This window comes from Hoplias malabaricus, chromosome 14, assembly GCF_029633855.1.
Source record: "Hoplias malabaricus isolate fHopMal1 chromosome 14, fHopMal1.hap1, whole genome shotgun sequence".
Taxonomy (NCBI): Eukaryota; Metazoa; Chordata; class Actinopteri; order Characiformes; family Erythrinidae; genus Hoplias; species Hoplias malabaricus.
This window is the reverse complement of record NC_089813.1, coordinates 31121006-31238505: the sequence shown is the minus strand read 5'-3', so window position 1 is coordinate 31238505 and position 117500 is coordinate 31121006. Positions and strand designations below refer to the sequence as shown.

At 38.8% G+C, this 117500-nt stretch overlaps 5 protein-coding genes across 11 annotated transcripts in view; 2 read left to right on the top strand and 3 right to left on the bottom strand.

Moving 5' to 3' along the window:
* Positions 1 to 33666: 33666 nt before the first annotated feature.
* On the top strand, positions 33667 to 54770 carry slc16a1b (solute carrier family 16 member 1b). Of its 2 annotated transcripts, none has more exons than XM_066644662.1 (5): positions 33667 to 33797; positions 46200 to 46482; positions 51281 to 51424; positions 51673 to 52470; positions 52642 to 54770. In XM_066644662.1, exons 2-5 carry the CDS (start codon positions 46266 to 46268, stop codon positions 52920 to 52922), a joined length of 1440 nt encoding a protein of 479 aa, XP_066500759.1. In that variant the 5' UTR covers positions 33667 to 33797; positions 46200 to 46265; the 3' UTR covers positions 52923 to 54770. The 2 variants fall into 2 exon arrangements, with proteins under 2 accessions (XP_066500759.1, XP_066500761.1); XM_066644664.1 differs by lacking the exon at positions 33667 to 33797 and adding an exon at positions 39491 to 39752.
* Positions 54771 to 55337: 567 nt separating this feature from the next.
* Positions 55338 to 67856, top strand: zmynd12 (zinc finger, MYND-type containing 12). Of its 6 annotated transcripts, XM_066643480.1 has the most exons (10): positions 55764 to 55927; positions 56043 to 56169; positions 57674 to 57815; positions 58930 to 59101; positions 59726 to 59895; positions 60431 to 60553; positions 60643 to 60724; positions 61847 to 62004; positions 67125 to 67245; positions 67727 to 67856. In XM_066643480.1, exons 1-10 carry the CDS (start codon positions 55888 to 55890, stop codon positions 67741 to 67743), a joined length of 1152 nt encoding a protein of 383 aa, XP_066499577.1. In that variant the 5' UTR covers positions 55764 to 55887; the 3' UTR covers positions 67744 to 67856. The 6 variants fall into 6 exon arrangements, with proteins under 6 accessions (XP_066499580.1, XP_066499579.1, XP_066499581.1 ...); XM_066643483.1 differs by lacking the exons at positions 55764 to 55927; positions 67727 to 67856 and adding an exon at positions 55338 to 55457 and having other exon boundaries at positions 67125 to 67528; XM_066643482.1 differs by lacking the exons at positions 55764 to 55927; positions 67727 to 67856 and adding an exon at positions 55584 to 55639 and having other exon boundaries at positions 67125 to 67528.
* rimkla (ribosomal modification protein rimK-like family member A) lies at positions 67607 to 84703 on the bottom strand. The gene is made up of 5 exons (XM_066643478.1): positions 83824 to 84703; positions 76163 to 76393; positions 73745 to 73831; positions 72371 to 72574; positions 67607 to 72194 (listed from the first exon to the last, which is right to left on the bottom strand). Exons 1-5 carry the CDS (start codon positions 83984 to 83986, stop codon positions 71659 to 71661), a joined length of 1221 nt encoding a protein of 406 aa, XP_066499575.1. The 5' UTR covers positions 83987 to 84703; the 3' UTR covers positions 67607 to 71658.
* Positions 84704 to 88553: 3850 nt separating this feature from the next.
* prdm2a (PR domain containing 2, with ZNF domain a) lies at positions 88554 to 101116 on the bottom strand. Its single transcript, XM_066644114.1, has 3 exons — positions 101000 to 101116; positions 99452 to 99542; positions 88554 to 98279 (listed from the first exon to the last, which is right to left on the bottom strand). Exons 2-3 carry the CDS (start codon positions 99468 to 99470, stop codon positions 93619 to 93621), a joined length of 4680 nt encoding a protein of 1559 aa, XP_066500211.1. The 5' UTR covers positions 99471 to 99542; positions 101000 to 101116; the 3' UTR covers positions 88554 to 93618.
* A 10707-nt stretch (positions 101117 to 111823) lies between these two features.
* si:ch211-156j16.1 (uncharacterized protein LOC564557 homolog) overlaps positions 111824 to 117500 on the bottom strand; it is a 12063-nt gene continuing 6386 nt past the window's right edge. The window contains exons 2-4 of the mRNA XM_066644696.1: positions 116208 to 116576; positions 115348 to 115453; positions 111824 to 113703 (exon numbers count right to left, since the gene is read on the bottom strand). Of these exons, the coding sequence (XP_066500793.1) occupies positions 113697 to 113703; positions 115348 to 115453; positions 116208 to 116576 (482 nt within the window). The 3' untranslated portion in view covers positions 111824 to 113696. The remainder of the gene's footprint in view (positions 113704 to 115347; positions 115454 to 116207; positions 116577 to 117500) is intronic.

Below are 117500 nucleotides of genomic sequence, written 5' to 3'. Positions count from 1 at the left end.
ACTTGCTAAAACACAGTGAGTTTAATTTAACAAAAGATATAACAAAACAAAGACAGGCAACAGTGGAAACAACAAGACTAGGATTTTAAACAAAACAACATGACTTGGAATGGGAAGAAACAATACGACATGATTATAAACAGGAAATACACAAAACGACAAGACTAGGAAACAAAAACGACCTGACTAGAAGTGGGAGAGAAACAACACGACATGACTTTGGAACAAACAAAGGTGAAATGTCTGACAGGAGGAAGTGATACAAGGGGACTTAAATACTAAACACAGACGAGACGCACCTGAGACAGATAACGAGGGGGCAGGGTAACAAATGAGACACAGACGAGGAGGTGAGGAGATGAGAAAGGCGGGACTAGAACAACAACAAACAAAGCCATGTGCTGAGAGCGAGCACATGGCCGGGAAAACAGACATGACAGGACGAGGGTGTGACACCAACGTGTTTTTGGACTGTGGGAAGAAACCGGAGCACCTGGAGGAAACCCACGCGGACACAGAGAGAACACACCAAACTAATTAACAAACTACCTGCTGCACCACCTAGAAAAATAACATAAATGGCATTTAATATTTTAAACCCTATTTAAATGGGATTCTTTCAGCTACTGTTTAGCTGCTTTTATCAGTTCATGCCTGCTGCGAAATTCCTGAAAACTTGTGATCAAATTAATCAAGACGTACAGACGCTTTAAAAAGAAAAAACCTCTTATCGTCTGCTGATATGGCTTGTGTGAGGTTGTGTGAGAGGAAGTGGTCTTGTCCAGTCTGGTCCACTGGTGCTGTTATTAGCAGGATATTGATCTTGAGCTGTTACCACTGCTTCCTGCTGACTTTATCATTTCCCAGAATTAGAGAGAAAAGAGAGAGTGAGGGGGAGAGAAAAACTGAGAGAGAGATAGAGAGCGAGACAGAGAGAGTAGTAGTACAAGTAGTAGAAGAAATGCTTTTGTATATATGAATGAGCCACTATGTTTCTAGTCCATCACTTCCTTATTAATCATGAGATGAAGCAGGTCCACACGGGACAGTATCCACTAACACATGTGGCCCATTCATTATTGCAAGAGACAAGTTTACACACTTTTACATCAATTCCCTTACTCTTTAATAGATGAGACCCTGTAATCTATAATTTCAGCTGGCAGAATAATACTGTGGCAGATGGCTATCTTTTAAGCCTCCTTAAAAGATAAAAATACAACTTTAAAAAAATGTTTCTTATTCAGAGACAGGAGAGAAACTGAAACCCAGATCCCTGAAGGCTTTGATGTAGAAGACGCCTGCCTAAAAAATACACTAAAAACACTGCATTCATTCATTTATGGTTTATTTTATATTTGAAACGATGGAACTCAGAATTCAGAGGCTTGTGTGTGTGTGTGTGTGTGTGTGTGTGTGTGTGTGTGGGTATGGGTGTATGTGTTTGTGTGTTTGTACTATACTGTGAGGCCCAAAATCTGTTTACATATTCACATTGCGGGGACTTGTCTTCCATCAGCTGGTCCCCGTAATATAAATTATTACTCTTTAAGGTGAAAACAGGTTTTAAAGTTGGGTTATGGTTAGTATTAGTGTTCAGCCAAAAGAACAAATGTAAAGGTGAATGGTAAGTCTCCACACAATGTCTGTGTAATATCCCCACAAACACAAGACTTTGTGTTTGTGTGTGTGTGTGTGTGTGTGTGTAAGCATGGGAGAAAGAGTTTGTGTTTCCTGTGACCTGAAGGATATAAGGATATTTCTTTTCACTGAGGAGTTACAATAAATAAACCTTAACTTCACTAGAGAGAGAGAGAGAGAGAGTGTGTGTGTGTGTGAGAGAGAGAGAGAGAGAGAGAGAGGGAAACTGTCATGCTATAACTAATTGCATGATGAGTGTTAATTACATAGCGTATAATTACAAAAATTGATTATTTCCAACACATGAGAAAGGTCACACACACACACACACAACAAAACTATGATGGCAGAACTCAGACAACTGTACTGTATATAATGTACACATTCAGATAAATTAACCCATATTACATACTGACAACCCCTACACCCCCCACCCCCCACCACCACCATCCCTCTCCCTCTCCCTCTCTCTCTCTCGTCCTCCTGCTCTCAGTTTAAAGACCCTCCAAGCATAGTCTTCATTAATTGCTTCCCTAAATTATTAACACTAATAAATATTTCACAGGTGAGGCCCTATCTGAGTGACATCACACTTTTATCAGGCAATTATATTAATGATTTAATTGGCAGTGGGGAACAATGAATAGGAGCATAATTAGCTAAGAGCTCTCATCACAGCCCCTCTGCTGAGCTCCCTAATAACCCACACACCTCTCTCGCCCATGGGGACTCTCTCACCTGTTGAGAAAGTTTGATGGCTACAGGGAGCCCATTTTTCACCATCACTCAAGCACTTTAAATTGTAACAATGATAATTACCAGGCTCTTCAGACAGTGAAGGCTGAAACATTGTGAGCAAAGATGGGTAGTAATTGGTTATATTTAGTCAAGGACATGAACTTCAGAATACATTAGTTAGATTTGAGTATTTTCATATTTCACTTTAGTGTGTATCTGGAATTAAAGGTATCAACATTTTATTCCAAAACCTTTTTATTTATTGATTCATCATTCATTTTCAATTCATGTTCTGGGTCCGGGTGGGTCCAGAGTCTACCCTGAAACATTGGACACACAAGGCAGAACTGTATCTTGGACAGGGCACCAGTATTTCGCAGGGCATCACACACTCTGGAGTTTTAAACAAGGTGCCCATTTCCTGTCCACTCTGTTAAACACATCTACACATCCACAGGACACTGTTGGCTGATATTTTGGTTGGGGGGCTATTCTCATTCCAGCAGTGACACTGGGAGCTTGAAAACTCTGTGTCTGATCCATCCATACCATCATTCATTCATTATCTGTAACCGCTTATCCAGTTCAGGGTTGCGGTGGGTCCAGAGGGTCCAGAGCCTACCTGGAATTGGACGGGAATACACCCTGGAGGGGGCACCAGTCCTTCACAGGGCAACACACACACACACACACATTCACTCACACACTCACACCTACGGACACTTTTGAGTCACCAATCCACCTACCAACGTGAGTTTTTGGACTGTGGGAGGAAACCGGAGCACCCGGAGGAAACCCACACGGACATGGGGAGAACACACTAACTCCTCACAGACAGTCACCCGGAGCGGGAATTGAATCCACAACCTCCAGGTCCCTGGAGCTCTGTGACTGCGACACTACCTGCTGCGCCACCGTGCCGCCCCCATACCCTCATATCACACAGTAATACACAACCACCTCATCAATGTTACTGCAGCGCTGAGAATTAATTACCCCAAGAATAACACCTCCTTGTGGTGGTCCTGTGGGGGTCCTGACAATTGAAGGACAGGGTAAGATGGGGCTATCAGTTTTTGCAAAACACCATATGGACTAGTCTTTTTGTATTAATACAAAGTGCACATACACACTGACGTTATGTCACAAAAATGAATGAAAACCACAAAAAATGACATGAATTAAAATACAAGAAACTTGTAGGACATCCAACTTTAAAAACTATCTTTTTTACAAATTGTGAGTTGTGATTTTAAGCTCCACAGGCCCTGTTTATTTTGAAATTTCTCATAAGCGCCCTCTAGCGTCCGATCATTCAGGAAGAGATTATTGATTAAGAGTTTTCTCACATTAAATTCTGAGGTAGTTTCTATTTTTTTTCTGGTTAAATGGTGAAATGTGTCTCTTTCTTCTCTCTTCTCTCTACTTGGTTTGATCTCTACCAGGTCAAACACTTGACCTTTCTCGTGTGAAGTGAAATGTTTGATGTCTGTGCACATGCCCCCCCTCCAACCCAACCCTCTCACTCTCTCTGTGTGTGTGTGTGTGTGTGTGTGTGTGTGTGTGTGTCTGCGCATGTGCATGTGTATGTGCATATACATGTGCGTGTATCAAAGTAAAGAAAAATATCCCATTACTATCTCTGTAATTTCTCCTACAAATGCGCTGAGACAGAAGAACAAAGGAGACGTTTATTAAGGTCTCCTTATGATCAGACATTTCTTTTAGAAAAAGCATCCCAGAAATGTCTCTTCGAGTTTTATTTGAGATATGACTAAACTCAGAATTATGCTCAGATGTTTATCTCACACTGAGCTAAAGATCCATTGAACACTAAGCATTTCCTCAGTTTTTCTATTTGGACAGAATCCCATGTCTAATTTTGTCAAATGTTTACAAGAATCACTATTATGTCTCTTAAGACATCAGCAAGCAACTTTTGAGAATACTTCCCTCTGGGAACACCCCACAGTTAGCACTAAAAATGTTACAATGTCTCCTCGAGATGTTAGTTCATTAACAATGCACCGTTAACTCATTCCCTACACGTTAACACAACCATGTAGAATATGTCTCTCTCAGAGGTTTTCCCGGATGTTACAGCATGTGTTTGAGACGTTGTTGATTCAGCAGCCTGCAGATAACATCTACCACTGCCTGTAGTGCTTTCTCTTGTTTATTTTCCCTCAGAGCCCCCTCAGCAGCACTGTGACCCATTATCTGTCAGCTAACTACTCGGGGTTTGAAGGTGAGATTTGTAAATATGGTACACTTCAGAAAAATAATAATGATGATATATGAGGAAGTAATTTCGATACAAAGCACATCATTTAACTGAACATTTTGTGAAAGCAATGGTTAACTTACCTTTGTATGTGTGTGTGGTGGGCCAAGAACCAAAAAACCGATACAAAAATGAAAGGTTGCAAATTAGATTTTTAAGTATATTGTAACATTTTAAGTATTTTATAAAATTATTCCACTGTAAAAACTTTTTTATGTCGATAAAGCTAATTGCTTTGGTTAAAATATAAAATATGGAGCAGCACATTGGCAGCAGGTAGTGTCACAGTCAGGGGCCTGGAGGTTGTGGGTTCGATTCCCGCTCCGGGTGACTGTCTGTGAGGAGTTGGTGTGTTCTCCCCGTGTCCACGTGGGTTTCCTCCGGGTGCTCCGGTTTCTTCCCACAGTCCAAAAACACACGTTGGTAGGTGGATTGGCGACTCAAAAAGTGTCCGTAGGTGTGAGTGTGTGAGTGAATGTGTGTGTGTCTGTGTCGCCCTGTGAAGGACTGGCGCCCCCTCCAGTGTGTATTCCTGCCTTGCGCCCAATGATTCCAGGTAGGCTCTGGACCCACCGCGACCCTGAACTGGATAAGCACTTACAGATAATGAATGAATGAATAAAAAATATAAAATATAAAATAGCTCTAGTTCTCCCATTGACATAGGTGGGGTTAATGTAACAAAAGACCAAAAGTCCTTATGTCATGGCACTGACCTGGGATCTGTAATCTGAACAACATGCTACGTGTAACTTCTCGGTAAATTAACTGCTTTTTATAATTTGTAGAAGACAAAAGAACAGTATTTGGTCCTACGATCTGTTATTACACATAACATTACATTCTATTATATATTTCTCAGTTATACATGAATCAGCTCTGCTAACACTTTGCCTATAAAAGCTCAAACTAGACCCCATTTCTCTTTAGATTACTTTGTCTCTTTCACTTTTCGGGTTTCTGGCTGGAGAGAAGCTCATGAAAATGGGTTTTCTTCCTGAGCAGCAGACTATCCGTGAAAATATTCAGCAAATGACATATAGAATGTCCAGAGAATTCACACAGATGATAATCCTCTTTAATGGCATTCATATGTATGCAACTATGTATGATGCAATTTAACTGTGGACCAAAGAAGCCTAAAATCCACAGGTATCATTGGAATTTGGAAAGAGAGAAACTTACATATATTTTATTATTATTATTATTATTATTACTATTATTTATGCTATTTGACATGTTCTTGTGATGCATAGGGGAAAAAAAGGCATTTATGATAGGGGTTGATATTTTGATATTGTTTATCCGTCCCTATGTATAAGTCACAGAATCCACAACTATATTGTTTCATTCAGACATTAGGAGGCAGTAATATAAAACCAATTTGGAAAATTTTTATAACTCACAATTGTTGCTAGAGTATAGTCTGCAAATAGTGGGGTTAGCTTTTGCAGTCAATGACCCCATAGTATACAACACAACTATTAATTTACAGATTCTTCCAAAATGTACTTTTCTCATGTTATGTATAGTTTAAATTCTGCAAAGTTTAAAAATGCCAACTGTATACATTCATTCATTCATTCATTATCTGTAACCGCCATCCAGTTCAGGGTCCAGAGCCCACCTGCAATCACTGGGCGCAAGGCAGGAACACACCCTGGAGGGGGCGCCAGTCCTTCACAGGGGAACACACACACTCCCACCTACAGACACTTTTTGAGTCGGCAATCCACCTACCATCGTGTGTTTTTGGACTGTGGGAGAAAACCGGAGCACCGGGAGAAAACCCACACGGACACGGGGAGAACACACCAACTCCTCACAGACAGTCACCCGAAGCGGGAATCGCACCCACAACCTCCAGGTCCCTGAAACTGTGTGACTGCGACACTACCTGCTGCACCACCGTGTCGCCCAAACTGTATACATCAATACGTAGTTCAAATGGAATTTGGGACACTGTCAAATTAAATGAATTTTGATTTTTGTAATGACAACTAGCTTTTAAAAAGGTATGAAAACTCACTGGAAAGAGCACAGCAATAGGGTTTCTCCTGATTTTTCTGCTGTTAAAATGATTAAGCTCTTTGAATGGACCACAAGTGATTGGCAACCATTTCTTTTTGTTTAAGCAGATGAAAAGGCCTTTTGAGGCTGGATAGTAGCACAGTGCCTCAGAACCTTTGGGTTTATGTGTAATCACTTGATGTGTAGTTTCTCATTTAATTTCCATTCATTTGTATCAGGATCCCCAGCAGACAGACTCGTTTGGAATGGACAAAAAGCGATAACTGCTCTCCGGGTCTAGGACTGGGAGGAGTGTCCAAGCAGAAAAGGGATGACTGTTTCCACAGAGATAATTAATAATGCAAATCACTGCAGTCGACTGATAACACTTAACACACACAAAAAAAAACCTCTACCTGCTGATGTCATCTGAGAGTGTGCAACACACAAACTCACACAAACACAAAGACACCCACACACAGAGAGGACAGAGAGGGGTGAGAGAGTAAAGGGGTTAGCAGTGCGGCTGTACTAATGCCCTAAATGTTTTAGGGCACTGTGACACATTTAAAGCGGTTATTATCCCAGTCCCTCTGCCAACTGGTGCTTTAATCAATTTTATACAGCATTATTGAGCATGTAATAAGTCTGGTGCCATTGCCAACAATGCACATGAAGACAAATGTTATAATTAATCAAGAAATTAACAAGCTGTGCCCTTCAGCATAACATGGGGGGCACTCCTATAAGTCAGTTCATAAAGAAGTTAGGAAATTACATGCTCTTTGTTATGGCTGTAGCTTCTATGGTCCACCAGGGGAGGCTAAAGGGATACTTTGAAAAATAAGCATAGATGCTGTAATCTCCATGTGTTAATAGTGTCTTCACAACTCGATTCATTATTATTATAATTAACATCCTGCAGAAAATATGTGCTGCAAAGAATTCTTGTACAAAAAACGTGTTGGCCACCTCTTCTATGGTTTAAAAAAATAGCAAATTGCATATCAATATAACGGTTGTAATTAACACAAGCTAATGACAAACCCAGTGTAAACCCAGCCCTGAGCTGATATGGAATGCCATGATGCCAGAATGAACCTCCTATATGTAGAAACAACACTGCTGTTTTGAATTTATGTGGCTGTAATATCAACAAATATGAACACATTTATGCTGTATGTCCAAATGTTTTAGACACTTGTTTTTGCCCATCTCCAAGGCTCTGCTAAAGGATTATAAACGCTCTCAGCATTCGGAGCTCTCATCCTCTCCTGTCTAATTCTAACAGATGAAGAGTTTGGTGATTTTCATGTAAAAATTACAGCAGTTCTTGGTGCATGAAGTGACAGAAGTATTTTAATTGGAATGAAGAAAGAATGAAATACAAAGTAGAATATAGACCCTTTAACAGTCTCCCACTAAAGGAGCTAGTTTCTAATCAGCTATAAATCTTTGACCTTCTGCAGAACCTTGGCGGTTTGAGGCATATCATAATGACGAAGAGAAGCTCAAGAATCACCAGCCTTACTACAGCCAAGTGCAAATGGGTCAGTGAAGAGGGACCATTAAGGTTTTTATATTTGCTCTGGGTTTTGTGCAGTGTAGACTTTACTCTCTCTCTCTCTCTCTCTCTCTCTCTCTATCTCTCTCTCTCTGACTCAATTTGACTTTGGGTCAATTTAGTTCTCGTCTTGGGGCCATAATCACACACACACACACACACACACACACACACACACACACAAGGTTGATTTGCCTGCCCTCACCTGTCCAGCTCCCTGTGACTCTCTAATAATGCCTCTGTCCACTTATCTTAATTGCGTGTCAGTGCATCCGTGTGAGTGTGTGATGTGTGTGCCTCTTCTTTGACAGTGGTCCTGACAGACTGCTCAGAATTCACCCTGATGGGGAGATTAAAGGTCTTGAGTTTAATAACCTTACCCACAGTCTCTCTCTCTGTCTCTCTCTCTCTCACACACACACACACACACAATTACACACCTAGGCACAGTTTAAGTGTGTCGTGTTCACTCTGATGAGCTCTGTCACTCAAGGATGTGATGGGCAGGAGGTTTTAGTAACTCCTTCCAAACTAAAATAGAGCCTGGTTAATTCTTTTACTGTCCGTTCCTTCCTTCCCAGCATTGAAGGCTCTGACAGAAACCACATATCTGACACATACACCAAGAATTTTTAAGATAATACCATCTACCTCCATACACACGATAAAAAAAATGTTGATTAAAATGTAATTCTCCATATTTAAAATAATTGTAGACTCAGGGATTCCTTTTAAGTGCATTCTATGCCTCATAGGTGTTTGTATAAAGTGTGTATAATCTCCATAGAAATACATTGCCAGGAACAGCAGCACATGAGCCCAAAGCCACCATGCCAAGTGTTAGTTAGAGGTGCATAAATCCACACAGTGTCCAGTTTTCAGCCCTGTTTCTCCTGTCTCTGTCTTGTTTTCCTGACCTTTTAGATGTTCTGTTTGTTCTCCATTGTGTGTCTGTTTATCAGGTCTGTTTCTGTAACTATGACCCTTCCCTCGTGTGACTTACACAGGTGTTTGTGTACCTTGTTTGTGAAAGTTCATAAGAATTGCCCTCAGTCTCCGTGTTGTTAGTTGTTCATGTTTTGTGGTCCTTGGTTTCTGTGCTTCTTTGGTTTGTTCTGTTTGTGTTGTGGTCTTTGATTCCTTGTTTTTCTGTTTGTCCTTTGTAGACTATGATTCTTTATTTTATTTTCTTGTTTAGGTCCCAGCTCACTTCTTATTCTGTTCCAAGTATTGCTTATATTTACTATCTTCTGTTTAAGTCTGTTTGGTGCTTGTAGTTCTATATTATTAGACTTCTCTGTATTCCTTGGGTTTTCTGTCTTTGTTCCAGTTTAATTTCTGGTTTTGTTTTTCTGTTTAGTTGTCTATTCTTGTCTCATTCTTTTTTGTCTCTTTATTCTTCTGTATTCCAGTGTTTAACACTCGGTTAGCCAATTTGCCTTCTCCTGTGTTTATTTCCTGGTTTCTGTGTTAGAACTACCAAACCGCTGCCATTTGGCAGTTATACCTTTAAATCCCAAAAGAACTGCCATTTGACAGGTGTGAATAGCTCTTCTTGCCTCCAGTGTTATGTAAATGAGGCCATTACATTTGCAAGAAGTAACTTTAAGGACACTTCACACTCTTCTCTGCAACAAGTTGGTGAACCCCCAGCCCCCCAAAAAATGTCAACATCACCAGAAATTTAGATTCAAGTTAGCTTTATTGCTATATGCACAGGAAAGAAACGTGTTTCTCTGTTTCCCTGTACAATGAAATAATAACAAAGCAATAAAAAAATAAAGTAATAAAAGATAAAATAAGCATGCAACAATGTGATAACAAAAGTATTCATAAATAGAAATGTAAACTATACAGGAACTATGCTAATAAACCTATGTACATACAGTCATTGTGCAGTAGTGCGCTACAGTGCTTGTTGTCAGACTCATCACACTTATAAATTGTCTGAACACACATGGCACTGCCACAACATCTCCTTTCTGCATTTGCCACATGTGAACCTGTTACAAGACACACACTGCTTAGTGGCATGGTTATTCTTGCAGCAACACTTAACCTGGCACAGTGCCCTTTTCCCTGTGTCAGATGTGGGTGGTTGCTGCTGAAACTTTTCCTTGTGCACCTTGGTTTCCAAATGAGACTGCGCAAGCTCTCTTGCAAGCTTCACCAAGAAGTCCGACCGTCTCTCTTTGACCCCAGTGCATGCCTGAAAAAGCACATGTGCATTCAGTGCTGAAATGTCAATCATGTGGTAAAACACAGCGACTGGCCAACGCCGTGTTCCTGAACGTACAGTGTACTTTTGCACCATCTGGTCCATGACATCCACACCACATTTTAGGCTGTTGTAGTCGGTGACTGTGTTAGGCTTTTTTTTTTGGGTGTCCTCAGTCTCCACCGTACTGTGCATGCTACTGAGGATGCAGATAGTCTTTCTCCGTTTGGGCGCATAAACGGTCAGTGTGGCACCAGAGGTAGAAAACACCTGTGTAGTGAATTCCTCACGGTCCAAAGTCTTTTTGGCAGAGTTTGGAAGCTCACGGCGAATCTTGTTTACGGTGCCAAGGAGCGTGGTCTTCCGGTCGAGCAATCGTTTTGCTAGTGGCAATGAGGTGAAAAAATTGTCTGTGGTAATGGTTCTTCCCTTGTCCATAAATGGTTCCATAAGCTTCATCACCACATTTTCAGATAGTTCTTCCTTCTTGGGATGACTGGTGTCTTTGCCAAGATATGGGATGATGTTACATACATACTTGGATTTGAGGTCACATGCCACCCAGAACTTTATACCAAACTTGCCAGGTTTTGTTGCACTGTACTGCAGAAAACAGCAACGGGTCTTGGTTGGAAAAAGTTGCTCACCTATGGTGATATGCCTTCCTGGGTTGTAAGAAGTGATGCAGTTGTCAACGAAAGACCCCCACACATTGGAGACTGCAGCAAACCGGTCATTTGCAACTCGTTCACTGCGTGTGTCCTTGTCATCGAAGCGTAGGTGCCGCATGATGTCCTGGAAGCGGTTTCGAGCCATAATCTTGCTGATGTAGGGCACTCCCAGTGTTGCAGACCATGCGTCATGCGTTGCTGGAAGGCGGACAAGCCCTCGCAAGATGAGGATTGCAATGAACGCCATTAGTTCAGGGAGGGCCATGAACCAGTTTTCTTGCAGTGTCTGGCATGCATTCTGGACAGTCCACTCCTGTATGGTCCGAAGCATATCCTGAGAGATGAAACAGAGGAAACTCTCTAAGCGACTCGACACTTTTCTTCTGGTAAAAGCAGTTGGCTCTCCATCCATGAGACTGCATTCGATTTGGCTGTCATGCAGAGGTTTTCCGATCGGTTCTTCATGCCACACTGTGCCGTCTTTTGCCGTCTCTGTCAGCCACTTGTGTCGACCTCTCTTTCTTGGAGGTGGTGAAGTCTCCTCATCTACAGGACCATATGTTTGAGATTTGATTAGTCAAATGTTGAAATAATGTGAAAATGACACAAACATGGTATTTGAATTATAATTCCAAAACATCTGAAGTATGCCTCCTTTGTGCTAATGTAGGATTGTTGTCACAGTGCAAAAAGTGGCATATTGATTAGTCAAAATAGCTCTGATATTTTGTAACCTTTTTTTAAGTAGTTTTTGTCTTTTGAAAAACTGCCAATAGGTAAAGATATTTTTACATAAATTTATACAAAAACAACCCTCAGCTACTTGTAAAAAAGATATTTTTACTTAAACTTTTTTTAAAACCCAAAGTAAAAGAATCTTATCAGGACATTTTGTCTTGTTTTAAGTCAAAATACAAGTCAAAATTAATCAAATTAAAACAGAATAATATCCTTGAGCAATTTTAACTTATCAAGACTGTACTATTTGTCTCTTCCAAAATCACAACAGCCATAACCGGCAAACAAACATAGGAAATTTAGGAAATCTTACCAGAAGAGATTTCAGAGTCACTGCTCTGTTCAATAATTATTTCTTCTCCTTCAGAGTCACAGGGGTTGACATGGTTGAGGATAATGTCCAAAGCCTGCTGCGTACCGTAAGCCCTTGCCATCTTTGCTTCTCAGTCAACAGAGTAAGTGAAATGTGTGTGGTGACATGGCTTTTTATCCACATGGGGGTGGAGACATACATAATCGTTATCATCATCGTTCACGCTATCACCCACCACACCCACCACACCCACCCCTGGTCACTGTCACCTGGTCCTGGCACATTTCAATCTAATGGCTGCAACAACAACATTTTTAAAATAAATATAGAACCCATCTCAGTTACCTCCATCGTGTATATTTGTAATATTGTATTATAGTGAGAAATATTTATTCTATTTTATTTCACTCAGCATGTAGCCAGATAGGCTATTTACTTTGGTGCAGTTTATTATATAAAGTTTGTGCACTTTATTAACAAGTTTTCCTGTGTCTGCAGTCATCTTTCTCTTTATTCTAAAACTGTTACAAAGACATTATTTGAACTATAATTCCAAAACATCTCAAGTCTGCCTCCTTTATACTAATTTTGGATTGTTTTCTCACTGATGATTGGTTAAAAATAGGTAAAGTTCAGATTTTATAACCATTATTTTAAGTAATTTTGTCTTTTGAAAAACTGCCAATAGGTAAAGATATTTTTTACATAAATGTATACAAAAAACAACCTTCAGCTACTTGTAAATAAGACATTTTACTTAAACTTTTTTAAAACCCAAAGTAAAAGAATCTTATCAGGACATTTGGTCTTGTTTTAAGTCAAAATATCTCACCCCATTGGCAAATGTTTTTCTTGACAAGTAAATATGACTCAAATTAAGATAAAATACTATTTTTGAGCAATTTTTACTTATTAAGAAGAGTTAAAATCAAGGTTTTCTTTTCTCTGTCTGAGTCAATGGATCAACATAGTTCACACTATCACCCATCCCCCCCAGTTAAGCACCTAGTAGTGGCTTAATGTACATAACAGAAGATGGCCTAATGAGATGCAAATTACCCCAGCACTGCCATTTGACAGTCTCTGGTAGAAGAAGGCGTCATATGAAAATCCTGGTAATTCTAGTGTTAAGAAATATTCTTTATTTTTTGCTTTTGTTAGTTTGTTTTTTGTTTGTTTTTTTTTTAACAGAACTTCATCAGTGTAAAATGAACACTATTAGTGTGGAATTAAGTGTGTAAACGTGTAACTCTAGCCAACACATTCATTGTTAATTTAACACTAATAATGCCTCAGTGTTCCTCCACACGATACCCGGCACTGATCTGTGAAGCAGTGGGAATGGTTTATGAACCGATGGAGCTCCATTTGTGGAATGAGCTGGATTCATATTTAAGATCAAGGACTAGTACTGCTACAGACTAGGACAAACTCCTTATTCATATACTATTTTAGAAGAAACATTAATGTATGTAATTAACTAAATATTCATTAACTGTATTAAGACAATTGCACTTACTGTGTGTCTGTGAGAGAAAGAGAAGGAACTCTGAGCAGAAGCTGTTTCATTATGACCATTCCTAATCATCAGATTATATATATATAATTTTTCATTAGGAGAACTCTGAATGTACGCTAACAGGCCTACCACATTCATTTAGCTTCTTAATACGGCATGCATTCATTCATTTAGTGTCTTAATCATTCTGAGCCAATTCCATATGCAAGTCATTAGCAGGAAGCACTGGATTGAGCTGAACCACCAGTGGCTTGAAACTCAATACTTTTAGCTCAACTTGCAACATGCAAAGTTTTAAGGGGCCTGTGTGCTTCATGTTCTGTTAGATGTTGGGGTTCGAACCCCATGAGGAGGTTAGTGTGTTCTCTCCGTGTCCAAGTGGGTTTCCTCCCATCGTCCAAAAAACACACATTGGTAGGTTCATAGGTGTTCATAGGTGAGAGCAGGCCCAGTTGTAGACTGATTTTTTTTTGGGGGGGCAGTAAAACATAATGGGTGGACAAGTCTTTAGTCTCATTTAGAAAGCTATAAATGAGGCTATGTATTCTGGGTTTAAAAAAAAAAAAAGCTATGTATTCTGGGTTTAATTTGAGCAGGGATGCCAGTTCAGTTCAGGGACTAAATACTTCAAAGGACACATTTATAGGTTGATTATATCCCAGCAGTGTGATTATGCTGTGCCATTTCCAAGACTCCTTCATATGTGGCCGACAAATGCTTCCAGAGTAGGTTGAATTCTGGCCGGCTGAATTAGAACCAGCAAGAAAAGCAATATGCATAAGCAACTGCAATAGAAACATTGCCCAATGTAATTTACTTTGGCAACGTTTTTCTTTTCTTTTTTATTGTCTTTCTTGTGTATTTGTATCCGAAAGTTTGTTAAAGTATTCTCTACACAGGCAGACACGTTTCATGTGCATATGTATTTCTCTTCTCTTATTTCTATTAGTAATGCTGTACCTCTACACATTCAACTCTAAATAAACAATCAATAAATGACAGCCTTTAATTTGTATATTAGCGCTCTTAGCCACAGTGCGAGCTTAGGCCTGCTAGCACCAAACTAACAACTGAACCGAGAATTTTGTCAACATATATACTGCATGTACTTAATATAACTCCAGTGCTCTGGGTTTTTTTCTTTCACTTGCTCATAAGCATTATGAAAGTCTTTCAACATTAGCTAACATTTCCACATAATCATTTTTTGCTAGCATTAGCTAAACTCACCTGAGTTTTTCTTTACAAAATAACCACAGGCAATGTTATTTATATGATTCAGGGTAAAACAACTCAACAAAATACTCTTATTAGAACATCTGGACAGCTTTCTAAACAGAAAGGATCCTAATAAAAGCAGAAACTCAACACAAGGTCCTGAGAAGGTCTACAGTGAGAGGGAGAGCGGGGTAAACTTTAACAGACTCAAAAATAAGGTGCTTATTTGAACAGGGGTTACATGTGATACATTTTCTTATTGTTATAAGTTTATTAAATGTATAAAAAATATACCAAAAATGTATTAAATGAAATATTAAGCAAAAATATCACCAAAAAATAAGCCAATTCTACCATAAGGGTTTGAGCTCAAAATCTAATCATCCATTTTAGATCACTACCTATCCTGTTCACAGTGACTGCTCTGCTGAGGTATAAATATATAAATATAATTATTTATATTTATTATTTAAATAGTAATAGAGAATTAAATGGTTTAATCAGGGAAAACAAAGCATTCATTTTGTTCATCCCACATGAGTTGCTATTTATTGAATAAATTACTTTCATAAGTATGGTTTGCTGTTTGGTCATGTGACTGATGTACTTTTAGAATATTTAGAAAATACATTAGCTCTAACATTGTAAACCATACTGTTGTCACTCTTTGTGCAGTATAGGGACATGCTTGTAATATTACTTTATTCAACTCTAGCAGGTTCTCTCATGAGTAAATAAGCCAAACGTCAACTTGTTTGGGTCTCAGAGACTTGTGGGACTCATGCTTAAATCACAGTGTCTTTAGAGAGTAAACTCAGAGTCTAGCTTCGCTGTCAGCTACCACAGTCTTAGTGTTATATGAACCCATGAGACATGCTGTAAGTGCTAGCTTTTCAGAGCATTTCAGTGACAGCTCTCACCTCACACAGCTGAGATTTCAAATGAGTTCAGTCCGTTTTGATTTTATTTATTACGCCATGTTACTACCTATGGTCTGGAGAATTTCAGCGATGCTAAATTATACTCCATGAAATATTCAACTGAACGTATAAAAAAAACAAGCCTTTGATGGACTGGCACCCCAACCAGGGATTCCAGATTAGCTTGTACACTGCACAGGATGAATTGGTTGCTGTAAATGAATGTGTGGATAATTAATGGATAAAAACATGAAAATACAAATGTAATAAATTGGTTGCATTTAATCAACCTACGAAATACAACTGGTTTATAACTCGGTATAAAAGACGTTTAAACAAAACCAAAAATAATAGAGTGAATCATGTTCTCAAACTGAGTCTGTACCACACACTAACAATCATCATGAAACAATATACATAGCTTAATGTGTTGCTACTTTTTGTTGTATATGGGGCTAGAAATGATATATTCCGAGATTTAAAGTGTTCCTGACAGCTGTCTCTCATTATGAAGTGCAGCATGTCTCACACACACAGAGAGAGAGAGAGAGACGGCGGGGGTGGGCGGAAAGAAGTTTAATTAGTTGAGGTGTAGCTATTTTCAGCATTTTCCTCAGAGCACTGAGGTTGCGTTGCCCCCTGCACCCCTCACACCTAAAGCTGATGAAAAACACACTAAAATCACAACTTTCAAAAATACAATCACAACCACTTTCAAAAATACATTACCTGGCAACAGTGTAAAAAACACTGTTGGGCCACTGTACAATGATGGTAACGTATGATAACACATGATTTACCAAGTGACAGATCATTTAGTCCTTAGCACCACACTTTCAGAAATAAAAACATCATTTACACATATATTTTTGTTCACTAATGTGTAAGAAATAATGATGTCAATCTCAGCTCAATGTAAATATGTAGAATCTTTATGGCAGTAAACACAGGGGCTCTGGTTCCAATGTTTAAAATATCTAAAAAATCTTCCACTTCCATGGTACAAGATTTGAACACACAGCCTTTAATGTAAATGAAGTTGGAACATGTCTGACTCAGCTCCTCCTGAAGATTTTGCCTAATTTTGGCTGTAATGGCTCCTGATGGCTCATTTTCAAACCCCTTCTAGTTAACCTAATTATCACCAAGCCCCATGAAAGGAGCTGTAGTGGCCTTTCCTGAATGTACCTTTCATGTGATAAATAAACCAAATGGTCTCCCCAATTCATGGTTTCTATCTTTTCGTATAATAATGACGGCCTTGAGTGCAGTGGCCAAGCACATTTCAAAACTGTATTTCAATATGAAAACAAATAAAAGAGTTGGAGTTGAAATGGTGAACATACAATCTGTCCAACTTAAAGGTCTACAAATAAAACATCGTATGGTACAAGTTTGTTCATAAATAAAGGATTTAAAGGTGTTATCTAAAGTGATTTATTTTTCTGTGTAGCGGTCCAGTTAGATACCAACTTCAGAAGTTCTGTTCTCATTCATAAGAATGTTATTCCTTATTTATAAACATGTCTGAGACAGGGACATATTTGTTTTACAAGAGCAAAAATATTGCTTCCATTACATGCAAATGCTAATATACATTACTGTGCAAAAGTTTTAGGCATCTTATTTTTTGTGTATAAATTCTGTTATAGATATTCTGTGATCTTGAGCCAGTATAATAATACTTTACCAATAATAATAATAATAATAATGTTACAAAAAAGTAATAATTTTATGTCTGTAAAGAAAGCAACTGATCTAGGACTAATATTTAAGGGAAAAAAGTAAATGGTCGTCACATATAATACTGACGTTTATTTATTTATTAATGTTTTCATATAATAAAGAATTAATTTAATTATTTTTGAAGTCATCTTTACTTTGCAACATTTTTTGCACGTACCTAAAAGTTTTGCAGAGTACACTGTATATTTCACAATTTATATTCAATTTAGAAGAGAATCCTTAGCATTAAATAATTAGATTAAATGTGTTTTAAATAACAAGATACTAAAATATTAAAAGATAAATTAATTTAGTTCACATTGCTAATGTATATGACCTATGGTTTACACTAGGTCATTTTATTAAGATTCGTGCGTGTGTGTGTGTGTGTGTGTGTGTGTTAGTGGTTAGAGGGTGTGTGTGTGTGTGTGTGTGTTAGTGGTTAGAGGGTGTGAGGTGGTCAATCTGTTTTAAATGAGAGAGTCATAGTGGCGCCAAGGCCATCACCTCCATCTACACACACACACACACACACACACACACACACACACATACTGCTTAAAGTGTAATTTTGCTGAAAGCCTGAGACCTTGAATCTCCTTGGGGGGAGAGAGGGGAAGGAAGAAGATGTGAAGAGTAACTGAGTAGGGCGTCAATAGCATAGGGCAGTTTAACTGCCACATGGTAAAATTAAGTAGTTTAAACACCATCTTAGCTTTCATCTGCATTACAGTTGGTTATATCTTAGCACTGCTTTAGCTTGAACATCGGATTTCCCATTTGATAATTGCTGTGATCCCATGTTGGTGATCTTGTGGGAGAGGGTCTCACCATTTAAAACACATATGTGCATAGGACGTTCTACAGACATGATTTAAAAAAAGCACACACACACACAAACAAAAATGTTTGTCTTTTCATACATGTCTGGTTGGGGATTTCTAGGTCAGATATCTTCCTGTTCAGATGCCTGAAACATTTACTATCACTCCACAGGACATTTCAATCAATGGTCAGCAAAAAAGAAGCAGAGGCTTTGGGTCAGCTTTGCTTCTGCCTCTTCAGCTTGACCCCAGTGACACAGTTCTGTTTGTCAATAAACAGCAGCTGCTAAAAGCTGCTCGTGCTGTTTTAGGGGATGCCACACATTAGCTTTCATTTTCCACTTTCAGAGCAGAGAATGGTGTGAGAGAATGAAGCGGTGTTCATTACTGTGCACTCTTAAGAGAGGTGGGCGGGGGGGGGGGGGGGGGGGATGTTCATTAGTGAAGCAGTTAATGGGAACACGGCCCTGGGTTCATATAGATTATGACGAGATAGACAATGAGAGTGAACTAGGAGAACAAACACACTGCACCGAGGGAACAAGGCGTGTGTGTGTGTGTGTGTGTGTGTGTGTGTGTGTGTGTGTGTGTGTGTAAAAAGGTTATTTATTAATGCATCTTAATTCCATTTTAAGTGAATGGCTAGTCACAGATCAATGAGAAGTGTCTAAGACCAAAACTAGTCTCTTCACAAGTCATTTTAACCACCAAAAAGTCATAAACATATTTTGGAAAATGAATTTATATTATGGGCGGCATGTTGGCGCAGCAGGTAGTGTTGTTGTCACACAGTGAGAAGCACTAAGTTACAGTGGTAAAACAGGCTCCCAAAACCGAGTCACTTTAATACTAGCAGATTCAGCAGGTCAGTAGCTAGAGACGTCCCCCACCCTCAATACGTCCTCTATGACCAGTTTAGAACATGTGGAATTCCAGCATTTCTAGTGTTAAAGGCTCTGTAACCAAACAACAGCCCCTTTAAGTCAAAGTGATAAAGAGAGGTTGGAAAAGGGATCCAAACATAATAAACAAACTTTGGAGAAGAGAAAAATGGAGAATGTGTTCCATTTAACATCTGCGACTGCTGAGGAATGACTGCAATTCTTATTTATAGCAGCAGGGCCCGGAGAATGAACAATAATTGCAAGAGAGAGAGAGGAATACAGACTTTTAATAGGTACTAAAGTTTGCACGGCACATTTGTGCAATGACCTTATATTCCATTTCCATCTTGTTCTCGCTCACACACTCACTCACTCACTCACACACACACACACACACACACACACACACAGACCTGACCCTCTCCCTCCTCTCTTATCTTTCTTTCACTCTATTTATTTCTGTTTACATCTCTAACCCCATTTCATTTTAAAACACATTCTCATACATACCAGTCTCTATTTTTCTTTTATGAAGTAATCAGACCTCATTACAAAACCCCTCATTCCACTCTCACTAGGTCATTATCAGGTTTCAGCACTGCAGTGTTTCCATTATTCAAATGGTCACATAGACACAGCAAAAACTGATTAAAGTTGTTATTGAAGTCCAGAAAACTGATTAAGGTGTTGATTTTAGCTCAGTAATCAGGTTTTTCAGTGCATGTGTATTTTACTCTGATTTTCCAGCATTTTCTAGAGCTGCACATTACTAGAATAGGATAAATATTAAATGCTAATTTAAAAATTAAAGGCTTATAAATGATGCAGTGTTGTGCCGTGTGGCATTAGGAAAAGCAAATAAATAAAGGTAATTTACATTAATAGGAAAACTGGCAGGAAGTTGGAATTTTTCAACACAGGAGTTTACTGGCGATTGCTGTGCAGTGGTAAAGAAGAAATCAGATTACAGAGATTTGTTACACAGAGGGACTCATTTAGACCTGTAAACTTGCTGAATAAATTATTGTGAAAATCTTATAACAATTTTCATTCATTCATTCATTATCTGTAAGCACTTATCCAGTTCAGGGTCGCGGGGGGTCCAGAGCCTACCTGGAATCATTGGGCACAAGGCGGGAATACACCCTGGAGGGGGCGCCAGTCCTTCACAGGGCAACACACACACACAGACAACTTTTGAGTCGCCAATCCACCTACCAACGTGTGTTTTTGGACTGTGGGAGGAAACCGGAGCACCCAGAGGAAACCCACGCGGACACGGGGAGAACACACCAACTCCTCACAGACAGTCACCCGGAGCGGGAATCGAACCCACAACCTCCAGGAGCTGTGTGACTGCGACACTACCTGCTGCGCCACCGTGCCGCCCTTATAACAATTTTGCTAAAAACATTGGGTCTATTCACAGATAATAACAGAGAAATAAGGGCCCAAAAATATGGCCTGTTGTTGTAGCAAGGGCTCTTTCTGTCTGAGCTGCTTTGTGTTCTCTTGAAGATAAAGGAACCCTCCAAACATTTCACTTTCAGTAGCTGAAGCTCTAAATTCTCTCTTTCATTAACTTCTCCAATGGCCAGTGGCAGAGAATCTCCAAACAATGTCTTGGTTTCTTTTAGGTTTTTCCTCCCCTCAGCTTTTGTTCTCAAAGCATATTTGATCATCACTTTCAGTTTGTGGTCTTCAAACATCCAGAGGAGCAGAACCCAACACTTTTTTATGAAGTGGAGGAAATTTGCAGCAGCAAAGAATAAACAGTAGAGCACCTGCTTCTTCCATCCTCTCTCACACACACACACACACCTCAAGTCTTCACACACCAGCACACAGTTGTTGCTTCAGAAGAACTCTTCTTGATTCATTTCACACTCATGGGCCTGCTTCCAGGTTCCACGTAGGAAGGAAGATAGACTGTGTTTTTTCAACTTTGTTGCAAGAAAATCTTTTATTTTTTAACAAAGCAATAATAATGTCTACTGCTTCTTTTTATTTAAGGTTTGTTTTCTGTTTTAGTTCATTTTATTTGTGAGGGAATGCAGTTACAAACTAATACAGAATGTCAAAATCAACAGTGTGGGTATTGTTTCAGTTAAAGCTGTTTTTATTGAAGTTTTTATTCAGTGGCTTTAGACAAGTGTCTTTCAGTATGTTTTTAATTCAGTGAAGGGACATTTTCCACTGAACATGGTGGACAGGACATGGTGTGCTTGCATTGTGGCAAAATTATTCAGCTTTCAATTTTATGCAAATGAGTCCACACTGTTTTTATCCAATCAGGTTCTGATCTTCACCACAAATCTTACTGCAAAGATAGATGCATATATAATGGCATTCTTTCAAGTCCGTATAAGATTTTATACATAAATATTTACAGTGATTATTAAATCATACATAGTTTGAGTAGGAAGACAATATATATACATGTCCATATTTACATATTCCATATCTATTGCCATATCACACACCTGAGAAAGCAGATTAAATACATCCACTGGCATGTGAATATTTCTGTTGTTTAATCCTGTAATGTTTTTGTGACGTTTTGTGTTTCTAACTTCCATTCAGTTCAGTTTGTGTTGTGGTAACCTCTCAAAACCACCAGATGGAGCCAATGAACAGTAAATGGATTGCAGTGCTCTCATTTTTTTTCAGTTTATTTTGGACAGGGTCCTGCAACAGCCACTAACAGATTTTCCATGTAAGTAGGCTATGAGTTTTCTTAAATAGAAGATGTGTAATGCGCTTAAAAATAAACTTAATAATAGATTTTGGTTGTTTAAACACAGACTTCCCAAAAGCCTAATTTAAAGTTGCTAATATATTGTGGAGAACAAAAATATTTTAAAATATTTTTTAAGTTTGCTTTTGACCTTTGAACTTTGTAAACATGAACTCTGAAGTGACGCTACTTCTCTTTCAAAGCCAGCAGCTCACACATTGAATATTTATGAGATAGGTGTGAAGACACAGGTGAGATTTCCCTCTCCACTGTCAAAGGTATTGGTCCATTAGACCGCCCCCACACACATCGCTCAGTTTGGAGAGTGCAAGAAGTGAAGAAATGTTATAAGCCTTTCTTAAAGTTGACTGAGTGCATTGTGTTTAAACCCACATATTAATACTGAAAAAAATAGGATGTAAAAATGAATGAATGAATAAAATATGAGTCTTGCTCATGACGACAAGCTTGTAATGATGTTTCTGTCCAGCTGAAGGCAACGTTTTACAACACATTTCACACTGTTTTTTTTCCCCTTACTTCGTTGCATCCTTCACAATATACAGGTCTTGCGGTCAGCATCCTTTGTTTAGCCACAAGCTCAGCCTCAGGAAATAGCATATGAACACCACTGGTTTCGTTGCAGAGGTCTGCTGTGTCACAATACACAGCTGTTTAGTGAACTCCTCCATGAAACCCTTAAGGGACATGCTGTTTTATTGCACAATTCTATCTGGAGAATGTAGGCCCATGTCCCAGCAATGTTCATGATTTAATGAAAGAGTTTACTGTACCACTTGAACATTTTGTGCTGCGTTGTGTAATGCTGGATCAGCTGTCCTGACAAATCCACACCTCCCATGGGCTTGTTGTATCCCAATCTCTGTGATCCAGACAGACTGTCTGGATTTCACTCTTCTCTGTATTGTATCCCCAGTGAAGATCTTGTGTCATACCAGTATGTCCTCAGCATGGCACCATACCTTCATCCAGAACAAGAGTCCCATGAGGGTGTGAGGAGGACTTACAGGCAAATGTTTGCTCTGGAACAGACTGCCATGCTCTCATGTTCCCCTCTTGGCAACATGTAGTCTGTCCTCATCTGGGTCACTCGTGTATGTTGCAGGATATTGTGTGGTGTCTCTCCCTGGACATCATATGTGAGGGGAGAAGTGTTATTTCCACCAATATTCAGTCATGTGACGCAGCTCGATCATTCAGCAACACCAACACCCATCCATCTGTGTTTCATTTCTCTGGCTATGTTGCCGGCAGCTTGCTTGTTGCTTTTCTGGCAAAAATTTGAAAAATTTGAAGAGGTCCAGAAAGTGTGGCTGCCCTTATTCTCAAAAGCACACCAGGATTTCCTTGCAGGAAATCAACACACAGATTCTGTTTCTCATGACGTGGTTACAGACTGGTCTGACAGAATTCTTTTATTTGTGCAGGTTAAATATTCTACACATATTTGTAAAAAAATAAATAATAATACTAGTTATAAATGAGCCGCTGTCCTGTAAACAGTTACAAAATAAGAAATGTACTCATAACATTACACTGTTAAATTTACATCTTACAGTGACCACAATTATTTGATCATTTGCACCTGATATACACAGCACAGTAGCCCACACTTATATAATGATATAACTAGTTGAAAAGCGAGTCAAATGGAGTTTACCGACTCATAACAATCATTTTTCTTGGGAACTATTGATAGAAATGAAGATGCTTTCCACTTTTGACTGAGGAGCTGCATTCTTCTTCATTTTGCATGCAAGGCTCTCCTGGATCAGTTGCAAGTCATCAGCAGCTAAGAATCATGACCGTGCATGATTATGAAACTCTGTGCTCAGTGTGAAAACCACCCAGCCACGGGTTGTGTTTATAAAAGTAAAATGAATAGCTCCTAATATCTAAACACAACCACGACATACCACTGCATTCCTTCTAATGCACATATACACAGCCCCATTGCCTTTTTTATTTAGGCAACATACTTCACCAAGGAGATTAAACATGCTTCACAGAACAGCACTTTGTTTAAATACTTTTGTAATTTAAGGAGGTCTACTTGCTGTGCATTTAGATTGATTTTTTAAACCCAAGACCTACACATTTCTACATACTTTAGAGCTCTCCCTGCCTTTACACACCCTCTTTGGTTGCTCTCCCTTTGTTACTGTCTGGTACTGACAAGATTAGGTTGATTAAGTGTTAAGGAGTGGGTAAACACACAGACAAATTAGGAGAGAGAGAGAGAGAGAGAGAGAGAGAGAGAGAGAGAGAGAGAGAGAGAGAGAGAGATCAGTACCAAGATTTCAGCACACAATTTCTGACTTCTTTATTCTATTGTCAAAGGCCTATAAAGTTAGTTTTGTAGAACTGCTTTGTTCTTACATTCCCCCACATCTATGTAATGACTTTCACTACAAATCCATTACAAAGAGCTGCACATTTCTCAATTAAATTGTATTTTATGGTTTATTATTACACAAAATAATCACTTTTACTTTACTGAATATGTGTGTTAATTATATGCTGAAATTATAAAATTGTGTGCATGCTATCGGACATCTGGCATGAATAAAGTGATTATGAAAATGCTCGTAATTTAACAATAGTACAATTTTTTAAAATGACCTGCTGCAACAATCAATTTGTGAACTAGACACATGATTCTAGTCATGTGGGTCCCTTTTACACATTTAACTTACGGTCATTGATACACTCATTTGATCCATGAGTTCACTCCTATTGCAGCCTTTGATTCTAGCCTGCAGCAAACGTGGGGTTAATGTTGCCCAAGTATTGAGTGTTGCTCAACCACAGATAAATGCTTCAAAAGAATTTAAGGAACATTGATTTAGGTAGAAAGAGCTTTAAATGCCATTCAAATGCTTATATGTTTACATGCAAAGCAGTCATATGCCCTGCTATAATTAGCCAGTGCTAATGCTGAGGGTAGAACTCTACACCAATGCCCAAACGTACAATATTACATAAGTCAGAATAAAAGCACTAATACATCACTTTCCCTGCCTAGATATTCATGTTCAGCGTAAAATAAATTATCCTAGACATATCAGCATCCTTATTTTGCTGGCACAGTGGAGTTTGAATAGAAGGAAGACTATTTGCTCAAACATAATGGCCGGGTAAAAGAGGACGTCTGGTCACCCTAATGTCGTGATATAAGCTAGCCATATTTTACCCTGGTTTTCCCACACTGTCAGGGCTTTTAAACATACACTCACGCCCAGACACTGATCACTGACGACAGTTAAATACATCTGCTATAGATGTAGGTCAAGCACTGATCTGAGACCTGATCTCCCCTGATTCAATATGAAAGCATTTTCATGCTTCTAGTGAAAGTGATCTTAGTTTAGCTGACAGGATTGCTCTCTGTCATCATACATTTCAGATATGAAGCACATGAGACTGCTTATGGTATGAGATACTGTGTTAGAGAGTCTGTCAACTGCTACTCAAGATTACCGGGTTGCATAAGGGCAATAGCTTTATCAGGCATGCTAATATGACTAAAATGAATGGAAGCTAGTGGGCCCTGGTTAGCATGATGATGTTTGCACAATGTTAACATGAGGATTTAAGTTAGTGTTTGCAGTGCTTTTATTTGTTATATTTTTTATATTTTCTGTTAAAACACCGATATTCCAAGGGTACAAATAACAGCATCCAGGAACACACACATTGCATTCAAAGTTGTCTGCATTTTCTCTACGACCAAGAGTAGCACACAGCAACAGTCCTCTCCCCTCCCCCATTTCTCCTTCTTTGCACCCCAAATAAAGCAAGAAAGTCACATGATCAGCTGCTAAGCCAATCAGAATGGAGGTGGGGTGCAAGCCCGTCCTTTGTTGGGCAATGGCTGCAAGCATGCATGAAAATCAGATTTATGTGGAGAAGTCTCTTATTTCCTTTTATTCATAAAACAAAAACTCCAAACATTCTTTTACAAAAGTGTCCTCAACAAATGCACATGTAATTCATAGTCCACAATAAATATATGTGCAAGATTCAGAATTCAAGAGGCTATATTTTACTATACTAATTATATACAGAGTATGCAGTGAAATGAAACAACGTTCCGCCAGGACCATGGTGCAACAAAAAACACAAATGCAGGCAGAAACACATTCTGTGTAATCTGTGGAAGATCTTCACAGCAGTCTTCATGGTAGCAGCCACAGAACAGTAATAGAGTACAGGAGGTAATATGCAAATTATACAATGTGCAACAAATGTGCAAACCCCATTTCCAGTTGGGACATTTTGTAAATTGCCAAAATAAAAAAGTTTAGAGTTTTTGAGTTGCATTGAACCTTTATTTAACAGACAAATGCAATTTATAGACAAATATAAAGGCAAATATAGACACATTCATAATTTGTCTACGATGGGGCAGAAAATCATAGTGAAAATTCATGTCAGAATGCAAAACATCCAACTGCAAAACTTTAACAATTAGAGAAAAGTTGATGTAACACAGTGGTAAATTTGCCTCTGTCTCAGTGTTTCTGGAGTGTGTTGCAGATGTCAAATTCTAAATGTGTTTATATTTACAAATGACAATTTAATTGAACACTGGAATTCTTTCTTTGTGCTTTTGTCAGTTCAATAAAGTTTTAAGAGAATTAACATATGTCTTTTTATTGTATTTTACATGGTGTCACAACTTTTCGGGAAAAGTGGGGTTTGCACAATATATAACAGTCACTTCATTGACGATACTCATTCGAACACACGCTGATTAAAGTTCTGTAAATATAAAGAAATCAGAGAACAGCTTTGATTTGTTCATGCTATAAGCAATGTTTGCTCAATTTCATAATATCTGTAGCAAATTAAGTCATTCAGGTTGCACAGTTTTGAATAGAACTGTTTTTGCTTAGTGTTCTAAGTGTTTCATGAATATAGATAAGGTTTAATACGTCATTTTTTTGTGTACTGTTGTGTGCTATTCGTCTGTTTCATGGTATCACCTTCAGCAAGTACAGTGTACTGCTTTAGACAAAGACAGAACAACAGTAATGTTGACCTTGACTTTCTTTGCTACTCTGTAATAGTAAAGGAATGAGAGGCACTATGGTGTTGCTTCTATTTTTGTCCGTGTTTGTGAGGACCTTATAATTTGCAGTTTACTGTAAGACCCCAGCAAAGTGTTTACACTTCTGAAACAATCTATATGATTAATCTCATCCAGAGCAACACATGACAGTTAAACAGGACAGCCCACAGCCCCAAGCTATGCAAATACATCTGTTCAAAAAGAATCAGTTTATGCGCAAATATAACAAATGAGCCTTTTTCAGTCTAACTGGCTACAGGCCGTGATTTTGTCATCTTTCAGGAAAAAGATTTGACCTCTAGTGAGAATCTGATGGCATAACACATTTACACCTTACACCAGATCTTCCTGATTTTCCACTTTTTTCTGTGCCAGCAGAGTGAAATGAAACGGAAGATTATAATTGCATCACATATCACTGAGAGGATAATGTGGGAGAGAGAGAAGAGAGAGAGAGAGATGAGCCAAGAGAGAATGACAGAGAATTAGAGGGGGGGATAGCATGAGAACAAGGGAATAGAATGAACAAGAGATAGAGAGACAGAGTGAAAGAAAGAAAATGTGTACGTGAGAGAGCCACATTGAGAGAGAAATGAGGCTATAGAGAGAGCAAGAGAGTGAAAAAGAGAAAACAAAATGAGAGAGCAACCATGATAGAGAAACAAACACAAGAGAGGAGGAGAGAGAAAATACAGTGTAGTTAAAACACCTTTAGGATGAAAACAGATTCCGTACATTCCTACATCTAAAATACAGGAGCTTCTAATATTACTGTGTCCACTGGACAATGTTATTGAACCTGGGTAATAATATTGTTACACTGCATGAAGCTTTCTCAAATATTTAAGCTCTGGGCAGAAAAATGTCTCAAAGTCAAACTTTGGGAACCAAGAAGAACAGAGAGAAAGCACTAGAGAAAAGCTGTGGCCATTATTCTATGATCATAGCCATTTTACATTCACTGTTAAAAATACACACTTAATCCAGACAAATATTTGATGAGGAACTGAATATTATTTTTAGGGGAAGGAAGTAATCCACCCAGTATGTACTAATGCCAAAGAATGGTAGAGTTCAGGACGTAATGGTCAGATAATGCCATGTGCAAAAAGAGTCCAGGGTCACGGTGTGAGGTGGTAAATATATTTATTCATATTTCATTTATTTATCGTAACACTTACAAAGTGCCTTTCTAGAAACCCAAGGATGCTTAACAATCAACACTGCACAGAATGCCATTTCATTTAACATTCAATACACACACACACACACTTGAGAGAAGCGTACTCTCAGCCAGGAACAAACCTGGAGAACTATATTGTTTTACCCAGGGTATAGCGCAAATCCATATCTGGGCATACACACATTCACTCCCACATATAGACATTCATTTACACTATAATAAGTACAGTAGCTTCATTAGACTTACAGTAGTGTATACAGTCAACCTATATGTGTCAACTACACATACAATCAATAGCAAATATGTTACAGAACTTGTTCTGGCTGGTGCAACATAGTGACATTTTAAATGTTTTTTTTTCTAGTGTGAGTTGCAAGGCCCCTTAGAATTCCCTGATGTGAATATTCATAATTACAGACATGTTTTTAAGCATCACCAATATCATGTGCGCACATGACAAGATAATAAACATTTCACAATAAAAGCACAAATCTGATTTAAATTAGAAAAAAGCCCAAGTTTTAAAACTGAACATGCAGAGCAAAATAAAACGAAAATGTACCTGTGGACATACTGAGTCTTTAAATATAATGAGGTATATAATGGTTTATTTAATTGTTTGCTATTTTTTAATATGGTTATGCTATATATGCTAACAGAGTATAAATGATTCAAGATAAAATAATGATTCTATACTACAGTTGTACATAAAGCTCTAGAGATGCTCAAGTTTAATCTCCTAGAACTATACCATCGATACAGCACATAGCTTATGTAGAAGGAAAAAGAGGCAATAGAGAAAGGATGATGTTAACAAAGAACAAAGAGTGTACTGGGTGTTACAATGACAGGTTACGCAAAAAGCTGGTTCCAATAAATCCCTTTCAACTGGATTGAGTTTTTTTCTTTCCATTTTTTAGGTAGGTGTATATAAGTGTTTCCAAGCAATCATTTTTTACTTCCTCTACATTATTGGCATTTTGGGTTTGTGGATTTGGACAAGGACAGACCATCCTATGCCTTTTATGTCAGGATGTTTTGAGATAGGTTAACTTATCCATTATGATCTAATTGTATGAAAGTATTACAGATGTACAGAACTACACTGGTGAGTTTGATATTCTATTAATGAGTGATCAGATTTACCAACCATTCATCCCCTTGTATATTTTGTCTGGTAGTATGCCATGTTATCACTGAGTTGACACTATGCTGGCCATAAATCAATACATTTACTCATTACATACAGACAGATATAATTGACTAGTGGAATAGATTGCAAAATAAAGTAATTCATTGGTATAACAAAATGTATCATTAAGTACATGAAGTGTGAAATGAGAGATAAATTATTGCAGAAAATGAAAGACTACCGTTTCATTAAATATTTTTTTTTTTTTACTTTCAGAAAAAGACAGAGATTCTGTTCACATAGGGTCCTCAACAGAAATATATTATTAATTTTTGCTGTATTTTGTCAGTTCATTTTTTGCCCTCTTTACAGCTTCAGTTCTTTTCAGAAGCTTTACCTTTTTTCCCTAAAACATCCTAAAATTAGTCTTAAAATTTAATTTTCTGATTTGGGCTCATCAGTCCATAAACCTTTACTTAGCATCTCAAATAATCAGTTCCAGTTTGAGGTGAAAATTAGACAGACACTAAAAGGTATAATTGGGTCAAATAAATAGTGTTGAACTTAAAGGGACAGGTCAAGGGCAAATGTGGGGCAAGAAAAGGTTTTCAAAGGTGTAGATAAGGTGACAAAGAGCATGTAATGAGGTGTTTAAAGGGCAGGTGAGGGCAGGTAAAGTGATTATGAAAGACGAGGAAAAGAAAACTATGCTTATATATTGTATGGTATGCTTCCTTCTGTGTACTTTTTAATGTCTCTGCTGTGTCGTACTTTATGACTGCTCTTGATATGGGCACTTATTTGATGGTAGTAACTATATGCCTTGTCAGGAATAGGAAAAAGACCAGTTGAAGTGGTTGTAAAACAAGAAGACAAAGGACAGGTAAGGCAAGGTTGTTACCTGAACAGATAAAAAGGTGTGTGTACTCTTTGTTCTCCAATGGCTGACAGATGATGTAGGATACGGTTGAAGGTGACCTATACAGAGAAGGACAGAGAATGAAAGACAGAGAGACAGTGTTGTCCAGCCTCACTTTCACATTCTTGCTGCATTTCACATTCTTAAAGGCTGGTTGTATTCAAACCTTTTTTGGTATCAGATCATAAGCTGCATCTAGTTAAACAGGTTTGATATGCAAGTAAAATGCATTCATCACACGTTTCGACTTGCCCTCAGCGTGCCCTACATACTCTGACCACATGTCACACACTTAATAATGTTTACTGTTCTCAAGTCTAAAGGTGAAAATAATCAGCAGCAGACAATGGGGCCTGCTTATTTTTAAAGCACGTCACCACCAGCCTGTGTGCTGCAATACTTCACACATTCAAATGGAGATATATTCAACAACTCCTTTACTCTGTAAAAAAAAAAAAAAAAAAAAAAAAAAAAAAAAAGTTTTTTTTAGAAAATGTGCAAACTACACAGTACTTCCTACAACAGCACTTCCTCAAAAATATTAATAATTATGCAAAGCAAGAGAATGACACCCTGTCATTGTGAATGGTGAAATGTGTGGTTTCCAGTATGAATCCAATTAAACAAGTTGTTTTAATTAATGGGGAAATGAGTGGGATTTTGTGCAGTGCATAGTGCTACTCTTATTGAGGCCATGCTTATTACTCAAAAACTCAATTAAGACACAACAGCCATTTCACACGCTTTGAACTGGAAAAATGAGGGAGAGAGAGAGAGAGAGAGAGAGAGAGATTGTATTGATAGCAATAATTACGAGTCTTCAGATAAAAAACTAAGCATCTTACTACCAAGTTGCTCTCAAAGAAGCAAGATGTTTGTATAAAGTTTCTAGTTTCTGAAAGGGTTTTTTTTGGTCAGAAATCTTCTTACAACACGCTTTGTCTTTGTTGTATGGATTTTAAAGGTTTTACTAAATCTCTTGGGTACTTTTTGTGTATTACCTGTCTCTGTGGCTGATAAACGAAATGCTGGCTCATGAAAAGATTGTGTTAATTTAGATACAGAACAAATAATGACTGAAAAGGTACAATCACTAACATGTTGTAAAAACACAACTTAATTCATGGTTGATTCATTCAAAATTCATAAATCATTTTGACAAAAAGAAAAATTCTCATGCACTTTCATTTAATTTTTACACCATAAAAACCTTTAGACCATGACGAGGCCATACATGATTTTGCAATCCTTTTTTTCTTTTTACCAGCTACACCCGTGTTCACTCTGTTTTGCCCTCTGTCTTCAGTCAGCTACCTTTTGTTCAAAAGCATTGTCTGTCTTCTTTTCTATGTTTAGCCATAGCTGGTGTAAGTCTCAGCACATGCAAAGTGCTTTTAGGCAGAGTGATGTAGTAGACAGTCAAGTAAGCCGTCCAGTCATTCAGTGTGAATGAAATTATTTGATGTTTTTTTTTTTTTTTATGCAGAGCTGAGATGTACATAAAAAAGTAATCCTTTTATTTATGTCATCAGGAATATTGATTTACTTCAACAAACATAGCAATAACAATTTTAAAACAAATCACCTACTTCAGTTTTAACTTCAATTTACACTCATTTACTTTGATGTCATTCATTCAAACAAAATTAAAGTATTCCAGCATCCAAACTATGAGAGAAGACAGTGTGACTGGCTGTATTTTACAAATCCATTCAATTGATTTTTTAACGTGAAAAGAAAATCCTTCATATTCTTCAGTACCAGTACATCATAAAATTCCAGCAATATCAGTTTTTCTCACAGATTAAATTTCACTGTACCTTTGGATTCTTTTAGCCTTGCTCTAAACCCAGCCTACGTATGAGAAACCAACTTACTGAGGATAGCAGAAAAAGGGTGGAGACCTTTTTCAAATGTTTATAATATTCCTGCATATTTTAGCTCTAGAGATGTTGGCATGGACCGTCATTATAGAGAAAATTACCAGCTCAGATTTCCTGACAGTGGTGGTGAAGCATCCTGTAATATTTTTATGGTAATGTTGGTAATGGTAAAACAACAGTAAATCTGAAAAATATCTGAAACACCTCTTTTCCGTGAAGGGATTAAAAAACAGAAGTATACTTTAGGCCAAAAGCTTATTTCAAAATCAACGTGACATGTAATCATTTTTCCCGTCATTTTATGTGATGCAGCTTTCTTAACACGGCTGGTATCTGCACTGTTAAAATATTGCGAAATATAGACTGGAGAAGTCAATGTCAAACAATACTAAAGGACATTATATATTTAAAGGCTAAGCACCAGCGATATGAAAGTGTAAAACAAATAAATACAGTGGAATTTGAGTTCGGAAACTCTAATAGGCGTCTTGCTTGTGACGTAGATGGTGGACAACGACTCTAGAAGTTGCACTTAATTTAATGCAAAATGAGGAAAATGTGTGTTGTTTTTGGCTGCAATCATTCAATGTACAGTGGGACATCTGTGCACAAATGGCCCAAAGACCGCAAATATCCAGAAAATGGACTAAATTTGTCAACTTTAAACTGACACTTTGGAAAGGACCATCCGCTCACTCCGTTATCTGTAGCTCATTTCACTGGCGCTGTTCCAACAATATGGGCATGTAAGGACACCAACGAAAGGTGTTCAAGAGCCTCTGTAACATGGAGGTAAACAGGGTAAGGACACTTACTTCGCCTGTTTTAGTTGGTGTTAGTTAACGTTAGCTTGACTCGTTAAACTCGGTGTCTCAGATTATACTCGGCTACGTAGCTGCATTACGGAGGTTTATATTGTCGGATGAATTCGATTCGATCACATTTACAAGAATAAAGGTACCTCTAAATTTGACTTTAGCTTATTGCTAGACTATTGTCATGAATAATGTTGGTTATTTAGCAAGATACTGTCATCACAGTCAGTCATAACGGTGTTTTACCGCGGCGTTGTTCAGCTGTTGTCCACCAGTGACGTCACGGTTGCGTTCAAGAATTTCCGTAGCGAGCTCGGGTTTTTCCGTCAATTTAATAAAATTGTCAGTTTTAAAGCAAATTAAGCAGCTATTTTCATTTTAATTCATACTTATATATGTCAGTAACTAAAATAATGTGAAATATTCATGGGGGTCCATTAAGTGGTGCTTAGCCTTTAAATCATGAAATAATAAACAAGAATCGGCGGACTTTGCTTCAGAGTTAAACTCTTCTTTTTGTTTGCCGTTGTGTAGCCAATTTATCAAGAGCTTTTCCACCGGGGCCACTGAGATTGTAATTGGACACGCTGCTATGGGTGGTGCGCATGCGCAGACCATGCCTACCGAGTAAGAGGAGGGAACGGCGGCATACCTATGAACACGAGCTGGCGGACCACATGCACGACTGAAGCTCTGATGTACACGAGCGTGGAGAGAAACAAAAGAGAGTTCGTGTCCAGAGTGTTACAGCGAGTCAAACAAGCAGGTAAGTGGAGAGAAACAGATGGAGATAGGCGCGAAAACATAAGTTTTCTTTTCCCCCACTGAATAAGCTAATTAGTTAGCCAGCCCGAGTGTACTAGCGTTAAGTGTTAGCTCAGCATCCTTGGACTCTTCAATGTAAGCGGAGTAGTGCGGTTAAGAACGGCTCGTGTGTTTCTCACATTTATATACACCCGGTATAAAAGCCAAGGTCTCCTTAATGAACTTTGTATTCTATAATTAAAAAAGAAATACGTCTGTAACGGCAGCTCTTTCTCGAGTCTCGGTTCCGCTGTGAGTGTAAGGTTACTTTACCTGTGCGCGTGGGTTAGCTGTGGTTCGGGGTAAGAGAATGGGCGACTACGTGGCACATTTTCCAGTAAACCGCTGGGTGTATTAGCCTGAGTTGGTCCTAGTACTGGGAGAGCTGGTGGTGTGTTGCGGGTATCTGGCTCTTATTTGAGCCATTTGACTGAACAGAGAAGACAAGCTGATGATTCAGTCTCCTCTGTCTCGCCATAACGAGCGAAAGTCAGTCACGAATTTCACGTGCTTCCTCTTGTACTACGTAGTTGGTGAATGACGTTCAGTTACTTTGAAACCACGCCACGTGTGGGGACACCCGCTTTCTAAGGAATGAGCCCCTTCTCTTCTGAGAAGGCTAATTGCAGGGTGTCCGTCCAGGTCACAATGACCCTTGGTACTCGGGGAAATATTAAGGTCATGTCCTAGTATTGGATGATAAGTAGGTCTAGGGTATCAAAAGCGACTTCCTTCTCTAATAGAAGGTTTTGTACCCCTCTAGTGAACCCTTAAAAATTCAGTGTGGTGTCACTGGGCTCATGTGTTTACTCAAGAGCATCTTTTTTTTTTTCAAGCTCTTCTATTGAGATGACCTTAACTATGCCTAGTTTAGTGTGTGTGTGTCATGAGGTAACCGAATGCTCTGGCTATAAGTGTCTACTGAATTGTTTGCGTAGCATATGTTAATGACACATGGTAGCCTAAATATATGCAATATTTATATACATTGTTACAGAAATGTATATTTTACTTGAATTGAAATATATAATGTGGTTCATGTTTGCTGAACTGTATTGGGTCATAAATCCCTGGTTGTGATTCATATTTGCTGAAAGGGTTTGTGCTCTTCAGTAGTGTTCTGAACTGAATTGACTTTGCTGTGTCCTTCCTTTAAATACAAAGTAAAAATGTCTGGTGAGCGCAACCTTGATTGGACTCAGTGAATGTCTGGTGTGTTCAGCTGCCAGAAATCCCTGTCATATGTTGTAGGATAGTTTCCATGCGGTGGTTTTTCCGTGTTGGACTTGGAAAGGGCTAAGCTAATTTAGGATAACTCTTGTTCATTTGCCAGGTGGATGTCCAGAAGAACCTGGTGTGAGAAATTTGTTAACTTGATAAACATGTTATTCAGTCATAAGATTTGGAGTAAATGGTTAGTCTATTAGTGTTATGAAATCTGTGTTAAAGGGTACAGTTGCTGATGCTCCTTACCCATGAATCTCCTTTTTTGGCAGGGAAAAGGGCATCCCCCCCATATCCATTAAATCAGTGTTTTTCTAGAAGATCCTTCTGCAGTGTGTGTGTAGCATAAAGCTCCAAGACACAAGGTGTTAACTTGTGACATCCCTATAAGGATATGCTCAGTTTAACAGGCCCCAGTGCTCTGTGGATGTGGACCAAGACAGACACTGTCCTTGAAGTTAATCCACTGCCAGTTATTAACATTAACAGGCACAAGACCCACAGCTTCTCTCAGTGTTACTGGTACAAAGTTCAAATGTTTAACTTTCTCTGAAAGTTAAAGCTAGGAAGGGATTTAGCAGAGAAACAAGTGCCCACCCCCCCCCCCCTCTCGGTCTTTTTTTAATTTTATTTTTTTATTTTTTCCTGTTACATGTTCTGCCAGAAGAGCATTTATTGACAAAGTGCAGTACAATTAATGTCTGTTACTCAATTAGTAATACAACACTCTTGGTTCCGATTACTATAGTGTGCTTCGGTCCCACATTGTGTGGGAAAGAACTGACCTAATTAATGTGCTTTCCTGGAAATCACAGATCTCTGGTCTCTTAGATAATTGCTCAGTTAAAAAGTTCTCCATTTTGGGATAGTGAGGTCAAATCTAAAGGGCCAATGCTGCACCGACTCCATGAGATGAGTGGCTTTTAGGTCTCTCTCTCTCTCTCTCTCTCTCTCTCTCTCTCTCTCTCTCTCTCTCTCTCTCTCTCTCTCTCTATCCAAGTAACACAGAGCATGAAAAAGAACCGCGGTCAGATGAGTAGCTGAAACGTCTATCTGCAGGGAATGCCGAAAGGAGGCAGTATCAAAATGCAGAAGTACTCCCAGTCTATTTCATCACTTACAGCAGCAGCACAAACTTCTGTATGGAGCTGTTAAACTCCAAGGTGCTGCTGCTACTGTTCTGAAGGGTTCACGTCCCAGTACAGTTCCCCTAGACCAGTTCAGACAGCATAGCAATCTTCATTAGCTAATGCTGTGCCTTACGAAAAGAAAAGTACAAGTGGTGTTGTGTTACTAAAGCGGTGGTTTACTACAGAGCAAACGGCATGCTCCCTGTCTCAACAGTAGAGAAAAAGCATTTTGCCTTCATGACAGATATGGTCAAGTCACACCCGTGAGCCATATTTTTGCGTGACTATCCGTTTTATTGAAAACTGGGAGATTAAAATGCGTGTCTGCAGACGAGCTATTTCCCGGAAGTCCACGTTGGAAGCACATAGCCGAAGCCTTTACACTGTTCTTAGAAGCACTTTATTACATACACTGTAGGTCGGTAAATTAATTTGACATGTTAAGTCTTTATTTTGATAAATAAAATTCTTTCTGACATCTTTTTTGCTTTGCTTTACAACAGTTTTTTTTTTCCTCCCCCAATGGTCAATTATGGGGAAATGTTAAGACACCCAGTGAAAACCTTTGTCTTAAACGTACATGGACATTTGATTTTCATTTGAATATTGAGAGATGAGGTTGAGCTAACACACAAAACTGAATGTTCTGTTTATAAAATGTTCACAAAACATTTTTCAGAACATGTATTGTATCATATCACCATTCAGCTAAAATATATTGAGATATGATTTTTTTTTTCTTCTCCTCTCCCCATATCGCCCAGCCCTACTAATGACTGAAGGATTTTTATTTATTTTTTATTTTTTAAACATATATATATATATATATATATATATATATATATATATATATATATATATATATATATATATATATATATATATATATAATTTGCACAAAGTACTAGATGTACAGGAGTTTACACAAGAGGAAGCACTTTGTTTACAGTTTAGTGGCACAGCTATGAGTCTATTGTTATGCAGGAAAAGAACATTATTTTATTTAAGGAGCATTATTATTTAATATGCCAATAGTTATTTTTGAGCAATGCCTCATGTACATCTACAGCTGAATGTTAATAAAAGTCCCTGTGTGACATTTGGGACATTTAGCTTTGACTCAGAAGTGCCTTTGTTATCTCATAAAGAAAAATATTGAGATGTATATCACCACTCAGCTAAAAATATCGAGATATTATTTTTGGTCCATATCGCCCAGCTCTAGTGGCATTAAATAGATTTTTGCATAATTATCTGGGTTCATGTGACCCTTGAATTTTGTAAGTATCACAGAGCTGAGTCAGCAGCCTTACTCAACTGTTTTTCAAGCTCTTATGCTCAATATTAATCTACTTCGGTTATAGAAGATGAGTAGTTGAGCAGGGGAAGTGGAGTGCTGAAGAAACTTTGCCATAAAAAGCAGGCATCAGAAACCCTGTCCAGATATGTGATTGATAATGATATTGCTGTAATCTACATTTGCACATACATGGTTTGTAAATTTTGGAAGACCTTATAACTGGTCTTAATTCATTATTTTATTAACAAGCTGGATATTTTGTTTGCTGCCTGTGTTTTCCATGATTCCGTATGCCCTAGATTGACACAACTACATGACGTTTTGTCTCTGTGTGCATTGACAGTGATGTGCATGTTAAGTTTGTTTTTAGGCAAGCCAGGGAATTCAAAAATTCAATATTAGGAGATATTGAGGGGGAAAAAGAGTGAGTAGATTAGGCTGTAGTCTGTTATATTGATCTGGTCATTCATTCAACCTTCACTGAAAGTTCTGAAATTCTTTTAATCAAATTTAGATGTGCTTGAATGGGAAAATCAATACTTTCTAGAGCCCTTTTGTATGCAAATATTTTCCATGCCCCCCCCTTTAATATGGTAAGCATGTATCTTGTTTGCTTAACCAGCTCCATCTGTAAGAAATATATGTGTAACATCTAATGTGTTATTGTGGTAGAAAAATGGAAGAAACACATTTTCCCCAGTGTGTATGTAATGTCTGTGCTAGAATGATCTGTTATTCTGTAGAAGATGCCAGGTGGGGGGGGAAAGGTCATGCTTGTCTATTGTTAGCACAGAGCCAGAGGCCAACATTTTAATTTTTAGATCTAAATTATATAACCTCGTCTTTGTTTCTTAATGGGTTGCTGGTAGAGTTTTAAGCAGATAATGGTGTTTGCTGCAGGCAGACTTAATCCAGCCAAAATCCTAACTAAAGAGGAGAGCCCCTAGCACCCCTTTATGTATCTTTTTTATTTATTTGAATCTCTGTTTACATTTCTGTCCCAAAAATGGAAAACTATGTAAATACAAGCCTCGCACAACTCATGTGAGGGTACAGTGAAGTGCTGAAAGGAGCATGTGACAGTGAAAGAGAGGCAGTTGGAGTGTGATGAGAAGTGATAGAGGGACAGATTTGAATGCAGTGAGGTCTGGTGTGGGGGTGGGATTAGTGAAGAGCTGTTTTAGCTGAGATGGATAAGAAATGGAATTTGCCTGAGAAAGTGAGTGGAGCAATGCTAGGGTGAAAAGCGTAGACGTAGTCATTGCTGCCATGCCATTTTTGGCCTGGTATTGCTGATGTTCACTAACCTTTATGCTTCAGTCCACATGTTGATAGCCCAGTAAACACTGGACTGACATTGTTTGAATGATAATTCAGTTCAATGTACTACTGAACTGACAGTCTGCAGGATTGTAAAGGATGTGGGGATGCATTTCGCAGCTTCTTTTGTCATGGTGTCTGCCAAGATTGAAATGCTGTGCTGTGACTGTAAAATAGGTTCAGATCTTTTTTATGTAAGATAAGACCTTAACTACACTTAATTGCTTTAAACATTAGGTTGTAATTACGGTCTCTTACATGAGTACACTGAGACACAATACTGAATGGCCAGTGTGTTCCAATATTGCATTAGGTTTTTAAGAGCAGTATTGATTCTGATACTTATCCAGCTTCATTGCAATGCCCTAAACAAATTAAATTAAATGGCCAGATATTGGGTAAATTGGCCTTTTCTGAATTATAGTGAGGCTTTGTTATTGAAAACCTAGCTAATTTAATTTAAAACAGCAAAGCCAGAATTTATTACAACTTTTGATGTGGTTGTTTTTCAAATTCATTTAATTTAGTGTACTTTTGATGCCACCAGCCAGCTATGTGATAACTGGTTTGTTTTAAAGCTCTTTTTTTGAGTGTGTCAAGTTCCTGCCATGTTCATGTACAGATGTATATTTAGTTCCTTGTTAGTGACTCGTTATTTCATTTGAGTAGTCTGAAGTAGCACAGTGCCGCCAGCCTCATGAGACATGTAGGTCGACCTGCTGCTTCCTTTGGAATCGTTGGTAATGCAGTACTGAAGAGCTTAAGCGTAACATACTGGAATAGAAAACAAACTTTAGCCCTGTCAAATGATCTGACAGACATCGGTATTAGCAAGAATTGTGAGCAGAGTGCTGGTGAGAGGGCGGCAATCCTACTCAGAAGGCATGCTTGTCCTTACTTGAACTACCAGTTACAGTTTGAGGAATCGCTGGGGATGGAACTGGTAACTAGATCATTTTTACTAACTTGCTGTTTATTTAAATCTTAGGCATAACTTATTAATATATTTTAATCATAGGAAGGTTTTGAAGATTATAATCACATGCGCGTTGTTACAGCTCTCTTTCTCTCATATAGCGGAAGTACAGCTTCCTTTTATGATGATGCAATAGGTGTTTGTTTTTTTCTTCAGTTGTTGCTGTTAGGCCTGTGGTTTGAGATTTTATATGGCAAATATATTTTGCAAAGGTAGACTAATTTGTTATAAGCAAACTGGCCAATCAGCATTACCCCTTGGCCCACGGTGCCATGGTCTGTCGGCTGGGAGCAAATAGTATAATTATCCTGTATCATGATGTACATTGTCTAAGCCCCCAGACTGAGTGGTATAAGAAGTTCTGAGGAGGTCATTGTCTCCAACCAGTTGTAGTATAGTGTAAGCAATTTCATGATTGTTCTAACATTTTCACTGTACTATATTTGAGATACCAATCTGACTGCTTTTCCTCTAAACTAATTCCAGTGTTTGCAAAGAAGAATTGAATGTGTAACACTGATGCAACTGCTTTTCATTATGTAAATGATGGACCATAGGCTACATTTTGTGAAAACACTTTCCAGCAGGGATTCCTTTGTCTCAGTGGAACTGCAAGACTTTTTTGAAGGCAGTTTTATTAGAGTCCCAAGGATTGTATTCATTCTCATATTTAATGAATTAATTAAAATTACATATTGTTTTATACTTAATGAGTGTTAGAAAATGGCAATTTTCAAATCTCAAGCCCGTGATGGAACAGGCATTATTGCTGATTAATGCAACTAATAAACATTCAGCACTTTGTTAGAATGCTGTCTTTAAAAATGTGAAAATCAGTCATTTTCATGAAGCCATGAAAAATAATAAAATATCTTGGGTTAACTTTGAATTCTTGTCCCCTACTCTGGCATGATTGTAGCTCTGGGTAATGTGAGAGTGGCTATATGTTCTCCAAACAGAGCAGGCTGCAAGCCCAGTCGTGACATGGCAGTCACCTCACTGACCTTGTCATTAAAACACACCCCTTGCACAAACCCACCTCTCTTCTCTTTGCTTCTGTTTGGAGCAGGCATATGGTGTCAAAATAGGTTCCAGACAGTCATTGGCTGCTAAAGTTAAGCCTCGCCCACCCAGCCCATTCTGCACACCCTAACACTGATTGGAAAATTACTCTAAGCTTCTATGACGAACTTTGCATTACTAAAAGACACAATTGTTAAAAATAGTTGATATGGCTTACCTCTGTTTGCCGGTCTGTCTTTTACCAATCCGATTGGCGCGCTCTTGCTGATGTAACTGGGTGGGTTGGGTTTAATTTCCGCAGACAACGACTGTCTAGGTCCTGACCCCTGTCAAAAGTGAGAACCTTCTGGAGGCAAAGCGAGACAGAAGCGCAACTGAGAAAAGGCCTAATGAAAACAGAAACGTATTCTTTAAGAATTTTAAACTCCAAATAGACGATTGTATAGAGAAATATTCTTATTACAAACCTGTTTTTATATGTATTCTCAATTATAAAATTTTATTGGTTATGGATTCTGTTTTTTGGTTCTCAGAACTTTAGAACCTATTTTGATGCCATACAGGCACATCAGTCTCCATCCTCAGTTAACATAATCTTCCTTTATTCATGATATTGGGCCTCTTTCCTTAGCAGCAAGATACAGTCAGCTTTGTTTTCAAAAAGCTTATCAGTGCAGAAAAGAGAGGCTTCCATTGAAACGGGCCCTTTTTATGTAATGTGAATTACAAAGTGCCTTGTGTGAGAATTACACAACTTTAGCCAGAATATGATACACAATGGATAAGAAGATGCAAATGTTAAGCACCAAAAGTATTGCCACTTGTAAATGATTATTTAGTGCATTACTCCATGGTTTGGTCTTTAATCAGTTCTTATGTTCATTGGGGTGGGAGGCTTTAGTTTAAACTGTGTTTGTGTGTAAACACACACAGCAGGTTAAACGACACAGCAGGTGTTGAGTAAGATGCACTCAACACCACAGTGCAGGAGCCTTTATATAAAACACATAAATGTAGTCATTTAGTGTCTGAATGTTTTACTGAAACATAGTGATAAATAATTACAAACATTGCTCAAACACTAGCTGCGTTCCAAAGCCTAGGCTGCGGCCGAACTTGGCTGCATACTGTCATTAATGAAGCTATGACACTGTTCTTCATTATTCCACATTGGACCTCGGTTCATCTGTTGTGAAACACCTCTGTCTAGAGCAATGTTTTAATATCCTGCTATAATATATAGCTAGCTACATTCCCCAGCAGGACTGAGGTTGAAAAACAGACTTGGACTTTGTAGTGGGGTTGAGGTTCGTGTTTTTACAGGGTTACAGATACAGGGGTGTTGGAGGTGAGTGATATTTTAGATGCTACTAGACACTTGTGGACATGGATGCTTGTTCGATTAGTGTCTTGTTTCATTCTTTGCCTGGATGAGAGAAGTGCAGAAGGTAATTACGTGTTGGAGTGAAGCACTGAATATATTTATTTATTTGTAAATAAATCCTATCAAAATCCAACAGCTATGACTGGCAAGGAGAGTAATGCAAATATCCAGATCACATTTCAAGGGTTGAGACTAACTGCTCTAGCTGGCAGTAGGAAGTCATAGATTCACAGCTTTGTTTGTGCATAGCACGCCCCTCTATAGTGAAATGGTAGTAGCACAAGTAGTTCTGCCAGACACATCGGATTACTGATATAAAGCCTTGATATTGTCAGAAAAAGATCTCAGCTCTTTAAACATCACTAATGGAGATTCCTCAAGTGCATTATTTGGGAAGACATGTCACAGTCATTACTTAAATTGGAGAGGCCAAATGGGTACATTTCTCTCTTGCTTTGTAAATTTGTCCTTTCAACTGCTCCAAAATGTGCCGTTGCCGCCTTTTAGAGTTTTTTTTTTAGTAAAATCCATGTTATAAATACATTTTCTGTCTTTTTTATTTTTGTCAATTATTTAAAAACTTTTAAATAACTTTAAAAAAAAAATGTATAAACATGTTGAAGGGTATTTGTATATATATATATTTTTTTTTCCTGGAAGCGTCTGTCTCACAAGAAGCATTCAGTGACCTGAGCTTCTCAAAGTTCTTGGTGATCAGACATTTCTTGTACAACCAGTGGAGACATGCTCAAATACACACAGCTCAGCTCTTCAGTTTTTCTTGAATCAGCAGTTGGTCATCCATTGTCTTGAGCCAAGCACACTACGCTTGTCTTATGAGGACATTGATTATTGCACATAGGTGGGCTGCCTGGTTGTTTTACATATGCATATACAAGAAAACAAATGCAAACTGCAGTGTGGTACACTGTCTGCTTTTATACTGCTGCTTTGTTATAAATGGAGTCACATGCTTCTGCTATGGTAACCATGCTTAGTTATTTTGTCTAGCCGTTTGTCAGTGTGTCCAGATACTGAGCAGGTTTCCTGTTATAGCCCAGTGTGCAGTATATCCATGTCAAAAGGCCATCTTTAGTACGAAAATCTGACAATAAAGACCACATGAACCCTCATGCAGTCATATATTCCAGTGGAACAATGCTTTTTGTGTGTGTGTGTGTGTGTGTGTGTCTCAGACAATTCTCTATTATCAAGCTGCCGTAGATATAAAAGTGGATGTATTTTGTTTAGTTTTCACTTCTGAACACCACAAACTGTGGTTCTGTCTGCCAGGAACTCGAAGCAAAATGTGATAAGCAGAAATAAGACCCCTGGGTAACTATAGTTGTTTTGAAGTATATCATGAAGCAACTCAAATTATAAGTTAAGATGTTAGGTTTAATGTGTTTTCGGTATGTTTGGTGCCAAACATGTCAATAGTTTAGTTTATAATGGTTATAGCCAGATTTTTATGGTATCCTGTGTTTCTTCTGAAATTAAGGATAATAGTGCAGTACTATTGTTTGTTCCTCTGGGATTAGATGTTGGGACATTTGTGGCAATCGACCACTAGAACATTAGTGAGGCCGATAAATGATGGGCCAAATAGACAAATGTTCATAGAATTTGAAAGTTTCACAATGATTGGGTGAATATAAAAATACAGAAGGAGCATCCTCCAAACACTCAGACTTTGCAAGCAAATATGTTTTATGGTTCACCACATTGTGCTAAGCTTTGTGAGAGGGTTGTCAAATGGATCAAAAAGAACATTTTCTCAGTGCCACCTGGCACAATATTTAGACCTTTCATCATCTTTCAAATAATTAAATATTGTGAAATGTTTAGGAAATCCTGAGAAATCTCAGTCCATAAAGATCAGGGATGGAAAAACCTGGTGGCACGTGATTGTTCCAGGGAATTAGCTTGACTGGCCGGTCTGCAGACCAGATCAGTCTTGTATCATGAAGAGAAGCAGACAATGGTGACACCAAGACGGTTGAGTAGCTAAAGACATGCAAGAATGGGCATAAGCTCCTGTTCCCAAACTTCTTCAACTTGTCTCTTCAGTTCCCAAACAAATACTTTATTGTAAACATTCTTTAGTTATATTTACTTTATGGTCAAGTTGGTGACTGGATGAAAGAAGGGGGGGGGTCATTTTATTTTAATAGGAATAATGACAATGCTTTCTCCTAATGGCTGGAAGTTGCTTTCACTGTGACCAAAATAGATGTTAAACTTTCACATTCCATGTGTTTAGGCTAGTTTCATTGACTTTGGGGGGGGGGGGGGGGGGTTTAAATGACCACTTATACAAATAAGTACACAGAACCTGTGTACATTGGCAAAGCATCTGTTTGTTTGATTTGATAAAGGCCAAGTGTGTTCTTCACATTTAACAGCCTCAAAGGTCATGTGTATATTTTCATTCTCTTTCTTTCTTTATATATATATATATATATATATATATATAAAAAAAAAATTTTTTTTTGATTGAAGCTTTCATGGTCACATAAAATTTGGATACTTTTGTTTTGTGGATTTACTACATTGTAACAACATGAATGATAATTGTGAGGTGTCTTGTTTATATATTCTATATTTGATGACTTGAAGGGTTTATAACACATTGGACTGCAGTGAAAACCCTCTTAGGTTTTAATTAAAACCTATGTTTGGTTAAATGTATTTTTCTACTGGTTTTTCATGTGTTTTGTGTGATTGTAGAGAATGTGATTCTGTTGGGTATACTCTTGCCCATTCACACATTCCTTAGAAGAATATGGATGTAACCTGGGAGCTTGTTAAATTTGTTTGGGTGCGCTTTGAACCCTAAGTAAACTCTTCATTGGAGAACCAGAGAAATCTGGTGTCATTCTTGTTTTCCTCTTTGCATAATATATAGAGACACATTTCCTCCAGAGAAGGGTTCAGATTGCTAGGTTTTACAGCCAAGACCCTGATAGCCCTTTTCCCCCCAAAAGAACTCTTAATTGCTGTTTTGGAGTCTTGGAACCTTGGTGTTCTTCAGTGAACCTGCCTGCATTTCCACCAGTCGGTTTTTTAGCGTTGCTGTGGCTGAAGATATAGGGCTGGATATAAATGGATAGTTATATATAAAAACAGGAACATGTCCAGCTCCACTGTTGGATAATGCTTTGAGTGCCTGTGCTCTGCAACAGGTTAATATTGAGGAGTTGAGTCTAGTGCTTATTACATTTTCTGTTTCTGTCCAATTACACTTAACATCCTGATGTCGACATTCACATTCAGGTTGACCTCAAATTAGCCAAAGAAGCTTTTGTTTGTGGGATTATTGGGAGACTTGATCATGGATTTTTGTGCGTGCATGTCTGTCTAATATGGTTAACAATGTAACACTGGCAGCTCCTGCTGTAAGATAGTGTTCTAAAGTTTGATCTTTTGTACCGTTTCCATACGTTGTAGTGCAGGGCTGTTGTAATGATGCTTCTGGGCCAGGGTAGAATCTTATCTGCAGAATTGCATAACATGTCTCTCCCACAACTGCTTGTGTAGAGGTTAAAGAACAACTACCTTGTTATGCTTTAACAATGGTTAATAAGTTTGGGCACTTTTTTTTTTTTTTAATTGCAGGCCATTATGTAGTGGTAATGTTCAAACTTTAGCTGTAATGGTCCAGCTACATTCTGTTTACAGCATGTAATCATTCATTCGATTATAACTTCTGAGATCCTTGGTTGAAATAGAAAAGATGTGAGCAGTGCAGATTCTTTAGGTAGTAAACTATTTTTAGTTTCACACTGGACTGTAAACATGCAGGAATTAATGACTTTGGTGTGGGTTCCTTCATTTCTGCTGCATGCTTTGTGAAGAGATGTGTCCCCTCTCACAGCTCATTTGTTCACGACACAGACAGTATTTTATACTGGCTTTGTTTTTGTTTGACCAGTTGTGCTGTAAGAGCTTTTTGTTGTCCTATTCACTGAATTTTATTTATTTATTTTCTCCTCGTCTTTTCGCAGGCTGACAAGTGTGACGTTCTGAGTCGCCTTTTTCTGCTCCTGACCCGTGTGTAAAAGTGTGCAGCGATGCCGCCAGCAACAGGTGGACCAGTGGGTTACACACCCCCAGAAGGTGGCTGGGGTTGGGCTGTGGTAGTGGGAGCCTTCATCAGCATCGGCTTCTCCTACGCCTTCCCCAAATCCATCACAGTCCTCTTCAAAGACATAGAACAAATCTTCAATGCTACAAGCAGCGAGGTCTCCTGGATCTCCTCCATCATGCTTGCGGTCATGTATGCTGGAGGTCAGTCAAACTTTGCCTTTTCTTTCTTTTTTTTTTTTCCAGTTTATCTCACTTGCTTGTGTGTCTTCTCTTTCCTTCCTCCCTTCACCCGGTGTTCCACTACAATGGGGGGGGAAAAATAATCGGACAAACACAGCTGTGCTTAAATCTTTGACCTCCTGTCATCTTATGTTACTGGGAACATTATTTTCATGTGGGTTGGATATTTTTCTGGATTTCATATCTTGGTTATATGGTATTGAAAGATTGTGTAGATCTGGTTGTATTTAAAGGAATGTCTGATCATCTTACATGAACTAGAGGGTGTCTTACAGGAGAGTTACACAGTTCTCATTTTTGTCTTTGTTTTAGCTACTCTTCTGTATGTTTTAGATTTTTTTATTTGTGTACTTATGTATTTCTGCCCTCACTCTCTGTTCTCTCTGCCATTTTTTCTGTTTGTTTTTTAATAATCACAGCAGAAAATCAATAAGTTTGGCAAGTGTCATACAAGCTCTGTAAACAAAATAGTTCTGTTTAGTTTTCTACTTCTCTAAGGTTGTCCACCTGCCAGGATCCATCATGATATTTACATCAGTTGGAGATAAAATATAAAACCATACAGTGCTGCTAAAACAGATTTGGACTTGCTGACCTAATAGCACCCAACTATAATAATACCTGCTATTATTTGCTTGTGTGTTTCCAAGTATAGAACAGAACAGGTTTTGGGAATGTTGTATTGTAAAACAAGACCCAACCTTATCCCAATAATATGAAGTTGTGGTACAGTCCCAAAATTACTGTCCATCTTTGATGGTACCAAAATGTCTCAAATTCTTGTAAATGTGATCAAAGTTGAACTCGAATTCATCCGACACTATAAACCTCTGTAATGCAACTACATAGCCGAGTATAATCTGAGCCACTGAGTTTAGCGAGTCAAGCTAACGTTAACTAACACCAACTAAAACAGGCGAAGTGAGTGTCCTTACCCTGTTTACCTCCATGTTACAGAGGCTCTTGAACACTTTTCGTTGGTGTCCTTACATGCCCATAGTGTTGGAAAAGCGCCAGTGAAATGAGCTACAGATAACGGAGTGAGCGCATGGTCCTTTCCAAAGTGCCCGTTTAAAGTTGACAAATTTAGTCCATTTTCTGGATATTTTGGGATCTTTGGGTCATTTGTGCACAGTGAATGATTGCAGCCAAAAACAACACACCTTTTCCTCATTTTGCATTAAATTAAGTGCAGCTTCTAGAGTCGTTGTCCACCATCTACGTCACAGGCAAGACGCCTATTAGAGTTTCCAAACACCGTGGGGGGTGGGGACCAACGGTCTTTTAAACCTTATTCCTTGAATTAGTAAGAAATAACATGTTTTCTGACTATCAATAAACACAAGTTAGGAACTCAAATTCCACTGTATTTATTTGTTTGACACTTTCATATAGCTGGTGCTTAGCTTTTAAATGGTCCTCATTCCTGTAGTGACAATGATAAAATGGTGTGGATCGGACACAGTTATTGTACCTGCTGGAGATTTTAAATACCAACCCCATCATCACTGCTTGAGTGAATGGACCACGTGCACAGGCGAGAAGGTAAAGGCACATTGTGCAATTGGTCCATAGTCCACCAGAACCAAACAAATACCAAGATGTGGCTGTGGGCTTTTTAAATAGTTTTTCACAACTCATTTCATCCACTCCATGCATTTCATAAGTTTGACGTTGCATTTCCACAGGCAACTGAATATGGCAGATTTTGTGGTGGTTGTCCAGGGTAACATGGATTTTCTGTGAAACTCAGTTCTGACACATGGTGGGTGTGAGTTTCAGTAACAGAGATGTGACAGTCTCGAAATGAGTATGTAGTTTACCAATCTCTGGGATTTTTTTTTTTTCTCCAGTATTATCAAATAAGTATCCCCTGTGTGGCATGACCTGAGAACTACAATGCCCCTAAGTCGCTAGGCAGGACTACAGCGTCCGCAATATCAGTTGTAAAATTCAAGTAAAACTTTTGCAACAGGAAATTGGTGGTACACGCTGCCATTTTGAAAGCTGATGCCCAAATAAACTGTGTTCTGAATGAATAATTTGTATGAGATGAATCTGTAGTATGACCTCAGTCTGGTGAACTACCTACTCAGCGTTACTTACACAGGGAGGGCCTCACAAAATCTCCTGTACATGAGTTACTGCACGTAGCCTTTATTCCACTCGGAGGCACTCGCATGAATGAATGAATGTGTTGACACTAAAGCCAGGGCCAGAGAGCAGGGAGGTTTTTGGGATGTAAGAGACCTTTTTATGAATCAGTTTATCCTCCAAGTCAACTACATTGAATTGTGTTGTTTGGGTGTTTTTCACCTTTCTTCCTCCTTCTTGGTGGTGGGTCTCCTCTAAATGCCTTGTTATTGAGACACTGAAATAATTTACAACGAATGAGTGGTTCTTGTATACATAACTAGGGCCTGTATCTAATTATGTAATAGCTAACATTTAATATATTTTAATGGAGAAGTGCAGCATCATTTAAAAAAAAAAAAAAAATTACTGACAGTGGATTTAGACAGACGTGGTCATGGATAATCCCTAGTATAATAATACTTGGCCTCCTTAGATTAAACACTTCCTTTTTTGGGTAATACTTAAGTTCATTTAATCATCCAGTTTTCTTTGAATGTGTGCAGTGTGGTGGGGTATTTTTTTTTTTTAAAATCTTCATTTAGTTTCTTTGTCCTCACAAAAAAGCACTTTGTGTTTCTATTTGGACAGATTTACATACATGGAAATGCTTTATTGGTGTAGTTCTTGGGCTGCCTTAATGGAGTCTAAACAATACTGATGTTTAGAGAGAAGAGGCTATGATTTTGATGCAGTGTACTGGGAAATAGTAGATTTTGGAAGCAATTTGCACCTGCATAAAGGAGGAGTTAACTGGAAGTGTGATTTGATAGAATACAAGGTGTAAATTGAATAAAGTAAATTTAGTAACTCTTTCCCCTAGGACCAAATGTTATCTGATTTAGATTTTGTGCATGTTTCAGTTAAATCTCTCAAACCTAAATTTGGGGATTTTGGGTCATGTTTTAAATACAAAACTCAAATAGGATTTGGCATTTAAAACAGAAAACACATGGAGTGACTGACTCAAAAGGAGTCAAACACCATCTCTAGCGCGTTGGGCCCAGCAGTGCTTTTTCAGTTAAGACTGGAGGAGACACAGCAGAACTAATTTAAAAAGCTAATTTATATTTATCCATTATGAATTACACTGGTTGTTAACTTGGTATGTAACTTTCATTACAGTGACCTTTTGTTGATGGGCAGCTGACACAATGCTGAGCAGTTTGACTAATGTTTCATTGTAAACAGTATATAAATAGAGTACATTTCAATTGCTTGGAGTGCAGATTACAAATTTAAAATGTCTATACATAAACTTTACGCTTAGCACTCTGTGTGATTTTAATCTAGTCACTTTATCAGTTTGTTTGGTATAAAATATTTCAGGCAGGTATATGCAAGTAGAAACTAAACACAGTAATGAGGTGTGAGCATGTGTGAGCATTTTGAGGAGTTCCGTTTAGAAAGCATTTATGGTATGTTGGAAGCAATGCTTTTATAAGGCTGAGCTCTGCGGTGAAAAACCAGACTGACATAACTAATTCCCCAGAAGCTTATCAGAGTTTACATCTTCCCATTTTAATAGTGGTTTTATTTGTGTGTGTGCGCGTGTGTGGGGGGGGGGGGGGGAGATCACTGGGGCCATTGTCCTGGCTTAGAATGGGAAGTTTGTTTGGTACACTTGTGGCACAGAAGGCCTGTCAGAATACATTAGTGCTTTTGATGGGAGGACTTTCCTAACCTGTGGCTGGTTGTTACCAAGCTTGTGTTGGCTTTCCATGAAATGGTTAACGGTTGGTGTTTTTAAAGCAGGTACTCAATTGTCATGATGAAATCTGTTTGAATTACTGCTGGTATGAAATTAGACTACAAAGGCACCTCTGAATTTGCCAATGGGTTGTAACTTAGTTAATTAAGTGTTTTTTTTTTTTTTGGTTTTTTTTAAGCTTGGGATGGAATTTGAAAATATACAAAATCTTACAAGCAGAACCTGCCCATCTCTGATTTACTTTAAATTAACAGCTGGAGCTGAAACTTCTGTGCGTTTAGTCTTGCCTTTTCTTTTAAAGAGTCTTGTGACTATTTGTTTATATTTGGTGCCTGGAGAGAGTCAAAGAATGACGAATGACTCTTCACAGGAAGGAAGACCATATTTAGCACAATGACTTGCGCATTTTGTACTCCCGCTCTAAGCCCTTCAATTCAGCTTCATATTTAGTACAGAGGCATTTCACTGCCATCTAGTGTGGAACGCTTTTAATGGTAACTTAGAGTTTGTCTAGCCCTAACTGTGCTGCAGATTAGAGAAAGACGTGGTTCTTCCCTAAAGAGGTTTTTTAACGCAAATAATTGGACTATCCAGTAAATGCAAATTGTTATCCATAAAGAGGAGAATGTATAATTATTATTTTTTGTTTACTTTATTCAGTTTAAGGATTGTGGCTGACTTGTGCAGGTTCAGGACTTTACAACATTAATGTCCACTTTGGATTAATTATTACAAAATGTTTGTAGAGGGGAAGATGTATGTCTTTAAAAAATGCCAGTTGGAAGACACTTGGAAGGGCTTAGACCAATTAATAATAATAATGTGAGCTATATCACAGATCCATATACATATTCTCTCTGAAGCAACATGTGTAGCTCACTGTTTAACCTGCCTTTAACTTATCTCCCTTTTTAGGACCAATCAGCAGTATTCTGGTGAACAAATATGGAAGTCGACCAGTTATGATGATCGGAGGTTGTCTGTCTGGCACAGGATTGGTGGCTGCATCTTTCTGTAACACAGTGATGGGACTGTACTTCTGTATAGGAGTGATAGGAGGTAAGCTGACCTTGTCACCACCTAGACACATGGCAGTATTACTGACTTTGGACAGTTGTGAACTTTAGCAGAAATTACCTAAACTTGTGACAAGAATTTCAACTACTCAGACACAAAAGAATGCTTCGAGAGAAGACCCAGGCTGGCAGGAGCACATTGTCAGATCTGTTTTAGTGGAATGGGAGGTGTTGGATGTAGGTGAAACATTTGTCATCTGTCTGAGTGATTTGCTTTTCTTGTGTTTGCAGGTCTTGGGTTGGCATTCAATTTGAATCCAGCTCTGACGATGATAGGTAAATATTTCTACAAAAAGCGTCCAATCGCTAATGGCATTGCAATGGCAGGTAGCCCAGTGTTCCTGTCCACATTGTCACCGCTAAACACCTGGCTAAACGACCAGTTTGGCTGGAGGGGGAGTTTCCTGATCCTGGGTGGTGCTCTGCTTAATTGCTGTGTGGCTGGTTCCCTAATGCGGCCCATTGGACCCAAGGCCCTGCCACCCAAAGAGGCAAAGAAGGACGGGGGACCCAAAGGACAAGAAAAGAAAACAGTCATGCAGACCATCAATAGCTTCATTGACCTGACGCTCTTCAAGCACCGTGGTTTCTTGCTGTACCTCTTGGGCAATGTTATTATGTTTTTGGGCCTGTTCGCCCCACTTATCTTCCTCAGCAACTATGCAAAGAGTATGGACATTTCTAAGGAAAAAGCATCTTTCCTTCTCTCCATCCTGGCCTTCACAGACATGGTGGCACGGCCGTCTATGGGGCTGGTAGCCAACACGCGCTGGGTCCGGCCACGAGTGCAGTATTTCTTTGCTGCATCGGTGCTCTATAATGCAGTTTGCCACCTGATGGCCCCAATCTCAGTAGACTATGTGGGGTTTGCTGTGTATGCAGTGTTTTTTGGTTTTGCATTCGGCTGGTTAAGCTCCGTGCTCTTTGAGACCCTTATGGACCTGGTGGGAGCGCAGAGGTTCTCCAGCGCTGTCGGCCTTGTCACCATTGTGGAGTGTATACCTGTTATGGTTGGACCCCCAATGCTGGGTAAGCAAGTCTGGACTAGTTTTACTGTGTAACTTCCACTTGTGTAGAAGTGAAATTTAACATGTATATAATTAGTTAAAACTGCTTTAAACAAATGCTTCTCCTAACAATACGTGTAGTGGATTTGGTATGAGTGTGATGACTGAACATTGTTGCCTTTGTCTCCTGTAGGCCGTCTGAATGATGTATATGGCAGCTACAAATACACTTACCAGGGCTGTGGCATCGTCCTGGTCATAGCCAGCGTGTTCTTGTTCGTGGGCATGGGAATCAATTATCGTCTTCTGGACCGAGAGCAGAAAGAGGAACAAAGGAAAGCTGGCCAGGAACCCAAGGATGAGGAGACCAACATTGACAATGCCATTAAAGAGAGGGAGAAGGATGCAGAGAACGATGTCTCTACACCACTCGCACAAGCAGACGTAGCAAGAATGGATGGGGACACTGTATAACATGCACAGATGCACACACCTTTTCACACTCACACACACTTGCCAGCAGTCTTCCAACTGTCTTCAGGAAATAAAAATAACAAAGGGCAAACTTGTACTATAGTTAGAAAAGAGGGGAAAAAACTTAAGCGAGCACTGGATCAACCAACACGCTTAAACAATGAGGGGCATAAACTGTATCAGGGTCTTGTCTTTTTGTTTTGTAGTCAAAACAAATTACATTTGTAATTCCAATACAGTCCCTCTTTGTGATCCCAAATATTTTAACAGTTCCACTTGTAGTGGTAGTGGTAATGTTAATACCTAGACAGTATGAGACCTTTCATCTTTTTAGGCAAAAACAAGTGCATAAAATCTACCACAGTGTTTGCAGTTACAGATTTTGCTGGCTCTGCCTACCCTTGGAACATGTTTTTGTGTGTCTGGAATGTGTGGGTGTCGAACAGTACTCAGGCCGATACTTCTCAGTAAAAAGTAGGTTGAGTGGATTTTTTTTTTTTTTTTTTTGTTTTGTTTTTTTTTTTGTTTCTCCCCCCTTCTCCCTGAGGTAAATGGTCCAGTGTAATTTCATTGTAAATGGGGGTATTTGATGAAGTCAGACTTTGGTCATCACCAATTCTAGAGTGTATTCTCACTAATGCTCATATCACACTTCCACAATCACCGCGGTCATCTCTGGCTACCAGCACATGGACACTGTGCCAAACTTCAGCATACATTTGACTGGACCTTTTTACATCATCAGTTCATATGACTCCATATCCTGATTTTACATCTTCAAACGTTCCTCTTCAGGCTGCATACATAAATATATGTATTTTACTTCTCAATTTAAACATCTTAAAGGGTGACTGATTTAAAATGCCTCATTCTTCAGTGTTTCCATTATATCTCCCTGAGATAAGGTTGAAAGAATGTTAGGAACTTTTCTTTTTAATTCCTCTAATATCTGTGCCTTATTTTTTAAAGCGCTCTAATAAATTTGTCCATAGCCTAAATACTAATGTTTATAACCTGTTCCCCCCCCGCAACACCGATAATGCACCTTGCATGTGTTCTGTAACTGCTTGTAAGTACACATTTGTGTGAAACTTATGCAGCAGTTGGATGTTTTACTGTTTTCTCCAAATTTAACTTTATACCTGCTTTTTTTTTTTTTTTTTTTTTTAAACTACCATAAACATACTGTGGGTGTATTTGCATCTGTTTTTAAGGGATTGCCAGTTTAGTCTGGAGTTCTAGACTGTTTAAAACTAAAGCTGACATCCATTTAAATTTGACCAATGTGCATTTTTCTTTTTCCATTTTTATTTTGGAAATGCACCTTAGACTGAGACATTTGGGAAACTTACACTTCAGAGTAAGAATGGCTCAGTCATGAATGCTGTAGGTATTATTCAGAATGCACTGGCTTTGAGAGGATCAAGGTTTTGTTTTTTCTTTTTGGGGTCCCTCCCCCTGCCCTCCCAACTTGGAATTTATCACCAGCTAGCAAAAAAATGAATTTCTGAACCCCTTTAAGATGAGTTATGGTGTTTGCGTGCACACATTGTACCTCCCCTAGAGTTTCTTCATTCCAACATCTAAACAAGTGTGTATGACTAGTGTCCAGCAGTCAAACACCCCTTCTGCGACTTTTTTAAATCTATATAAAATGTTAATGAAGAAGTGTGTATTGTAGAAAAGATGGGCACTCAGTACTGGTTTGTGTGGAAATGTTCAAAGTGTAATTTGGTACTTTAGGATTATTTTTTTTTAAATATATAAATAACTGGTTCTAGTTTTTTTTGCTGTAGTAAATTTTCTCGTGTGCTATTTTGTATGTCTGACATTTCCAACTAGTGACTCAATAAACTGTTTTTAAAAATACACATTTAAATGTTTTCTTTACATTGGGTAATAAATGGATGCATCGGGTTTCATCTTTACAGCACATAGATCTTATCCATGATGAATAGCTTTGTTGCCTTGTTCAGGGAATACATCACCAGTAAAATAGGACTAAAGTCCTGATACCACTGAAGACACTCCTAGATACAGGACGCAAGAATCCTAAACAGTAATACGAGTGTGATACAACGCCAAAAGATAATCCCAGCTGTTAGAGAAATGCAGAATTAGTGACCATGTAAATGCCAAAAAAGGGCCAGTGAATTCTTTATTACAATCACTTCTATCCATGTGCTGCTAATTAGTGTACGTGTTAATGTTAACATTTCTGGATGCATACATTCCTGCTAATATTTATTAAATTGCCCTTTTCAAAACAGAACGTCGCCACAAAGCAGCTTTACAGAGATCCAGGTCCAAGCCTCCTCCGAGCAAGCCAAGAGTGTCGTTTCGCTGTGTACTGTACGCACACTATACACTCGAAATAATAAAATCTGCTCGTTTCAATTGTTTTCTCCTTTCACCGCTAGATGGGGCCAAATTGAATAAGTGCAGTTTTTAATTCAATTAATGTCTAAAAGACGTGTTTAAACACGCTAGCACTACCTGGTTCCGATACCACTACGATTGTTTTTGTCAGAAATCGTGAGTTTGGTTACTATTTCATTTCCCTTTTTTTTTTTTATCTATTATAAGCATTTTAAGCGTCCAAGCGTTTGTTCAACAACAACACGACCATTATCTTTGCACTTTGCTCTTCCTCCTCCACAGTTAATAGCCTCGAAATGCACCTGAGAACACCTTAATATAAGGCACACGAAGAAATGGTGTGTACTGTTTTCATATAACAATTAGAGCAGAGGTATGTAGGGGGCTAGTGTGTGTGTGTGGTTTTGGACGCAGCCTAGCACTGCCGTTGGGTTTTGACTGTCGTTACCATGGAAACGTAGTGAGAAAGAAACAAACGAGACGAGGCTCTTGAAAACGACTGCATAATTTTCATTATTTCTATTAGTTACAACATTTATAATATACTTCCATCAACTGTTTAGTAATTACTTTACTAAAGCTGTCCATGACGTTCATCCACAACTTTACCGTAAACGTTACTAGCTGTGAGGATTAATAATCAACCCGCTAAGTGCTTATCTTCCCTGTTTTCTTTTTTCCTTCTTCTCTTTTTTTATAATGCGGCGTAAATAATTGTTACTTTCTTGTTTTTTTGGCGAGTTTTGAGATCTGGGATGTCAGTCACTATCAATCCACTCGCAAGCCCCAAAGGACAGAAGAAGCTGTGTGAACTTTGTCAGAAACCAGCTCATCTCCAGTGCTCAAAGTGTCGAGTCGCCTTTTACTGGTGAGTTTATGAGACAAATTCAGTATTTGGGTTAGAACTTAAACTTTGAACTGGTCGTGTTCTTAATATGGTCTCAAATGGGCAAACTCACACAGCCAGGGTTTGTTACAACATAAATCAGGAACCAATCCCGTTCAGTTGCAGAGAAGGGCTTTGTGGAACAGACTCCTAGTTTGTGCAGACCTTCATATATTTGTGTTTTACCTTTAAAGGCTAAGCACCACTTAATGGACCTCCATGAATATTTCACATTATTTTAGTTACTGACATATATAAATATGAATTAAAATGAAAATAGCAGCTTAATTTGCTTTAAAACTGACAATTTTATTAAATTGACGGAAAAACCCGAGCTCGCTACGGAAATTCTTGATCGCAACCGTGACGTCACTGGTGGACAACAGCTGAACAACGCCGCGGTAAAACACCGTTATGACCGACTGTTATGACAGTATCTAGCTAAATAACCAACATTATTCATGACAATAGTCTAGCAATAAGCTAAACTCAAATTTAGAGGTACCGTTATTCTTGTAAATGTGATTGAAGTCCAACGGTCTTTTAAACCTTATTCCTTGAATTAGTAAGAAATAACATGTTTTCTGACTATCAACACAAATTAGGAACTCATATTCCACTGTATTTATTTGTTTGACACCTCCATATAGCTGGTGCTTAGCCTTTAATGCTGAATTTTCATCCTCTTGTTTATGTCCTAATGCGGTGGGTATTTATCTCTCAGGGCCTTTGTAGAAGTGAAATATAAAGTGAAGTACACCAGGTGGCAGTAAATCACTACTTACTGCTTTCTTGGCACTGTTGGCCATGTTACATAACGTTTCCGTTGGAGAGAAGTGAGAGAGAGGGGTGGACTGAGCTGAAACAGCTGGAGAGAATTTGGAGGTGCAGTGAGAGAAATGGGCAAAAAAATAATGCGTCTGACATCAAGCACGCAAATTGCACAGCACATTGTGAATCTAGTACTACAAAAACATTGTTTTTTACACAAGTATCTCTAGGCGATTTCACTTCCTTGATATATAACAATGGCTGGTTACTGTGTTCAGTTTTATGCCCTTGTGCAATCTTGTGTAATCTAGAGCAAATACACATTAGCATCAGAGAGAGGGATGTAGGATGAGTTAAATTTCAGGTTTGGGATCCAGAGTGAAATATCCACAAGTAAGTATCTAATTCTCTAATGGCTACAACCATTTCCTTTAGAGCAATATTCTGATGTTATGTAAAGCCTTATCAAAAGAACACAGTTACTGCAGCAAAGGTGAAAGGGGGGACTCCTTTTCACTCTTTTCCTGGAAACCAAATCCTTAGCAGGTGTCTGTAAACTTTATGACGTTATGAAAAACTGCATAAAAGATGAAAGTGCTGCAAAATTTGAAAAGTATATTGCAGAAGTCTGATTTTGTCTAACAGGCATTTGGAATGTCAGTGCACTGATGTAGCAGATTTACTAGTGTGTGTGTGTGTGTGTGTGTGTCTGCAGTGACGTGGCACACCAGCAGGCAGACTGGAACAGTATTCATCATAGAGTCTGTGAACTGCTGATTCCCATCCGAGCTCCTACTCCCTTCTACTCTTTGCAAGCAGACAGGGACCACCACCAGGCACAGGCACAAAAGAGACTGGTACACACACTCATTTTCACTTTTTCACTCTTTCATTGACCTTCCTAAAGTGTACATGCCACCATTGTTACATACCCACACCCTGTGTATATACACATGTTTTCTAAGATCAAAAGCATTTGTCTATGATTTGAATTCAATACACTTTTTGTAAAGTTTACAGAATGTTCCCCTGAGGTTCGCTAGCTCTTCCGTTCATTTAGCACTGGAAAAATGTTCGGTTCGTACGCATCCCTGGGTCTGAAAATGAGGAAAGAAACAGAGTGGTTCGGACCAAACAGAAAAACTACTCCAGCCAATCAGCAACATGGGGCGTTCCTGCACATACACATGCAAGTGGAAGTGCAGGTGCAGGCCACAGCACCCTCCCAACCCACTACCACTCTCCCTCTCCATTGCCTACTCTGGAACACCCTCCCTTTGGAGGGGGCTCCAGTGCTCCCTCTCTATGTTACTGGCTATGGCACCCTTTGTTATTGGATTTGGCTCTTTCTCCCTCCATAGCCCACTCGGTCACGGGCAGGTAAGAGCACCTGGAGGCCTTTGGACAATGGAGAGACCTTAGAAGTTTGAAAGGCATGAAAAGGGATGAAGATATTGCTGTATTCCTGCTCCATATGTGGAACTGTTGTTCTCCAGAATCATATTGTGCCTTTAATGGGTAAAAAAAGCACTGATGTTGGGTGTATATTTTGGATTACATTATCAACTCCAACTTAACCCTCTGCTTCAGAGCCCAATGTTTTATACCCTCTAGCTGACACTTGGCATCGGGCCTGATGATGTTAGGCTCATGTCCAGCTGCTCCAATGTCCCCCAATGAATGTTATGCTGTATAAATATAAGTATAAACGTGTTCGGAACATTGTATAAGACTGGAGTTAATACCCTCCATTTTAGCATGAGAAGCGAGGACTGCATCCAACTAGCAGATCTATGGCAACAAGTACAAATATATCTGCATAAGGTAGTATTCAACATTTAGGGGATTTGGCCCTATGTAAGTGAACATATTGCTCATAGAAACAAACAACCCTGCAGTACACTGCCTATGTGTTTTCTGACAGCCAATTAACCAATTCAACATCTCATTGGAATGTGTGTGTGACACCAGGAGCAGCTGCTGGAGCTTTCCTATGCTGCTGCCCAGGGACAGGTGTTAGAGGGCAAATATGAGGAAGCCTTGCCTGCAGCTCAGCTCTCACTGCGCTGTGCCTTGGACCTTTATAGCTCTGATGCTGTAAAGCTTGTACCAGCCTATCTGCTGCTCGCTGAAGCCAATGTGGGTGAGTCACAAACCAAACAAGATCTTTCTGCCCAGCATTGTGTAATATGAATGATCAAATGGCTCTTGGATTAGACATATTAATATTTACTTTTTAGTCTGAACACAAAATATAAAAATGCAGCCTAGTATTTTTTAAAAAAACAAAACTAACAATAGAACTGCAAAACAGTGTAAAGTGTAGAAGTGTTTCTTTTTATAATAATAAAATAAGAATTGACAGATTTAGGATTTGTACAGCTGTATGCTTGAGCTTTAAAGCTCTTGTCTTTATGTATATAGCTTCCTGTTCACCACTAGGTTTTAACTCTAACTAGTTACTAGTGCTTGCCTAGTGGTGTCTACTAGAGAAGACACAAGCGCTTCTGTCAGAACAAGGCCCTGATGCAGGAAGGGACAGCATATATCCTATATTTCAAGCTAAATTTAATATAGTCATTTTATTGTTATAGGATTTTGAATCATGTGTCATTTTAATAATAAACTAGGTCTGATCAGTTTAGCTATAAATATATTTTTATTTTAATACATTTTTTTAAATATATAAACTGTTTTTAATCTGCAAGAAAAACACAGAATGAGTTTCCAGCTGTTCATTCATCCTCTATTGTGTCTGTTTTCACAGGTTTAGGTTCTCTCACTAAGGCTGAAGGCTTTCTCTCCCAGGCAGAGTGGGCAGTGATGAAGACTCCAGGGTGCAGTAGGATGGTTCTTCATAAGCTCCATAGGAGCTTAGGTCGTCTGTATACAGCCTTAGGAAACTACCATTCTGCTCTACTACATTTTGCCAATGATGTCAGTGTCCCCTTTGTATTGTAAAAAATGCATTTTTTAATTAGATATGTAGATGTTGGCCATGTTATAGCTGAAAGACTACTTCTTTTGATTATGTTGCCACATATTTGGATTGTGATAAGCTTAGCCATATAGCAAGAGTACATTAGTGAATTAACTAATGTACATTTGGTCTGCAATATCTTGACCAAAATAGAACACGTTTGTTAAATTACAATAGTTTGATTCAATGTTGTAACAGAATAAAATATATTGTCACAGAATAAAATTAAAGTGAGATCTCTTATCTTTGGTGCAAGATTTAGCATTAATGCTCGTGTTTGCTCATCTGAGAGAATAGTATCCTTCATTCCAGCCCCTTATAAAACTTTTAAAATGTATTGCTGTATTTACTACTGCACTGAAAGTCTGACAAACACAACATTAGTAACTAAGTGAGGCAGGATCACTTAGAATTATGCAATCTTTCATTTAGAAGAAGTATGTTGTGTGAAGTGTGGGGCACATCCAACTCTAAATGTGTTTGTACAAGCAGGTCTACTATGCAAGTGAGGAGTTAGGCTTGAACAGTGTTGAGACAGCAAGAGGGTATTTTCTGATGGCAAATGTCTTCCTGAAACAGGAGAAACTGGAAATTGCTAATTCCCTATACTCTCAGGTATGTAAATACCATCTACTCACCATTCACCATATTTATCCAATTGTCAAAGCCTCCTTGCAGTGCAGTGTGTTTTTGTTTGTGTGTAGGTTGCCAGTACCTGGCATGGTCACCTAACTAAGCTGCTTGAATCCTACAAACACAAAGGCACTTGGAGAGAGATTGACTTTGGTGAGCATCTTGTATCTCTGTATCCTTTCTCCTGTATCTTAACTATGAACCAAAGCAGAAGTGAGATGATCACACCAAACAGGCTGTATCTGCGAAGTGTGTGGGTGTATGTAGCTCTGGAAATCGTTCCTGTGCCCAAGGGATGTAGTGATTTTCTTGGTGTCAGTATGAGGTTGTGAATTGAAAGCATTCAGAAATGTAAACCCTATCTCTAAATCACATTTCTGAACTGTGATTCAACAATGAACATGTTTATATATGTGTGTAGTGGGTGAAAATAGAGAACAAGGTCACCAGGACTATTTTTAGCATATCCTGATTCTATATCCCACATCAAAACCAGCTTTGCTGCACCTTTCCAGCAGATGACTAAAACCCACCCTGACACAGCTTAATGCAGCATGTGTGCATCTGTTCCTGTCCACGTCTATGTGTTTTCCTGCCCTAGTTCTCTTTTTCCCTCTCTAAGCCTGTTAAACACAGCAGTGTCATGGCATAGTTGCTCCTCAAGTCCGGCTGTGCAGAGATCAGTGTGTCTGAGCAGGATGAGTTTGGCCTCTTTTACGATATACACTAAGCTGCTGGTCTTGGCTCAGCTAATTTAAGACCAACCTCGAGGCTGACCTGACTTGGGAAAAGAAAACATTTCAGCTACAGCACTGCATTGTGCCACATTTTATGAGGCATGCGTGTAGCCATCTGGCATGACATCTCTACTCTGTGCTATCTTGTATATAACGCAGAGTGCTATGAAAAGATTACCCACCATTAATTGTTTAGCAAAAATATTTAGACAAACTGATACATGAAGAATATAAAGTTCAAAGGATTGTTTAAACAGCAGTTAAAATTAAAATATTCCTGCAGATTTCTTTGAAAAACTGAAAGTAAGTTTCCCAAAACAAAAAGAAGCTGTATTGAAGGCATATATATATATATATATATATATATATATATATATATATATATATATATATATATATATATATATATATATATATAAACGGTTATTTTGATAATGGAAAAGATAACTTCTAATGGCTGTTTTGACCCAAAAGTAAACAAAAGAGATTGTCTCAGATTTTGCAGGGTACTGTACATGTTTGTGATATGTCATTTCAGATGAGGCAAAACGTGCTGAGGTGCATCAGATGCTGACTGTAATGTTGGAGGCTCAGAAGCAGCATGCAGAAATGCATCGCACATTCTCTCACGCTCAGAGCACATTGCTGTGTCACTCTCTGGCCATGCTCTGGTTCCTCTGCAATGACCACAATGAGGTAGCTGCTGGCCAAAGCAGATTGTGCTTCCACATGCACCCTTATTTAAGAAATAGAAAAAGAAAGAAAAAAAAAAATATATATATATATTTATATATATATATATATATATATATATATACACACACAGATATACATATATTGTATTGTGTGTGTGTGTGTGTATATATATATATATATATATATATATATATATATATATATATATATATATATATATATATATATATATATATATATATATACACCCATAAATTCAATATTGTTAAACTTATATTTGCTCACCTTTTCTTTTTTGACTGGACATATATATATATAAATATTGACTTAGTCAATGAATTTCAAGTCAGAAAAGGTGAGCAAATATAAGTTTAACAATATTGAATTTATGGGTGTTTAAATATATATATATAGTTAAACACCCATAAATTCAATAGTATTATACTTACAATTGCTCACCTTTTCTGCCTTGAAATTCATTGACTAAGTCAATATGTACTCATTGTTAACACTGCTACCTATACAAGCAACATAAGCACACACAAACTATAGTGTGTGTGTGTGTGTGAGAGAGAGAGAGAGATAGAGAGAAAGAAAGAAAAAGAGGAAAGTGTTCATAGACAGTGTTGTGGCCTGGGGGGGGGGGGTGTTACTTTAAAACATAAAATTTGTCATTTTAAATTAATGAAGAAAAATGTATTTGTTATATAAATGCCCCATCATTAATGTTACATGGTCCAGTGTTTGTCAAAGTACAGAAAGATAGAAACACTTGCATTTTAGTTTTGCATTTTAAAGCAAAATATAATAGCTTTTAGATGTAATCAGTAATTTCCTACAGATACATCATCAGTCTGAATATTCCTTTAATGCTATTACAGCGAGATATTCTTTAATCAAAATACACATGTCTGAGTTATGAGTATATAATTCTACATCAACCAAGTGCCTAAGTTAGTTGGTTTGATACCATACTGAATTCTCAACATCCTTTGGAAGTAAGGGATGTCTGGACCTAGTGACCCTGCTTCTTGAGCTGGCTGGCCTACGCCACTTTATTTGGCTCACTGAACCCCAAGAGATTATACCCTTCTGGTCCCAATTTGTACCTCTGAATCTGTCTTAAACATATACTGTCATTCCTCAGTTTATCTTGCTCAAGGAAAATACAGACAGACTGAAAGCATCACTATAATGCCAATCGTGGTAATGTTATATAAATAACACACCACATAAACCACATGTTTGTACAGAAATGTTGTACTAATGTTTCTGTTGTACTAACCCAAATTCTTATTTTATATGTATGTCTAAGACCCAGTTCAGTCATGCATGTTTTTCTGAGGTTTGGTTGTGCAGTCTAATATAGGGATTAGCACAAATAGCTAAAGCCAAAGGGATAAAGACAGTTAGCTTTAGTGTGACACTGGTCATAATGGGATTCAAACCTTACAAGAGCTAAACTCTTTCGGAAGGGCTGTAGACTTGACTGGTCTGTTGTACAGTAATCATAAAAACAGCCATGCTCAGTAATCTAAACACATAGTCAAGTAAAAGTATTGTTAATTTTGTGGGGTGCATTTATATTTATAGTTCTGACCCCTCAGACCAGTCCAAAGAAGCAAAAAATGTATTCATTGATGCTCATTTGTTTTTCTTTTGGGGTATGGGTGCCGTTTTGGGGACCGAACATCTGGTATAAGTGCAGCAATAATATTAACATATGGGAAAATGGATACATGTTTCTCATACACAGGACCTCTCCCTGCACTGGAGAGAGTCTTGCAACACTCAAAAGCCCATCACCTTTTTTGTGTCAGGGGCATAAAGGATCCCACAGTGTAGCGTAATGAGGAGAAAAAGGTTATTAAAATCTGTTAGCCACATTAGCATTTTGGTCTTAGGAGCTAAAAAAGATCTGGAAAACTGTTACACATCTGACTCTAGAGCAGAGTTTATCTGCTCTTCTGTCCGAATCTGAGTTATTCATAAAAATACAATATACAAGCTTCAGTAATCGTGTTATTCGAGTTTTGTTTTTGTGTGAAGACAGACACAAGCCACCTATTCTGTCGTCTCATTTTTCCCATTTACAGGATAAATAATATGATCCCACTGTAAATAAGGGTATATTCAAATTAAAATCCCCCAGATTTATTATTATTATTATTATTATTATTATTTATTATTATTATTATTGTGACAGTCTGCCTGAATTATTTCTCTGGTTTAGCACCTTTATATTTGAGGAAAAATAATGACCACAGAAATGAATTTGTTACACGACATGTTTAGTTGTGTAGCACTTTCGGTAATGCCATTATCCCGAAATTGGATACATTTCCACCTTAAGTGATCTGAAACAGCAAACAAGTCAATATTACCCACTTATGGAGAAGGAATAGAGCAATCCTCAGTGCTTTTAAACGTTTGGGGATCTCTCCATTGTTTAAAAAACTCCAGATGCCGCGGAAAATCTTAAGGCTTTTATTAAAATGTTTTTTTTATTATTACAATTGTGAATTTTGCCGTTAAGGTTAAATAAAGTACTTCAGAGTGTGTAAGCGATCAGTCAGAGATATATTTCCATGCCGCAGCGAAGCCGAGGCTGAATCCCAAATGTCTCCCTACACCCTTCTTAGGTTACAGTGTTTATCATAAAATAACGGTTTCTGCGCCCACGCCGTGCGTTAAATGTCAAAATTATTTTATAGTGAGCTTTAAAGTTCACATCTACTTACTGTCTGGGTGCAGTATTATTTGTTTATCCAGGTAATGTGCAGTACCTATGGCGCTACTTTGGGACGCAGCCCAAGCCATCTCTACTGACTGACACAGACGAACAGAGCTGTTTACAAACGTGATGGATAAATGGGTCATACTTATATATTTTTTTAAAAATGACGTCTAAATGAACACTAAATGTGTTGACGGAAACAATGTAGTATTGTATTTGAGTTTGAGTAATGAGTAGATACGCAATATTGCGGCTACTCGACGTTGTGACGTCAGCTGCAGCCCATGGTTATCGCCTTCTCCTTGTTCTCGTGTATGTGGCATCCAGGGATACTTCACTAACAGAAACATTTCCCTAGCAGTTAGTTTAAATTGAGCTTAACCTCTCACGTGTCAACATACTCTTAATATTTTACTTTTTTTTTTTTACAATATATTGCTCTTGTTCTATACAAATTAGCAGCTCAATAATCTCCTTAACAATACTCTGTAGTGCACTGTAACTTCTGAGGTACAAATATGAGATTGTGCTATAGTTCTCTCTAAGTGAGTTTTGACCTTGAAGACACTGTCTATTCATTAATATGCTTTTCTTTTTAATGTAATCTGTATGTCTTTGATGAGGTACATATTAAGCAATCACACAAGGAGCTTCTCCCATCTACACGTAAAAAAAAAAAAACTGAGCTGTAAACAATTAACTGATTACATATATATATATATATATATATATATATATATATATATATATATATATATATATATATATATATATATATATATATATATATATATATATATGTATGTAAAATATACAGTCATAATTTTAGGAAACAACATAGACAACAATTCATTCATTGTCTGTAAGCGCTTATCCAGTTCAGGGTCACAGTGGGTCCAGAGCCTACCTGGAATCATTGGGCGCAAGGCGGGAATACACCCTGGAGGGGGTGCTAGTCCTTCACAGGGCAACACACACACACACTTTAGAGTCACCAATCCACCTACCAACGTGTGTTTTTGGATTGTGGGAGGAAACCAGAGCACCCAGAGGAAACCCACAGGGAGACACACCAACTCCTCACAGACAATCACCTGGAGCAAGAATCAAACCCACAACCTCCAGGTCCCTGGAGCTGTGTGACTGTGACACTACCTGCTGCACCACCGTGCCGCAACATCAATTCAGTCTGCCTTAAATACTGTGGTGTTTAATGCATGAGCATTTTAACTGAGTGTGTGTGACAATAAGATCTGAAGTGAAATAATCTTATTGGTCTAATAGTCTAAAAGACATTACATTATCAAATGTCCAGTCAAAATATCTTTGCTTATTTAGCACTCATATTTGTCTTAAAATCTAATTATGTTAATCTATATGAATCTAATAATTTTTTATCTATATGTAAATATCTAAAGTGATTTTAATGTATAAAGAATTATCTTGATACTAAAAATGTATCTGTGATATGTTGAGGGAGAATGAAAAGTAGTCTCTCCAGGATACAGTGCTAACATTAGTTCTATCTAAAAGCAGAGCTGCAAGTTCCCAGTGTTTCAGCACTGGCCCCCTGCTCTCAGGAGGGACTGTGACTTCATTGGCTTCAGAACTGAATGATGGACAGATAACTCTGGCTGTTGATTGGCTAAACAAATGGCACAACCCATGATAAGCGTGTTCTTTGTTTAGGAGAATCTGCCCCTCTCTACGGCTGAGGGAGCTCAGTGTCCAAATACGATACGATTCCATATTTTATCGGACGGTTGGCAACACTATGTGTGCGTATTCTGCCAAGAAACAATACAGACTGCAACGTCACAACCTTCGCAGTGTGACACACACACACACACACACACAATCACACCCCTTTGGACCCTTTTCAGTAGCCAGTCCACATACAAAGGGTTTTTCCACCGGAGCATCCCCACACGGACACGGGGGGAACACATCACACTCCTCACAGAGAGTCACCCGTGGTAGGGCTTGAACCCACAACCCCAAGACCCTGGAGATGTATGACAGTGATGTGTGACAATGTCTGTTGCGCCACTGTGCCAACCTTAGTGATGAATACATGCTAATTAATAAAATTGTAAGTAGATTAATGTCTATGCAATTAAGATTTAAACATTTGGAAGATGCTCCTGTCCATAGCAGTTTAGTTTAATATTACAAGGTGAATGTAGAGGTAGGAGTCTTGCCCAGGGCACATTTGTACAATTGAACAATTGTAGTATGGAATGAGGTGAATATTTTCCCTTAAAAAGAGTAATATTATGTGTAGATATTATGTCTAAATTAGTATAACTACTGACGTCCTATGTTTAGGTACTCAATGTCTAATTTTTGTGAGACATTTCTTTGTTTGTCTTTATTTTTTCAGGCGCTGGACTTTGCTAAGAAGGCCTTGGAATTTAGCCTGCAGTGTGAACAGAACAATCTGTCTGAGTGCATCCAGAGTCTCATAAATGAAGCAGAGAAACACTGCAGCACCCAACAAACATGTATGGTGCATCACTAACCAAAACATTCAACACACCTAATATACAAACTGAAAATTAAACGTTAGATTCAGCACACTGACTCAGGCTTATCACTAGGTCTAATACACTTAGCTGATGTTGCTTTAACATTCAGTTTCAACCTCAATTCAATCTTTCATTTCAATACAAATATGTACACACTTCAATATTCACTAAGTGTAAATAGAATATTATTGCCATATAGACTAAGCCAATCTCACATCATAATCCTGAGTAATTAATGATTAGTAGCTGCAATGGTGTTTATTGTAAATAAAAATGTATTGAAATGATCATGGTGTTAAATAAAGACACAAGCCTCTGATGCTCTTTTCATGTTCGAGACATTTTTAAAATGTCTTTATTATTATTTTATAACACATAACATCAATGTTAGAGTTCTGTGACTAGTATTTTCTCTAGAATTAATTTATACAACATTGCTTGTGTTTTTGGCATTCAGGTGAAACGTCTCACTAAAAAAAGAACAAAGAGGCGATGAAATGTGGTTAACACCTGGAGTCTTCCCTTTTACATCCTGGAGAGCAACAGAGCTAAATTGTTAGCAGCAAAAAAAGAAATAAATAATCATTGTTTTACACTGTTATTAACCAATGAGTAAAGCTCATCCTCTCCATCTCGTTAGGGAGGGGGGTGTAGAGTGGTACCTTGTGATCAGATTTTGGCATTAATGCATTGCAACAAATTCCTGTCCGATTTGGTTTACAGGCCTTTTAGTTTGAATTACAGGAACACTTAACTCTTTGTGCCAGTCTAATACTAATATCCTCAGATCTTGTCTCAGGTTTTGGTTTGGAGACCTGCGAATTTGAGAATTGAACATAATATAATGGCAAAAATGACACTATGCCTGTTTTGCAGCTCCTGCGGCTGAGAGCTGGAGAGAGTGAGTTTCTCTGGTTGCTTAGTTACCATTTACTCTTCTGACGGGTGGTGGAATGATGGAACACATCACACAGTACATCAAGTCACAACTAGGGTGTATAGTGCTGATGGTTCAGTGTGTATTTGTCTTCTGCCCGTGTGCTTCAGCAGTTACATGACTTTGTTGTTTGAACCATCCCACTAAAATCCACATTTTCACAGTCTTCTGTTTCCCCCGAACAAGATCAGTCCACACAAACCAATTTGATCCTTTGAAAATATAAAGCTTAAAAAAACCCACACACTGAACATTATAAAACAAGCAAGGGAAAAAGTGCATGTTGACCTTCATGGTACATGCATCTTTTGTTTTTGTAATAAGTTTTGTTGTTGGTTGACATACACTGTGGAACTCGGTCTAAAGTGGACATGTTAACAGGGGAGGGATTTGATCCAGGCTGCTTCCCTGAGTTTAATCTGAATACAGTCTCATTATAAACTGTATAACTGTAGTTTCTAAATCTACTCCAGGTCACTTGAAACACTGTTTGAAAGAGGATTTTGAACACAGTAGAAATGGAAACTTCAAATTCAGATAATTAAACTTTAAATCGAGCATGTTCCAATGAGGAGTTTGGTCTGTACTGAAAATGAGCTAAGACTCAATGTTAGGATGAACTCAGTCTTCATGTAAACCACATCCAGACTTGATCTAAATTTAGAGAATAGAAAAAGGCAGAGAGAGAAAGAGAGAGAGAGCGAGAGAGAGGGGGAGAGAGCGTGCAAACAAGCGCAAAATGTGAAGACACAGACCGGGTTATGGTTCTTAAACTTTTTTTAATACCTCAGGTCAGAGTTTACACGTTTTTCATCTTTTAAAAAAAAAAAAAAAAAAAAAAAAAATTTTCGAGCAATTCCGCTCAGTCTTGGCCGGAATCAGAAGTTCTAGCACCCATGTGATTTGACAGTTGTTTTTTTTTTTATTGTTGTACAAACAAATTCATTCCAAACATGCAGGTTATGGAGGTTTAGTGTTGGCAAAATGTTCAGTCTTTTGGGTATGAAAATTCTAATTAGCATTCATAATACAGCTACTCATACTATGTAACTTACGGTACTAAGTTATGACACTAGCACATGCAGATCCATAGGGGTATTTACTGGATGATTCAATGAATTCTTGGCAGTGAGAACAGCTTCTGGTTTTGAGGTATATTTAAACATGGCTCATGTTTTTTTTTGTCTGTTCTCTCTCTCTCTCCTTAGTTCATCCTCTCCCTAAAAGAGAGCCCATCTGACAAGATCACAGCAGCTCACATACCCCTGCTTTAAAATGGGGGACAGCAGGTAGTCTATTGGCGCTTTTCCACTGCACGAAACCTATACGACCCTACTCGACTCGGCTCTTTTGCTTTTCCAATTCCACTGGCCAAATCTGGTTCCTGAACCCAGGAACCAGGTACTTTTCCAGTCCCTGCTCTCACTGGGTTCCAACTGTTCAGAGTAAGTACTAAACGGTGATGTGTAAACCCCGCCTAACACTGATTGGCCAGAGAAACACGTCAATCACCACAAAATGCAGAGCTCATCCAAATCCAGCACAAAATCGCTTGTAAAAACTTAACTGTAACTTAAGTTACAGTAGCTTTCATATGTATTTTTTTTTTATCCGACTCACAGCAGCAGCTTATAACTTTACTTTGAGGTGTTTTGAAGCGGTTTAAATGCTCCTTGGGCTGATGGACGACGAAGATTTCTGGCGAATGCCGAATGTTTAGTCCAAAAAACGAAAACATCGCGAGAATACACAACGAGTAATCAGCGCCTTAAATTTTACCACCATGGTTGTTGTGGTTTTCAAAGCCCGCAATTCCCGATAGAGTTGTCTTTGCAACGTCACTAGCTCCATTTAATGGGGGAGCTGTGCTAGTGGAAAAACGACAAGATTTAAGTGAGCCGAGCAGTGCAGAGTCGAGTAGAGCCAGTCTCATGCGGTGGAAAAGCACCATTCAATGGCTGCCTCATTAACTGAACTGTTCCATACTCCTGGTGGATATTGTTAGATGCTGTTCTTAAAGATAGCGTTCAACATGCCTACATATTTTTTTGTTGTATATCTCCAAAGTAGAAATGGCACTGATCCAATACCGGTTACTGTGCTGATAGCAGCATTGGCTGAATAGGACAAATTCAATCCAATCTTGTAAACAAAAAAAATAAAAGTTAGCCTAGAACACGATGATGACACATTGGATGATGTTAGCAGTGCATTTCTTTTCTGTGGAGCAGTAGAGTTTTTGAGTAGTGTGAGCATGAAAGCCTACTTTTAGATTCTCATATGAAGTGCTTCAATTAATAACAGCTCATAATGTAAGCTTAGTAGTTTTTTTTCTTTTTCCTCTTTAAATAGGACTGAATCCTCCATAGCAGTTTTTTTGTATCAGATAGGCATTTCTTTCTGAATGAAGTCTGGTATTCGGAAAAGTAATTCTATTAAATCAGTTTATTGTAAGTACATGAAGTAATTCACTGTCAAAAATACTGAGGTCTCTAAATGTTGACACAAGGCCCGCCCCTTTTTCAATGTAAAATTCTACATCTAACCACTAAAAGATCAGTAACTAAGTAAAACAACTGGTGGTAGAGTGATGGGTCTTTGTGCTTGTGTGATAAGGTATTTCATTACACACACAACCACGGGAGCTAAAAACATGGCAAATTAATTCTTGTTCTATGAGTCCATTGTAATTAGAAAAGAATATGTACAGCTTTTCTGGTCGTTCTCTGTATGTGTTGATGCTTAGGTCTGTGTGGCTTTGGTTTATCTGAGGATGTAGTCTCTGATTGGCAGAGAACATGGGAAATTACTTATTTAATTGACAGCTGTTCAAGTTTCCACACTATACCATCGCAATACACTGCACAGCACATTCCACAAGCCTTACACTGGGGTTGGTGACAGACATTTCATTCCCAGTTTATGTTTGGGTCTGTGTGTGCGTATACATGCTCTGCCTTACTAATTTAATCAATCTGGGTGTGTTTTAATAAGAACTGATGCGTTTGCTGATTGGAAAGTCCTTCTCCAAGTAAAACCACTCTCCAATGCATTAACTGCACCCTGAACTACAGTGGTACCTACTCACTCAGCAAGTGCACTAAATCTCAGTTGGAATATACACTTCCGGTAGTGCACGAAATCTTGGCCAAGAGTGTACACTTCAAGTGCACATCCACAAACAGCACTACACATCTTCACAGTCATTGTGAGTGGAACAGCAACATCAGGGGAGCAGCCTCAGACCAGCATGGGTTTACACGGTGGGTTAGTATGACGATGTGTTTATGTATGTGTCTGTATTTTTTTTTACCACTATGTATCATGTACTGGATATCTGTAAATATGTATATCTTTAGAGTGTGTATGTGTGTGCGTGTGTGTGTATAGAGAGAGAGTGTGTGCTTGTGTGTGTGTGTGTGTGTGTTTGTAGTGGCTGTTTTCTCTCCAGCTCACTCAGTCAACAGTTTAATTTCCTTCGCTAAGAGAGAGTTGATGTTGTAGGCAGGATCAGCCGCACTTGGGGGGTGGCCTATTTCGGTTAGCTCTGCCTCACTTTCGCTAGAGGTGGAGCTCGTACTCATGGTGCTCATGGCATCGGGGATGGCACAGGAAGCAACAGATGGGCAAACCTCTGGTGGGATGCACACTTCGGAGGGGATGCACACCTCAGTGGGAATGCACACCTCAGGCTCACTGCTGGTCTCGCTGGCGCTGGACACCACAGACAGCAATGACATCTTGCGGGTGAGACAGCGGCCGGGCAGAAGGGACAGGGCATAATCGGCCACAATGCCTGCTACATCCATCCCGCAGGCCTGGTCAAATGCGATGAAGCCCACATTGGCATTGGCCTCGCAAACCAAGAAAGAGCCATCGTTGAGCTGCAACAGGTCGATCCCGCACACATCCATTCCCAGGATGTTGGACACCTGCACAGCCAGCTGCTTGCCCTGCTCACTTAGAGGACACAACCTACCCACACCACCTAGAGAGAGAGCGAGAGAGAAATCTGTGTGAGACAGATAAGATACATACTAATACTAATAATGCCTGAACCGTGGAAACACTGTAATAGCAGTTCAAGACTATCATAAACTGAACCAAACTGCTGGACAGCAGCCAAATCCAGTTTTGAACTATACCTCCCAACCCTGATCATACCAAGGGAGCAGTTGCTCTGCATGCGTCCATCCGTAGAGCAGCGCTGCATTGACCCGATGACCCTGCCACCGACCAGGACCACACGTACATCACGTCCATGGCTCTCCTTCACATACTCCTGGAACAGGTACGGAGCCTCATGCCGAATTAGGTGGCACAGGTCGGAAAGGTGATGCTTGTCTCGTGCCAGGAACACTGCCTTCCCTAACAAAGGAGATACCGGGTTAGTTTCCACACAAAAAAAAAATTCTAGTGCAGTACTAAAGAATGAACCATGCATTCTCACACAAACACTGATGAAAGATTTTAAGGCGCCCCTCCCTAAAACACACAAGACACGCACACCCTTTGTTTTTTCAGTGTTAATTAATATAGTGCAGCAGCGGCATTCCACATTAATGTGTGAACTGCACAACTAACCGCTATTAATTTTTGAAATACGTTTGTGGAAAAAAAAAAAAAAAAAAAAAGACCAACAATAAGAGGATATTCCCTGAAGACTAGGATTAAGTGTACTGGGTTTGGGCAGATCAGGACGATTTTGTAATAAGGTGTGTATTCACACATCAACATAAAATGCCACTGTAACATTTTAATTGTTACTAAACAGGGACTAGAAGCCTCAGTGTGTGCTCACACCCGTGTTCATGGTCATGAAGACTAGGAATTTGGCCTGAAGCCAGGTCTCAACCTTTTCTGCTCTGGAATTCATCATATGTTCAAATGTTTGTTCTATCTTTGTACATTTGGAGTAAAAAAATGGGCACTCATTTGAGAACCATCCAAATCCTGAGTTCAGAATTAAGAAGGGATGTTTTCAGAGTGTAGCTTGACACATATGGCCACATCTAACTGGAACAGGCCCAAGCTGACTGAATTCTCTACACTCTTTTTGGTTTTAATATGTAGGGATGAATCAATAGAATTGTGGGCTGATGTTGACATTCAATATGTTTCATGTTAGAAGAGTTGCCCAATGTAACCTTAACATATTTTGCCGTGAGACCACATTTCGGAGTCCAAAAACTGCAACAGGTTCGAAAACACCAGTCAGAATGAAATATCTTAACTATCTGTTGTGCTGATACTGGTGATATTATCCCTATTAGTCTGAGTCAGAACAGACTGATGCTTGAGGTGTTTACCGCCAAACAGGATGCCCTGCACTGCCCCCAAGCATGCTTTGGATGACACTTCTGCCCATACACTTGTCTGTGTTTATCTCCTTCCTTCGCATGTAGAATGCCAAACGTACATTCAGTCACACTTAGCTTCTTGCTATTCTGGACAAGAGCTTCTTATTTGTCTATGAGCCTTCTTAGAAACACAGAGTAATAGCAATACAACTGATCTGAAATCACTGAAGGGACTTACCTCTGTGTCCTCGAGCATTTTTGACCACAACGGGGTAACCCAAGGGCTCGGCCTCTTCTATCATCTTCTTGAAGTTGTCATGGCCACCTTTAAAAATGGACACAGACATGTGACAAACACTCTCATGATTAGACTCTAATTTCTATTGTAGTGTTTGTGTGAGAGATTTCTGTCCCATTTTGGAGAGGGAAAGAATGTGGTGTGATGAAGCACAGGCAGCATTATGTCAAACAGGATGAGGATTCTTATATTGTCACCTTGGTGTTGACATGCCTTCACACTCTTACTCAGCAGAGAGGTGCCAAGCATGAATGTGCTCAAACTTGCAGACCTACACACCCTCTATATCTGAACAGGTCCAGTTTTACTGGTAATTTGTGCCAGGCTTATTATTTAATATCAAAGTGGCGTTTACCATAAGATACAGAGCGTACCGTTTTTGAATTCCTGAAGACTTTATCATGCTTATACTCGGGTATCTATTTAATATTTTTAATGGTTTGTTTTAGCAACAGAAATTGCAACATGGAATAATGTCCGGTATAATAAAGTCTTTAAGTTAAATCATTTTAGTACCCATTTTCTTTTTGTTCTGAATGGATCTCTGTGGAGATTTGGCAAAATGGGGAGAAAAAGAATTTGTTGACAGACATAAAATGCTCTGATGTATGATTTATTTTAAATTTTTACCAAACGCTTGCGTCCATGTTTGTGTTTATGGAGCAGTGGTTACTGCACCAAATTGAAATATTACGCCATAAAACAAAGCAAGCCACAAACCACTGAATTGTAATGGGAATGGAATCAATGTTTCAATATTCTACCACTTATATAACACCTCTTACAAAAAGCTATGTGGCTATGTGAGGTTTCGGCCTTTGAAGCAGTGCATGATGTGGCACTGTTACTAATGCAGAGGAGGCAGATGTGAACTGGACTGCAATGTGGAAAAAGACGAAGAAAAAAAATAGTTTTGTGAGGGCCAAATGGAGGAGGGAGAAAGGAGTGGAAGAACACCAATTATAACCGTGCCTCTGTCTGCTCATCTGAGCTGAAGGAAAGAGCAGTTTTGCTAGCCTGTGAACTGCAGCATCATACACACTGCAGAGTCTGCTCAGGATGGCAAGATTGCTAGAGTCATCACCCAAGCTGCAGAAATGGGTGGGGGTTTTATGTAGACAGTGGTAAATGGCTAGAGATTCTGGTGTCCTGTTCAAAGCTCTTGCTTTTACAAGATTTTGCAGTGCTTGCCGGTATGTTTTAGTGTAACAAATAATCCTTATTTTAAGCTGAAAAAAGAAACAGGAAAAAAAATTAAAAAGACAAATACAGACAACCAGGGAAGCAAATAGCAAAGGTCAGAGAGTCCCACATTACCAAAGCAGCTGCCTTTCTGTCTCTGTTTTCATTCAGATGGTCATGAGGTCTCCCCACTCTGCCTCCAAACAGAGCCTGGTTACATAAACAGCTCATGCAAATCTGCGCATGTGTGAATGTGTGTGTGCGCGTGTAGGATTTAGACTCTGCCAGTTAAGTTTGCCTGGTATTTGTCAGACACGGTCAGAATGTTTCCTCAGATGAGTGGTAGAAAATAACATTTTGAGCTAGTTATTATAATCCACACATTTTATATATATTTAAGCAATAAATTAGCAGTTACATCCTATCCAGTTATGTTTAAAGCAATGCAGCTACAACTCAGCTAACATATAGGTAGTTAATAGTTCTGCATTTTGCATGAGTAAGCAGCATTAAGGCCAAATTAAAACATTAAAAATCTATTAATACAAGAAAGTTCATTAACCCCAAACAGATCCTTGTTTAAAGTAACTGTAGCCATGCTGTAGCCCATGCTGCATACAAAATATAACTGCCTAGGGTTTTGTTTTCTCCAACACAGATTTTTGCTGACAAAGCGGCTGTCCAACTAGTTTTATTTTATTTTATTTTATTTTTATTTTTTTTTCAGCCCACCTTCCATCACTGGGATTGCTAAAGTGAAAGTATAGGCTGTATGGTGCTTTTAGGGTTTTGGGAGAAAGAATATAGAATAAAATAATATCAAAATATTACGGTAGAAAGATTTTTTTATGGAAATGTGTATTTTTCCGACCAATACTGCAACTGTGCCTGGAATGGGATTATGCTAATGAATTAATATTCAGGCCTCCCCCTCTGTACACCAGCCAAAGAACTGGTATTAATATAGTTTACTCTATATAATGAACTAGAGTACTAGAAGATACATTTTAATAATAATTCCTGACGCTTAATACCGCGCACCCATAAATATGCAAAGTTAATCTCAAAGTCAATGGCCATGTCTGGTGGGTAGGGTATGGCACTTTATTTTGTAACTATTTGTAACTGTAAAATTAAAGCTAAGCATAAATTGTTTATATTTATAACCATACTAACCATAGGAATAAGTATCAGGAAGTGGGACTCCATGTCCAGCCAGCTCCTGGAAGGTCCAGAACTTGTTGACGCAGTTGAGGATGGCCTGAGGCCGGTTGACCAGACGGCAGCCCATCTTCTCAAGGTGCCTCAGGACCGTGATGTCACTGTCAGATTGCACCCATGGAGTAGGGACACGCACCACAGCAACCTGTGGGTATGATGTCACCACTTCCTGCCCCACTCGCAAACCTGAGATGGAGAGATACCAGTGAGTACTTCTAAATATTCTGCACAAATCAAGCTTTCCTTTATGAGTCACCATTTCGTAAATTTATGTTTTCGCCCCTTTTCTTTAGTTGTTTGCCGGTGGTAGATTTTTCATTCACCTATTGGACCTTTATAGAGTTTAATCCTTTGTTGTACTAGTAGCTTTACAGCAGCCAGACAGTACTATGTGGAGGATGTTAGTATCTAGGCTGCACCTAAGAGTTGGCTAAGAACTACTATTTGGAAAACTGCCCTCCTCCTGCAGTACACACAAACAGTCTCTTTCTCTTCTTTGTTGCCCTGCCAAATGAGCTGGCGAAAAACACAGACAGGCAACATCTTTGTAATACAGAGCTTCTGACATCGCCACTCTCCTCCAGAGCAGTTATACAACACAACAGAAACAACCCTTACTGCACTGACCCACTAACCCAGATCCTTCTGCTGTTTTTCAATGCTTTAATTACCAACTTGGCTGTATTAAATATATCATATTAACCACTTGTTTGCCTTAATTACTTACTCATGCACTGACATATAGCCTAAGTGGTAATGTAATCTACAACGTTACATAGTATAATTACTTCTCTCACGGTCCAGTTTAGTTCAGGGTGAATTCAATCCGAAAAAACAGAGAGGACTGTTGTTAAACGAACAAGCGATGCTGTTCAGTTTTGTTGACATAATGGCAGTTTACTATGAAATCTCAGATTTCAAACACCTCCAATTACACACTTTAGAAGACAAGTGCTTCTCTGATATTTTTTTTTTGTTTAGTTTATTATTGTTGACTATTTTGAACAAATGAAGAAAGCACGTAAGAATATGTATAAGCATGCCTTCTGAGGGTGAAGGGGGGAAAAAAGCATTCCAATAAACAGGTTTAAAAATAGACTAATGTTTAAAAATCTTAATGATGCAATTTTTGTACTCAAGAGCCAGTGTGTTTTTTTTTTTTTTTTTTAAACACATCTTAAAGATAGGGCGGCATGGTGGCGCAGCAGGTAGTGTCGCAGTCACACAGCTCCGGGGGCCTGGGGGTTGTGGGTTCGATTCCCGCTCCGGGTGACTGTCTGTGAGGAGTTGGTGTGTTCTCCCCGTGTCCGCGTGGGTTTCCTCCGGGTGCTCCGGTTTCCTCCCACAGTCTAAAAACACACGTTGGTAGGTGGTATGGTGACTCAAAAGTGTCCGTAGGTGTGTGTGGGTGTGTTTGTCTGCGTTGCCCTGTGAAGGACTGGCACCCCCTCCAGGGTGTGTTCCTGCCTTGCGCCCAATGATTCCAGGTAGGCCCTGGACCCACCGCGACCCTGAACTGGATAAACGCTTACAGATAATGAATGAATTTAAAGATAGCAAGAGAACTTTTTTTTAAATATGGAAACAAGCAGAAAACATACATACAAATTGTCCCCTAACGCATTATGTATTTTATTTACACACAGGCCCTCCATTAGGATGACTGTCATTTTCCTTTTCTTAAGTACAGTTTCAAAAAAGTTAATTTTTTTTCCCCGATCAAACAAATTCTGCATTGGTTTCAGTGTTCTCTGTTGATAATTCTGACAGACCGTGCCTTTAATCCTTTCAACAAAAATGCTGTCTTTGCACACAAGCATGTTGCTGCCTCTGTTGCCACCCTGCAGGCGCATGCTGGGATTTTACCTCAGAGAGCAGGACATAAAGGATACACACATTTCTGAACCAAACATAAACAATATACCTTTACTTCACAGAACCAGACAAAGTCTTTACAGATTTACATCACAGAACCAGACAGAAACACACATTAACCTCACAAAGCTGGACATAAAGCACAAACAAGTTGCATACACATGTGGATGTGTGTTTTGACTGCTTAGTAATACAAGTAGAGTTAAATAAGTCACAAGTTCATGCCTCAGAAAGAATCAGCCACATTCATATGGTAAATTCATCTGTGGCCACATCACCCTCCCCCTTTTTTTCTTCCTCTGTGTTTTCTCCCTCTCTCCAACTTCCATCTCCCCCCAATCCCCTGAGGCCTTTCTTTCTGCAGCAGCTGTGGCTTTATGGTTTATGCTATGCTTGGCTGTGTAGTGTTAAAAGTTCTTTTTTTTCGACTCTGATTATTGCACTGTGGATTATGCACATTGAACATACACATACATACATATATAAATGAACACAAGATTAAAAATGAGTCCATAAGAATTTTCTCCAGAGAAATATAGAAACACACAGTGGACCATGTATACACACAGCTTTTGTAAAACTAGCCTACAATGATGTGTGCAATAATCAAATGAGAACATTGTTAACGCCTTGTTAAATTTCAAGAGGGCAAGTGTGTGCCTGTCTGCAGGTATTATCTGGCAAGTTAACATGTTATCAGAGATCATCTGTAGACGATTGTTTAAAACTTCAGAAGGCCAAATTAGTTGGAACATTTGGGAAGAACCACTGAAAGCTAAAATCATGGAACAGTTGAAGATGAAGAGGAAGACAGCAATAAAATTGATTTAAACAATCTTAGAATTCACGAACAAGACATTAAGCAGCCAAGACAGCAGACACGGACATCTACAGGAACGCCAACCAAAGTTAAAGCTAATATCCTGAGACAAACTTAATCCGTACACTCATATGTAAGAAACACTCCACATGATGTGCTACTTAGTGCTCCTTATCATTGACACCACTGGACCTGCTTATAGAAATATATTATGCCTGCATAGGTAGATTAAAAGTTTAAATCTTTGTACTGGAAAATGAAAGTGATATCATGTCATGTAATCAAATTCAAAGCAACAAGTTCATGTAGGGAATGCTCTCTTGCGTGTGTGTGGGTGTGTGTGTGTTTGTGTATGTATGTGTGCAGGATTTCTTAAATACCCAGAAAACCTGAGCCAAAAATCAAACTGGAGATAATGGAAATTTACATTGGACAAGCCTTTTAGTGCATCTTGCCGGCTTGGGTTCATTTAATTGACTTGGATCTTTCAAATTATGCAGAGGTTCTGCAAAGTTCAACATTCTTTACAACATATATTTTAGGAAAAATCTGTTGAAATGTTTGAGACCCAATTTATTCTACATCCATTTGGAATTTTTACAGCTTTAACCAAAGATGCTGATTTATATATTTCCAGAACTATCCGAGTTTACAAACAGAGAACTTACTAAATATTTTGCATTGGATGTGAACCTATATGGTTTCAAACTCATGACTGTGTATAAAAATAAATAAATAAATAACAAAAAAAAGGAAGAACTAAACTCATGACTAAGTACATTCTCAGTCTAGTCCAGAGGTAAAAACAAAACAGTAACATTTCTCATCCAGAGGAGGAATGGTCTCCACTGTCATACTGCAGTCCACTCAAAATGCACCACACATTCTACTCAAGTACAAACACATCCTCCACCTATTTGCATCTACTCACCAGGAGCTATAATTCTCACAGAACTAGTCTGAAATGCTTGCCAGTTGCCTTGTTTGGTTTCACAGTGTGTTGTCTCACCAAACAAACACCCTTTATTGTTACAAAATATCCTATGGGCATGAGTCAGGTTTAAACCGTAGCTGTGCCATGCACAGTATGAAGCAGGTGTTCCCAGGGTTTTCATTGGCATGGATTTTCCTTTTAATACTAATTTTTCAGTTCAGTCAATATATATACACACACACACACATATATCACCCTATTCAGTACTATCACTAATATTAACTGTTAAAATTTAAGTAATACTGGGTCATGGAATAATCCTGCAACCTTACCATACTATGCAGCCAAGTGTTAACACACTGCATTGCTTGGTATTAATGTTTATTGCAGTTATCAATAAAAATATCATACATACAGATCACTGGGATCACTGGATTTTTCACACTGGGAAATGAAACAACGCACCACTCCAGACTATAAATGAGTGCTTTTACCATGGTTCATTTATTAAGCACTCTACCATGATTTTAATCTGACACTATATATATATATATATAATAATTTTTAGACAATTTGTTAATTCATTATATAATTCTAGCCTTAATATTTGCCCTTGCTAATGTTGGAAGTGGCCCTTCAAATACATGTCTCGTGTTGATGTAAAATAGCAGGATGTTGAGCCACCAAAGATAAATCCCACAGCTGACCAACTGTCCACTGGCCTAATCTCAACAAATACAGTCCACAGGCCTAATCTGGCCATTCCAGGATCCAGGCCAAACGATTAACCTCAAACACATACATTCATGGACCTGATTATACACCTTCTCCAGGTCTCAGCCCAGCTGTCTACCTTTGAATGATGTCTGGGTGGACAACACTTGTCGGCTAAGAAACAACAATCAAAGGACTTCTACTTGAAATAGTTCAACCTGGAATCAATGTGATAGAATCTTCCGGAAATTGAGGGTACACTATAAAAAGCTGTCACAGGTCTATGTTACTGCAGCCAGAACAGGAACTGAGTCAGATACACTTCTAAATAGGGCTGAGTGATATGAGCAGAATAACACATATCATGATATGCCTAAATGGCAATATACGATATGATACGATATTATGAAAACCATAACAAAATAAAATGTCAAAGTAATAGTGTTTATTTTTAATCACCAAAAAGAATATGCTACATTATCTAACTGTATGCTAAGAAATAGTGATGTCCCGATCATGTTTTTTTTTTTTGCCCCAATGCCAATTCGCTTCGCCACTGGTTTCATTTTTGTCCATTGTTGGCTTACTCAGTTATCAGAGAGGTAGACCTGAGTGCGCGTGATACATGAACAAAGGCAGGACAGCATGAGTATGTGTGTGCGCATGCATAGGTGGGTGTGCATGTGAGAGAGTAAAACAGCTTGAACTGGACATTTGTGCACTGTTTTAAATGTACTCAGATTGAAACCTGCGTATCCTATTCATACTCGATATAATGAATATGGTCGAGTAAAATCGAATTAAAAAAATACTATGGCATTTATCGATATTTGCGATATATCCCCCAGCTCTAGCTTGAGCTTATTTCACATTCACTGGGTTGTACAAATTGGCACCCAAAATTAACAGATGAATTCATAGTGTTAACACTATAACACTATAAGAAATAAGTGTTAAAAGTTCTGAACTCCTACTGTGTGCTAGGACATCATACACATCAAAAATATTTTTCTTACTGAATTTAATTCAAATCAAATTAACAATATATATCAAAATCATATATTACTCAATATAAAGCTGATACCTGCATTGAATATCCAAAATAGTTCTTCCAACAATTAACATGTAATTCTGATTTGAAACCTAACTACCCTTGTCTATCCATAGAACCCATTAACACAGCCCTACCCCCACAAGTTGACACCAAAGCAATTTCTTCTTTAATTTTTAAGATAGAGAGATGATGCACTTCTCCTTCAGTCTGCCAATTCACACTCTTCCTGACTCATCACTTTCTCTCTGCCTCTAGGATGATAAAATGAATCGGGCATTTCCCACAGAAAAGCTCTTCCAGCACATTCTCTCTGCCTGAGTATAGCAACATATAAAATGAATTATACTTACATTCAAGTGTTAAAGTAAGACAGCTTGTGTGCTGTGAATATGTTGAGATGTCTTCTATATTATCATTATCTTTTACTCTCACACAGAGCTTCAGTCCTTAAAAGTAACAGTGTGCCTGTGGGCTTGAAAGAAATCTGCCTTTCTGGAATCAGGAGTTAAAGAGAAGAGAAAAGAAGGTATTCTACACAACTATTTTTCATCATGGGTCAAGAATATCAGTGTTACATCATTACATTGCAGATGTGCATTAGTGTCCTTACCATGGGAAAAAAAAATAAAAAAAATAAAAAAAATAAAACTAATTTCTCACGTAAGCGAGGTTGTCTGCAATCCATCGAGGCTGTATATAGCAACTTATTTGCAAGACAATAATTTACTGTTTTGAGTTGTATCACAAACAAATGCATTTAAATAAAAAATGACTAGAGCTAGTCATTTAAATGTCTATGAATGGCGCAGTATTGGTTGGTTCAAACTGGATTAAACCAGCCTAGTGATGTTACACCTGTCAGACCTTCAAACATCAAAGAGTACATCGCCGTCATTACAGTCAGATCAAAATCCGCCCTCATTATTTATGACCAGAGTGTTATCCTACAAAATTCATATGTAAAAGGATGTAATATGAAAAACTAAAACAAATGGGGGGGGGGTGTTCGCTATTAAATCTACTGGCAATTGAACCATATTTAATTAGATGCATTAATTAATACTGGAGACAGTTTTTCAGAAATATTTAGAGAACAGCTAATTTTATTTATTTATTTATTTATTTGTACCTTAGCTAAAGGTTTAGCCCCTGCGGGGGTCTTTAGACAGGGCCTGCATGGTGCGTCATCGCCTTTAGCGCCACTCCTGCTTTCTCTCCGGTTGCGTCCTAAACCGTACACAAATACACTACACGCACTGTAATAATAACTGCACCAGTAATGTCCTTTTGTTGTGAGACACTATCTAGCCCGGCACTGCGTTGGTTTTGGTCGCACCCTGGTTGCTAGGCACTCGTGGCCGTGGCCGAACAAGCAAGGCGAATGAACGGTTAATCAATTTTTAACCCCGCATCCTTCGTTTTCCACAATTAATTTATGTTTAACATTCTTTATGTTTCCCAACATCCTCGTGTTTACGGCAGGAAAGTAGGTCATGCGGTCACTGTCACACAGCTTAGCATCAAGCTAGCGAGCCAAGCTCGTATCATCTCAGCCTCAATGGGCGCTAGACCAGCGCGAGTCCGAAATTCTCGGATTGACTCTGTGTCTGATTCAGAGTTGTGGGTCGATTCCGAATAATCAACCCGATTACAATCAGAAAAGCACAAGACACATAAAAAAGGACAAAAGACACAAAACGTAACGCTAGCGTGAGCTTAAAGCCTAAGCTTGGTCATGCAAACAATAGATTCTTGTTTCCATTGTCTTATAAAGAAGACGAATCGACATTTGGAGTGTAAGTTAAACGGGGGTTGTGTATTCCACGAAGCAGCCATTCTAAAATCAGACTGATTACGATACTCGAGGCAAAGTCAAACGTGTGAGCCCAGGGGCATTGCTACTAAACAGCATGTAAACCCTGCTTTGTGTAATATCCCCCAGGTCTAAAGATTTGGAGTCGACTCTAATGCAGAATGCAGTGAATTGAATAATCGATTCGTTCTTGGAATCGACTCTTAGCTGAAACAGAGTGCCCATTCAACACAAATAACATCAACACATGGTGGTTGTAACGTTTCCTCGCGATTATTTTAGCTATATATCAAAGTGAAATGATTATAACAATCCTGCTATAATACGAACATGTTCATTTAAGGACTACGTGTCACAAATGCTTAAAAGAAAAAAAAATAACAAATAATACAGATGTTGCGGTTACCTAATTGTCCATCGGCGATTGTTAAAACGATATCATCCATTAACAGGTAGCGGAATTCAACGTCGTCCTCGACGCAGCGCTCCTTCAGAGCCCTCAGGATCTGGACCTGTGGATACTCCTGACTGATGCGCCGATCGGTCACGAACCACACCCGGGAGCACATGTTTAAAACCACGCTAAAATATATCTTTCTGTAAAAATATGTGATGAAAAGACCCCCTGTTGTCGATGGGCAGCGAGAGAGCGCGGGACGCGGGAAAGAGACGGGAGAATAAAACCGGGACGAAAACACCACAACAATGGGATGCAGCAGCGGCGGCTCGGAGCGGTGGAGCCACGCGTTCGCCTCTTATTCTCCTTTACAGACACGAACTGCCCGCTTCTCCCGCCTCACCCGACCCGGAATCCCCGCAGGATAACGGCCAACACGGCACACGTATACGTCTGTAAAAAAAACGCGAAGGTGAAGTAAATTCTGTTCGCGTTAAGCGTTAAATTCGCGGATGTGTAATGCTCTGCTATGCAGCTATCGGTCGACAGCCCCCAGCAAGGGCGGAGAGAGGCGCCCCTCCGTCCGCAGAGAAAAACAAAGCCTCAACGTCTGTGTCAGTTCACCCGCTCGATAAACTCACGCGCTACCGGTGTGGCTGAAGCAATTCAACAAAATGGAGGCAGAGACGGAGAGAAGGCGGATCGTGCGCGCTCTCGCCTGATGCTCTTGCGCTGCCACGGAAACACGCGCTTAATCTCGACTCACGTAGCGCTTGATCAGCTCCGTCAAAGCACGCGCTTATCGCTTATTTTCAACCCCGCGATTTTCCTCAAGCACGCGTTTAGTTTACAACTCACAAACACACAAAAAAAGATGACGACCAATGAGAATCGAAGATTCGCTCCATGGTTAACCAATCGCAGCTGTGCACTCTTGGGGCGAAGCATAGCTTTGACCAATCAGAGCGGAGAACGCGCGGGGGCTCGCGGGGCCAGAAAAGACGCACAGCCAATCAGAGAAACCAATGTTTTCTCTCTTTTTTTGGAGCATGATTAGAGGGGGCGTCAACAGAAGCGCGCGCTCTTCCCCCGAACCGGTTCAGACCGGGTTTGGGCGGGTTTTGGGGGTCGCATTCTACTGCTGAAGGCTCCTAGAGCAACTAATGAGTTTAAAACGCAAATAAGGACTCGTCCCCTCATAACCCGTGCCTCTCAGCGTTAGAGTCTCTGCACTCTGTTCGTGGTTCTGTGGTGGACACTTGCACATTCTTGTTTTCTGCTATTGTTCTTTTCACTGAATAAAAACTTGTATCCCCATTGTTGTTTTCATGATTTTTGGACTTAATTTGAAAATATGTCTTTTGCGTTGTGTAAGCAGCACCAGACCAATAGAAATCGGTCCAATACATTGATTTTAGGGACTGCAGAACTACCATGTTGCTCTGAATGCTTTGTTTTACTATGCGTATTTGCTTTGGGGCATAAATATTATTCTAGTTATTAACAGACAGGCGCCCTTTGTGAAATTAGTTACTGATAATAGGGTTGTGAATCCATGTGACCAGGGTGAGAATAACAGGTATAAATTTGGCCCAGCTTTTGCACTGTTTGCACGCTGCGCGCGCTGCGGGTGAAGGTGGGATTCGGGACTTTTCATGATGTCACGGTTGACCAATGGCAAACCGGAAGCGACTCCTCTTTTCTTAAGGTTACATTACCTCAGTGACACTGATAGAAAACAATGCCGAGTTATGGAAATGAAGTCTTAATGCTGAAGCGCTAACACGAGCTCTGAAGCAAATTCCTTGTTTAGCCCTTAAGGCATCGTTATCATTTATCCTGCATGTTGTGATTTAGTAATCTTACACACGCGTTGAGTATTTGAGAACTCTAAAACTGTATGTTAAATGGCTTTTTATTTGACAGCTGGGAGCAGAAGTCTTTATGACCTATGGTGAATGACATAAGGAAGACTCAGCCAGACTGGGTCTTGGATTCAGATGCAGAGCACATTTCCACAGGCTTGAGTTGCTCTATGCTTCACTGGTACCGCCCCTTCACTGACAGAACACATTAATCAAATTACCCTACCAGGTCGTTCAACCAATCTGCGCTCACAACGTCATACATAAGGGGGAGCTTCAATATATTTTCATTCCAGAAGGTTTTTATTAATTTATTTATTTATTAAATACACCTAGGTAACTAAAATAAAGCAATATGAAATTTAATACACTGTAACTTAACGCCACTAACACAAGACACGAATAAAACTTGCAAAATCTACATTACTACGTGTTTACATTTTTGGTGATGTCTAACTGTAAAGTCTCATAAATTAATTAAAAATATAATGTTTTACTGGATGAACGAATGAGGTGCAATGTAGATATTTCAGACCAAATCATGAAACCAGTAAACACACATTTAATCACCATCTGAAGCAATAAATGCAGAGCAACCAAAGATGCCGCAAGGCGTGCCATCTTCCGTTGATGCTGTGAAATCTGGTACTTTCACTCGTATAAATAGCCTTTGAAAAAGCAGCACTGCCACCTGCTGGACGTCCTTGGACTCGACTTATGGCGTCGTGCAGCTAATATTATTAGTGTTTGTCATCCTAATTATTTATTCTTGAACATATTTCTGTCAGTGTGATAGGTTCTTATTACCAGACAGCAATATTTATCGCCCATTGTCCAAACTCACTGACAGCACTCGGGCTTTCTGCTCCTAGTTGGCAGATAAAGGCCACATTCACCCTAAATCTAAACTAAAATTCACACTAATCTAAAGCCACACATACATGGCATGATGGCACAACATTGGGTCAACGTGGTTTTCAGAAGTTGGAGTGTTAACAGCCATTATCAGTTGCATTTCAGGCATGCTCCATATCTCTGCCAAAAATGTGCTATCTGTAGAGGCGTGTGGTCACGTTTGACTTACACTGCAGCCAAATATGCTTAATCAAATTAAGGCTAACATCAGCTAACCTGCAAGTGGCCAGTGCATTTTATTTTCCAGAAGTGCACATATGCATGCTTTTTGGTTTTAGGCCACATTGCTGTTTAATGGAGCATCATAGCTGACTGCTAAAATGTTGCTTATACTCCTCATGTATTTGAATCATGCTAAAAGTTCACTAAAGGCCCTAGTGTGACGTCCCTTAATAAAAATATTTGATGACAACAATTTTAGACTGTGACATAAAATTGTGGCCATGGTTTAATTAGTAATAAAATTAAGATAATGAAGTTATCCTCATGGTTTAAATCTGGAGTATTTGATTTTGTAGAAACCTGGTTTGACCTCTGACTTTATCCAGCCTCTTTTTGTATTTTGTTTGTTTGCTTGATAGTCTTTATCCTCCATGTGTCTCTTCAGGAACAAACCCATGAGGGGTGTTGTGATCAGAGCAGGTCTGAGGGCGATGTTGTAGACAGTCAGGTAAGCGTCCAGTCGTATTGTTCACTATGAAATAAATAATTGAATGGGGTTTTTTTCAGTCCTGTGCTCCATATAGAAAAGGAATATTTTTATTACCGTTGTCAGACTATTTGTTTTGCTATTAGGATTTAAACATTTAAAAATCTTTTAGATTCCAGATTTAATTTGTTGAAATGGGCCAAATATATTTAAATCACCCTTTTCTATTCTGTCTCGTCTTGTTATCTTGACTATAACTGATACATGACTTATGGATTGGCCATTTCTGATCTCATAGAGGAAGAGGAAAAAATGCATAATTTGTCAGAGCTGTTTTAGGCTGAAAAGGCACCCATTATCTGTGTTGAAAAGCCAGACATCACAAGCTACAAGAAGCCCTCCTCCCTGACAATGGGGATTATCATGACCTTGTAAAAAAGTAAAGCCTTCTACTTCAAGTTTGAAAAGACCATCACCACACACCCCTTCAGCTCACGTTCACACCTCATTCAAGCCACAGCACAAACATTAGCACTTGAAATGCTGGAGGGAAAACTGAAATGCTTTGAGAGACTACTACTGACATGAATGACACATAAATGACATCACAAGCCCATTATTACAGCCCCTTTCATTTGCATATCAGGCCAAAATGTCTGTGGATGATGCAGTGAGCATGGATTTTCGCTGCCAGCAGAACTTGTTCAGCTGGCCCCAGGAGCTGTAGATTGGTTCTACATCACCATTATAGTCCACAATCACCCCCTTTATCACAGTTTATGTAGCTCTGACACCAGCCATGACATTGACAAACTGCATATAATTTGATTTGCAGGGAGAAAATGGTCAGCCTACCCATCCTGCATGATTTGCAGACCTGCATTCTGTTTCTTTTTAGGCAAGCACTTAGGCTAAATGGGGTAAAGCTATCAGACTACAAACACGCTTGTGTCTTCACAATATATTTGTGCTACTGATGCATTATTATTTCATTTTTTTTACTTTGTCTACTTAATATCTGAGTGCTAACAGGTGTTTGTGTGTGTGTGTGTTTGTCTGCATGCCAGGTTTTGGTATGTTAATGACAGTCTGCTGAGAAAGGTTTATTGCATATCCAAAGACAAATGTCTTGTATGTGCTAACAAACTTGACACAAAAAGCCTGATTCTGATATATCTAATCTTTTTGTTTATATATACACTGAAAAGATTGAGAAATAAGTGGTTGTTTTACAGCCCACATCATTTTGAAAAGCAAGAACATTTTTCCATGACACAGTGAATGGACAGGCTCTTCATTCTCATTTATCACAGAGCATTTTATTCCAACAAACATAACAGCATTTCAAAAGTTGCACTAAGGCTCAAACATAAACATTTTTGGATGTTAACATCACACAGTTTTCCACAGACACATTTAATGTAAATTAGGAATCCTAAATCCCGTTTTGTTCACAGCTTTTCCATCAGGCCCACTACATGAAATTCATGGTCGGAGGCCAATAGTTTGACAGACAAAAATATAGCAAACATTTAAAATTCATGGTTTGTGCTGATTAACAAGGTGCAAACAAAGACATGAAAAGGTTAACCAGTCATTTCGTTTACATGTGAGCAGCTGAGTCACAGTCCAATTGCTGCTCATCATTACTAACCAGCTAAGCATATATCTGATTATTATATACCCATGCTGATGTAATTTCATTTTAATGTAATTTAATGAAACAAGCAATCAACAGGCTTTGGTAGCAGCCATTTTTATATGATCAATCATGTAAACACATTTTTGCCAACCCTTATCTCCGTCGTCGTATCTCAAAGTAAACCACCTGCAGAGCTGATTTGGTTTTCCACTGCAAGGGGTGTTTGCTGCACACAGCTTTAAAATCACTGTCATTAGCTATAAATCCCTGTTGTTATCACTGCAGTCTACAGTAGGCCTACTCTATGCCCAGATATCATTCCCTTCAAGTCCATTCAAACTTGAATAAAGTAATCATCTAATACCTGTCCTTCACCATCACAGCATAACCTATAAATATTAAGACAACTAATGCAATTCATCAGCCAACGTCTAAATATCCTTGGCAGAAACCTTTAAGGCTTGTCTTACATTAAATTTCTCAAAAACAAAAGTGCAAATATTTAATTTTTAAAATATTACAATTTGTAATATTAGAACATTTCTGCAAATATTCAATTAAAAGAAACAATTTAAGGGCTCATCAGGAATGATAATTCCTTTAAAAGCCACTATGTTAGTTAACATGACAAATTGTACGTTTAGTGTCTAAAGAGTACAATAAATATTAGTCATTATTATAATAAATACAAAGTCTGGGATTTTGTCTCAACAGTCTGTATGTTTCCTACATCAGATGATATTTACGCACTGATGCAGTAGATTATATGGCATGCTGACACTGTAATTGCTCACACTTTCGTTTCCAGCGAGACCAAGGCATGCATTAACCCAAACTCATTAGGAGAGCAGACTGCATATCTACAGCCATCACATTTACATGTATGAAAAAGAACTTCAATTACAGTATATTAATAAACAACTGAACTAAGACAGAGAGTTGATTGAATGAGGAATATATCTATCTTTATGTCTATACATATTCATATGATTTATTTTGGCAGACAATAAACCTTAACATTTAATAAACAACTGAAACAATTCACAAGTAGTATTGCAACTAGTCTGATACAAGACTGTGATCTATAAAGTGCATGAGAACAATATACAAACCAAAAATAGCTATCTGAATGAATGAAATTGCATTAAGGGCTTCCATTTATTAGCACACAAAAACACTCCAGTTTGAGGAACAGTAGGTACCCAGCCTAAGACCAATGTAATGAACATGCTGTTGACTTTTCATATGATAAAAAGTGAATCTTGTATTTGTTGCCTGTAAAAAAACCTGAGGACAGTCCAGGACTGACATACATCACCTATATAAGAGAAGGACTGCATACTTTAGGGGCATTAAAACAGACAGTGGACTACAGATGAACATCTCAGACATGCTTTATGAACTACTGCTGGGGGCTTATTCATGTAGGAATAAATATGGGGGCTTATTCGTTTAGGAATAAGAAGGAACCTGTTACCAACTGCAAACATGCTAATGTTGCTAACAATGTGTTTAAGCATATAGGAACTGAGTCTCGCATTGCCAGACTCTCTAGGGAGAGTCTACACAAACACAGACCACAAACTAAAAATATCAGACTCTCTAGGGAGATTCTGGTACCTTTTGTTACTTAATGTGGTCAAGAAACACCTACTACAGCAGGAAAAGGTATTTGACTAACATGCAATGTGACCAATCACAAGTCTGCAATTTTGACAGGCCGTGTAGAAGGAGGCTGATAGCCAATCAGGATGGAACTGGCAGAATCCTGACAGTGAAGCCAACTTAATGCACAAAGTATCAGAATATCGGCAACATGTGGGAGGAGAGGAACCTGTTACTGTGCAAATGAAATCATATCCACTACATTTAACTCACTGTAAATTATTGTATTTGGGGAAATATATAGTAGAATGTAGTATTTAGTAGTAGTATTATCTGACCAAGTGGCATGTGTTTATTCAGTAACATATTATTATGGGTGCAATACATAGCTACAGTAAATGCTTGCGTGTTATATTAGGAGCTGGTTTCCTAGACATGGATTAACCAGAACCTTTTTTAAATTGCAGGGCAAATGATAAATCTCCATCATTGCTTAGTATAAGCTTTGGTTTAATCTAGTTCTGGGAAACTATCCGTAGATATATCAATGTGCTTAATTAAAGAAATGTTTTAAATCCGTTGCGTGATATATGTGATATATTCCACAAATATCTTGACACAAACCTCAAAGAGGGGTTAGAAAGTCTTCACCAATCCTGAACTTAAAGAACATCAATCACAGCTATTTCAGTGTTTCCCATAATTGCCACACACATTTCAGATTAATGTATTGCAAGTAAAAATTGCTGGTTTAAGTTACAATGAGAGGCAAATTGTTTTTAGACATGTTATTTTTTTGTTATCAAGTTAATGTACTATTCCCATATCCACTTCAGATTACACATGAAATATCTTTTGACCTTAATTATAAATTTGAACATAAAAGTATCTGTGCATAAATCAATATTGATTCTATACCTGAAAGAAGCAGTAAGAATAATTACACTGAACAATATGCATCAAAATTGCATTGGTTCCTCCGTACCTCACATAAAACTTCTCTGCAAATAAGGAGCACTGTGCATCTAAAAATTGCAGCCAAGGATTTAGACAAAACAGAGCTATTGTGAAACAACCGGTCAGATTCTGGTCAGCAAGACTAAACAAAACATTTTTTGCACTAATTCAGATGCTTACAGCGAAGTACAGATGTGGGAGCACTACAATAAGTAGTGGCAGAGTCGACTCCATGATTTTGATTCCCAATCACTGGCCAAGAGTTGACTCACACTCCCGAACCCTTTGAACATTTGTCAGGAGAATAGCTCTGGAAACATTTTCAGAAAATCATTTTTGAAGTTTCACACCAATATCAGCCCCATGTTGCATGACTGTGAGGAAGAAAGAGGTTAATTTTTTGTTTGTTTGTTTGTTTTCTGTTCACGAGTTTCTGTTTTACACCAAAATGTAAATAACATAATGTAATAAAAAAAATCTTCTTTCTTCTGCATAATCATCCAATATAATGGTAGATACAGCTACCGAAGAGTCTTCTTTTTGTCATGTCTAATATTATTTCGGAGTATAGTTTCCGAGGGGTACTGCTGAATATCTGATAACTAGAAGTTTCCCATTTCCCTTTTTTTATTTTAAATAAATAATAGAATGGCCAAAATATACACCTTTATGTCAGTGTCCCCACATAAAGGGTATTGGCCATCTGCTCATGTCACCTATTCCTAAATCCGCTAAATAATGAGACTGCTTCTCCGGAAACTGTACAACCCAAAATAACCCCAAACATACAAGCAAAAGATACTCTTTATCTGGTATTAACACGTGCCTTTGGTGATCTGACCATAAGGGACTGCCATTTTGAATGTGTCTCAAGTGACCAGTTGTGGTTGGATATTTTTTAATAGAATTTTCAATGAAGGAAGTATCCTTCCATATTTACTATGTCAGTTTCATTTCAGTATGAGCTGTTACAAACTTCTCAGTGACATGTTTGACTATGCCAATTTATGACTAAATGTTAGAGGAAACATTCATTCATTCATTCATTCATTCATTATCTGTAACCACTTATCCAGTTCAGGGTCGCGTTGAGTCCAGAGCCTACCTGGAATCATTGGGCGCAAGGCACCCTGGAGGGGGCGCCAGTCTTTCACAGGGCAACGCAGACAAACACACCCACACACACACACACACACACACACACACACACACACACACACATTCACTCACACCTACGGACATTTTGAGTCACCAATCCACCTTCCAACGTGTGTTTTTGGACTGTGGGAGGAAACCGGAGCACCCGGAGGTGCTCAGGGAGAATGGACACAGGGAGAACACACCAACTCCTCACAGACAGCCACCCGGAGCGGGAATCAAACCCACAACAGATGCAAAAAAAATGCATCTGTGCTCTTAAAAATCACAAGATTGATGAATGATACCATCCTGTGAAGGAGTGGTGCCCCCTCCAGGGTGTGTTCCTGCCTTGCGCCCAGTGATTCGTAGGCTCCAGACCCACTGTGACCCTGAACTGGATAAGCGCTTACAGACAATGAATGAATAAACAAATAGAATGATATGGAAGTGCAGATTGTTTGGACAGGGTTGTCCTTGGTGCATTCATAGAGTCTCCAATACACATGTTAATATCAGACATGGACAGAAAGAAGACACTTGTGTGGCTTAAACTATACTTACTTGAATCTTTTTCAAAAATCACTGGGACTCTCATAATCCTTATATGAAATTTGGTAAGTGTCATGGGCCAAAATTGAACTATAAGGCTTCTATTATATCACTGTTACTTTTTAGAGTTGATTTCTTGAAGCTGTAGTAGCAGTATTTATAAATAAGTAAAATATATGTAAATCTGAAGTGGATGTTTTCACATTTGTTAAGAATAATAACTAGCTGTTATAGATTTGTGTGTATTTTATGGATGCCTATGTAGAAGTATGTTCCGTTCCATTTTTAAGACATAATTTTATGAATAAACAAGAACCCAAGTTCAAAGGGCACTCAGCTATGTGCAACACACTGAACAAAACCTCACAATCCATTTACATTCAGTCTCTTCATGACATTAAGGTTTCCAGTTAAAAAGTTCATAATACATTAAGGGGAACATATTTACAGGTAAAAATTAAAAATTTGAGTTAGCTTTGTCATTAATACCTTTTTGTATTGTTTGACTCTAAACCAGCTGAAAATGCAGTGATGCTTTGACTGTCTGTCTGGACTGTGTGTTTCACTACAGTAATAGGGTTGGCCTTTTTGTTGCTATTGTTAACTGTTGTGTTGAGTGTGGTGTTCACTTGCTGTAGACTGCGAGTAATGGGCCCTTGCTTTCTTTCTCTCCCTCTTGAAGAGAACTCTTCCTCCAACTGGCCTTGAGACTTCTCGTCTACCTCTCTCTTTATTTCTCTTCCCATGATCCGCACCCTGTGGATGGGCTGTTGAGATTTCCCCTGGACTCCAGATTTACTCAAGGTCAGTGGTGATTGAAAGCCATCCATTAAAATGGGTTTGCTTTTTTTATTGATGTGAACTTCTGAGGTTGACAAATCATCAGATCTTTTAGGCCTAAAATTATGCACAGTGATTTTCCCTTTGCCATCATGAAATTTAAGTGTTAGACTGCCATTGTTGGCTGAACTAGACTCATTGGTCTGTGCCTTTTTAAATATCTTCTGCCTTTGGTTTGACCTTCGTTGTTTCATTATAACTTCTGCTACTCGTGTGCGGATGCTCCCATTGTTCTCCTGCGCTGGTGCCATGCTGCCTTTTCTCTTTTTGGACTTCTTGCCAACAGGCTTCATGGGACAGCTGACTGCCATATGTTTCTTCAGACTGGTGTGGTAAGTGAACTCCTTGCTACAGTGAGGACAAACATAGACTTCCAGCTCCTCTTGTGAACCTTTCCTTCCCACTGGCCTACTTCTATGTACCCACACAGGTTTCTTCTTACTGTGTGTGTTCAGTTTCACCTTAGCTGTTGGCTCGTGGCAGTTTAGCTTTTTTGGCTGTCCAACCTTTTGCGACACATTCTGTCTACTGTTGACTCCCTTGGCTGGTGAGAGAACTCTGTTTTGCGTTTTTGCAAATTGCTTGAGTGGTATAGGGTTCTTTTTTGGAGTATAGCGCTTTTTGTCACTTGCATTAGCACAAGCTAATATGTGCTTGTGCAATTCAGGCATGTTGTCAAAGCTCTTGCCACACTTGGTGCAGCGTATTGCAGTGCTGAACGTCTGTGGGATGTTATGTGTAGTGAAGTTAGTAGCCGTGGTATTTGGTGTTGTTGTGGCCGGTGTTCGGTTGTGGTATGGAAAAGGAGGTGGCTTAAAACTTGGATAATGCTGGTTTATACCGAGCCGCACATCTGTTCCTTTGGGTTTGACCCCTTCAGATGCCATTATCTTAATGGTGGTGTATAACTCCTCAGTGGTGTTGTCCATTTCACTGTCATCCTCTTCTTTTACAGATGCTTTGCAAGTCTTCTGGCCTTTTTTTGTATTGCACAATGGGATTATAGCATCTGTGCTTAATGGACTATTGTGGTTTTCAGGTCTTAATTTACCATTTTCTATCTCCATGTGTGAGCATTCTTGACCAGGATGTGCATCCCGATGATGCTGTTCTAGGTTACAAAGAAAGGCAAATTCCTTGGAACATATTCTGCAGACATAGATTTTGCCAATGCCATGATAGCTGGAGCGATGCTCTAATAAACCTGTTTCACTCTCAAACAACTGTACACAAAATTCACACTTGAAAGGCCACGTGTCTGAATGCTCCCCAATGTGTCGACTCAGACCCTTCATAGATTGGAAAGACATGTCGCAAGCATTACACATAAATCGCTTGCAAAGATGAGGCAGCTGTGATGGTTCTTCACTTATAAGGTCATTGGTGGAGATGTCTGGAGTTTCTGTTGTAAGATTAACAGAGCAGTCTGGACTATCTGCAGGCTCCACTTGTGTCTCAACTCTTCCTAGGATACTGGGAGCAGGAGAGAGTAATACCTTTGCTGCTTGATCCTCTGTTGAGCTTGCACTTGTGGATGAGTGCAAGGCCACGTCTTGAGCTAAGGAATCAGTCTGTGGCGGTTCAGGAGCTGATGGCTCATTGCTAACAGCCTCTAGTTGTGGTGAGGAATGGAGCCCTTCGGGTTCCGTGTGATCTGGTGGTGTTTGGTCAGAAAGAGAGCGAACAGCATTAGCTTGAAGGACAGGGGCAGCATCAGAAGACTCCAGTGCAACTGTGTACTCAATGACAACAACATTTGGAGGAAAACTCAAGGACGTAATATTTGACTGGTTAACAGTCAAAGAGGGAAATATTTGTGCTTCGGGGGACAAGACTGAATCTACGACCAAAGCTCTTTGAGCTAGATCACATACAGATGGATCTGTAAGAAACTGAGGGCTCTGCAAACTTAGAGGTGTCGTTGTAGGGATGAGTGCATGGGTCACACCTCCAGGGACAGAATTAAGCCAGTCAGGAAGAGATACATTAAAAGCTGGCAAGGAGTTTTCAGAAATAACTTCTACAGTAGTTGCAGGCATTATAGGGACGAAAGACTGGGCAGTAGAGCAGAGTGGGAGAAGTTCCTGATTAGTTATAGATATTGGAGTTGTTGAAAGTGCCTCAGTGGGTACTGCAGTACATGATGCTGGAGCTGAGAGGAGCTGGGCTGGAGGGGCAGTATGCAGAGCAGCAGGATTTAGTGGATGAGGGCTTGTTGCAGAAGGAGAGGGCATAGACACCTCAACCATAATCCTTTCAGAGTTATCTGGAATTGGATCAGATACAGCCATTACTGCAAGATCTGTTACAACAGGAGCACTTAGGATACCGTCATCTGTTTGTGGTGGGACATCTACACCTGCATATTGGTTTAACAAGACTTTCTCCAACATGCTTGAATTGGGCTTAATCTTCCTAACCGGTATCAGGGAACCTATGACTCCTGTTGAGTCAGCATCGGGACTTTTTCTGCTTGTGCTCAGATCCAGAACACCATCATCTGAGACGTCGTTGTTTCTCTTGCCCACAGCATTGGAAAGGTCTAGTGGCTGCTGGTTACATGACCTCCCACCAGTCCCTGAAGTAGAACAGTCCAATGGCAAAACCTGCTCACAGGCAGTTGTGTCGTTTGTGGCTAGATTCAAAGATTCCACTTCATCTTTTTTAGCTGAGCTTATCACAGGAGATCTACATTGCCTCTCCATCTTTGGCACCTTAACTGCAGGAGCCTCTCCATGCGGAGTGATAGTGTCTGTCAACTCTGAAACATTGTTTTGTTGTGACGAGTTGGGAGGCGATGTAGTCCTTCTCTTAAATCTGTTTGTTCCTGCAGGTAAAATGGTAAGTGGTAAAGGAGGACAGAGTTTTTGCCCTTCAGTAATCAGAGCAAATGACTTACTGGTGTCCTGGTTCTGTAAGAGCTGCTTCAGCTTTGGGGACAAATAGATAGTCTTCTCTTTTTGTAAAACAATAGTATCTAAAGACTGGGGCAGGACAGTTCCTATCAATGTAGCTCCAGTGGAAGAGGAAGATGTTGTCAAGATAGACTCAGATTCCAGTTCGGTTTTGATTTGAGGCAGCAGAGGTGGGGTTGATGTCCTCCTCCTGCCACATGGATGGCCACAAAGGTCAGAGGTTGTGCTGCAGTTATTAGTCTCTAGTTTGAGAGCTTGTGTAATTTGAGTGGGACTGATGATCAAGGTGTCCAGTCCGATCATGGTAGTAGTAGCTGAGTTCACCTCCATCACTTCACAGTTAGTGACTGCACTGGTAGAGATGATTTTCCCATCAATGTAGAAGCTAAGGTTTTCTGAGATGTTGCTAGAAATATCAACCATGTACTCCTCCTCCTGTTCGCCCCCTTCCCCACGCTGCTTACTGCCTGTGGAAGAAGCTTCTGACACCCCACCAGGCTGCTGTCCTGGAAGCTCCTGAGAACTTGTGATTTTACGACAGAGTCCTTTTGGTAGGAGTCGACGCTCATGTATCCTGCGCTCATGCCTTCTCAAATTGGTGTGTGTTCCAAATGCTTTTTTGCAGTACTTGCAGGAAAAAGAAGGTTTCTTCTCTTCACTTTCATCTGAGTCACCCCTTCTTTCTGAATCAGCCAGGGGAGACTGTGCTGCTGGCTCTGACGTTACTCCTCTTTGTGAAGGAACTATCTTTCGAGTCTGTCCTTCATTCTGCGCAGATGGACTGACTGATATACCACCAGTCCTTCTATTTGAATTATCATGCATTCTTTCATGTCTTCGGCGGCCAAACTGTGTATTGAAACACTTCCTGCAATGTCTGCATTTAAACGTCTGTGTGTGGCAGAATTTCGACGACTGCATGTGACGGTCTAGGCCTTGTCTGGTTGTAAATCGTTTTTGACAATTTTGACAATCAAATAAGTACAAACCCTGAAGGTTACCATCAGGGTTAATATCAGGGTCATAATCTGGGTCAACATCTGAGGGAAGAACTGATCCGCAGTTCATTTTGTGCATTTCCGACTCCTCTGTCTCACCTATCTGATAAGATACATTTTGATTTGTCACATCAATAATTTGCAGTGACACAGGCTCTGCAGAAGGATGACTGGCTTTCTGTACTGCCAAGATGTTCTGATCATTTACAGAGTGTTCCATCATCACATCTGTGCTTTCCTCTGTCAGACCCTCTCTCTTCTGCTCTGAGAGGCCAAGGGCAGCAGCTACCCTACCCAGAGATGGCAGCAGATTTTCAGTGGGGCTGTGCAGAATTATAACCTGCTGTTGTTGCTCTCCAGGTGAAACAGACAGCTCTTCTTCTTTAACTGCTGCAAAAGATGACAAAAGCCACATTATGGCCTGTTGAATACATTTATGAACTCCTTATTACAAATTGAGTAATTTGAGTTACTGCTATATAAAGATTAAGAGCAGAGTATCTTCATCAAGCAATATGGTGATATAATGTGTAAAACTGGAGACAAAATCAATTTATTAAATTTACAGATAAAATGACCAATACGTATACATTTACTATTTAAAAATGAAACTACTGCAATTAATTTAATATAATCAAATTTCAATAATCACTTATTGCCTTTATTAGAACTTGGAAACGTGTTTACAAGAATAGTTTCCACACCCACAAATTCAGTTTTACAAGTAAATAGCATTTTCTGCTTCTAACAATCCTCGTATTAAATGATGCATTTAAAGATGTTGAGGACTGGGCTCTGGGGTTTTCATTCCATTGGTTCACAAAGGCCAACAGCTTCTTTGTAACAGCTTTGAGATCCATAACATTGTTCACAGTGGATTGATGAACTAAAACCTGTGGATTTAGATTTCCAAATCTAAAGCAAACGTAGAGCCTGTTAATGGCAGCAATAATAAGGGTCTAACAGAACTAGCATAACATTTTTCGATTTTTTTAAAAAACTTGTAACACCTTTGACATTCCCATTATTTTAACTATTCCATCCATCCATCCATTATCTCTAACCGCTTATCCAGGTCAGGGTCACGGTGGGACCAGAGCCTACCTGTAATCATTGGGCACAAGGCAGGAATACACCCTGGAGGGGGCGGCAGTCTTTCAAAGGGCAACACACACAATCACATATTCATTCACACACTCACACCTACGGACACTTTTTGAGTCACCAATCCACCTACCAACGTGTGTTTCTGGACTGTGGGAGGAAACCGGAGCACCCAGAGGAAACCCATGCAGATACGGGGAGAACAAACCAACTCCTCACAGACAGTCACCCGGAGCGGGAATCGAACCCACAACCTCCAGGTCCCTAGAGCTGTGTGACTGCGACACTACCTGCTGCACCACCGTGCCGCCCGTATTTTAATTATTCCCATTAATCTAATTTAATCCACTCTAGAATGAACAACTTGTGCTTAATGGCAGTTTTGATTGGAAAGTAAACAATTAAGACTGTTCTCTGAATTTAGCAGTTTTACATGATGGCTCCATGTGTTTACCTACCATTCTCAGGTTCCCACATCTTTCTCCCACTAGCCACTCTGGCCCACCTATTCAGCACCACCCTACTGCATTTACTGAGATTTCTTATTGCCTAGAAGACAGAACAAAGGTTGATTTGATACAAGTGCTATAAAGTGTATTTGGATTTCCTGCAGAACTGTAATACTGTGGTTTTGTCTGTTTATGTGAATATTATACCATTGACGAGGCATTTATGTGTCTCAGTGGAGACATAATGCAGCAGAATGCCACTTTGCAATAAACAAACCTGATATCCATTTCTGACAGAGCAATTTGTATAAATCCTAATACAATACATTTCCCTGCCATTTTCCCATTTGGTAAACTAAATGTAACATAAACACATTTTTATTTGGAACAATTCGTGAAGCGATGTACAGTTGGAACAAGATTAAACTTTAGAATTTTCTTTTTTTATCAATCAACCACATAAACAATAATAGGTCGGGTACTGATTTAGAATTATTATTCCTGGGTCACAAAATGTGCAGTGTAGTCATTAAATTCACTATAAAAATGATCAGTGACTTTTTAATTTTCTTTAATATTAGTACGTATGGGTTTTAAAAGCCCAAAGTGATTCATCTCAAGGCTATTTTTAAACGCTGTTTATTTGGTCAGACAACACTCTAGTAAAAAAGTGTCTTATAGTTAGCTTTTAAGGACATTTTATTGACAAATTCTGGCTCCTTTGTTGTACTGAGCCTGTCACTGTGCACACCTCTAATATAAACAATTCAACACACCCACTTCCACTGTACTGCTCAGTGTTATTTTTTATTTATATATATACCTCACTGGCTAATGCTTGGCCTTTAATCTAATTTTATTTAATGTCTTCCATAGAGATTATACTAGCTTTGTGTTTACAAGTAAATATCGCTAAAGGTCACTAAACATAATGGGTGTGAGCAGGCTTTGTGCTAAAATAAATAAATAAATAAAAGAACAAACACGGTATCTGAATAAACACTGTATCTGTTAAGCCTGGATTTGATCCGGTGCACTTTGTGATGAAGCTCTGGCCCGGTAGTTGTGCCTGTTGTTTTCAGTGGTTCTTTGCTCTATTGTTGAAACAGTGCAGTAGATTTGAAATCGATTCCTAATAACAGGGTGCTTAAAATGTAAATTCGACGCTTGTTTTAGAGGAAACTATATTTGCAAATGTAACGAGGGCGTTTATTCTCCAGCTTCGTTTACAGCACACATGTTGCAGGTGTGTGTGTGCGTGTGTGTGTGTGTGTGTGTGTGTGTGTGTTTAAATAGAGGCTGGCTGGGCGCAGTCTGGAAGGTCATGACCAGTCAGACGCACACAATCAGCTGACACATGCAACGCCAAAAACGCTACACTAGCGCTTTATACTGATATAAGACATAAAGACGGATCATTGTATAATCGCTTAGCTGCTTCCCTGGACGTTGACGGCTATCTGTGCGTTATACACAAGATGTTGCTGACCAATGCGGTGAAGGAGTGTCCGTATTACGCAGCGCAGTCGCAGTTGCTTTGTTTAGCAGGTCGCTTACCGGCTTTTTTTGGGTCTGTTTGTTGCTCTCATTTGTGCAGGCCTGTGGTTCTGGTTCGGGTTCTGGTTCCGCTGCAGTCCTCGGCCCGGTGGCTAAAAGCTAAATGCTCCTTTAAGGTTGTTGCTGCAGAGCGCACGGCGTCCACGGCGCATGCGCGCAGTAGCCATACTCGCTCACAGCCACAGCACATGATCCCATTTCTCTTATAAAGGCATATGGAGGACAGGGCCATATTCAACACAACACCTGCCTTTATTTCCATCATTATATTCTTTACACTCCTCCGTGTATGAAAAATTACACAAGACTTATATATTTATTGGCTTAGCATTTCATTTCTTGTTTAAAATGCCCCTCTGCTAATAATAATAATAATAAAACTTACTAATGTTCATTAGCATTTTTAAATAGAGGATATTTCCACAAAAACAAATAGTGCCTACCACTCCAGCTACCTCAGCTCTGGTTTCTCACTGCTGCTTGAAATCCCCATCCCGCAGGTTGATGGGATTGGCTACTTAGGATTACACATCAGAAACTCTGGCTGTCTAAATCCCCCCATTTGAAACTTTGGCACACATATTTTGTAAGCAGAAATGCTCAGCCATAGACTTGAATGCATATTTCACTGACATGTTAACAAGGTAAAATGCTTGATTTTCACCAGATGGGGTTTTTCAGTGGAACAATATGTAGATAAAATAGATTTATTCTGCAATATGTACATACTTATTAAGCACTGAACTGTTCACTGAAGTGTTTAATCATTTGCATGTCTACAATTCATTCATTTATTATTTTTCTGTAACTGCATTTAGTGAAAAGCAGGAATATACCCTAGACAGGGCAGCAATCCATTACAGGACATGGACCAGCCAGCACGTGTTTTTGGACTGTTAGAAGAAAATGCAGCATTCAGAGGAAAATCAAAAATACACAGGAAAAATACACCCAAACTCTTTACATACTGTGGACCAAGTCTGGGTTTGAACCTACAACCCAAAGACCCTTTAGCTCTGTGACAGCAACCTGTAGTGTTGCTCTGTTGCCCCTTTTAGCATTAAGGCACTCTTTATCCTCCATGAATTCTGATCTCATAAAGCTATCTAGCATCCTCTGGTACCTGCAATAAGTGGTGCCTGCACTGCTACAACAACTTAACAACCACATGGGACACCATAACAGTCACCTAGTACCACTATAGTAAACAACTATCTGAGATGGTGAGAGAGAGGGGGGGGGGAGACTGACCAATTAAAAATTTACAGTGAAGTTTATCGACCAATAACAGTAGCTCTACACTCAGACCGTCCAATCCGAAGATTTTAGGCTACTTTACCACGCCCCTTCTCACTCAAGCGAACCAATCGGAGTAGGGGAGGGCGGGACTAGTTTGTGGATGAAGCTTCTTGAAGTTCTATGTAAGCTCTAGAAAAACAAAATCCCGGACGTTTGTGAAATTCCGCCCGGACATTTTTTTTAAGTCTAAAAAAGGAGGACATGTCCGGGTAAAAGAGGACGTCAGGTCACCCTAACTATAGCAACCACACAGATACCATGTAGCCACTCCTTAGCAACCACCAGTAACATCAGAAAAACGGTATAAAAACAAGTTAATTACAACATAGGGTCCCTTAGCAATTGACTTGCAAAACCTTTGTAACGACTTTAGAAACCATAGAAAGAGCATAACCCCTTGTCAACTACCTGGGACATCTTAATAACAGTATAGCAACACCTTAGCAAAATGTTCAAATGTTATCTGGCTTTGACATGCCAACTTACTAACTTTAATTTTCTTGAAAAAGGAACTTTCTTGAAAAAGGCCCAGTCTCCAGACCCAGAGGGAAATGCTTCCTTTAGAAACATGCCATATCATCATTCATACTCCCAGTGCCAAATTAACTTTTTTTCTTCCTACAGTTTCTAGCCCTGTTTTTGTTCCTATAAATGCAGGTTTGGTTTGTATTATATTATAAAATACCTTTTCACCAATTTAAGCCCATAGACCACCAGAGAGTCCTCTTGTGATCCATAAGAAAATAAGGTCTGGGCTGTGAAAAAATAATGAATGTTGATAATATAAAATTACATTTCCAATCAGTTTATTGCACATATATGCAAAAGTGTTCATGACGCGTGTGTGTGTGTGTGTGTGTCAGAGTGGAGGAGTTTAGGGGTTACTGGTGCATGGTGTTAAATGGTGTTAAAGGAGCTATGAAATCCAGTAGAAGTCTACCTAATCCATTTGTAGTTATTAAATATGACCGCTAGAGGTCATAGACTTTCAATCTGTCATAGAAGAGAGAGAGAGAGAGAGAGAGAGAGAGAGAGAGAGAGAGAGAGAGAGAGAGAAGAGAGAGAGAGAGATGTCCAATCAGCAACAGCATACCACACTCAACTCTGAGAGAAGCTGCAAAAGAGAGCCACAGAGGTGTGTGTGTGTGTGTTTGCCAGGAATATATAACAAAATTTATAACAAAACCTGTTTACACACATTGTAGGGACTTGTCTTCTTTGTGGGTAGCACCAGCTCATTGTACACTAGAGCAAATTTATAGATGATATGGTGTTTGTAATTGTTCATTTTCTGAGACTGCATAAAGCATGTGCGACATTAGAGTGTAATTGTAAAGCTTAATTCACCACTTGCATTGAAATCTAATAGTGTATATAGAGCACTGAGTTCATGTATCATTTTATTACTGGTGGAAAATTGTTTGCATGACAAAGTCCAAAAAATATATATAAATGAAATCTATAATTATTATTGAATGTTATACATATGTTCCCTAAGTAAAAGTACTGAGTATGCACACTTTAGAATACCACCCCAGTGACAGTGAAGGGTTAATAAATGTATGTTTATTTAGAGGTCCATTAGAGAGAGGGCTACTCAGTAGTTATGGAGTTAACAAGTGTAATGGTGCCAATAAATGTATGAGGACTCCATACTGTCTGGTAAAGCGGATTCTCAATAATGTATGATGTGTTAACTGAGTACAATCCATGTAAATACACATGTAAAATTTTACTTTTTTAAATCACATATTGGACCTGTGAATACAAAACCTAATGTGTGCAGTTAATTGTTGATTGTTGACTATGGGCTCCACCACTTCACAGCAGGGAAGAAACTTTTTAATGTAGGCTTAAGTAGTGGGATTACTGATTTCCTCTGACGTGTTTTTTACTGAAACATACTACTATGGAGAGACTTGTCCTTGTCCTTGTAGAACTGCTTTATTCTGAAACTGTTACAGTTTTCATTAATTAACATAATCAAATAAAATATTTCTTCCCATAAGTCTGTTTAGAAATTACAAAATAACCAGGACTTTGTTGGCTCTATGTGTGTATCACATTGTGACTCTGCATGATGAGCTGCTAATGAGCAACTGGGCTCACACGGCTAACATTTATAATATGCTATTTTTTAAAATAATTTCTTAAAAACTTAATACACAGTATTTTTTATGTATGCCACATACCCTCTCAATCACTGTGACTGCCAGCTGGAGACACATATAGTGATAGTAGTGCATCCAATTACAGTGCAGTAACTTTGCAGTGTTAAAAAAGTGCAGCTGCAACAGCCCTAACTATAGACGCTATAAAGCTAATGTCATGCCAGGGAAAGGACTGTAATAAACCTTAGTGAAGTCAAGTACCAATGAAAATGCAATTGTAACTGACATACATAGACTCATAGCTTTCATGCTTAATTTTTTAATTTCTATATTTATCCTTACACTTTTATAGCACCTTTCTAGACACACATTCATTTACATACACACTCATTCATTCATACCGGGACCGATTTTTTTTTCTATTACAGAGCTCCCTCAGCAAGCTTCTGTTCTAAACAATAATCATGTATTCTTCCTCCATGTCTGTGGTTTCAGTGAATCTGCACACCTATACTTTTGCTCTGGCTTTTTTACCCACATTCATCTGCTCGCCTTCCAACATACACACACGGCCCATCCATGTAGGTCTGACTGTCCTTGCATAGTGAATTGGGAGTCTCTGGGCCTGTGTGTGTTGTATTGTTTCACTTTCCATGAGTGTGTCATTACTGACCATGAGTGTATGATTTACATGAACAATGATCTAGACAAATAGGTCAGATAGGTGGATTCCAGTTCTATGTCTCCACATCTCCAGCGTGCAGTAAGTTTCTAGTGATATAACATGGAGATCAAGGATAAAATTAGATCATTGAAAAGTAGAGAAATTTCCAAAGGGTCAGACCCAGAAAAAAAAACTAATTTCAGGCATTTGCATATTTATTTTTACCAATAGACTACTACAACATTAATAAGTTATCTATAATTTTAGAGCAATGTCAGCTTACTAGACAGCTAGCAATCATGTGCCATTCATATCTGGTCCAATGCTGGACCACATTGCAATGATGGCCACTGAGAGAAAGCATCTGGTTGCCATTGCCTGTGGTGAGGTAACTCATAAATATGCTCAAATTAAATCAGGATGCTAAAATCTCATGCTACATCCACCAAAACACTAGAGCACTGACAGTAAACAACAGTAAAGAGGTAAATACAGAAAGAAGAAAAAGAGGTAGTAGGAAGTAAAAAGATGTAGTCAGAAGAGAAAATGGATAAAATCAGAAAAATAAAGGATTAAAAGAGACATAAAAGTGGAAGAGTAAAGGACAAAAGAAAATGAATGCAGAATATTGAAGGGAAAAAAATTGTGTGTGTGTGTGTGTGCAATGTGCAATTTTAATTATAGCCTATATTATTAAGAACACTGTTGTTAGCAAGTTTAGTATGGGGACAAAGGAGAGTGTTCATACTGAGAGCCAGGTCTTCTTGGTCTTCTTAGATATAAACACAGACCTAGACCTTGATTTATGGAAACTATTTGCAGTTTAAACCCAAAATGGAACTTTGGACAGAAAAACTCCTTTTAAAAGTTAGACTCAAATTGTTCAGCCCAAATTAAGGCATATTAGACAGGAGAGAGGAGAAAAATGAACAAGTAAAGATAATGGTTACAGCAGATGAACAGGGGTGAGTTGTGGAAACAATAGCTTAAAAGCTATATGTTAGTTTACTTAGTCTAGCCATAAGGAGTCATAAATGACTTGCACTAACATGTGGTTGATAAGTAAGAGGCAGAGTCTTTATCCATCAAACAATGCTTAAAGGGAACATCTACAAGTGTGGGGAACTACTGTTCTCTCGTTTGTTTATGTTCAGAATCTCCATGCCTTTAAATGTGGAATGGTATGTTAGAGGGGGAAAAAACAGCTGTTATAAAATATCATGGAAACCTATTTGTTAATTGTGTTGTGTAGTTTTATAGCAGTTTCAGTCTGTGTTTACATTTATGCAGTTGTGTTCTGCTGAATTTAGAGTCAGTTCCATCTTAAGCAATAAATACAGCAAAAATAAGAAAATATTACCCACCTGTGGAGCACGAATAGAGCAATATCCTCATATCAGTTCATGCTTTTCAAGGGTTAAAGGCATATCCATTGTCCAGAAGCTGGTGAGACAGGTGTGATGGTTCCACAGAACAATGATGAAGAGATGTATTTGGGTTATGGGACCACAAACATTGTCACTTTATCACTTACTCTTCAGGGCAGTACTGAGAATCAAGTGAGATGTCATGTTTAGGATGAGGATAAATTAAAGCCAGATCTAACGCTGAGTGAAATTCTTACTCAATTTATAAGAAACACCTACAGAATGCCATCCTTCCTGATGTAGTTAGAGACTGTAAGCCATCTTTGATGTGCACAATTTTTTATAACCACCAATTATCCCTTCTAAAGCCCTCCAAAAGACCTGTGGCTTACACCACACAGATTAAAATATCACTGCTCTGCTAAGAGTGGCCCACCACCCAAATAATATCTGGAAAATTGTTTGTATGTGACTACAAACTAACAAAAATTAAAGGGGTGTCTAGTATGAAAATGTGTACATGATAACTCCACACATATATATATATATATATATGTACATGATGTTACAATGGTACACAACATATTACACAATGCGCACACTGCAGGTGACCCCTCAGGTCGCTATAGTGGGATCATTTAATCAGGGTCCGACAAAGGCTTGTATGTGCCATTTCAATGAATACAAACGTAAGATGTTAGCCCACTGAGTAATAAATCACACCCACACAAACACAGACTCATTCACGCACAAATACAGAGCTGGACAGTGGCACCCTCTTATCAGTGTTAATTGTTACACGTAGGTGACATATGTTCCAGCTGCATCCCACAAAGCAGTGCTTGAAGCAAAAGAGAAGGAGAGAGAAACAGAGATATATTAAGACATTCACACAATGCCAGATGGGCAGCAAACGATCCATCATTCTCAGACACACACAAACACACACTACATACATATATATATATATATATATATATATATATATATAATATATATATATATATATAGACTGTTGCCCTGCATACCTTTTGAGCCCACTTTCACCTGTACTTCAGTGGTCAGGACCTCCATTGGACCACCACAAAACAGGTATTATTTGGGTGGTGGGATAGTGGCAGTGCTGGTGTGAATGGATCGGACACAGCAGTGCTGCTGCAGATTTAAACACTGTGGCCACCCACTGACCACTATTAAACACACATGGCTTGTTGGTCCACCTGGTAAATGCCAAGTCATTGCTGCACAGTTTGTGCTGGACATCCTGTATTCCTTCATCAGTCTGGAAGTTGCTCACAGGACATTGCTGGGTGTATATTTTTAGTTGGTGGATTTTTCCTCTGTGACGCTGATATGTTTAGAAGCTCCAACAGCACTGCTGTGTCTGTTGTAGTTATGCCAATGCAACAGTTTACACTCTCACAAAAAAGGTACTGTACAGGTGTATTATTATTCACTTAATGTACAAACAGTATAAATGTTCCTTTAAATGTAGAGCATTGGTTTTAAATCCCAAATGTGTTCTCTAAATGCTCTTCTCCATAAGGAGAGGTGAATAATTATAAGCTTTCATGTAGATTAATAAAATTGTTTAAATAAATACATATATATGCATACATACAAATTAAAAGTCCTAGGGTAAAATGGGACATATAAGACAACAGCTCAACTTAAAACTCTACAGTTTAAAATGGTACAGTTATCATTCCTGATTAATAGTACTGGATATGTACACCGGTACTATCAGTACAGTTTATCTGAGAGTGTACTGTAATCTGTAATTGTAGAACTACGAGGTGAACATATATGGTCGGTGACGCTGACGAAATGGACATTGAGAGTAGAAACCAGGAAGTTTTTAATATTTATAAGATTTTAATATTATGACTGATCAATGTATAATAAATGTAAAGATTACACTCGTGTTTGCCAGCAAGTTACACTGGATATGAAAAGTTAGGTCAACTGTACATAAAATAGTTTGAATTCTAAAACATTCTGAGTTGTGGAAACATAACTCTGAGTCTGTTTAAGCTGATTAATGTTTACAGATGATCACACATCAAGCAGGTTGTTATGAACATAGGAGCTGGCCAGTACCTGTGATATTTTACAGGCATTTCTATACTTACAGGCTGTTGACAGGTTTCATTTATTAATTCCAGCTGCATTAGTGCACATACTCCCACCCACAGCTGCACAGAGGAACCCATAAGAACTTTAGTACACCCTTGACCTTTGCTCTTGCACACATCTATCTGAAGATAGGCTGGTCAATATGCTTTTAAAAGGCTTATAGTAATGTGTTTGGTTTTACTTTTTAGCAACCTTTAAATTCACTATGTAAAGCATATCTTGGCTTTTGACAGTTTTATTGTGTTATTAAATCACATGTATTGCCAGCATTTGATATTTTCCGACCTAGACACAATGACACCATGAAATTTACAGACCAGTCATCTGAATTAAGTGATGTATAGCAACGTAAGATACTCTGCCTTATCTATTCCAATAAATATCTGCTGCTATCTAACTTCCAAGTGTTAAAAATGTGCAATCCTCTGCTAGAAATCATTTCCAGCCTGATTTTCTATTTTAATCTATTTTGTTTTAAGTGTTAGGAAGTAAAGTTAAGATAGTGTGAGGGTTTATTATTTCAGGGTATATTTAAAGAACTGTAGATATCATAACAATCGTTCCTAGACACATGATTTGAATTACAATATAGTTGTGATTTGATGAGTAGTGCCATATTTTATAAAACGCTATCAAACAATAATTTATATTCACCATCAAACACACTGAGCCAAATACAGTAACACAGACACAGAAGGTAATGGCAATGGAAACGGTGAGGAATTCTCACCACAAATATAAACACTTTCCATTTATAACATACATTCTCTACATTCTCTGATGAGTGAAAATTCAGGGTTAATTAATGGGCAGAGTTAAAACTACTGTCTCAGAAAAAAAGGTACGGTAGAGGTACATTATTGGTCACTAAAGGTACAAACAGTGTAAATGTACCTTTAAAGGTACAACTGTGTTTAAAAGTCCAGTTTTGTTCCCTAAAGGTACATTACATTCTCTTCTCTAGAAGGAGAGATACATGTTTGTAATCTTTCATTAAAGAACTGTGTCATATAAAAAAAACATAATATAAGTCCTGGAGATTAAATTGGGTGTATGAAATCAACACAACTTTAAAATCTACAATTATAATAAAATAAGGTACAATTATGTCCCCTAATTAAAGGTACAAATATGTAGCCTTGAGGGTACCACCACAGAGACCAATTTTCTGACCGTGTACATGGGACATGTTCACACAAATTACGCCTGTCAGGATGCCCCAATGCCTCTGTAGTAAATGTTCAGAAACCCTCTGAAACTGAAACGGAACTCTTTCACCCCATTAGATCTCTCTGCTTATACACCATATACTTGTGTGTGTGTGTGCTGGAGGGTGTTTCTCACAGACCAACAGTGTGCTGAGCTCTGAGGTAAACATGAGCTGAAATAGCCCCCCACTCTACGCTGGCAAACACCAACACAAGTGCAGGCACACACACACACACATACACACACACACGCACTGGCGCAGATCTAGTACATTTGAGTGGGGTGTTGCTCATAGTCAGTGTGAGCTGCTGTCAGAAAGGCCATGGTTTATCAGTGAGAATTCAAGAGTACAAGGGAGGGAGGGAATTTACTGCAGCGTGGGGGTTGAAGCTTGTCTCTGGCCACAAAGTGTGTTTTACTATGTGCATTAATCTGCATGTGTTCATCAGAGGTTCTCTGTCACTATTAGAGTTTCTCACAGTATTGTGTTCAGTAATAATGTTTCTGCCTATTTTCTGTGTTAAGTATCTTTGTATTTGTCTCTATTCTTCTATTTGCTTGTACCTGTGATCATTGTAAATGCAGTATGTCTCCAGTTTAACTGAAATGGAGCAGGATTTTTTGGTAGCACCTCCATACCTGGGGGTCTTAGTGAGATGCCTGCTAAAAGAGCCCCATTGTTCACAGCCAGAGAGAGAGAGAGAGGGGGGGGGGGCTGGGTTGCTGCCTAAAACCACATGGAAACACACACACAAACACACACACACACACACACACACACACACACACACACAAATACAAATGTGCCATTTACTGACCACCTCTGCTTTATGTTGGTAGAGAGGAGAAGGTGGGTGCAATGAATGACTTGGTTATGATGTTGATAATTAGCATAATAACGGCTGTTATTGACTTTTTTGTGTGTATATTTGGGTGTCACATTAAAATAATGAATCTTGATTCATTCTGAATATGTTTTGTTGTTAATCACAACTGTTTGCCTATATTTTAACCTATAGACTGTAGTCTACATATTACTATTTTCATTCATTAATTTTTGTAATTGCTCAGTCCCATTCAGGTTCTCAGGTAACTTAGACTTTTCCACCAAATGAACTCTGGTTCTTGAACTGGTTCTGTTCAGGCTTATACGATCGTTGGTGCTTTTCAGCGAACGAGCCTGTGTTTACAGCATTTTAAGTAGAACCGAAGCTACATCACAGAATACGTCATCAACAGAGTGGCTCAGTGGCAGTAAACAGTATTTAGAAGATGGTGGAGCATATAGACAACTTGCAGGTGTTTGTGCTGTTGGTTTGTGTATCTTTCGTTAGTTGGTTTTCCATTTATAATCATGCAGTAGAGAAACGGAGAACGACCCATTTCCCTATTTTGAACAATATTTTGAAAAAACAAATTTGAACTACACATGGTCTTCATGGATGTCGCCATTGCTCCTTGCTCCTGTACAAATAGACACACCCACAGATGTCGTCACAGTTAATGCTGAAAAATCTGTTTTTTTTATTTCTGAAATTACTATTCTTTGGTTCCCGCTGCGAAAGAAAGTTCCGAATTCTGGAACCTATTTTTGCTGGTGGAGATGCGCTGAACGGTTCAAAGTTAGGTTCACGAACCTGAAGTGTTCCACGTTGGTAGAAAAGCGCTAAGTGTGTCTGGAGCCTACCCTGAATCAATGGGAGCAAGACAGGAACACACACTAAATGAGACACCAATCTATAATGGGGTATCACAAACTCACACATTCACACACTCACACCTAATCCTGTTGATCTAAAATCAAGTGAAGTGAAAATGCAGTGTGTTTTATATACATTAATTTGCTGGGGCCATGGAAAAATACATTAATGTACTTGCAGGGAAACTTGCAGATATGTTTATGTGGTGACTTGATCAAACCAGAGAAACACTGTGGGATATTGACAGATAACACACGGAAAGTGGAGAGAGTCTCCCAAAATGGGAAACCAGTAACACACAAATGATTAAACATTTCCACTTTTTTTATTTAAACAGTATGAACATTCAAAAAGGGGAAAGAAAACACTGCAATTAAATTAGAAAACATTGACAGCAGACAGTAAAAGAAGTAGCTTGGCATGTGGACTATGAAGTATCAAAAAAAAATGAAAAAAGTCATCCAATGTCAAAACAAACATCGTTGCAAACAGTTGCAGTGTCTAAAGTCCTTTTATATTAAACAATGTGTATCAGTCAGTGCATGGCTTATTGTTTTCTTAAAGCAAGCACAGCAATAGTCACACACCCCTTTAACAATTCAGCAAAAGACTCACTGCCAGTCCAGTGAACCAGAGGTTAATGTATAAATCTGAAGGCTAGAGTGTTTTTAAAGCTTTTAAAGTCTTTAACTCATTAAAATTGGTAAAGCATGAGATGAGACATGGTTTACTGTTGGTAAGGGAGGCTGTTTACAGCACACAGTCAAATCACATTCACATCCAAGGAGTCATTTATATATTTAGGACCTGAGACTGCTGTGGTTCATGGATCTAGATTAAGGCTTTAAATGTCATGGTTAAAGCTACTAGAATGTCAAAGTACACTTACATAAAAACAAACTTTATTCAGCAGATAAATCAACCTTAAAAACAGGGTGTCAAATGTCCTGCCAGAGTCTGCTCATGACAACTTATAACAACTCACAGTCTCCTGATAGTCTATTTATAACCTGGTTATAAGCTGTCGGTAATGCGTCATGCTGCTGCAGTTCATTTGTGTTGTCATGGTGAGTGAAAGAGAATGTGCGTTGAGCGTCTAGGATTGCTAGTGGGCAGCATGCGTGTTACTGAAAAGCAGAATGTATAGAAACATGAAGATGATGCCACATGATGATGATGAATTTACTGTTGTAAAAATGTTCAATGGTGGTGGTTGCCCATCCACAAGGAATAATAGAAGTTCTATTTGTAGTTCAAGCTGGAAGACCATTCCACAATACTTGGGCAAGACTCTTAATATTGCATTAACCTATTATAAATATAAATTAATTTTGCACTAAAAGAGTTTTAAAGGTACACTATGTTCACTTTTCCAGGTGGTAAGAATTGAATGACAGGAGTCAACACTTAAAAATATATGTGCACATAACTGCAATGAATATGGTGCAATGATGTTCCCAAACTAAGGTACTGAAGTTGTATTATTTTGGAGTACCATGCCTGCAATGTTTTATTATCAATTGTCCTGACAGTGCAAGGAATTGCAGACCATTTCTTTTGGTCCATACATTGTTAAAGAACAAAACAATGTAGGGCAGCTATCTCTTTAATTAAAATGTGATAAATGTAATCAAATGATCAAATAATAGCATAATAATAATAATAATGAAAACATTTTTGATAGGTCAATGACAATCTATACTGTCCTATATAAAAACATAAATATGTCTTTTGGTAACTGACTGCACTGTGGTAAAGTAAAAAGTGTTGATCATGATTTAGTAGGCCCTCTTCCCAGACTCTGCGTGGTGTGTGTGTGCACATTCACATTCCTCTTCACCTTCCTTTACTTTACTCTGCTTAAGGACACAGAGTCGCATTGACTTCCTGTCTCAATCTTTGGCAGTGAGGTGGGGACAGAGAGGAAGTGGACGGGGAGGGGTGATGGGGTTGGGCAGAGTATCCATATGAATGAATACTTAGCTGTGATTTCTGTGGGGGATCTAGGTTTAGGGGTAGGACTGTGGGTTTGGGGGAGGAGCTCTTGCTTGGGGGAGGAGCTCAAGGTTGGGGAGGAGCCTGAGTCCTCCTAGTCCAGGATTAAGCCGCTCCTTGCTTGCTTTTGTTTAGTGACAGGAAATTACATCAGTTCAGTAGTTCAGAATTTCCTGAACTTTTTCTTCTTCTCTTCCTGTCGTGCTGCCTTCCTTTTCAGGGGCTAGAAAAGAGCAGGAAAATCAAAATGATTTCAGCACAAGGATACACCGCTCTCCAAAAATAATACACATTCACCCACCACCCACCAGAAACACACACGCACACATGTCCAAGACCTGTGCATCCCCACCAAAAAATAAAAACGAAACTCAGTTGATTAGTTTAAATATAAATGAATGACTACATAACGGGTCAAATGCTTGAGTGCACATGTTACCAACATTTCCTAAACGTTGTTAGCTAAAAAAAAAAGTTAATAAAGGATCAATTATTTACAATGTATTAGTTGCTAATAATAGTTTTTAATATTATTAGCCTTTAGTTCATAGATGTATTGCATGTATTCTTATAATCATTTTTGTTCTTGAAATACAATTAGCATATTCTTGCTGTCTGAACAAAATGTTGTATCTCTGAAACAGTAATTTCATACGACAATGAAATATTATTTCATTGAAAATTCTTTAGAAGGAACTTAATGCATTTCATACAATCATTTTTAATGGGAATTTTATCAGCCAAAACAAAAAAACAAAAGAAGAAGAAGACAAAGAAGATACCAGGATTTGTTCTGACAAGACAACAGTGGTCATTCATGGTGTGACTCATGGTGTTGCTACTCCAGTGCAATTTTATTATTTACAAAAATAAAAATATACAAAAAACTAAAATTATTTGCTAACTGACCAAAGACTATAGTTTGTGAAAGAGTAATAACAAATCAACATGTATTCAAATGGAACTGAACACTGCATTTGATTGGATATGGGTTCCAGACTGAACTGTGCTAATGAACCTGTACTTTTTAATTTGATTTAAGTAGATAATCACTAACCCTTTGTCTGATTATTAGAACTACTTTAACATTCTTGATTCTTTGTTTGAGTGTCGTATCTGTTGAATAAGAACTTTCTGTTTGACTGAGTATTCCACTTGTTTGTTTGAACTATTAATAAACATTCTATTTTATTTGTTTCCTCTGGCTGCATAACTCATTTCAGACTACTTCTATTGATAGATACATTCTGAAACATTAGCACAAGGTAAAAGACTACTGTTCAATAAGACAAAATGAAGATACAAAATCATTGCCGGAGCAGTGGTGCCGAATCATTGTTAGAACAGATAACACTTCTGCTTTCCACACATCAGACTAGGATTCAATTCCCAGCTTGTGCAGGGACACTAACTGAACCCAACAAGTGTCTTTGAGCAGGACCAGTAACAATACCTTCACCTACTTAACCTTTTACAACATGATTTAATGATGACACATAATTTGCTCAAGATAAAAGCATCAAACAAATTTCATAACTGTAAATATTGCATCACAGAGAGTTTGTGACTCAGGCCCTTGCCTGCTCGGTGATATTGTGCTGAGATAATATACACTGTATAGAGTGTACTAGTTGCAGCATCATTTTTGTGTCACGTGAATGTGATTGTGTTAGAACCAGAGTAAATTAAACAGTTAACAGGGATTAGTGATTAACAAATGAATAGCAAAGATCATTACAGAGATCATGCTGAGATCATCTTTCTTTTGAGGCTTTTGTTTCTTTGCATTCCTACAACATACAACACCATTTACTGTCATGCAAATATCATAAGCAGTTAAAAGAGCTAAGATTTCTGGTGCACTTACGAGTATTGGCCCATCCTCCGGATCACAACCACTATCACTGCGATGATAATGGCCACAGCCACCAGTGCACCAATCACAATGCCCACAACATGGCCTTTCTCCAAACCTGTGAAGAAAAAGAGAGAATGTTTAAATCATGTTCATGGGTGTGTGTGTGTGTGTGTGTGTGTGTGTGTTTGTTTTTGATGTTTCAAGTAAAAATCCCTGGGAGAAGAGAATAAAAACCTGTTATTTAATGAATAGGAATTTTATGGACACGCCTTAGCAATCTTAATAAAGATCTTGATGTACAAAAAACAATAATAGGTGTTGTTTAATTTCTTGTGGCACAGCAGGTAGTGTCACAGTCACACAGCTCCAGAGACTTGGAGGTTGTGGTTTCAAGTCCGGCTCCGGGTGACTGTCTGTGAGTTCTCCCCATGTTCAAGTGGGTTTCCTCTGGGTGCTCCAATTCCATCCCAGGGTCCAAAAACACACGTTGGTAGGTGGATTGGCGACTCAAAAGTGTCCGTAGGTGTGAGAGTATGAGTGAATTTGTGAGTGTGTTGCCCTATGAAAGACTAGCACCCCCTCCAGGGTGTGTTCATGACTTGCACCCAATGATTCCGGTTAGGCTCCAGACCCAATGGGACCCTGAACTGGATAAGCGCTCACAGACAGTGAATGAATGAATGAATGAATGAATAATTTCTAGTGTATGTTGGCATTGTTGGATTATTGGTTAGAGGACTGGGCTTGGTACCAGAAAGTTGCAAGTTTCAATCCCCAAGATCGGCACAAACATCCATGATTGATGTACCCTTTAGGGGCACAACCAGTGTACCAAGGTGTGTGTGTGTGTGTGTGTATTTTAATCTTACCTGAATCATCCACTTCTACCGCCTTTGTGGGCTCTTCACCACCATCTTGAGCTACATCTACCATGTGTTCTTGGACTGTTGTCTCCATACGTGTTATCTTAGTGGTCTGAGGTTGAGTATCTGTGACAGAAGCTTTCTCAGTGTGTTCAGTTGTTAATTCTGTCTCAGGAATTGAAGCCGTTGACAATGCAAGTGTAGTATCTGCAACATTTTCCACAGTAGTTTCAGTGAAATTTGGTACATGTGTTTCAAATTTCTCTGGAGTTGCAGTGACGTCCTGCTCCGTCCTTGGCTCTGTAGCTTCATTAGCTGTTGTAAAATCTGTAGCTGTTGTAACATCCGGCTGTGTCGTGGACGTCACCAGAGTGCCTGAGTGAAAGAAAGACATATGTAGAACATATACTGACTGCTTTAGCCTCTGTACATTGAAACACTGATTTTAGAGGTTTGCCCAGAAAGTAAATATCAAACATTTGATTGTCTGTCTGTGTGTATGCATATATTTGTGTGGAACAGGTGTGTGCCGTGCATGTGTGTGTGTGTGTGTGTGCCCTTAGATGCAGTAGGTTTTATCAGTCGGATTGGAGACAAACAGCTGTGAGCTGTTTCTGCACTGCACTGTGAGCTTTGAGCCCTGAGATAGTCATTGCTCTGAGAAATGAGGGTGCAAAAAATTTCGTTTGAAGCTTTTCAGTTAAATATTCTTGTATGTTTGCTAATACATGTCTCTTATCCATGGATTATTTTTGTTGGAGCCTTGCTACATGATCTGTGGTTGCCCCGCCAAAAATGTTATTGCTCAAATGTTACATGTTGATGGCTCAGAAGATTTAATGGTGATTCTACTTTGGAGGAATAGCACGACACAAAATGGGACATGAGAGATTTCTGGCCCTGATAAAAAGTTATTTACTAAGAAGATATTGTTTTAACTGAAATATGTTTGAGTCCCATCCTTTACTTAAGTGTTGAATGAACATGAGTGATATTTTCAAAAAATCTGAGCACATTTTGAAATTTAATGTGAGCTTTATGTAAGTAAGCAGTGGAACCATGTGGAGTAAAATGTCTGTCTGTATCACGTTCACTTTCTCTCTCTCTCTCTCTCGCTCTCTCTCTCTCTCTCTCTCACACACACACACACACACACACAACACACATAAATACTCATTTCTGTTTACTTCAGTAGTTTGTGTGCTAGACTGTTAAGTCAATATTTTCTGATGTGAGTTTCTTAACTGCGGTAATGTCGTCCTTCAAATGCCCAGCATACACCAACTGTCCACACCTCCA

Coding starts and splice junctions, on each gene's coding strand:
- slc16a1b (XM_066644662.1), top strand. CDS start 46,266: ATGCCGCCAGCAACAGGTGGACCAGTGGGTTACACACCCCCAGAAGGT. Junction 46,483..51,280: donor TGCGGTCATGTATGCTGGAG/GTCAGTCAAACT, acceptor CTCCCTTTTTAG/GACCAATCAGCAGTATTCTG. Junction 51,425..51,672: donor CTGTATAGGAGTGATAGGAG/GTAAGCTGACCT, acceptor TTGTGTTTGCAG/GTCTTGGGTTGGCATTCAAT.
- zmynd12 (XM_066643480.1), top strand. CDS start 55,888: ATGACGTTCATCCACAACTTTACCGTAAACGTTACTAGCT. Junction 55,928..56,042: donor TACCGTAAACGTTACTAGCT/GTGAGGATTAAT, acceptor TTTTTTGGCGAG/TTTTGAGATCTGGGATGTCA. Junction 59,102..59,725: donor GCTCGCTGAAGCCAATGTGG/GTGAGTCACAAA, acceptor CTGTTTTCACAG/GTTTAGGTTCTCTCACTAAG.
- rimkla (XM_066643478.1), bottom strand. CDS start 83,986: ATGTGCTCCCGGGTGTGGTTCGTGACCGATCGGCGCATCAGTCAGGAG. Junction 76,394..83,823: donor AATCGCCGATGGACAATTAG/GTAACCGCAACA, acceptor TCTCCATCTCAG/GTTTGCGAGTGGGGCAGGAA. Junction 73,832..76,162: donor TCCTGATACTTATTCCTATG/GTTAGTATGGTT, acceptor CCATTTTTAAAG/GTGGCCATGACAACTTCAAG.